General features: G+C 39.4%; 1 protein-coding gene across 2 annotated transcripts; it reads right to left on the bottom strand.

Annotated features, from left to right (window-relative positions):
- Positions 1-23,867: 23,867 nt before the first annotated feature.
- ADCY8 (adenylate cyclase 8) lies at positions 23,868-143,675 on the bottom strand. Of its 2 annotated transcripts, XM_061447715.1 has the most exons (18): positions 141,584-143,675; positions 113,784-113,933; positions 94,741-94,871; positions 91,734-91,845; positions 80,155-80,282; positions 71,626-71,784; positions 67,512-67,782; positions 61,568-61,765; positions 55,773-55,873; positions 49,771-49,972; positions 46,475-46,564; positions 44,865-45,037; positions 42,060-42,141; positions 37,829-37,987; positions 33,805-33,951; positions 27,910-28,002; positions 25,445-25,559; positions 23,868-24,447 (listed from the first exon to the last, which is right to left on the bottom strand). In XM_061447715.1, exons 1-18 carry the CDS (start codon positions 142,511-142,513, stop codon positions 23,960-23,962), a joined length of 3,729 nt encoding a protein of 1,242 aa, XP_061303699.1. In that variant the 5' UTR covers positions 142,514-143,675; the 3' UTR covers positions 23,868-23,959. The 2 variants fall into 2 exon arrangements, with proteins under 2 accessions (XP_061303699.1, XP_061303698.1); XM_061447714.1 differs by lacking the exon at positions 61,568-61,765 and having other exon boundaries at positions 141,584-143,483.
- Positions 143,676-144,179: the final 504 nt, after the last annotated feature.

Genomic DNA, 144,179 nt, shown 5'->3' with positions numbered 1-144,179 from the left:
CTCCTATTCCTGTGAATGAATAGTTTCTCTGCTATCTGAAAATCTAAACCTCTCACAGCCTAGATCCCTTAGCATAAAATCAATTGAAAGCATAGAAGAATATCTCCCAAAATTAATTAGCCCTACTTAGCCAAGCTTTTAAACCATATGGTTAAAACTCATGGGTCACCTCAAGGCTGAGACATCTGCCAGGTCTCTGTAACCATTAATGCACAGCTTTGTGGCTCAGGTAATGCAGACATCAGCTAGAAAGGAATAGTCTTGAACCTACGCAAACTTTTCATAACGGGGTGACACTGAGGTGTCCTGGGCTCATGCAATGGTGAGTGAAGGTCTAGGGAGAACTGAATCACAGAGGCATTCAGGTCCTCAGGTGTGCCACACTTATGAGAGCCATGGATCATGAGTCACCCACCTAAAGGTCATGGGATCTTCTACAGCATCTTAGTAGTAGAAAAAGAGCCATTGTGCTATTTTGCTGAATAGCACTTCTCAGACCCATGAGTACCTTCCATTCCCATGTGCTCAGTGCCCAGATGCAGGGTCTAGCAGCCACATCTGGTATTAAAGAGGCTCTTTCTTCTTCTCACCTTGCTTGAGCTGAGGCATGGTCTGAACAACAAAGAAATACATTCATCCAGGTGAAAAACACCATTACTTGAAAAGCATCAGGTAATTGGGATATCTCTGAAAATCTAAAGAAGAATGCTCAGAAGATGAAGGGAATATATCCTGGCAATTGTTGTTCCTTTAACTGCAAATAAAATGATGTGAGTGTCCTGAAATGAAGACGATAATGACACTGTGTGCAAAAAATAGCATAGGACACATTTTGAAAACTTGACTTGTGACAGAACTACACTACAAAGCCCTTTGCAGCTGTCTTCAACATCAGGATCCAGATGTACAAATGGAATGTGAGAATCAGCTTTGGATTTCAAGGCAACATTGTGAATGGTGTGTGAATGTATCTTATCCAAAACATTAATTCAAAACGTCTTTGCAGGCAAGTTGGTCAAAAAAAAACCCACTGAAACTGCAACATTTTTGAAGACATGGCTAATGGGTTACCCTTAAAGTCAACCTTGTTTAACACCCATGTTAATAGTCTAAGAAGGCTGAGTAGGCTGCTTGTTAATAGGATTCTTAGACTATTGAATTGAAGGGAAATGTGAAAATCAGGCAGGTCGAAAGTAATAATGGTAAAAGGACACAAAGCTGCTAGTGAATAACAAAATGGGGTCTGGTTTAGAGGAAAAGAAACAAAATGATCGAGTGAAAATGATTTTTGTTTCAGGCAGTGGGTAGAGGAATATTAAAAATTAATGATGCTGAATGACATGTAGAGAGAGAAATATACCACTGGGAATACTGTAGGCAGAGCTGACAGTGTTTGCATCAGGAGACACTTTCTTCCTTTCTGTCCTATTCACTAGAAATCTGCAAGTTTTCAACAAGCTACTACTGAAACTTTTGGTCTGCATAAATGAACTGAGCAAAACAAAGTGATCATTTAGCTGAGAGGTGTCAGTCTTATCTATGTATCCATAGCATCACTGTACATAGGGCATTATACATTCCAAATGATGAAGATTCAAAGAACAAAAAAACAAGGCATGTGGGAAACTGGAGGAATTAAAGAAGATTAGATGCTAAATTAGTCTAGCAAAATAGTCTTGTAGTATAGCAAAATCGGTCTTGTAACTAGGGCTGGATGGACTTGCAGAGCAGACAGACAAGATCTTCTCTTCCATTGGATATGGTGGGGGCAAACAGGGTGACAAAGGCTGAGGAAAAGGCTGAGGGGCTTAATGCCTTCATTGCCTCAGTCTTTGATGGTAAGACCAATTGTTCTTGAGGTACACAGCCTCCTGAGCTATGTGACAGGGACGAGGGAACAGAATGAAGCCCCATAATACAAGGGGAAATCATCAGTGACCTGTTACACCACTTAGTGTGGTAGTGTACACACAAGTCTATGGGGATGGATGTGATCCACCCAAGGGTACTGAAGGAGCTGATGGAAGTGCCCACCAAGTCACTTATTATTATCAGCAATCCTGGCTAACTGGGGAGCTCCCAGTTGACTGGAGGTTAGCAAATATGATGCCCATCTACAAAAAGGGCTGGAAAGAGAATCTGGGGAAACACAGAGCTGTCAGTCTGACCTCAGTGCCAGGGAAGGTTATGCAACATGTCTTCTTGAGTACCATCACATGACATGTACAGGACAGCTAGGTGATCAGGCCCAGTCAGCACTGGCTTTTGAAAGGCAGGTCCTGCTTGACTGACCTGATCACCTTCTACGACAAAGTGACCTGCTTAGTGGATGAGGGAAAGGCTGTGGATGTTGTCTACTGAAGCTTTAGTCTCGGTTGGACTTGATCTTAAAGGTCTTTTCCATCCTGAAGAATTCTATGTTTCTCTGATTCTATATCCAGTGTGCCAGTACTTTCCTTTTAGTTTGAGAAATTTGGAACTGGAATTATCTTGTACTCTGTGTCATATTCCATGGATAGCATGTGATGTATATAACTTGCAAACATATAAAGGTAAAAGAGACTTGCTCTTTGTTGGTGCTTATATAGGACAATGCTAAATGTATTTAATGAAAGAAAAATAGATGTTTCTCTAGTCCCATGATGAAGAAAATTGAGAAGTTTTTTAAACATGAAAGTAACTGAGGGAAAATCATAGTGGATCTTCCAGCCATTACATAATACAGTGTGATTCTGCAATTCCTTAGATTTTGACAGATTCTGTCACCAAAAAAAACAAAAAAAAAAAAGAAAAAAGAAAATAAAGAAAATTAAAGAAAGAAGAAAATTGAAAAGAGAAAATAAAGAAAAGAAGAAGCAAAACAAAGTAAAAGCCTGGAAGTGAGATACATTATGTTCCCCAGTGAATAAGTACATTGTTAGTGTTCCCAGACAAGCTGATGTGGTGAATTCACAAAGTATGAATAAGCAAGGGCTGTCAGTACAGTTTGGCAACCAGGACTCTTCCATGTGTCCCTGAATTGCTGCAGAACTGAATGCGTTGCTCATTACTGAAAATCAACAGGTCAGATGCTAATTGGCATCACTTCTTTTGCTCATCATTTAAGCTGTGTGTTGTGGGTGCTAAATTCTACTGTGGGTCCAATGAGTGAAAAACTGTGATTTGACATTAACTTCACCCATTTTGACAGATTCAATACGAGGACATAAGAAAAATAATTGTAGAAATCAGGACCTGAAAGTGTTGGATTGTATTTAATGCTCAGAGCATGAGATTGGTTGGGCTGTTTCTTAAATTAGACATGAGGAAAATGATGGCTTATAGGCTGGAATTTCTGTGGATGCTCATTAATGTAGCATCAGTTGATGCAACAGAGCTATTTCAAGCACTAGTCTGCTATTTACAGAAATTTGCATTGGTTTAGAACAGCATCCTGATTCTCTTTGCACACCTTTGCCACATGCCGGTGCAACAGGTATTTCTGCTCTTTATGTTTGGATTGTTTGTTAATGAGATATGTGACAGAGGATACATGAGTTTATTGAAGTGACCCTGATTTAAACAAAACAGTAATTACTGTAGCAAATTACTGATGACAACATTTACCTGACTCTTCTATAAGGTAATGCTCTCTCTTTCTTTGTACTGGTACATGGTCAGAAGAGGTAAAGAGAGCTTGGAGTTTGCATGGGTGGAGAGCATCAGCAAATTGCCAGACTGTTTTACACACTGAATAGCATTCATGATCCTTAGAAAGGCACTCAAAGCTGGTTATGCTAAGCGTTACATGAACACATAGAGCATTTTCTGGCCTCAGAGAATGCAAACATTATGCAGTGTGGTCAAGTGGGCAGAATACTGGTTTCCAATTCAAAGAATGGCGTTTTCTTGCCTGCTGTGTGACCTTCAATAAAGTGATTTGCTTCTCTGTGCCTTAGTTTTCTCATCTGTAGGTTTGTGTTGCTGACCTCTATCGGAAAATATTTTGGGATAAATTGCTGAAAAGGACATCCTAGTGATGGCTACTTCATTATAGACTCATAGAATCATAGAATAGTTAGGGTTGGAAAGGACCTTAACATCATCTAGTCCCAACCCCCCTGCCATGGGCAGGGACACCTCACACTAAACCATGTCACCCAGGGCTCTGTCCAACCTGGCCTTGAACACAACCAGGGATGGAGCATTCACAACTTCCTTGGGCAACCCATTCCAGTGCCTCACCACCTTTACAGAAAAGAACTTGCTCCTTATATCCAATCTAAATTTAAACTTACCTCTAACAAAGCCTAGCTAGAGCACTTTAAATTTAAGTGCCGGGGTCATAGTAGATGAATCCATTCCATTACTGTGATTCACTCTCTTGAACTAGGGTCCTGGCTCATAACACTTACCACTTTGACAATATATTTTCTATTGTTTTCTGCAAAACTAACAGGAAAGTAGCTGTTCTGCATTGTTTCATCCTCATGAATAAATTGCTTGGTGACTAACTTTCCCACTCCGTTTGCCACATGCCCTCTTCCAGAATATGTGGTCTCTCCTTTCTAACTTTAAGTAAGTAAGTAAACTATTGCAATGAATTTACACAAAGAATGCTCTTTGTTTCTTTGATCAAAAAGTCATTAACACAAAGCATTCCTAGTTGTCCTGGATTTGGAGTTCGCATATATTAAAAATTGAGATGCAGCACAGCCCAAAGGGAAGATCTGTAGTGATATTCTCCTCTGAAAATAGCAGGGTGCTGATGGGTATCTTTGAAAATGTTCCCTCAGGTGAACTCACAGTGCTTTCAAATGCCCGCATTTATATAAAAGCCTAATGTTTGGGATTACCTCTGCAGTGACTGTGAAGTACCCCAGAGAATGCTTTGGTTTAATGAATAAATCTGCTTGCAAGAAAGAGGTAGAGTAACCCCTCAAAATCCATCTCCCTTAGGGCTGACATTTAGTGTACCCAAGGCACACCCAAGCAACTAACCTGGCCTGTTTATACGTGCTGCCATCACTCAAAAAGAGATCTGAAAGGGGTCTGTGATGGATTTACAAGAAAGTACTCCTTCCTTTGCTTGGGTTAATGATCACTCCAAAGCTTTTATCTGGTTTTGTTGTCAGACTAATGTCAGTCTGTGTCCAATGAAAAAGACTTCGCGTATCATGGGAAGAGTTTAGGGTAGCATAAAATGCCTGAGCTCTGGAAATGTCAGCCATTTCTGAAAGGTGTGAACACTGCCTGCTTTGTTTTTCCTAAAGAGAGAAACTTTAAATGGTGAGGAAAAAAGAAGCAGAAATAATTCCAAGGTAACATATTAAAAGTGTCTCAGCTGATGCTGTTTTCAATGCCTTAATGACAGGCCATGTCTCACTGCAGAGCTGTACCTTCAGAGCTGTGCAGTCCCACAGGCTTTTACAGCACTGTTTTCCTGGGATGACATTAGGACCTTTAGGTGTCACAGGTTTATGTCACATAGTCTGTGAATATTTTCCTTGATAGTGAAGCAAGCTGGAGGCAGCCTAGGCTGCAGCTCATCCAGAGCTGATTGCATTATCTGCTCTGGGCCACCCTGTATTGGATAATAACATTTGATTACTCATAAAGAAAGGTCACGTAGCACCATTATTCAGAAGTCAAAGTGTGTGTGAAAGGGAACCTACTATGACTATGAAACATTCCTGATGATTTACCACCATAAAGTTATAGTGTATGCACATGATGCCACTTGGAGAAGACATTCTTAAACTGTCTGTGACCTTTGTCGTTCATACCAACCTAAGAAGTCCTTATAGGATCTAGTTTACGACTATTCTATTTATTTTAGAATTTTCTGGGTTTTTTCCTTATTTTGGATGAGAAGACTGCCTGCATGAAGAAGCATACTGTGTACTTTTTATTATCATAATCATATCTGTACAAGTACAAAAGTATTCCCATCGTAATGAAGAAGGATTTGCATGATCTTCAGCAGTTCTATAAACAGATAAACTGAAGCAGGATCTTTCTTCAACTCTTTTTTAGGGTTAAAGCTGCATTACCCTAAATAATATATCTCTTCTCGGAAAGATATTGGATAAGAATGTACTTGAAGAGGTGCAAGTCATCTCTAATGCAAGAAGCATGTACAGTACCACTGGGGTCCTTAGAACTGATGTGTTGCAAACTTGCCCTGTGACCTAAGTTTCCAGAAAAACATGTGGCTCTCAAACACAATGAAGGATTATAAGGTCACTCTTAAACCTTCAACCTCACTGGGAATTTGTGAGCATTTAATGTCTTCATCATTTGCTTTTCATGTCAGTCTGTTTACAATTGAATGAACAATTTGTCTGTTCATCTTGTCTGATTCTTTGCCTTCAAAATCTGGTATGGGACAAGTCTCTCAAGAACAGGACTGGCTTCATAGCTAATGCTAGGATATTGATTTTTGTGTCCTAGAACCCATGGCAGAAAAAAATGAATGCAGAATTCTGCATGAGCTGCATCAAGTAAACAACTATATATATTATGCTTTCTCTATATATGCATATGTATGTATGGATATATATCTATACATTTATGTAACACCAGTGTACACAATATATATATTTGTAAGTACATGCATATACCAATATACATTCATTCAAAGAAAAATAGTTCTACACTGGTTTCGCCTGGCCTGAATGATGTTGTTTTACAACATGATGTCTTGGGTTCAGCAGTAGCAGTCATTTTTTCTCCTTCTTAGTAGCTGGTTCAGTGTTGTGTTTTTGACTTTTGGCCTGAGAACAGTGCTGATAACACTGATGTTTTTAGTTGCTGCACAGTCATGTTTACTCTGATCAAGGACTTTCTGAGTCTCATGATCTGCCAGGGAGGAGGGGAAGCTGGGAGGAAGCAGAGACAGGACACCTGACCCAAACTGACCAAAGAGGTATTCCATACCACAGCATGTCATGCCCAGTGTACAAACTGGGGGCAGTTGCCCGGAAGGTCTAGATCACTGCTCAGGTCAGACTGGGTATAAGTTAGCAGGTGGTGAGTAGTTGTATTCTCTTCCCTTGTTATTTCCCTTGTCATTATTATCATTGGTGGTAGCAGCAGTGGTTTGTGTTATACCTTAGTTACTGGACTGTTCTTATCTCGCCCATGGGAGTTGCACTCTTTCCATTTCCCTCCCCATCCCTCCGGGAGTGGGCAGAGGAAAGAGGAGGTGTGTGTGGGGGGGGGAGGGAGCGAGGGCTGCATGTCTGAATTGACAGGCTGGGCTTAAACCACGATACATGGATATTTTACATTTGAGCTCTTTTACCATACAGAGACTGGCACTAAGAAAAAGCCTTATCTCATGAAGAAAGTGTATGAAATACAATCATGCTTCTTTTACACAGACCTATCTGCACTTTAGGTGAATATAGAACAAGACATGTTTTGGTGAATGAAGCCTTTCATTTTTCTTCTGAATAGATGTTTTGACTATTATCCCACAAGAGGGCAGCAAAGGAAAATGGTTGCCGAAAGGCAAGACAAAAACATTCAAGGGCATTTAAGCATTTAAGTGTCCTACTGTGCTTAATAAAATCCTGCAAATACCATTGTGTGGGAACTAGGAGAGCTTGTAGAAAGCCACCTGCTGAGAGAAAGAGCATTCAAATGCTCTTCAAGCTTCCCAATCTGTAGAGGGCTTAATGAAGTTACTTGCTACTACCTTCAAATATGCTCCCCAGTCATGTGGTAACAGCACAGCAGCTAAGCGAGGTCTCCTGGGCTTCAGCATCCTAAACTCTAGTACTAATTGCTCTGTTCTCATAGAATTTAAGTGCTTTCCTCCAAATCCCTCTTTCTCTTTCTAAACCAGTATTTGCCTGAGGAAGCACTGATGCAAATGGAAAAACAACCTGATGACAACAAAACTATAACACTTTTGACAGTTTTATCCCAAGATCCTGCCTAAGAAAAAAGGAATCCTGATTTATTTTGGTTTGGTTTGGTTTACTGTTATTTGGTGGCCTTACCTAGAGCTATTTGAGCAGAAGTTAGGGTGTTATAGCTGGTTTGAGTAGCTGGGGGAGCGTCTGTGTGCCACAGTGACTGTGCTGAATGCAAATAGAGGTTTAGTCAAAGAAGTGGTTCTGTGCAGCATCCTGAATTTTCATTCACGCGTTTTGCAGTTATGCAGGCAACCAGGGCACCAGCCTGTTAATTACCTTTAAAATATACAGGAGACTTTTCCCATTTCAAATGCTTCAGCTTCTAAATAAATGACAAACAGAAGGCAGAAGAAAAAAACTCTAGCATAGGAAAGTGAAGGCATCTTTCCAAAGGCTGTATCAGAGCTTGGATGTGGACCCAAATCTCAGTCATTCTGTAGCCTCAGGATTGGACATTTTCTGTAGCATTTTCTGCTACTGCTGCTGCCATATTGTACCTAATAGAAAGCATGCTCAGGGTGACACTGGAACACAAGCGAGAGGGCCCACACGGGGACAGGTTTATTTGTTCAAAGCAGGATCCCACTTCCTTCTAGTTGCTTCCAACAAATGTGGTCGAATGAGCTGTGAAATGCAGCAAGTCACAAGTGTAACCCAAAACATTACAATTTAGCTGAGGCTGAGAACACAGATAAACTATTGTTTTAAAGGATGCCCAAGAGTTATTTAGTCTGGGTACAAAACTAGGCATGTGCCTGATTGCCAGGAAAGAAACCTGAGCATCTGCCCCTGTTGAAGCACCAACACGCTCCAACCTGCTGCTTGGATGGAGAAGTGGATTGTGTCCTCACCACCATCTGTGGTAGATGATGTCTTGACAGGGACTGGGGAAACTTTGGCTGTCTAGAAGGTTGCCCTAAACCAGGTTGCTACCTCTGTTTGCCTCTGTATCGCTCCACCTTTTGCTGCAAACCATCCTATTTCCGATTTCCTAGTGAAGCCCTCTCCTCAGGCTCAAACCGAAAGCGGTCACCATTGGGCCTCCTCTGCTGCTACTCACAGGCTGACATAGTCCGACATTCACTGCAGAGCGTCACACTGTACGCATGCCTGTAAGCATCAGGCTGTGTCCTACTGGGGACCTGCTTGCAGCTGTGCTAAACTGTTCTCATTACATATGCCTGGTACCAGGGCACCATCTCTTTATGTAGTTCTTATGTCATGCTTCTGTTATGGCTTGCATAGGGTGCATGGTCCTGTCCCTTCAGGGTTGCAAGAATCAACTCTAAATCTATTCCAGGGCAGAAAAAAAAACCTGGATAAGCCCTGGATATGGCCAAAAGAGAAACACGCATGGAATACAACTGTGCACTTAGTGTAACACTTCAAAACAAGGGAAAAGAAAATCTTTTCCATGCTAAACTGAATGTCTAAAATAGTAAGTACCGATCAGCTCTCCCGAGCTCTAGCAGATGGATGGGCTGCTGTTTTTTAAGCCACTGTGAATCTCTCCAAGCAAAATGACACTCTCCTTTATTCTGAGCTAGAAGAATAATGAAAGAATCAATCAAATCCTCTAACAGTGACAGAAAACAGACAGAAATCCATGTGAGTCTTTTTTGAGACTCTAAGAGGATTAAATTCCTCAGGCAGGAACTCTTCTATAAGGGTTTGTTTATGGGGAGAAATAAAAGTTTGACAGATGTGTGTGGTCAGTTCAACAAAGCAGACTGTATAAACCTTGTATGATATCTGAAGTGACACAACCTGGTTCTTTAGGTCCAGGTTAGGATCAAGGACCTGAAATGTAATTTTGACTCTGACACAAACAAACCCAGAGCCATCAAACAAATCCCTCTGGTGCTTAGGGCTTCTCATTTCCTTCCCTATTCATCCCATTTGTCTACTTTGGTAGAAACCCATCAAGGCTGTCACTATAGATGTGCTTTCAGCAGTTGTAAATGAAGTAATTAATACAACCTGAAACCTACTCAGGGAGTCTTGTGTAGTCCCACCATGCTAGGTCTGTGTGGAGTGAGGGAGATGAGGGGTACCAAGGAAGCCTCTCCTCCTTTAAACAGTGTTTTGTGGGATGCTGGCACTCCACTTGAGATTGTGGTAGTGCAAGAATACTTCCCCTCATCCACAGTATGACTGCACCCGGACCTATGTCTGATAACGTTTCCAGGGGCACTGAAGAGATAGGTAACTCTATTTACACCATATAGCGTGGATCAAAGTGGGATTTCAATCTTAGCTAGAGACTGTAATACAAATCAACAAGTGTCTCATACAAAACAGAGTAAATTAGTCAGACAGCTTGGATGTTGCCTTCTGTTCATGTAAAATAATGTTTTGGAGAATATAATGCATAAGGTAGAGTTTTCAGAACTTTCTAGTATAATAACTCCACTAGAAAGAGGTTTTAATATTAACCTTCCTCTTTATCATTAGAAAGTTCTGGGCTATGTATTACATAAGGTGAAACTCCTAAGCAAGTTTTATTTCTCCCAGGTGATTGAAATGACTTCCCAATGACTGATGCCACTCACTGACTTGTCTGGGTCTTAGACTATGTTCTCCTGATCAGAGTTAACAGAGGTCGCAGCACTTCCTGGGTCACAATATAACGTGAAGGTTGTTTTAAACAAACAGGTATTACTTTGCAATTACCAGGCCCTATCAGCAGGCACCCGGTCAGTGGCAGCTAGTACCATTGTGGAGAGCAACAATTAGTCTGTGCAGCTGGAGCACGGCTGTGTTGACTACTGCAGCATCTTGTGTTAGACATACAGAGATACACATTGGATTGCTGCAGTTTTATGAAGTTCAGGGCTTAACCAGGTCCAACAGGAAGAGTGGCGATATCCTGGGTGTTACTGCTCGCTGTCACTTTCATTTCAGTCTTCATGATACATCTAACTGTTCTATAGGACAAAGATACTAAACCAAAATGTGTTACAGGCTGAAGGGAAACACAGGAAATGATGGGGATTGCCAGGAAAAAATCAGGTTAGTAAAATCCATCTGTTCTCCCTATCCCCCTCTTTCTCATTTCAATTCCTGTCCCATTCAAAGCATGATGATTTCACGTCAAACCCACACATTTTCCCATTGATATGCCAGTCTTCTGTAGGTTAGTTTGAGCCCCACAGGTGACCTGAAAAACCTCAGAAATGTTATGTGACCTTCTGGGAAACCGATGTGATTGTTAGCAAAGTCAGATGATTTCCATGCACATTAATTTGCACTCTAAACTTTTTACTCAGCTATAAATACTGTAGCATTATATTTTTAGACTTACATGCCTTCCTTGTTCCAGGCAGAGGGTGTTGAGAGTGAGAAGAGCATCTGATGCTTGTTTGTTAAAGGGCCACGTGAGTTAAGAGCTCCTTTTAAAAAATGATGCACTATAGAGGACTGAAAGCAGCTGACCTTTCTGCACATTAACATTCTGTGCTGGTAAAAGAGTGAGTGCTATTTAAGGGTGGCACAGGAAAGCAAGAAAGAGGGAAAGTTGTTCATGGCTACCTAAACAATGATTACAGAGTAAATGGATCTCTCAGAAAATGCTGAAAGGGTTTCTAATGGTGGTGGTTTTCCTCTGTGAGCAGCATGGCAGTTTTTCAAATGAATTAGACTGCAACAGTCAGCAGATGTGATTGTTTTCCAGGGCCATTTTTAAGACAATTCTACTGAAATTCCCTGATTTTTCTTTTTTTGTCCCAATCTCCCTGTCTCCAAAAAGAGATTCCATTGTCTCTTTTCAGTTCTACTCCCCCCCCCTCTCCCCCCATCTTAAGAAGTGTTTTGGTGTTATTGATTTAAAATTGAGGTGACACTTAGAAGTGTCATGGTTTCATAGCAGCTTGTTTTGGATATCCAGGTGTGAGTTTATTTGCCCATGTGCATGTTCTGCATGTCATTTTGCAGCCTTTCTATTTCTATGGCTTTTTATAAATTTCATCATTTTGGTCATGAGACCTTACCAAATGCAATGGAAGAATTTTCTCTGAACGCTAACAAGGGTTCAGGTAATACCAAGTGTGGGAAGTTTCATCTAAAATTGCTCTATAAGAATATGCATATTAGTGGTTCAGTGCCAGACTTGATGGGATGCAGCCAAGTGCCAGAGCAAAGGTCAGGAAAGGTGTCTGTTATGATCTGATTGCTCTGGAAAAAAAAGCTCTTCAATTTTAACAGTCCCTAATGTGCTTTGGCAGCCACAGTAATGAACATCACACTCTGGAGGACTTGAGTCCAGTGAGAGTACAAGATTCCACATAAAGAGTGCCAAGACTAGTCTCTAGATTGGCCTTCCAATACATGATTATGAGGGAAAGTCAACAGAAAAGATTGGATCAGGAGGAAAATCCACAAAGGTGTCTGAGATGTCAGTAAAAATTTTAGGGGGTTTGGCTTGGAAAGAAGGGTCTCAGTTGAAGTGGTTGGTGTGCCAGTGGAATTTTGGGCTCATTACAAGGGCATGTAGGAATAAGACAAGGGGAAATGGTTTTAAACTGAAAGCAGGTAGATTTATATCAGATATTAGGAAGAAGTGAGGGTGGTGAGGTGCTGTCACAGGTTGCCCAGAGAAGCTGTGGCTGCCCCATCCCTGACAGTATTCAAGGCCAGTCTGGACAAGGCTTTGAGGAACCTGGTCTAGTGGAAGGTGTCTCTGCCCATAGCAGGTGAGGGTGAGAGTAGATGATCTTCAAGGTCCCTTCCAATAAAACTGTTCTATGATTCTATGATTCATTCCTATGGCTCTCCAATCCATCTGTTTGTGACTAAGATCTGCATCAGCAGAGTGGGACCTGAACTGGTTAAGGAGTCTTCATACACAGCTGGGAGGAGTTAGGTTTCCATGAGTGCTTGAAGAAATGCAGTGTATGTACACTGAGGAAAATATTTCCTGTCCTCGTGGTTGGGAAAGAAATTGCAGGACTTGTTAGACTGACAGGCTGCAGGTCATAGATTAAAAGCCCCTGAGGTCAGAAATGAATTCTAATTTTATGTTGGGTTGTAAAGCTCATTTATTTACATTATCCAGCCCTAAGTGCTTTCAGTGCAAGATAATAAAAGCCTTGGTCTGTGGGTGTATCTTGCAGAAGGACTGTGCCCATGGGCAATGTCCACAGCTGTTATTCCTGCATCTCCTTGTGGTGGCATTGTGAAGAAGGTACCTACACAAAACCAGCTTCTGGCTGGCTCATGATGAACAGGTTGGATTTATCCTAATCAAGGCTACTGCCTGCTGTAGGAGTCAAAATTAATAACATGGGCAGCTGTGTGTGCTACATCTTTTTCATGTCTCGGGCCAATAGTTTCATCCTGCCTGCAGGTGCAAAAAGATATTGCTGTGTCATTTATACCTGTTTCGGGTTTTAAATGCTCTGTTCTTCTTTCACACAGTAAAAACTGAGCTTCTGCTACAGAAATGCAATCTTACATTTTCTAGGTAAATGAATCTAATAAGACAGATTCATGATTCCCCTGCAAGCTGTCATACCTTGAATCTTTTTAACCATCTAAGACAGAGGAGATAGGAGAGGATGTAAATAAAAATGTCTCTGCAGAAAAAGCTTTTTACGTGGTTTAGTAGTTCAGGAGCAACTGCTGAAGGGCAATAACGCCACAACTTACTCTAGACTGCTACAGCTTAAACCTGAAACTGGTTAGAAAGTTTATATTTCAGAATATTAGTATTTCAGAACATTCATTTAGACATAGCAAATACATCACTGAAAACCCCCTGAGCTGTGCTTGTTGGTGTTTCCAATGAGCCACAATGGTTCCAGGACATGTGTAATAGGTATCCAGCAAAGTACTTTCTGATTGTCTTGAAGAAGCTGCCCCTTTTCCTCAAAAATACCATTCAAGCCTGTTAGATGTGTTAGAAAAAGACTAAACATCAGAACCTGTAGGATAAGCTGCATAAAGACAACCAACAGAAAGGAATCACAGTGCATGTCAATTCAGATACAATTATGTGCTTATAGAATTGGAATTTTCTATTACTTTTTTTTTAAGAGAGCCTGAGGGGTTTAGGAGTATTAAACTCTTCTCCCTCTATTTAGATGCTGCTGAAAATGTCTTACCAAAACAACCCATATGAAATCCTCATTCCATGCCCATGAGCAGGATAATCTGTCTTTAAGAAGTCTGTCCTGCCCTGAAACTCTGATATGAAATAGCTGGGTGGACTCAAAATGGCTTTAAAAGGTTTGAAGTACACTGGAAACTATGCTCCCTTCTCCTAAGGCAGCAGAAAAGAGAACAGAGTGACTGGCATGTGCACTGCAGTGATGCACTATTAATAATTCAAAGCAGCAGAGGCTTTTATTCTGTCTCGCCATTGTTACTTTCCAGCACAAATCTCTCACCTCTGTCATTTGGTAGGAACTGCTAATCCAAGTGAAATATTAGGATTTGTTCTCCTCTTGGTGACAGAATTAGATAATGGTGCATTTTGGAGAGGAAAGGGGAAAAATTCTTCTTCTCAACCTTTGTGTGAAGTTTGAGAAATGCATCATGAATTACAGGTTGCAAATAGGTAATTGGGTTATTTGGAAGATACTTTCTGAGCATTTAACATGCCTCTCTTTCTTCTCTCCACAGCTTCAGAGGAAGCTTTTATTTCCATTTTTCTTTTACTTCATCCCATGGTTTCTATTCAGCAAAGGCTTTTCTGGCTATGGGACAAAAGCCTCCAGAAGCCTTGTCAGGCTGAGTATCTTAAGCAAGGAATATCATATGCTTATATAAAGATGGCAGGGAGAAATCATGATAAAAAACTACTCTTGCAGCAAACTCTTCATCCATTTAACTTAAGGCCACATTTTTTAGTTATATGGGAAAGTATGAACACCCCCATTGTAGCTAAGGTCAAACAACTCAAATATTGCGAAGATTTCCTGAGATCTCACTAAATCCTCTGTGAACAGACTCCTGATAAGGAACAAATGCTCTTCCCCAGTGTGTCTTACAGCCCTTAGAACAAATGAAATGGGGAGTTATTTCTCTGAGCACTGAGGTAAGTAAGGAGAAATGGCACTGCGAGAGGTGGTGGGGTGGGAATGGTGGAATGCAATTGGAGGAGTAATTCAATTTCTTTCCTGATGCTTGACTACAGGGTTTTTTGTTAAAATCAATGAAGCAGTTCTATAACTGATAGGGAAGCTAAATAGCTTAGTAGAGCATCTGCCAGGGAGCTGAGCCACTGGCTTGCAACGCTTCCGGTGCCTTCCACAAAGGGAGACATACAATAAATCACATTTTTTCCAGGCTCTGAATTGACGCATGAAATGGAAAAGGTTTGCCTTCCTCATCCTCAGTCAGTATTAGCAAGATCTGTGAAACATTCTCAGGACTGAAGATTTTGCCTTGTTTTGGTTGTTTATCTCAGTGGTAAAGAGATAATGGCAAATTCATGGATTTAGGAAAAAAATCTTAAAATATCCAGTCTCCCTGTCAAGACTTCACAGATTGTAGAAAGTCTCATTCTTCCCCTATCAGTGGACTCAGGCACTTGTATTTGAATAAAACATAATTTCCACAGAGGTCTCTATAATCTTGTTTTGAACTCTTCAGGAGATAATAGAGTCATTGTTTTTCATGGTGGTTTGTTCCAGTGGTTAATCATATTTGCTGTCAAAAGTATGTTCTTTATTTCTAATTTGATCTTGTTTAACTTATCATCATCATTTTTGCTCTGCTTTTCCACACTAGCGTACAGAGGTCTCAAGAAGCCACTATTTTCAGTCCATGAAATTATTCAAATATGGGAATTAAATCAACTAACTCCAGTAAAGCCTTTATTTCAATAAGCCACACTGCTTGACTCAGTTCTGCCAATGAGCAGAATTTTGATGAACACATTTTTGTCACCTCTGACAGTCTTAAGGATCACAAGTTCATAGAATCATATAATCTTTTAAAGGTCTTTTCCAAATAGGTTGGAAAAGACCTTTAAGATCAAGTCCACCTCTTAACCCAACGCTGCCAAGTCCATCACTAGCCATGCTCCTTAGTGACGCATCCACACATCTTTTAAATAACTCCAGTGATGGTGACTCATCCTGGGCAGTGTGTTGCAATGCCGGATAACCCTTTCAGTAAGGAAATTTTTCCTAATATCCAATCTAAACCTTATAAATACTTCTTATGAGGGAGAAGAGACTGACAGCCGCCTTGCTCCATCATCCTTTCAGGTTGTTGTAAAGAGCAATAAAATCTCCACTGAGTCTCCTTTTCTCTAGGCTAAACCCCACCAGGTCCCTCAGCTGCTCCTCAGCCAACTTGTTCTTTAAACCTTCCGTGATCCTCATTTCCCTTCTCTGGACCAGTTCCCCACCTCAATGTCTTTCCTGTAATCAAGTGCCCAGAACTGACCACATCACTCAAGGTGTGGCCTCACCAATGCTAAGTACAAGGGGACCATCACTCCTCTAGTACTGCTGGCCATGGAGTAACTAAGACTATTACAAAGCCGTGAACCATGGCTGGAAAAGCCTAACATCTAAAATGGATTTACACAGAATACAGGTGCCCAAATCTGAAGTCATGACCTTGCACAAAGGTAATGTTGCATGTTGTCTAGAAGTTGTGGCTTCCACCTCAAAGGAAGAACTCTGGTTGGATACCATTCTGTGCTCCAAAGAAAGATTAAAAGTTTTGTTTTGTTAGGGTTTTTGTTTGTTTGGTTTGGGTTATTATTTGCTTGCTTGCTTGTTTTACTGATAATTTATTAACCATTGGAACGTGGAGCAAAATCAACTTGCCAACTGTGTTGATGCTAACACGCAGTACTTTCTGACGTCCACAAGATATATTCAACCTGCGTTTAAAAAAAATAGGGATAATAGATGGGAGCTGTTAGGATGCTTTTTGGAATTTTAAAGAAAAAATATAAATTAAGGTATAGCCCAGTGTCTGAAAGTGGAAGTTCATATTACAGCTGTTGCCATTAAATTTTTCTATCTTGTATGTTTGTCAGGTGATGTTCCACAAGAGGTAATATAAAGGTATGGGTTGCTATGCCTTGGCAAGACCGGCTGACGTGAATAAGCTGCAGTGAACATATCATCAACCTTGTTTGACAGGATAAGAGGAAGGTATGTTGTTGCTTAAGTTAATTTTTAAGTATTGGACACAGGTGTGATTTTTGTGTCTGAATACATTCTGAATAGATAAATAAAATGGAAACTGTGAAAACAGATTTCTTTCTTCAGGAAGAAATAAAATAAAACCTTGGCAAACAAACCCAAATCCAAAATGAACAACAGTAAAGGATTTGTTGGAGGTGATGCCATGAAAACTTACCTGCTAAAATCCATAAAATAGTTTCTGAGAGGTAATGGGTCCTGTCAAGTTAACTTTCAGGAAAGGGGGAATTTAATGGAAGAACAGGTGACTGCATACTGCAGTGTCAGCTGTGGCAGGGGGAAGGTATTTCCTGTGTCCTTATTACCCTGTGAGCAGGTCCGGGATAGCCAAGCTGCTGAGCAGCCACTTGAGTATAACTAGGCTGTTAATGAAGAATGAGATGATCTTGGTTCACCCTGTGGGATAGGTCCTCTTTCCTCCCTCATTCAGATGGGAAAAGTGTCAGGCTACAGCTCCCAGCCTGGCCAAGCCCTGGTCTTGCCTTTCTCAGGACACGGCTGCGGGGAAGGAGCTGGTGCCACTGTGATTCTTATCCCATGCAGTGTCCTGACCCCAAAGATGGGGATCTGCCTCCTGGGCACAGCTTTAGAACATTGATCTGGGCACATCCAAAAGAGGTAATAACTCATCTGAAGCAAAATTACTTGTTGATTTATGGAAACTTAAGAAACTGACAGCCTGTCACAGTAGCCTCTGTGAGGAAAAATAAGTAAGAAGATGCTGTTGTATGTTCATTATTTTAAGTAAGGGATGAGTTAATTAAAATGATACTTAATATCCTGATACTGTGATAATATCCCTTGACATGCTCCATGTCACTGCTGCTGGGAGTGGGTTTTGCAATCAGAAGTCATTTCACACATATATAATTTGTTTTAGAGCCTTAGTTTTCAGCAAACTAGCTGAGATTTCCTTTTACGTTTCTCCATGTGGGAACAGTGGTGCCTTCATAAAAAAAAAAAGAAAAAAGAATAAAACATTACAAAGATGAGGGGGGCACTGTTTTCAAGACCCTCAGAAGGTACATGGACTATGAAACAGAGATGTACAGTATATCAATATTAACATAATTACCAGCCAGCAAAAAACACTTTAGGCTGAAGGAGGTCTGGGTCAGGAGAAGTATCATGAATGGCATTTTACAGGGGGTGCTGTCTAACCAGCCCTGCACAGTGCTGTCTTTGTCACATGAAAGAGGTGAATGAATCAGCCTCAGGATGGCTCTGTAACTCTGACAGTGATCACCCAAAAAAGATCTGAGTGGAAAATGGTCAGAAGGAAAGAATTTTATTTTGTTTTTCAATTGGGCCTCATCTGCTAAAGTTACATAAACCATGCCAATACTTTTTCCTACCAGGAAAGCTAATGAGAGCATTCCTTAAGTACTGACTTAACTGCAGTAAGTTTCAAATGCCTAGAGATATGCATATTGAATTTTTACCCCTTCCCTCCCATCTGCTGACTGCTCTGCTGCTGTATTTTTTCCCCTCCGGCCTCAAAGCACAGAGTTGCAGAAACTGCAAAGGCTTAATCGTGTCGCTGCCATTGAGCAATAGAAAAAGTTTAATGGGGAGGTTAATAAGTTCCCTGTGCAATTATATCACTTACCCTGTACCACTAGCGATGGTTAATGTGGTTATTTCCTGCCCGTCTACCATTCCACTGTGTGCTTGGGAAGTCAGCTCTAGAGCTGGGCTCTCTGCTCCCTGACTTGCAGCTTGGTGGTGTGCAGTGATAGGACATTTGGCTATTAGCCACCCACCTTTGCTGTGCTGTGTATTTGTATAAACCCCTTGACTCCCTGTGAAATAAACAGGAATGAATTAAAGCTGAAAACAGGGACTGATACTTTCCCCCTGTGTGCAAGAGCTATTTTCTGAATTACTTTTTCTCAACACACACTTCTAAATGATGTCACACTGCTCTCAGTAGAAGTAAACCCTCTTCTGTCTTGTGGCTTAATGCAAACTAACAGTAGATACATTAACGGGGATCAGTACCTTACTGTGACTTTCCGGATAGATATTACTAAAACTGGTGGATGGAATAAGTTAAACAACACTAAACCCTTTTCACTGTCCTGCAAACAAGCACTCTTGCCATGGATATGGTGTTTGCTACAATATAGATGTGACAGTTGCAACTATGCACTTAGAATAATGATTTCAGGACAGATCTATTGTCTAGATAGTCAATATTCCATCTTCTTTAATGATTATCAACGAGTATTTCAAAGCCGGCATAAACTGCCCTTGATGTAGTTGAATATATGTTGCTTTTTGGGGAAGAAAGCTGTGGATTTCAACCTGTTTGTTTAGAAAATGCTGAAGTCATTAGAGCTTATGGCATGGAGCTTGTTGGAGGGACTGAGGTACAAATTTCTGAGCAAGCAGCTGGCTGCTGTTTGTTTCTGTAGCACACATTTGTAGAAATAAATAAGGTGACATCGAAGAGTGCAGTCAGTTTCTGCCAAGGCTTTCTCCTCTTTATGGGGAATATCTAGGAAAGCTCTCGGTGTTGACTAGCTGGTTTGGCCAAAAGGCAATTTGCCTTTAGAAACCCGGGCATGCATGTTTCAAAGGATATTAACCAGGTGTTTTGTCTTTATAGGTCCTTCGTGTATGAGCAATTCTATCCTGTATGCACAAGAAACACTGAAGATAAAGTTGTGAGGGAAATCTGAATATTCTAATGGTGCCATAAAGTCATAGAATAAAACTGGAAGACTGAGAGCATAGATAATAACTTCTGTTCCATTGAAAACAGATGCTACAATGAGAAATAACATTGCTGAACCTTTAAGGTCATCACACATGGAAAAGAAACAAGCAGTGTAATTGCTGGGGTGACAAATAGCCATCCAGCGTAGACAAATAGTCCCAAGCAGGGATTTACCTGTGACAGTCACAGGTGGAATTCCTCACTAAAGAATTAGTCATGGCAATGAGCTGATTTAGTGAACTCTTTATCTGGGCAACACAGACTCAGGATTCATTAACAGGCAATTTTTCTTGGGAACATAGTTATGCTAATGGGGATTTTGAGAAGGATAACACAGAAAGCCACCCTTGTGCCTATGATAAAAGCAGGCAATTTGGGCCCGTGCTAAGAAGCAGTGAAGTTGCCCTTACAGATCCAGTCCAATTCTGTTATCTAGTTAACACCTTCCACTCACTGTTAATTGTCATAGAGCTTGGCAGCAGTGGTGAGAATTAGAAAACCAGTTCAGCTGGGATATCAGCAAGAATTAAATGTTTAGAGAACGAGGACAAGTGAGCACATCCAGCACAGAAATAAGCTGTGAAAAAGAGGACAACTGTTAATAAGCTGTTCAAACCAGCCAAAACTCACTTCTTTAGTGACTCGAATACCATTGTGAATATGAAATTAATTTAACTGCTTCAGCTGTTAGTCATTCCTTGTATCCTGAAAGCTGAGGGGCTCAGCTTTCTCTGTGTGGCATAAAAGAAATTATATTTGAGGGGATTCAAAGGACCTATCAGTTTAGAATGAGAGCTCGGTTACTGGCTGTATCATCACTGCTGATATGGAGACATGGTGTCTCCCATGTCTGTAGAACGTGAAGAAGAGGCCACAACGGTCGATGTCTGCCCAGCTGATGAGGAGGAGCAGAGCCGCGCACCTCTCGCTGTCGTGGCAGAAGAGGAGGAGGAAGCACCAGCTTCCCCTCGATTTGACATGTTCTTCTGTCCTGAACCCCGTCTCTGGAGCAAAGGCACTGGACCTCCCCAGTGAGCAGCTGTCAGCATCAGCCCCCGTGCCTTAAGTGACCGGCCAACACACCACCCAGCTGTGGCGCTGCTCACAGCAGCCTGGGGCACCGAGTGGTGCTGCCCAGCACCAGCGAGTCGAGGCAAGCAGACACTCCTCCTGCCACCACTGGTGACAACGGCACCCCGGCCACCACCTCTCTCAATAAGAGCCGTCGGCAGCTGCTGCAGGCTCCCACTTGTAACACCAGCAGCCCCTGCAGCTTCTGGCAGTGTGAGCCACTCGGCCGTAATCACCTCAAGCCCTAACCCATGGCAGCTTCTAAGAGCTGCTGCCCAGATGCACCGTGTCCCCAGCTGGCAGCAGGGATGCATTGCTGGAGACCTGTCAGCCTGCTCTACTCAGGTCCACAGTCTCTTGGTTTGTGTTTGGGGTTGGGAAACCACCTTATACTCCTGGCCCCCCTCTGTGCAGCTGGCACGCAAAGCTCCACAGTGCAACTGGAGCAAGCGGAGAACAACTTATCTTGCTGGAAACCGGCTCTAAAGACTGTCTGGGAAGCTGTAGTGTGGCGCGAGCACGTGCATGGCCTTGGATTCCCTTCCAAACCCCATGTGCTTGGCTCTTTCCTTGCTTGGAGTCTGTGGTTGTGAAAGCAGAGACAGAATGCATCGAGAGTATCTGAAGGGTGGCTATAAGGATGCTGGGGATGGGCTTCATTAGGGACTGTAGTGATAGGACAAGAGGTAATGGATTAAAACTTAAACAGGTGAAGTTTAAATTGGATATAAAGAAGAAGTTCTTTCCTGCAAGGGTGGTGAGGCACTGGAATGGGTTGCCCAGAGAAGCTGTGAGTGCCCCATCCCTGACAATGTTCAAGGCCAGGCTGGATGGGGCTTAGAGCAACCTGATCTAGTGGAAGGTGTCCCTGCCCGTGGCAGGGAGTTGGACCTGGAGAAGCTTTAAGGTCCCTTCCAGCCCTGGTCTCTTCCACTGGAAGGGATGAAACATTTACCACTCCTGTGGGCAACCTGTTGCAGCGCTCTACCTTTCAAAGTAGAATCTCCTACTGCTATCCACTGCCACTGCTTCTTGGCTGCACTAGCAGTATTCCTCTTCATTGGTGCAGGAAGGGGTTGTTCCTCCGTTGTGGTGCTTTTGGCCATACAGCAGTGAGGCTCCTGGGCTCTGCAATGTCCACACGCTCTGGGGCTGAAGTGTCCTCTCTGGAGGTGCTCTCCTCTGCCAAGGAGCTTCACCTACAGAAGCTGTCTCTGGTCATGGAGAGGTGTATTCTTCCCTGGGCTGGACACTGGCTGGATGGCCGAGCCCCAAGACCAGCTGTGAATGGTATCACATCTAGTTGCCGACTGGTCACTAACAGTGCCCCCCAGGTAAGGCAGTGGAACAGGTTTGCTCCACAAAATTGTAGCTGCCCCATGTCTGTCAGTGTTCAAGGCCGTGTAGGATGGGGCTTGATGCAACCTGGTCAAGTGGAAGGTATCCCTATTCTTCGGGACTTGGATGAGGCTTTGGGCAACCTGGTCAAGTGGAAGGCAGGGGGGGTGGAAATAGATGACCTTCAAGGTCCCTTCCAATACAAACCATTCTATGATTGCGTGATTTCAGAATCTCTTTGGTCTCCGTGTTCAGACCCATTATTCTGTGATAAAATTTTGTGTGGAATATATTTAGGCATTTTTATTATTTTATGTTTCTGAAGGCAGAACTCAGCTAATTACATCTGGCCTCACAATCCAATCCAATGGGTTATTTTCCAATGAAAATCATTATTTTTATCTTCTTACAATTAAACACTTTCCTGTTTTGGTGACTCTTTTCTTAGCAAAAAATAATGTCTCAAAATATGGAAAACAAGATTTCCTAACCATATTGTCCATCATTTGACAATGTATCTGATCCAGTGGTGATGCTCCCAAGAACCTCCAATTTTCATTAAGGACTAAGTAACAGGCTGAAAAAGCAAGGCCTGTATTTAGGAATAATCTGTATGTTGCACTCTATTAGTTGTGTGGGGTTTCATCTGGGGATTGTTGTGTAATTACAGGTTCTGCTGCTTCCATCTGTGAATTACTTTAAAGAAAATATTTACTGAGATATAACCAGCTCATTTGAGCACACAGACTTGATGAGAGGTTCATTTGTGCACTTTGCAGGTCACGATGAATCATGAGACTGTGATATACATTTACCACTTTCAAGGTGAAGTTGATTAGCCTTCACCAAAAAAGTTATCCTCCCTTTGGTACAGGGTTTGTAGCACCTAGGTGTGCCAGTTTAGCACCCCAGCAGGGCTGCCTCTGTTGTGGCACAGTAATACTTTGGGGTATCCCCCATCTTGGCCTCTCCTCCTCTTGAGGCAACTGAGCAGGAGTTAGCGGTGAGCTTTTGTACTTTAGCACGTACTCATTTTACAGCTTTAGACAATGTTTTAATGAGAGCTCAGATTGGTGAAGCTTTTAAGAGCTAAACTTTGGACAGTGACTCTGGAGAATTTGATTAGTGCCTTCATTGGACTCAGCTGGAGGCTCCAGACTTGTCATTCAGGTGTGATTCTGCCATCTGTTCGTACATGTCTTGTGCTGGCCAAGACACCTACTGCATTTGAGCTCTCCAAATGGGACTGACAGATATGACATAGTGCTTACAGTAGAGCCTGGTCCTCCTGGCTTGGGTACAAGAGGTCAGGTAGATATCAACATGAATTTTATCTGTCCACAGAGCAGTCACACACTTGTGAGGAGGACACCTTAGGCTATTTCAAGAGCGTACATCCAGTGGACTCAATGGAATCAGGGGTTTAAGGTGAGATTCATCTCTTCTATACACAGATACATCTGGGCAGATAGCAGACTTTAAAATCCTTTGATTGTGCTGACTAGCTTTTCCCTGGCTTTTATGGAGACCAGGCAATTAGCTTAGATGTTAGAATCACAGCGGGGTGTGGGGGGTGAGAGAGGTGGGGAGAGAGATGCTGGTACCATTTATTAAAATGTTGGAATTTGAATCTCACTGAAACATTACACCAGAAAATAATCACACTTCTTCTAAAAAAAATTAAACCCTTTTTATTTGTATATTTATTTTTATATATAAAAGAAATAAAAAAAAAAAGAACACAAACAAAATACTGATTATGGCAATTCAGTTTTATCAGCCCCCTCTGCCTGGGCTGCTGCCTCAGATCCACCAGGAGTAAGCAAAGTCCTCCGGTTGTAATGTCCTTTTATGATTCCAGAGTTATTGTTCTCATTAAGGATTTGCTTCTGTTTTTGCCTGTTAAGAGACTGTACAAGTCCTAATACAACAGCTGCTAATGAATACTGTCCAGTCAGTTTTCTTGGTTGTAAGATTAAAGGATTTGGTTGAACTCTTCCTAGAAGAAAATACGTTTTGATTTTTCCTTCCTGTTCACTGATACCTTTGACATAAATCTCTCCTCTGTAGTCGAAGGCAAATCCCCGGTCCTTCAGGATCAGATACGTTTCTTCAGGCACTTGTATTCTGTCACTAACACCTGTGCTGTCCATTCGACTTGCTAAATTAACCGTTTTGCCCCAGATATCATATTGAGGTTTCTTAGCACCGATAACTCCAGCTACGACAGAGCCATGGCTAATCCCTATTACAAATACAATAAATAAAATAAAAATGAGAAGAGACAGCCAGTTAGACAAGAATTGCTAAAAAACATATTTGCACTTAAGAAGCAGTTGAATCCTGGGTCAGGTACATTTATCTCTAAGCTTAAGGAAGAGGTGTGTATACAAAGAAAGTAAAAAAAAGAAGCCAGAAAAGCTGTAAAACATGAAAAGTGATATCCACAGCAACCACAGTACTTCTGTATCATCTGTATTCTGCACATTATTGCCAAAGCTCCTTCAAACTGATGCTTATGGAGTAAGAAAGATCTGTCTGGAAGGATCTCTCTGGGTATGCTCTTGTTGAAGGAAACCTTGTTGGTGCTATACAGTCAAGCGGGTGGCTTTTTTTTTTTTGGCCACTGATCCAGTCAACATGACAAGCCATCAGATTTACTCCTGCTATGTACCATAAATTCAGGCCATCTATTCATGTCCCATCTTACTAGCCATCCAGAATATCCCATCCCAGATAATAGCTTCCCCACTACAGCAATTCAGAGCTGCTGACACTGAACAGGACAGAACTGGAATTCAGTTTTTGTGCAAAACAAGGTTTAGGATAAGCTACTATTACCCCTTTACTGAAAAAGATTCTAAGACTGGGAGATTAATTAGAGGCTGTGCAATCACATATCAAGCTGGGGTTAGGTTTGGGCTCCCACTTCGCTTTTTGTGTTGTATCTATGGGATCTTTGCCAGCCTTGCTAAAGACAGTAGCTTAATTACGCTACTCATTCACAAGTCACTAAAACTTAGAGCTCCTACAGTCCCCAAATCAGCACCCATATTCTGCAAAGACAGCATTTCTTGTTTCTAAGTTTGCCTGGAATTAAGTCAGTTTCAAACCAGAGAATAGCATGTTAGGAGTCTATTAAATTGTACATGTCCTTGCAGTGCTTCTGGGGGGGGGGCACTTATGAGTGGATCGTTGCAGTCAAAACCTCATTTTAATTCTCATGTTTGAGCTGTGCTTACCAATACGGAGTTCAAAGTTGTTAAATGAATGCTTGTTGATCTCCTGTATGCTTTCATTCAGAGCTATGGAGAAGTCGGCCAGAGCACACAAATGCCCCCATTTGTCTTCACATTGCTGAGGAGTAATTTATAAAGCAAAGTTTTAGAAGTTTTTCATTTGCCCAGCTCCCACCCATCCTTACCAAGTATCTGAACTTGGAATTTGTAAGAACAGTCTCAACACACTAGATCCAGGAGAGGTAGGATATCATTAACAGTAATGCTTCCCATCTATGCTACAACACTTGTATACCTGGATACAGAGAAGCTTAGTGTACAAAAGGAAGTAATTTCCTGTCAATAATCTCACAGGCAATCATGGGAATTGATAAGGCATATGAAAGAGGTGTAAGGCTGAGAAAGGAAGTTTAGAGAGGATTGAGATAGCTCAGATGGAAGGGACAAAATCTAGTGAGAACTAGGGATAACCCACATAAGCAAAAGGAGTGAAAAATGTAATTTCCCTTTGCTGAAACTGTTGCCCAAAAACCACTCAGTTCCAGTACTCGGAGTGATGGACTAGTGGCAGGAACAATTGGGCAACCCAGGCAACCTGGGATGGGTTAAGCGGCAGAGGAAAAGCCATTCTGTAGCTCATTAATCACCTCTGCTTAGAGCAGTCAAGTCACTCTCTGCTCCTTTCCCTCCATTTCCATTCCTACAGGGCAGTTGATATACAGATATACAGGGGACCAGGAGTAGGTTTTGATCTTCACAGAACAGCAACAGAACAGATGACAGGGCAAGGACTCTCAAGGGAAAAAAGTAGGCAGTAGAGTTAAGAACAGCTGTGGTTTTGGCTCAACAGTGGCATGATTTCATCTCATCTATTCTGAAGCCAGGTAATTCTTTCATCAAACAAATTTTCAGGCCATAGGAACAGAGCATTGCATGTCCCACCCTGGGTAATGCAGTCCAGCGCTTTGCAATTTTTCTCAACTTCAGTGTTTCGTACTGAACATAATCACAGCAGGGGGCTGGAACTAGATGATCTTAAGGTGCTTTCCAGCCCTAAGTGTTCTGTGATTCTGTGATCTCCCTGGCATCATCACCCTGTTCTGTTCACACTGTGCTCAGTCCTTGTCCTCAGCTTCATTCAGTTCACAATATGCCAACCTCCATCAGCAGCCCTCACCTCTTAAATGCTGACAAGGTGATAGACATGTACGTATGAAGATTATTATATTTAAAGCATACATAAAAATTCCATGAGGCTATTATAGTTCAAGAAAAAGGATGAGTTAATCGGTCTTGGAAATGTATTAAAGATTTTCTCCCTTTGCATTTTTACCCACATTGAGTCAAAAGAAGTGGTTAGAAACTGTGTAGATGCAACCAGCTACCTCCCTGATGTTCAGTCCTTCTTTGCTCATATCTGCACAGAGGCATTTTGAGTTGAAAAAAACAAAAATCTCATGCTTGTCTTGTTTTGTGGGTTTCTAGCTGTCAACATCTCTTGTTACTCTGTAGGTGGGAGATGCTCAGCTAGTTACACTCTACATGTTTCATAATGTATTCTAAACAAACAGTGAAAATTTTCTAGTTTATAAGGCTCACACTAATCTGACTTCTGCTTCTCTGGCAGTTGGAATCAGCCTGGGGAGATCTGATTCCCACTCTGTGATTGATCTGGGGCAGCACACCTTTTTTTGTGGTGCTTTTCCTTGGGGAGAGGCACTGGTTACCAAGCAAGGCAGATTTCAGCAACAGCCGACTTCTCGATGGATGTATTTTATAGCCTCGTCTTATTCCTTTGGAGACCTTGTTTCCAAGCATATTCTTGGGTGCAATTATGAATAGATTTCTCTCATCTGACTTATCTGAGGCTTATGGCTGTAAATGTGCATGTGTCCTCTGTGGCTGATTTTACCCTCAGTTTGGTTCCTACCCTTGCAAGTGAGGGCAGTGTGCATGCATCTGGCTTTGTGATCTTCTTCAGTGAAATTGATGGGTCTGCTTTCTTTATGATTTCTAATAGATACATCTGTCTGTAGATATACAGCTACATAATCACAAAAACGTACAAATTCAATGTTAACCTTGCTCATGTATGCTGTCAGTTAATAGATCCTCTATTTTCATAGATTTTTGTAGGCTATCAGCCAGATTCCAGTCTGTTACAGTGGTAACCTTAGAGTATGTCCAAAGACCTGCTCCAGATTCACATCTGTGTGATTGAAATGAATTTTTTTTTTTCTCTCTTATAAACCTAAATTTGAGGAAAGAATCCGTATGTTCCTTGTTCCTGAACATAAGATGGCATTTCAATTCAAGAAGTGCAACTGTTGTCTGCCAGAAGCCCCAAATGTCTATTTTATTTTAACAAACACAACTCTGTGAACATCCTAAAGATAATGCTAATAATCTCTAAAATGAATGGTCAGACACAACAGAGCTCTGATCCTTAAAGAAAACCATTCTCTTACCTGTTTTTCGGGTGATAATCCTGACACGGCCATGTATGTGCTGCCAATCGTTTTAATTTTTTCAATATCTTGAAATCTTTCTTCACCTAGTAACTAATACATATGGAAAAAAAACACTTTTACTTCTGTAATTCTTAATTCAAAATGCTTCTACAGATATTGAAATGAATCATTACACTCATGGTATCTTCCAGTTGGTCATGACGCAGAGTTCATTCTGGGTTCTGGGGCACACTGAGCCCCTTTGCAAATCATCTACCCACAGAGAGCATTCAAACTAAGTTCTGCTATGCTCTGTAAAGCTGTTTGATAAATTATATAATGGATAATATAAGACATGCATATTCCAGCCTAACCAAAATGCAGATGAGTCCTATAACCATTGAAAATTAGTGAAGACAGACTTTTTGTGTATGTATGTATGAATATAAGAGGACTTGATCACTTTAGAGTTTTTTTAAATCTCTTTTGGAGGAACTCAGTTTGCAAATTAAGTGCAGCAACAATTCAGGTGACAAGACCAATGTTAAAGGGAATTCAGTCCACTTAAATCAACCATTTTAACCATCTTACACAGTCCATGGATGAAGGTAGATGCCTGCAAAGAACTTCTATGAGAGACCAAGTCCTCCTGTATCCCATGCTTTCCTATACTTGCTGTCAGACCTAACAGTGGTATGTCAATTGGGTCTTTCAGTCTGCACTTTTGTTGCGTATTTTCCCCTTCTACAAGAAATACAGGGAGCCAATGGGAAGTGGTAAAACCCAGTATCTATTTGGGACAACTATAGGTGCTAAATAGGCATAAAGGACTTGCCAGCTTGAGAATCTACAAGAGAAAGAATAAATTTAGTCTAGTGACTAAAGCAGTGACTGGAGTGGGAGTGACAGTTTGGTCCCTATTTCAAGTCTGTATTCAGTTTATCTTAGGGCTTTCCATGAAATAGAAGCAAGAGCCTTACAGTCCTTGAAAGACCCAAACAGAGTTTAGGTTATGAATCAGTGAATGATAAGAGAGCTTTATGTGGGATACGGGTAGATATCATCTCATCACAGGATTTAAGAAAGTGTTTGTTGGTGTTGATACCCAAATGCTTCATGATAAACAGTATGGTATCTCATAAATTTAGGTACCAATATGGTTAGGCGGTCCTGAAAGGAAAAAGGAGTTCATAGAGAAGAATTTCAAACTCTCAGTTCTAAAGGTTCAACTTAGTTGGGATTTGAATGAAAAAAAAAAATCCTGCTGTGGTCAAGCAAAAATTTAGTGAAGCATTTCTTCCTTTTTTATACACTGTCATGCTTCCCTTTTCCCACCGTGTGGGTTTGAATTTCCTGTCAATTAAAACCTAAAAGGATTGTTTCATTCAAAGGGAGAAACATACCAAAGGCATAACATGAAATATCCCAAGCCATTGAACTAACCACAGTGTACGTCAGCCGGAGCGTCAGGGTCTTGGAACCTTTGCTGTTCATGTACAGATATCACACCATCTGTCTCTAATGGGAGGCTGCATAGCATTGTGAGCAGGGAATACAAAGCCATATGGTTAATAGCTCCCTTCCAAGTCGGGAAAGTCCAAAAACTTGACCTGCTCCTCATTTTTCTTCAGGCTGCCAGAAAAGCCCATTATCTACGTTTCCCTCCTACAAGAACAGCTATTCCAACTGCTCTCTTAAAGAAAAAGATAATTTCTTGTAACTCTGCTTTTGTGAGCAGTCTGAGAGCACCAGGTGTGGGGGCAAAGGGAGAAAATGGTCTTGGTTAAAAACAGACTATATTTTAATTTCCAGATGGTTGCTGGAAGCAAACAGCACAGTAATTTAAAATGTATGAGAAATATCTAAAATTACTCTTTTTAAGAGAGAATGAACTTATTGGCTGTGAAAAAATTTAGAGGAAAAAAACCTCAAGTTATATATTTTTTTCTCATTCATTGTTGTTTCCAAATCTCTATTTTTAACCTGCTTTATCTTTGTCTGTTAGCTAGCTTCTTTCCTTCTCCAGGTAATGGTTTATTTACCAGTTACTTTCTTCACAGTGTGACAGGATGATGGATTTTGATATTAGGAAAAGATATTCCAAGTCAGTCTTAAATCAGCTGCTGTTTGTTACAACATTTAAATAGGTTTGCTAATTTGACAAGCTAGTCCAAGAACATTTTCAAACACTACAGTGTGGTTGGTATCTGAAAAGCAACTAATGGCTTGATGTCACTATTCATGCACAGCCAAGGTTATAAGGGAGGTCAGACCCTGGGATATACACGTACAATGAAACATGTACAAAGTAGTACAAAAGAGATGTTTCAGGACATGGCACACAACTGAGAAGTAATCAGCAAACTCTGAAAGCAGGATCCTGCATTCTGCTGAAACCTCTCTTAGTGGCAACATAATATATTAAAATCTGTTGTCATAAACACCATGTAAATCACTGCAGGATAAAGAAAATGGGGGAAAGAAGAGCCCATGAGGTAGAAAGCTCTTATTAAAGTGCAAATCCCAACAGTAACATCACTAAGATACATAAATGATAGATTAAAAAGTCTAGAAAGAACATTACATTAAAAAAAATCCTTAGAGACTCATAATCTTTAGGAAAAATGTTCCAATATTATTTTTTTTTGTGCAACATCTCTAAGAATGTATATGTCTCAAGAATATAGTTATATAAAAATGGTTAAGTATAAAGTAGATTTGCAATGGTTATATTTAGTTTTGATGAATGGACTGTTCCTGTCAACATCTATGTGCTTGGGTACAGAAGCTATCTATAACTGTATTATATAATGATGCTATATGTCAAATTAAATTAAAAAAATCCTTTTGCCAGTGTAAAAACCAGATTTGTGAGCCATCAGAGAGTCAAAATAAAACAAACCCAAACAAAAGCTCCAAGTAACTCTGTGCTTTAAGAAGAGTCAGTCACCTACTCTCCAAGGCCAACTTTTGCTCCAGGTTCTCCCAGCACTTTAAGAAAGACCCAATCACAGCTTGAGTCCTCTGTGGCCTCCTACCCCATGAAGTTTTTGGTGGCAGGATCTATTTCACCGTTCACTGCTTTTTGTTTGACTGACTTTGTCTCTCTAACATTTCACCTTTGAGATTGCTTAGACAGAATAAACTAATGGCATGGCCAATCTGGAAGTAGGTTAGCAGTCAACAGGGGATCACATAATTTCATTTACTACCTGTAGCAAGAACATATCTATTATTCAACTTAATATGTCTGAGGTATAATAAGGTCCCAAATTAAGTCCTTTATTAATTACAGAGCATGTGTTAGGGGCTTGAATGTAATATTGTGTTAGGGTTTTTGTTGAAAACCTTCTCTTCAGTAATCGCCACAACAGCAAAGGAATTTTGTGGTGAAGATTGCATGCACATGCATGACAAAATATCTTATAGCAATAAGCTTCACATTAAGTTTGAGCCTTAATCATTTTAATCAGATCTGGAAAGAAAAACAAAACTATTAATCAAGAAGCATGCTGACAGCTGTGCAAGATCTCAGGGTTAAGAAGCAGGTATTTATACCTATAGGGAAAAGAGTGCAGGAGCTTAGCAGGTGTCAGAGCTCTTTCGACAGGAGAGGAGTTTTGTTTTCCATTAAAATGCACAGGGTTGCATCCCTGTGAATTCTTCTGTTTCTCACTAGTAATTTTAGTATCTGACCAATTGTATGTTATCTTAACCCTGGTCTAGTATTTATGAGCTGCTAATCTATAAACATTCCCCATGAAGATTGCCCAGGATGAAGAAGGGTGAAGGTGCAGTTAACACCCTGATCTGGGTTCATATTTAGGTTCTACCTTCTGGCATGGGAATAGGTCTCTATGTTTTTAATAAAAAGGCAGGAAATTAGATAACCCCTGTGTGCCTTTGTTTCACAATTATGAAATTAATATAACATAGCTTCCACCAGGGGAGAAAATTGAAAATAAATGCTTCAAAACCTGTGAGAGGCCTTAGATTACTTGCTGCATAGGATGGAATAATAATTAAAATAAATAATAAGTTTTTTTCCCTAATCTCTTTTTCTCAGTCATATGCCTTTCACTTTCATCTTTTCCTCCAGTACAGTTCTCTGAAGCCCTTGGAGATAATTGCTCTTTAAAGCACAGAAAACCAACCAACCAAAAAACCTGTAGGCTAGATTTCCAAAGAAATCTTTTAAAGTAGGTCTGTTTAAAGTAGGGCTGAGGTAAAACTGAATAAATAATAATAAAAGAGACACTGATTGTCAAATCTTAATTCAGCTGCGTTCTAAACCCTGGAGAGGTCTGAACTCTGCCAAGGCTTCAGTTTTCTGGAAAAAAAATTCTGTATGCTTAATCTATGGACAGAATCCTGGTCCAGATTAAGCTGAAAGATGAAAAGACTAAGTATGCCTTCTTGTCTTCTTTGAGAAACTCGATCTTTTGCATTCTGATAATGTTTTTTAATTTGTGAGCCAAAGTGGTAAAAGTTGTTCTTTTTTTCTACAAATCACAACCTAAGTGGAGATTTTTCCTTTCTGTGTTTAAAACAATTGCTCTGTGGTTACATAGTCCGTGTGGGATGTGAGATCCAGATACAGCTCCTTTTAAGGGAACAAATTCTCTTTTCTTGAATTGCATCTTAATTTTAAGCTGAGAATACACTCATCAATTATTCAGTTGATACTCTATCACAACACAGAACTGAATTCAAAAATCCCTTGGGATAAGCAGAGATTAAACAGAACATGGTTTATTGGGTAGGATTTTTTACTGTTTCTCAATGATTTTGTGCCATCCACGTGCCCTCTCCCCTGTTGTCCAGTTCAGTGCTAATCTTGCCTTGCTCAGCAGAATTCTGTAAAGGATGTCTTTTTGCATTTTCTTTTTAAATACCCCCTCCAATACTGGAGTCACAGACCAATGATACCAGTGTGACCTCCCCCTTTCCTCTCCTCTTTTCTTTCTGGACCATTCTAGTCTGGCAAACAGATCCAATCTCACTGCTGAGTAGGGATGGCTCAGATTCTACTTCTATCATTTGGGGAACTCAATAGGGCTACACACTCCTGAAAACTGCTGCAGTGTATAGGTTATGTCCCCTTTTCTAATTCTTCTTAGGCTCATTGCAGGGCGTGATACCACCTGTTTAAGCTTCCTTACTAACTAGCTGGCAGAGATGCAGTACCAAATATGTAACTTGCTGTTGACTTTCTCTTTACTTTCTAGGTTTTCCTTGCTTTCACCTAGCAACAGCTACACTGAGGATCTGACTTTTCTTCTCCTATTCATCTTACCCTTCCTCAGCTCCCTTTCTTAAAGGGGTGTCCTTTCCTAAATCAACCTTCACCTCTGAATTCCTCAGTAAAGCAAACAGCTTTATGTCATTTACCTCTGTATAACATACCTGACCAAACAAGTCACCTCAGTTAATAAGTCACCTGCTTTCACTCTCTACCCAGCATTTGCTCCTGAGCTGCCTGCTTCACATTTAATTTGACACTGTTTTACCTTTTACATTCTTTGAGTGCATTCAACCAGTGTCTTCCGAAACAAGTTTTTTAGCTGTTTGGATTTTTAGACCACTGCTTTCCAGAACTGTTTCAAATATCTTCAACCTTTCTTCAAACTGAGACATAGTCTATTTCTAGTTACACTAGAGCAGTGTGCTTTTATTTATATGTGTTTACACTCAAGTAACTATTGACTTCAGTCTCTATTTCACTAGGTCATTAAGACCAAAGTTTGACAAGACTAAGTTCAAAAAAGCTAAATAGTTATAATTGGAATAAAAATATCAGACCTTTATTGGAAGCAGAATAGTTACTAAATTTGACAATTTAGGACGACATATTTATAATTTGGGAGCTCATCGTTTAAGCAATATCAGATTTTCTCTAGTAGCTGGTATTACCTCATCAAAGTCTGCAATGATTTCATTCAGCAAACGTAGGCATTCTACTCCTTGGTTATTCATCTCAGTCTGAGAGTAAAAGTCAGCAAATCCAGGAATAGAAGCAAACATCACACCAACTGCATCATAGGACTGAGAGTATAATTCCTAAAAGAACAATGAAGAAAAAAGTGTTGAAGTGGTAATGTAGGGAGGAGAATGTAATTGGCTTCTTATTTTTTCCATGCATGGTACCTTATATTTGAGGTTAGCATTAGTATATTGTTAGCCTATTTCAACAGGAGGAGGCTGAAAGCTTTCACATTTTTATCACAGATTATAAGCAGGGATTGCCCTTTCTTTGAAAGCCTGCTCTGCTCTTTCTGCTTCAGAGGTCAGGAAGCTACACCAACAAAGAGGAAACAGAATTTTTCATGTTTTGTTTTTATGGAAACCACTTGAAGAAATGAAGGATGCAATTGCAAGTGTGAATACCAGAGAATCAAACACTGTTAGGCAAGTAAAAGGAAAATGTTTGTCATTTATTGGTGTTTAAGTCTGTCTCGCAAATGTTTGCAGTTGACAATATATTTCTAAATCTGGTAATTATCAAGAATCAGACCATTTAAAGAGTCTCATGTGACCTCTTTCTAGAAGGTCCTCTCAGTGGCCACGTTTTCTGGTATGTAATTTATACTTCACACTACTGCAGCTCTATGCAAGCTCGTCTATTCAAGGTTTTCAGAGAGCCCTTATTCTGTGGTAAACCGTGGTTCTCCTAAGATGACTATGGAGCTATTTGGTTGCCTGGCTCTGGGAGAGGTTCCTGCTATTAGAGTTTGAAAGGAGGGAAAAAAAGAAGTGAGCATGACAATGGACTCTCTGGGAACAGAGAGCAGATTATAAGAGTCAGACACAGGAGGACAGAGTATGCTCTGGGATATGTTTCCACTTATGTTATTCATATAAATCACTGGTACTGAATGATATTTATTTATTGATGGGTTCTTCTCATTATATATGTGAGAATCATAGAATCACAGAATAGTTAGGGTTGGAAAGGACCTTAAGATCATCCAGTTCCAACCCCCTGCGTGGGCAGGGACACCTCACACTAAACCATGTCACCCAAGGCTCTGTCCAACCTGGCCTTGCACACCACCAGCGATGGAGCATTCACAACTTCCCTGGGCAACCCATTCCAGTGCTTCAACACCCTCACAGTAAAGAACTTCTTCCTTATTTCCAATGTAAACTTCCCCTGTTTAAGTTTTAACCCATTACCTCTTGTCCTGCCACTACAGTCCCCAATGAAGAGTCCCTCCCCAGAATGTGGTAATTTCTCTGAAGCCAAGCACATTTTTAGGAACAAAACCAACTTCAACTTTAAAAATGCCAAGGACAGATCTCCCCCACAACTCCTAGTAGGCTTTCTAGTGGCTAATATACCATAACCATATGCATTCTGTTTCGTTTAAGATTTTTCTAGGTTCAGCTTCTGTTGTTTTACTCAATGGTGGATACTTTCATTTCTGTTCTGGGTCTTCTCTTAGGACATTCTGACCTGGAACAGCTGTTTCTCAATGTTCTTTTTCGTGTACTTTCAGAAATTTTAGTGCTTTGGTCTCATGATAAAAGGGCTTACTGGTGGATGTCATACACCACCTGATGTGAACACCTCAGACTCCTTCCTTCATCCAGATTTTCCCTAGAGAAGCATCCTGAACCCCTGCCCTGTACTTTTCTATGCTGCAAATGCTGCTACTTCTGTAGATTCTTTTACAAATCATCCTACAGCAAAAGTGGGAAAATTCTGTTAGTTTCCAAAGGTACTGCAGAGCTTCAGAAAAACCCCATGATCAATTCCCTTCCTGCCCTTACATGTCCTTTCATTGAAGAATATCTATGGGTTCATGGAAGCTATATTCTAAGGACACTCTTATTCCCTTTTGTAGGTACAGAATAAAAGAAATGCACATGGTAGTTCATGGATGCTTATGGAAAACTCAACAATATGTGCTAAGAGAAGTACATATATACTCAGTCATACTCTTTGACCAGATCATGAAGATAGAAAACAACTGGCTGAGCCTTCAGCTGCTCCTTTTTTCTATTTTTGGTAAGAAGCCTCAAGACAGAAATAATACATCCATGAGAAAACGCTTACAGTACACATTTGGGAATTCATTTTTTGAGAGCAGAGAAATTAACTTAATAGCCAGACATGAACTGCAGGATTGATTGTACTGAAATCTGGTAGATGTTACAGCCAGCCAGCTCATGCATAAATCATCTCCAAGTATAGTCACTCTGGAAATTGCCTTACAAAAAGCAGGGGTGGTGGAATTGAATTCAGTGGCAAGTTATTGAAGCATCAGCAGTGATCCATGAGGAATCTGTTTTCTTCTGAAGATTATTATGCATGTGAGTGTATGTGAATGAATGTGTAAGAAAGGACATCCATAATTCAGGTATGGCAGAAAAGAAAAATCCATAATTCAGGTATGGCAGCACACACTCATGGTTGGTATCGAGGTCTGTTCCATTTGCGATGAAGCCTTTTAACTTGGTTGCTTTCACACAGATATTTTCTTATGTGCAGAGTGGTGTTTAATACCCACAGAGTGTAAAATTCCTCAAGAGGCACATTTCTAAAGTGCCTTTTCTTGTAGCTTCTCACTATGTTGCCCTTCCCTAGGTGATATTTGAAATCATATATTCAGAACACCGTGATCCCTCATTATACAGTCTAATTCTTCTGGTTACATTTATTTCCAAAAAGTATAATCAGAAGAGGGTAGTCTTGATTCCTTTTTGCTGCACAATGAATAGATACGTCTGGCAGTCTGAATCTTGCAACATCTGCAATCTCTTCATTATAAAAGATGATTCCAAAATTACATGAGTAACTCCCGGTTTCACCATACAATAGCCTTTATTCACAGATGATACTATAATACGTATTTGCCTTATTTCAGATAATGAGTAAGTGACTTACTGCTGGTTTCAGAAACAAATTCTGAACTTTCCTTTATCCCTTCAGCAACCTTTCTTCAAACTCTGTCTTTGGAACATCCGGAGATTCCCTTATCAAGCTTGCCTGTGTGTATTATGAATATTCTTTAAGAATATAGCCACAAACTATGTTTCTGAAATGAGCATTTTGTTAACTGCCCCAAGGAGACAATTCAGAGACAATTTGAAATGGTGAAAATGTTCTCTTGGGTCTGAAGATGAGAGAGGCTCAGGTCTCTTGCAGGCTGTTGCACAGGTTTCTTCCATAATAACTGGCAGGGCTGCAATAATACTTCTACAACACTGGGCTATGTTAAGGTTTCACAGGCATTATGTTAAATTCACATATCTTTTTTATAAATACTAGATTTTCATAGACTCATAGGTTGGAAGTGACATGAAAGTCATCTAATACAGTTCCCACTCAAAGCAGGTCAGGTGTTTTATAGCCTTGTTCTGTTGAGGGTTGAGTATCTCAAAGACTGGAGGTTTCACAACCTCTCAGGATCCCTCTATAATGACCCCTTTTCTGGGGATTTTTTTTTTCCCTTGTATCCAACTGAGATTTTTCTTCCTGCAACTTGTGTCATTGCCTCTTGTCCTTCCACCTGCACACTGGAGAAGAGTTTTGCTCTGTCATCTCTATAAGCACTCATTAGGTGGTTGAAGACAGTAGCAAAATCCTCCTTCAGCCTTTTCCTCTTAAGTTTAAATGAACCCAGCTTTCTCAGTCTCTCATCATGCTACGTGTCCTCACCCCCAGTCAGTGTGGCCCTCCACTCGACTTGCATTAGTAGGTCCATATGTCTCCTACTGGTGAGTTTGAACCTGGGAACACCACTTTATATGTGGTCCTAGAAGGGCAGAACATTTCACTTTAAAATATGACTGTCTTTTTAATGTTGATCAAATGTAATATAATGAATTATGTAATGAATCCTATCGAGAACTAAGTTCTAACCAGTTTCTAACAGATTTGCTTTTCTTTTGCCAATCAGACAAAAGTATCAGAAATAAAGCTGATACATACTTCATTATCCCGATCCTTCTCCAGGAAGTGACGAGCAACGTGACTGGGTAAAATATTCCGTAGCATGTTTTCATTGTGCTCCCTTAACTCCTTCATTTCATTGATTTCTTCTTTTGCTTGTACACGCCACAAAAAATCCAGCCTTGCTGTGTATTCAAGCTGTAGTTCCAGAAAGAAAAAAAAAAGGCAAAAATAAAACCTGACTAGATAAGAGTGGAGATCATATTGTCATCCTGGCAGGTTGCTCCTGCCATATATCCACATTCAATGCCAGAAAAAGAGGTTATTTCTTTGCCTTGTGTATGGTGAATATCTCAGAGAAACCTTGGGCAAAATAATATTTGTCATATTATTGCTATAATCAGTGGCTAGAAAATGTCACAAAATTATTCTCCTTTTAAACATCTCTATATCAGCTAGATAGTGGAGTCAGACAGGAGATAAGGTATTGGAAGATACTGGTATTGGTATGAAATAAATATGTTCCTATTTTCATATGTGTTTTTAAATGAAATGTGTTTAATGAGGAAATAGCACAAGGGTCATCCTAAACACTTTGCAGAGACAGGGAGTTTATTTCTCAAGGATTAGCATCTTTCAGCAAAATTATATATAATAGCCAATGCACTCCCAAAGAAGACTTTCAATTCTCTGGCATCAAAATGAAGTATTTCTACTGTTGGGACATACAGATATTTGTAATTTATGTCTTAAAAAAGCTAGTGAAAGACATGCTATTTGATACCCTCTCAAACACTCTGTCCCTGATGTATTGTGAATCCAGTCTGCAAACACAATTTAGTATGTGCACAGTGGCAGTGCCTGACACCCTCAGATATGAACCAAAGTTAAATGGTTTTCAGTGTTGTATATGTACAGAACAAAAGGAAGATTCCTGCACAGCTTCTATATACACACACATATATATGTATTGTGTATTTATATACATATACAAATGCATAATCATATATACATAAATGACAACTGTCCGGTAGCTGAAGCAAGGAACATGTTGAAACATCATGTTGCTTGCCTGAGAGACACATGTGTGTCAGCACATGGACAAGACCAACACAGCCAGAACTTCTGGGTGCATTAAACCGAAGGACACTTTTAAGCAGATTTCAACTGGTGACTTGTTAAGCTACAGCCTTATTGAAAATGATGGAGATATATCTGTGTGCAGTAAACTGAAAGAGAAAATATATTTGTGAAGTCAGATGCTCTAACTAGAGATAATTATCAAACACCCAGCGGATCAACATACTATATCAGCAAATAGATGGATTTTGCAGTTGGGAGAGACCTCAAAAGGTTTGCCAAAAAGTGCTGGGATTAAGGAAGTGGTTGGGATATAATTCACATGCCAAATTGAGATAAAGGGCAAGCCTGCAGTGGGTGAGAGTGACTACAAAGGGATTGTTTAGTGACTCATCCTGTTCACAGTTTTTGTCACCAGCAATGACCAATAGCAAACGGTTTAGAAGAAAATGCAAAGCATGGTGCAAAAAGATTTATAAGTCCTTTATAGCTCCAGGGAGCTTTTCTTCCCAAAATACAAAAGTGGCTTTGGCTTTATATAGACTTCCAAAGCTTGTATGTTATTTAGTAGTGGCTTACTTGCCCTCTAGATGCTATTGCTACGTTTATAAACAATTAATGTCTTTTCAATTCTCATATTCTGATCTTCCATTTTGTGACTACTAATTCCCTAAATTAACTGCACCATAAAAACTGTCAGGAAAAGGTATTTTAAAATGTTTTTAAGTTTTTTTTTCAGTTTTCTTTCCCTTTCTTTTTGTTCTGGAAGACAGAGCCCATACCAGATCATAACTGACCTTTGTCTGATTGAGAAAAGGTAACACTGACTGTAATTTTGCAAGAAGTTCTAAAGGTATTTTAGAGGTTGGCTTGGAGCAGGAGTTGCTGGTGGATTCTGAGTTCTTTGATTCTTCCAATATTCGACAATACTACAATAAGAGCTTTGAAAAAAAACCCACAACAGTACAGTTTTTTACAGCTGTACAGGAAAATTTCACATCTCTAGGCTTAGCTCAGAATAGCAGCAGCTAATCTTTACGTTTCAGATAACATCATTTTGGTTATTTAAAATCACATTGTAACATGAAATATTTTTCTTACATCACTAGTGGGCAATGGAGATCACCCTTTCAATTCAGAGATAAAAGGGTGCGCTACATATGAGGTTTGAAAATAGAACATTTCAAGAAGATGCTTTGCTGAGTTCTGATATATGTTAAAACTAACAAATTGAGTTGAGTTCTGTTGAGTTTTAGGTTTATTTTTTTATACAGTAAAGAAATGTTCCTGGGTATGGTGGAGCTAATAAAAATAACTTTCCAACCCTAACTATTCTATGATTCATTCTATGACTGCAACATAAATCTTGAAATGTCCAAGTTTTCTTTCCCTGATACATAGCTCTATGAAACACTCCTAATTCCCGTAGTGAGTGAAGAAAATAAAGATGTATTACACAGAAAGCCTAGTAGTACCTATGTTCTCTAAATGCTGTACAACCCCACCACTCTGCAGACAATTCCCACAGGCAAGAAAAACACAAGGTAAGGATCAGCATTTGATGGATGGCATATTCTTCCTTAGAGAATGAGAAAAAAGGATTTACATCCCAAAGGGACATCTTCAACCACTGAAAATAGTTTAACTCTGGATAAAATAAGAATATATCCTTTCTTACTACACTAAAATGTGCTTCTAGATGAAATTTAATTTCTAATAGGGAATTAGTTTATTTAGTTTGATGTCACGTGACATTGACAAGACTACTTTTAATTGTGGTTTTAGCACAAAAGACCCTCAAAATTTATTGTCTGAAGCATGGGTAAGATTTTAAGAAAAAGCCAAGTGTGATTAGACAACTTTTTCTTGAATCTGACTTCGAATTCTGGGTGCAAAACTGGGGATTAACTTTAAATTACAATGGATAAGGAACAGTAGTTAGTCGTTCAGAAATTAAAGGCCCATGAAGATAATCTTACAAAAGTAATCCTTTCTGTAAATCCACCTAGAATGAGGCAACTTTTAAGAAATTCTACTTCAGAACACTTCAGCAGTTTGTGAAGAGTAAAGTTGTGCCAGAGGGCAGATTGATTGGAGTTAGCTGTGCTTCCCATCAATTCAAATTAGTGATGAGTTTTTTTTAAATGTGCTCGGGATGGAATTTTTATATATGTTTTTAGTTGGCATTTATACAGAGACCTTTGGGTTAACTCTATAATAAGAAATTAAACAATACAAGAAAATGGTCCCGGGCACTGCCCTTGGATATTGTTAAATTGACCAAGTGGCCCTATGAATTATTTGGGAGGATATGCAGGGGTTAGCACATCTCAGGGACCATTTCCAAAGGCAGTTGAGTGCAGCCACCCTTTTTTATGGAAGGAAGATTAACAGGATGGAAAACAGGTCTCTTGGCTGGAAAATCCATTTAAACACCTCGGATTGGGCTTTGGTAGAGACAGGTATTTGCACTCAGAATTGTGATCCTGAAGAGCATTGCCTGGATTCTGCCTAATTCTTGCTCTACATAAGCACCTTTAGTTATCTTTCTTACTCCTTGGTCTCACTTAAGATGATTCCCAAGACTGTAGGTTTGTATCTTTGGTATGCTAAGAATCATTGGGAATATTATATGGCTTATCACAAATTTGGGATATCAGTCATAAAGCTCTGAGGCCCCTAAATCCCGATTGCCATCTAAGTCCATGTGAAAGAATTTTTGCAAATGATCTATGACCTGAAGAAGTTAGTGGTGGTGCTTAACTGCAGATTTTTCTCATTACCTCAAATCTGTTGTTTTTCCTTTATGAAGACGCTAAGCTGTTGCATTGGAGTTTTATTATTTTCTGTTTGTTCTTCCCTTTCTTCATCTCGATTTTATGCCTTCTCAAATGCACTGAAGCAATACGATGCCATGATAAATGAAGTCCTCTTTGTTCCTTCAATTTCTATTAGGAATTTCAATATCACTTGTATATTGCTGAATAGCATATTGCACATGTTCTTTAAGAATGCTAGGCAGAATTAGAAGTGGGTTTTCTTTAATCAAATTCTGCATAGGGTTTATTAAATTGTTAAAGGTCATATGCTCAAGAGGATAAAAAGGCAGCTGGTATTTTGAAAGTGATTATTGTCACATCCTGTAATTGCAAGTGATATAGGCAATGGCTAAAGCAAATATTTGCATTACCTGTTGACCATGATAAAATACGGCTAAAAGGAACATTGCCATCAGTAGTAAAGATGCCTCCTTTGTACCCAGGAAGTCTGTGCTGGAAAAAAAAATCCAAAGTAAATGACAGTTATTGATTTTTCAGTATTGCAATTGTTCAGAAATTTCATTTCATAATGCTTCCTGGTGCTTTTCATTGTTCTTTAAAAAAATCCCTTCCATTTGGGAATTTAACTTAGCAATAATTAGTTCAAGAGAAAAGGAGTGTAATTGTAGTCCTCACTGTTTGGAGACAAATGTATTAAATAACTCAACTGTAGCCTACTATAGGTACACAGATGGTGATGACCTTCCTCTTTCAAATGTGATAGTCAAGCTCTGTGTCTGTCAGTCTCTTCTGGGAGCCTGGTAAACAACACAGCCTCTGCAGAGTACAGGGAGTGGGATCTGGATGGGGTAAGGTTGAGGTCAGAGCTGGGAAAGACAAACTTCCAGACTGTGAATGTAAAAGCCCAATGAATTGGCCTGGAGATGAAAGACGAACCCCAAGTCAGATGCTGAAAGTTAAATATCCCTGTATTGTGAGAAAAGAATAGAGGACAGGTGAGTTAAGGGAAGAGGTGTGGATCGAAGGGGAACCAAACAAATGGCAAATAGTAATTAGGACTGGTTTTAATGAGCTGCAAGGAGAAGCACAGAGAAGAAATATTTGCCTACTACATGGGAAGTAAAGGAAACTGCACACAGTAGGAAAGCAAAGATGAGCCAAGAAGGTACTGGCTGCACAAAATCTGCTGTGTGAAATTGCTGAGGTGTTGTGTGTGGAGCATGAAGAGAATGTGACAAAATAAGGTGAAAAGTGTCCAGAGCAGTTAAAGGGGGTTCCAAATATGAGGAAAAATTACAGTTATGTGGAAAGATGAAAAAAAAATGAAGAAAGTGAATATCTCTGTAATATCATGGGGTTTCAAAAAGACATGTTTCCCAAAGGAAAAGACATTAATTAAGAGGATGGGGAACTGGTAGGGCCAATCTCATAGTTAAAAAAACGGGAGAAAGCACTAAATCTGGAGATGAATCAAACATGGATACTTGGAAATTATTTTGTTGAAAGATGAGGAAATGATTAAGAAGTGCTGAAGCTGTGAAAAAGAAAATATAATAAAGGAGTAAAAAAGGAGCAAAAGTTGGAAGAGACTTTCTGACACTCTTCTGTCTACCTCGATATTCAAAAATATATAAAATCCATTTTCCATAGTAATTTTGAGAAAAAGATCAGGTGATATTTGTCAGAGCAGGAGTCCTATGACTGACATATTAGAGAGAGAAAGAGCAGAGCTTGGTGGAGACTAAACCAAAAGGAAACTATTGTGAGAGAGCTAATTCAACTGACTTTGTGGGCTTAACAAAGAATGTACTGTGAGGAAATGAGCCACTATGGGATGAGTCAACAGTATAGAGCAAAAGACAGCAGAAAACATCTTTGTCATCTAAAATAATTTGGAATCCAAATGTCTCACATTCTGAAGTTGTCTGAAATAAAACCTACCAAAGATTTTATTCCAGAAGAACCCCTTGTACACTGGCTAAATGCAATAGCCTCAAAGGAAAGGTCTTAGTCATGAACTCATCTGGTTTTGTGTACTGTGTGATGTAGCTATAGCCACAAATATGTGAGCTAGATGAGTTTTGGTGGGAGTTGCAAAACCTTTTATTCAACTAATTGGTATAGCTAAGAAAAAAGGTAAGTTTCTGGGCACACAGCTTTGAACCTCATGTTCCTTAATGTCAGAACTGAAGTTCAGATCCTTGTCCTGAGAGTGGAGTATTTCAGTTAAGTTCCCTGTCCCCTGGGTTGTTGGCTACTCTAGAGGATATTCTTGTGATAAAAGCCACTGGAGAATTTTACTGATACAGGGAATAGAAACTACTCTAAATTCTCAAAGATTTTCATACAAGGGAGAATCTTTCTTTACCATGCTTGATTAGTGACAATAATTAAAGACAATGAACATGATTTCTACTTCTAGTTACTTAGCCAAGGTATTGCTTACTGCCATTTGTCGTGTTTGCTGGGATCTGCTGTGAATATGCTGCATGTCATATCATTATCTGTAGGAGAACAACTAGCATTAGAAAAAATAATTGCACCCCAAATCTTTGGTACCTGGCTACTGTAGGAAACTAGCAAGGAAAGATAGGCTTGTGGATCCTCAATATGTATAAAGATGTGGCTGTTGTGAGAGCTAATTTTATTGCAAATCCATGCTTTTCTGTTATGCTGGGGATCTTCATTTGGAATGTGCTGACAAGCACAAGTAACTGCCATACCAAATTGGTCAATTATCAAAGACTGAAGTGTTTTTCTGAATGACCTAAATCACTGCTGCTCTAGATTAAGTTATTGCAATACTTAATGCATCTCTGACTCTGCAAATTACTGTGGTTCTTCTGTCCTCCTCTTCAACTCCTCTTGCTGGGAAGAAAGTCTGGGAGGAGGAGTCTGTTCTTCAAATGCATTTCTACAATAGGATCATCCTTGTATCCCTTATATCTTTTGCAACTACATGTTATAGTTTGGCTTTTATTAGATTAAAAACCTGCCCCTAAAAATAAATTTTTCACTCCTGTTTTCTTAAACTGAGGTGAGAATTTCAGTCAGTATCTCTGTAATTTTCACAAACAGATGCAACCAATGTATATGCATTGTAATACGTATTTGTAGCAACATGGATAAACTATTGGAGACATAAAAGACAAATCCTGCTCAGTACCCATTACCTTATTAAAAAGCATCTTCTAAACGGGGCTGTGAACACTTACTCTCCATTGTGGTTAAAGTTGTCATACTGAAGGAAAAGGGAAGCATAAATTGTCTCAGTCAGCAGAGAATAGATCGCAATCATGATGAGAAGTACTGCCAGCTTCAGGACAGAGTTGAGACGAAGAAAGACTGCACAAGTCACCATTGCCAGCACGCCAGTGAAGACAAAATACTGTATAGGAAACAGCACTGATTACTTTTGATGATCAGTGACTACATATGGACTCCACAAATGTCTACATAAATGATAAAAAAATCAGAAGTATAAAAAAATTTGCTTCTAATTTCAGTGCTCAGCTACGTCTTCTTAGGTTATAGGGAACTTTGAAAGTAGGGGTTTTGTTAAAACAGAATGTGAAATTACAAATTCTTTATTTTACAGGGCACCTCCATGTCAATGGAAATCCTTCTAAGTGTTTTTATGGCATTCTCACTGTAATAGAAAGGAAAGGGAGTTCAGGTCATTAAAAAAGAAAGGGAGAGATGCTGCATGTACTAGTTTTTCAACAAAAAGCCAACTGAGAGACAATAATTTGTATTCCTTCTAAACTTGTACAAGATCCACATTAATCAGGATTTAATTCCTTTCCCATGCTACTTGAAGAGAGGATAAAGACAAAGGTTGGGTGGGGTTTTATTGTGATTTTTTTACATTATTTTCAATATTGCATGTCTACTTAGTTAAATTATTCTCTTAAAATTTGATGCCTGGGAGTTTTATTCATATATCATTTTCTAATCTTTTCATTGTCTTGTTTCTCTCAATGATTAGTCATCTGTCAAATGCAATCAATGCAGTTGATACTGGATATAGAGAGATAATCATGGCCATGAGCTGTTCAGATTTAAAATAGCAGCATCAACACCCACAGTCCAAATGTAGTTTAAATTAAGTCCTATCACACAGCTTTAGGAGAGATTGCATTCATTTTTCTGAGTACAGATTTACTTTAGTACAATTGTTCTGTAGGAAAGTCTGCATCCCTGCAATTGGCAGCATACTGCTGGCGGTATTATGACACTGCCATATGACCTTCTAACCAACATATTGCATTTATTTCCCTGTCCATGGCAGGGGGGAATTGGAATTAAATGATCTGAAGGTTCCTTCTAACCCAAAGAATTCTATGATTCTATGATTTATCTACACACATGATCAACCCATTGATTTTATTGCCTGCTTACTCATCATAGAGAGGATTTTCTTTGCTCCAAATGCAAATTTAAAATAACTAAAGCAGAATGACTGATGGTTTTGCTTTGTAAGTATTAGTCTCCATTAGCTTCATATGAATTAAGTAATGTGTTTTATTGCACTCAGCTCATCAAATCATCACTGGATGTGTTTCCAGCCTAAAGGTTCTGTATGAAGCACAAAGGTTAAAACTCTGTTAGACTGTTAAACCCCATTAGACTGTAAGATTAATTCCTTTTGTAACCAGCCTCTGCTTTTTTGATCAGCATATGGATAAATGCAAAGATTCAGCTTCACAGTGCTGCTGAGGCAGCTGACTCTGCTACCAGTACACAGATCATTGATTCCATGTAGTGGTTGCCATGTAATCTTTATTGATCTGTGCCTCAGATTCAAAAGTACCCTTGGAAATACCTCAGGATAGGAACAGATGTCTGTGGAAGATGCAGATGAATTGAATGTCTGGTTCTTCAGGGCTACTGGTTTGTCAAAATCACACCATAGCTGTGAAGAAAGGAAAACAATAAATAAATCAGGGCTACATTGTGCACTGGTGACGAAGTGTTCGTGTGGCTACTGATTGGGTTCAGGGATAGAACTGGCTCCCTAGCTGGCACCAAGGGCTAAGTTGACAGTAAGATGACATACTGTGGAGGTGAAATGGAAAGGGAGGAGCTATAAAAACTATAGACATTCAGCATCTGGGTAGCATTCATATAATTTCTTGTTGCAAAGAGGAAAAATGAGCTCCTCTGGGAATTTCAGAAGAGTGATGTTTGATTTTTTTAAGAATTACCCTCTCAAAATGCTTATACTTTTTTACAAACTATTGAGAAAGTTATTGAATTGGAAACACAAAATCAGATTTCATGTGTGCACTTGTTTGCAAGCATTTTTTTTTATGCTACGTTGGAAGGGACGGTGTTATCCTTCTAGATATGGGACAAAATACCATGGTACCATGCATTATGGCTTATGCCAAGACATAATGTGGTCCCAGAACTGCAGTTGTGATGCCTAGAATGGAAGAGAATGAAAATTCATTCATAAAACAACGGTTTTGAGAATATAAAACTGCTCTTGCTGTTATGACCTGCATTATTTTAATGGCATTTCAAACCAAGTATATTAAACAAAACAGCAGTGTTGAGTTGCAATAGATCATGGTATTAGAACACAGGAAAAAAATCATTAGTAGTTTCTTATTTTAGCAGTTAAAGCAGATGGAGTCTCGTGTTACATATATTAATCCAATCTGGATGCTTATACTAGGTCATTTCATCAGCCTGGTATGTACAAGCTAGTTTCTCTGCCTTTCTTTCCAACAGGTTAGAGTTTGTTTAATTAAGCCCAATTTCTTATAATTAAATTCTAATGAATTTTGAACTCGGAACTCTCTTGTTTGTTCTTTCAGCAATTCAGTCATCTCTGCAATGCAGCAACATTAGCTAGGTTGTCTGCAGTCCTCTGTGAGAACAGATAATTATTAGTACCTTCTGAAAGTTTATGAGTTGTACAGCACCACTCTGCAGGGCAGAATGCCATGAAAACCACTCTGCATGTCTTTAAAAAGACCTTCAGGATCAGAAACTTCTTTTCTGATTTTATAACAATAAGAATGCACTTGATATCAAGAACCACAAGACTCATTTGCTCCCTTGGTGAAATTGAAGCCTCTCATTAGAAAACATCTTTGTCCCTCCAACTGGGTGTGTTTAAATTCAGTGGACACTGCAAGACTGAGTTTCATTACCTGTCCTTAAATGCATGCAGCTCCCTCCTGGCAAATTATTATTATGGCAGAATTTTGACATATAGAATAATGAGGTTTTATGAATGTTGTTTAATGTAGTGGTCAGGCCTTGGTGACTCAAGTCATTGCCATTCTGAATTTATGACAGTAAAAATAATTGTTTGCTGCTTTATAGAAACCCAGTGGCATGACAATAAAAGGAATTCTGTTTCTTTTGACTGTTTTAGAATTAGCCATCCTACCACACTGAGGTGGACAGTCTTAAAAAATAATTCACTACAAGTCAGAGGAAAATCTTACTGCCATCATATCCGTAGGAAATTGGGTATGGATAGCCCATTAGAGATCACGTTGCTTAAAAGACCATGCTTAATTCTACGTAAATCTTTCTTGAAAGATATTTGTCAATCATGATTTAAAAACTTCTAGATTCTACAACACGTCTTAATGATCTATCCTATAATGGACCACTGCCCTCGTCTTCAGGATGTTTTTAGCCCTACTGAACTTCCTGTCATTTACTGTATTTATATTTTCTCTGTAAGGGTCATGATCAGTGGCTACACTCTTCTTTCTCTCACTAACTCTCCTACCACTGATTGTGTGGTATCACTAAAAAACCCAGACAGATGTTGAGTCCTTGGATACTGGAAACCTGAATTCAGTCATGGAAGAATAACAGCAATAGAATATAATAAGATCTTGTATCTGTTAGCAAAAGATGAGGCAAACTCTTGAGGTATCAGGCTTCAGCATATTTACTCCAATGATACAATCATAAATACCATTAATTATTACAGGGTAATTGTTGGTGCTACTGTGTTGTTATAGTTGCCATTGGTTTTACGGTCAATAAATACTTCCCTGGGCTTGTTTAGAAGAAAATAAACTAGAAGTTTAGATGAAAAAGCACTGCTACACCTGTAGGCAAAAACTGCCCTACAAGACAGAAGTGATGAAAATGTTAATTTTAATCAGTGAGATATTTACCTTCTTGCCTAAGCCCTCAACACCTGCCGGGCTGTCTGACATGATAACCTACCTAATTCACGCAAAGCTGCCATCTCACATTTCTGAAGACATCAGGGTAATCAGGGATCTATTCCGTTTGCATACAAGACCCTATCCTTTTACCATGTGTACACAGGCCCACTGTGGTCAATTACCACAGCTGCTAAGTAAAGTTTAGTACATGCATTTCCTCACAGATACGCTGACAAACTTTGCTTTAGATTTGACACTTAGTGCAGATGTGGAAATTAGGAGCCCTCAGGGGGCACTCGAGGGAGAAACATCTCTTTACTGGGACCAGTATAAATGAAAGAAATCTGTGGGCATTCGTGTTTTTTTACATTGACTACAAAGAAAGCTGAGTGACTATGCCCATGGTTTGCTACTTCAGCTAAGGTGAATTCAGGATGAAGGGGGTTTTCAAACCACTAAATGAACAAGACAAGACATGTTTAGAATTTGTGCCTCTTAACTTCTTTTTTGCATGCTGTCGTTACCGGCACAGAATGACCAATTCCATCCTTTCTTTGAAGGTATTTTCTGGGTCTGTTGACAGTTTTCATATTTTTTGTAATCTAATTAATGGGAGAACTGTGAGATGAAGAATTTAATATCTGTAAGCATTTCTTGTATTGAGAGTCTTTAAAGAAGCATATGTTCAAAAATTACAAATGGTCCTCAACAGGTAAATACATTGAATAGAAAGTGACAAAAGAGTTTTAAAGATAGATGACACTCACAAGGGAAAAATAATTAGATATTTCAGAAATACAAAGTTTAAGCAACAGATTTAATTTCCTAAAGCTGTCATACGGTGCCTTTTTTTTTTTTATATTTAAATTATAGCTGGCTTATAAACATATTAGTTAGCAAGTCCTGTAGCAAGATTAATAATTTAATAATCATCTTTTCCTGTATAATATCACCTGGATCCTTATAAGCTTACAATATTGATGATGGCTCCAAGAAAATTAATCAGAATGGATGCAAAGATAATGACATTCCTGGCCAGGTAGGTCTCATTAATCCAGCAGCAAGTTTTCCGAAGCATTAAAGGTAAACATTTGTAATCCTCTGCCGTAGTGATTAACACAAGAGCGGAGTGCAGCATAATCAGAATAGAGAACTGAATGACCATTGGTATCACCCTAAGAAGAACAAAAAAATACAGTAAATTCAGCATTAAACCACAGTACAATACTGCCGCTGATCAAAATAAATCCTTATGCAGTTCAGACTGAGAAAAATCATTTGCCGTAAATCTGAGACAAAAGAATACCAGGAAATAAAGCAGAGAAAGCAAATATTTGCTCATATTCCACAGGTCTGTCATTGCTTCACATGGATTTTTGCTGAGAAACTGCTGTTGAAGAAAGAAGCCAAGGAAATAATTGACGATGCCTCTATTGGTTTATATGGAGTGTGAGTCTTAAGCTTCTTTCAGAGCAAATCTCTTTAGCCTGTACGATATGGATGCCACTTTTGTATGAGCTGGTTCCCACTCTAGTGTATTAGTTTGGTAGGATGTTATTTTGAATACAACATAACACAGGTCTTAAGCTCATACTATACCAAGGGTCATAGATAAAAAGTGAATACAGTAAAGCAGCCTGTTTTCTGGACTAAGTCAGGATATAATAATTACAGAAATCTAAGATTCCTCTCATTTTAAACCACAGCTAAGAATCTTGTTGGCTTCTGAAAAAGCAACTGATGTACTATGTTCATTGAAGTCCTTTAAAATATAAAGCATAGAAACAGGCGTTCTATGATCCAAACAAGTTTGAATAAAACATGTCTTTTTTCATACCCTATAAATTTTGTTCTTGCAAATGTGATCCTTAACTATTTTTAAGTGTGTATACAGAATATAGGTCAAGTCCTTTAAAGCCCATAATTTCTTCTACTCCAACTTTCATTATATTTTTTCTAAATTTATGCTTTTTTTTTTTTTATTAAATATGGGACCTGAAGTCAATCAAGTAAACTATGCGTGGTTGGGAAATGTAGTAAATTATTTTATTTTGCTGAGAAGAAAGCACTCAGAACTTTGAAAGTCAAGTTTCTTTGTCCCCACACCTGCACTGTTATAAGTAAGGTATATACACATAAGACGATATTTTTTGTAGTATCAACTTATATTACAAAACATTTTGAAATGTGAAAAATGTGAAAAACATCAAAATGGAAGTTCTGTTCCCTAACTAATTGAAATAAGATGAATTATGCATTAACTTTCCTTGGGAGCTTCATGTGGTACTATGAGCTTTGACACTGTTCTGATGATGTACTATCTGTATGAAATGTTTTCTTACACTTGGGTCAGCATTTCACCCCAGCAAGTTTTGTCAGACTTTAGTGTGTGAGTTGAATACAGGACACAAAGGAGCTTCCTAAAAAAGTCCCATCCTCTCCACCAAGATACACAGAAAGCCAAGAAAGAGGCAGTCAGTAAAGCCAGGGAAAAGCTGGACAATATGTGCATGGAGAACTAGTCAAGGGAGTCAAGAGAGCTCATTAAGAGAGCTGTGTAATTTAGGATGCATCTTCCTGCACAGCAGCCTTTTAGATTTATTCAGGTAGAAAGCACCTTGAGATCTACCGACTGATCTGTTCTCCGGTGGCTATACTTTGAACTGGGGTTATAGACAATGGCAGGTGCATGTATGAAACAATTTCCTTCAGTTTCCCCACACCACAGCAGTATTATGCAGTAGCCTTCTTGCTTTCCGAAGCCAAATGACTGAGAACTGCTTTGGGACCCATGGTTTCTTGCTGTATCTCAGATACATATAGACAATCTTTATACGCAGATGTAACCTACCAATTCTGCAGACCTAGCCTGACCTAGCTCCAAATGAAATCAAATTAAGGCTTTCAAAAAGATTAGGGTCAAGCCTCAGGAGGTCAGACCTGAGGACACAAAACATGAGTTCTTATTTTGGACTGCCAAATTTTACATGTAAGACCCAGTGCTATCGAATTAAAGGGAAATAAATTGAAATTAATAAATCGAAATAAAGGGAGCACCTAGGGACCTAAGTCTGGGATATCAATCCAAAATGCAGCATAACCTGCTTAGGTTGCGTGAGAAACCATGGTCTTGTATTTGGTCATAATAAATATATAGCCAACAAAAATTCTTCCACTGTAGCTGTTCAATTAAACATCAATGTGTTTGTTTCTGGTCTAAGCCTGCTTTAGATAAAAAAAAAAACCTGAAGTCTGCACACCTATGACCTCCTAGAAGATCAATCCAGTATCTGTGCTAAGATTTTATTGGCTGCATGCTGATAGGATTTAAGTACAGCAGAAGACATAGCCAAGGTCAGAGGAATAGGAGCAAATAGCCATAATACTCTTTGTCTATGAACTTCAAGAGCTACAGCACCTGGGTTGGATCACCTCTTCATTCAAGTAGAGATTCAAGACCAGATGCTTTTCTTTCTAGGGGTTCCCTTACTGTCAAGTGAAACTTGAAATGGAGCTTTTGCTTTCCCTCTTCCACATGAACAATCACAAATCAAGACCTGAGCCAGAAGGAAGCATACACAAAACAGGTGATGAAGATGTTTAAATGAATAACAGTGTATCCCCTCACAAAAATAACTCAGTGAAAAAGAGATAGAAGTAAGAGTAGTTCAGCAGTCTACTCCAATATGATTGATTGCCCATCTGAGCATATAGAAAGTGTATTGCAGGAAATGAACCAAACTCCCAGGCCTCTCAGATAGAGAAGATGAATCACCGCAAGGTTGGCAATGTAATGTAATGGCTTCATAGAGGATAATTACAGCAGAAATATGGCATTAATTTATGTCACTTAGAGTAATTTCCCCAACTCAACATGTCAAAGAATGAAAACTATTACAAAGATTTTGAATTCAGTGATGTGTCTGCCCTGTCTGTCTGAAAGGTATGAATGGATCAAATATTTATCCTGTGGGAGTCAAACAGAGATAAAATTCTGAAACACCCATACACATTAGGTGATTCTAATAATAATCTAATACATAAGAGTCTAAATAATCTTATAATAGGAAGATGATTCCTTTTTTTAACACACAGACTATGGCAACCTATCTAGGAAATTCCCTGAAGATCCTTAATAATATATGTTTTATGATGATTGAAATAATGTTTTCTTTCACTGAATTTCCAGAAACCCTCAAAAGACTCAGCTCAGAAAAATATTCAAGCATGTACTTCAGCAAATACAAGATTCCCTTTTTCAACAGATCTCTGAAGCATCCATTGAAAGACTCTTAAATGTGTTGTTAGGAAATCGGTAGGTTACCATAAGTAATGTTAATTATATTTTGTTAACTGTTCCATGGGAATGATGTGATGTCCTTGCATTTCCACTGAGGTAGTTTACTTCTCTGATATCTGCCAGAGCTATAAGAGATGAGTATGCAGTTATCTCCAAGACTCTCTGAATCAAAAGGTTGGTTAACTTGGTGATAGCTTGTTTGTGTGCTCTTAAATTGAACTGATTTTAGAACTGGAACATGGGAAATTTGGACTTCCAGATTATTTCCCCATTCAATATGTTTAAGCATATGGAAACCAATTAAACCCAACTAAAACCAACTAGAAACCCTTCACCTTTTTATTTTAGAGCAGCTCATCTGGTGGTCTCCGCTCGTTTAACAGGCATGCTTTTTTAAGACCCAAACACACTTTTTGAAGCAGAGCAACAGAACTTGAAAACAAAGACTGAATGCTGCCTTCTTAAATGTTGACAGTGATCTTCAGCTTCTGAAAGAACATAAGCACTGCCATAAAGCACCCATGCAGCTTCAAATCTTCTCAATCTTCTCTCACAAACGGGATAATGGTGAACATCCTTTCCCTAAATATTGTCCCAGGTACTGGAAATCAACCTTTAAGGGTATTTTTGAGGCCAAGGTTCCATATTTTTTTTAAAAACTTCTGCTGATCTTATGTCATAGGGATTGATCTGACCTTTACTTGAACCTATTTATAGTTATGACCTCATTAACTTTCAGTGTCAAAAAGGTCCCCAAGGCATTTCTGAAGTGCAGGGAAAAACAGCAGACAACTGTGGAACATGGGACACCAGGAAGAGGGACAGCTGCAGGCAATATGGCTATGTGACTCCTTCTCCCCTAATTCCAATTGCTCCAGACACCCTCACAAGAATTAACAGAGATGAATCTGTGAAGGTACAAAAAATGTCATGGTTTTCTTTTGTTGGTACAGCAATGATTGATATAGCAGCAGAAATCTTTTTTGGAAAACATGTTCCATTAATAAGATCCATAAATCTTCTTGTACACACTGAAAAAAAAAAAAAAATAGAAGTAGCAGCTATCAGAAGTGAAGAATTTTAAATGTGTATTGGGAGAAGAACTTTAAAAAATCAACCAAACTTACTAATATCAGAGCAATATAGCACAAAGGAACAGCAGAAGGTCATGTACTGTTCTGGGTACTTCCCCAGCTGAGAACTACAAAATACATGGGGCACCACTGCTGCAGACTTCAGTTGCCTGTCTGCTTCTAACCACCTTATTGCTATTCTTAGATGCAAACATGGTGTACCAGAACTTCCAGACACGATCCAAGAAATATTGCTGGATTAATGTAATATACAATGTTATTTCTTCTGGAGCACCTCCTGTATGAAAATAGGCTGAAAAAGTTGAGGCTTTTCAGCCTGGAGAAGAGAAGGCTGCATGGAGACCTCATAGCAGCCTTCCAGTATCTGAAGGGGGCCTATAGGGATGCTGGGGGGGGGGACTCTTCATTAGGGAATGTGGTGACAGGACAAGGGGTAACGGGTTAAAACTTAAACAGGGGAAGTTTAGATTGGATATAAGGAGGAAGTTCTTTACTGTTAGAGTGGTGAGGCACTGGAATGGGTTGCCCAGGGAAGTTGTGAATGCTCCATCCCTGGCAGTGTTCAAGGCCAGGTTGGACAGAGCCTTGGGCGACATGGTTTAGTGTGAGGTGTCCCTGCCCATGGCAGGGGGATTGGAACTTGATGATCTTAAGGTCCTTTCCAACCCTAACTACTCTATGACTCTGTGATTCTTATACAAATACTGTATTTTCAAGGTGATTCTACAGGCAGACAGTTAATGTTCTTCTGAGTATTAGAAACCATCTGAGAATGAACATCTGGGCATTTCCATTTTAGCATTTACTCTTTCTGAAGAGCAAATGAGCCAGGGCATGTTTTAGTGGCAGTCAAGTTCTACAGGCTAGAAAACTGCTAGAAAACTGACCTTGCCCCTTGCACTCACTTTGTGTTCTCACTATTAAATAGTAGACAAAAATGCCAACTTGTGGGCTTGATTCTGTGAAACGTGGATACAGAGATCTCAGTTATGTCACGTTTTCTTCACCTTGAGAGGAAATTGTTGCTTGGTCAGCCCAAATAAAAGCAGAAGTGAGAAAAAATCTACCAGTTCACATCCTTGCTTCTTCTTAATGGCACAAGATTGCTTTCCCAGCTGCATATGTACCATCAGCAACAAAGCACAACATTACAATTTTCTTACATGGCATGTAAGAAACAAAACCAAAACACTGATTCCCAAGGTGATTACCACCAATTTTACTTAGCAAAGTGCCGCTGTCTGGATCATGTTTTACTTCAACACTGGAAGCAGCAGGCCATATTGTGTCAAGCTTTTGTAACCCAAAGTTCCCATTTAGTGGACTCCTGCTTAAAAGCATAGCAATGTAACGTCAATAGACATAAAAGCTACATGCTTTTTTGTGCTGTCTCACATAAAAGCATGTAGCTGCAGATAATGTGATACAGAAGTAGTTAAAATTGGTAAAAAAGTGAAAAATATTCCCACTTTTGGGAACAAGCAGATTTTAACAGTTCATTCCACATCAATCCTAGAAATATTACCCCACTGTTTTCCCTAGAGTGCCTTCAGGTGTATAGAGGTATATTTCTATATTTACCTGGAAGAAGGAAGTAAGCTTTGGATAGTGGTGATAAATACAAGGACAATAAATGCACACACCAAGTTTGATTTGAATACTTCATCCCGCATTTGAGAATACTAGAATAAAAGAAAACAAACAGAAATTAGCTGTTAACCCATGCAGTACCTTCACAAAGACTGGTGCATATAAGAGACTTTGAGAAAATTAGCAGGGCGATCTAATAAATTAGTGAATCTGAATTTGTTTTAAAAAATGAAATACAGCAAATGAATCATTTATAAGCTGGTAAAATACTTTATCCAAAAGAAAAATATTCTGTAATTTGCAATGCAAAATTGTTTTACTTGGTTGCCTCTTTTTCAAAATTCTTTACTTTAAATCCCCAATAGATACTAGGGCCTTCTGATGTTGGGTAAAACAATATTTAATAGCTGATTAAAATACTTAATGACCAGGTACCATGGGCTTCCTCACCTGAAGGCAAACACTGAAGTCAGCTGCAACTCTGCATGCATGATGTGACAGAGGTGTCTCCATCCTGTCAAACTGAGACTATTCCATTTTATCTTTTAATTTTCTTATTTAAGAAAAGAACACAGAATGGGACATTCTGTGACTATGTGGGATGTGGGTCATGATCTCTGTATCCTGACTTATCCAGAGGCTGTGCAGAAACTTGTCATTCTCCAAGGAGAAAATGAAGGCATTGTTATGTAAAAGTCCATTTGAATTGCAACATTACTATGATTTATTGTAAAAGTATTTTTCTCCAGCGTATCAAACCACTGGAAATGCTAGCAGATTCCCCTTCTATGGGAGTTACCAAGAAGAGGAGGAACAGATACATCAGTGAAGCGCAGAGACCAGTGAAAGTGGAATTGTTACCCAAGTCCTCAGCTGGCATTTATTCAGCTAAACTCCAGTTGTTTACAGTAGATGAAGTTTGGTCCATAGACATATTTTTGTAAGTCTATTTATCCTGTACTGATCCCACTGAATTTCCTTCACCTAATGAAGAATCCCACAGATAGCTTGGCCCAGGCATTTTCCTCCTCTGCACAGTAATCCATTTTATACAATCTCTTGTAGTTTTGAAGGAGCTAAGAGTTACGTGTGTAGAACAAAAAGAAATCAGTCAAAGAAATATCAGAATCTTTCTCCAGTGATTTGGAAACAAGGCAAACTGCAGTTATAAATGCCTAGAAAGCATCATAATTGTGAAAAATTAAAGCAAATCAAGAAATGGATCAGGAACATACATTGGGAGAGTTCAGCTATGAACTGCTTTTCATAGCTAATCTGATTTTTAAGGAAGGTTTTACCTTAGTCTATATTCACTATATGAATATAGTGATCAAAACAGTCTCAAGCTCCTGAAATAGGAAAAAGGCTGCTTTCTTCCCTGCTCCCGTTTGTTACAAGAAAGAGAGGGGTTTTATTTGCTAGTGTCCCTCATTTTGACCCCTCTGCTGTGATTATATCCTGTGTCTGCTGTAGGCAGTATCACTTTGACACGATTTTTGATAGTCCTCACAGGCAACTCCATTTTGCTGCCGGAAGCTCAGAAGCACTGACCCTGATTTCATGTGCCGAAAAACAACTGCATCAGTCCACTTAAATAATGAACTGGGGCTTTTTTTGGTTGCGGCATAAAAAGAACTAAAGCAAAAACGAGAAGTACATTCCTTAAAATATAACATGAAATCCCAACTGTTCCTTGGGGAAATTATAGGAAACTAATTGAATGAAACACAAACATGGGACTGCCTGCTGTGTTGAGCATTATGTCAAAAGGATGAATGCTGTTGGTCTAATCAGTAACAATGTCATGATGAGAAATTGCTAGCATCTCTGAGGCAGCACAAACACTAATGATAAAGTAAGCACTTCTGTAGCAGCCTACCCCTTAATGACTTGGAGAAATTATTGAAGGATAGACTAAACCTCAAGGCATTTCCATAAGTATGGGGAGGCATGTAGCTAACTATAGCTATGTAGAGTGGTAGGAAGAATCATGATGTGACCTACTCTGCAATGAAAGCCTTAGCAGCAACGTCCCACAGACCTGCCTGCACTGGTGTGACTTGCCTATGGTGTAACAAAGGCTTATCCCCTCTTCTCATGTGGCTTGAGCCATTTGCCTGTGCTGCTGGGGGAAAGTTATTTCTCTCCTGGTTAGCCCAGCAGTTAGCTGAAAGTGGGCTCGCATAAGAAAGCCAAAGTCTCCTCTGCCAGGTAATGCTGCTTATTCCCCACCTCTCCTCTCTTTACCCAAGGCTGTTTGAAAAGGGAGTACTGGTAATATAATAGGCTTTACATGTTCACCTAGAAAACATGTCTGTGCACTGGAGAGTAGCGTTTTTGGTCTTATCCACACTGCTGATGCTTGACTCAGGACCATATGGATGAAAAGGAAGAGGGTTTTTTTTCCCCCTTTTTCAGAGCAATGTTGTTTGTGCCACTGCAAAAGCTTCTGCAATACAGTGGAGGAACAGAAGAAAATGTATCAGGAAGCCCAAGGTAGGAGAAGAGATAGATGAACTCCTGAGAAGACCAAAGGGTAGACACAGGTTCAGTTGTTGATCAGTTACAAAAGGAAGATGCTGAACAGGTATAGAATTTGCCCAGTGTTTCTTGCAGACCTGCTTGCCACTGGAAGTTTTTGGGTTGAAGGAAAGCAGTGAGACTCATGTCTGCAAGGGTACAACATATAGGAAGGGCAATCTTTTTCCCTACTCATTTAATTTCTTTTTATCTTGCCCAACAGAAACTCTGAAACAGAGAAACTCAGATATTTAGGTCTCATCTTTGACGTAAGAAAACCTCTACTGTGAAATTCAAAACCTTTTTGATATTCTCAGTGTGCTTACCTCACAGAAGATATGTAAACACTTCACCTGTAAGACCAGTCTGATTTATAATCCTAATGCAAATATGCAGGAAGACTTAAAATGTCTTTATTAAAATCTTTATATTGGAAATTTTCTTTAATAAAACCCCCTAGCAGCATGTAAAATTCCGTGCCCTGTTACTATGTTTTACCCTGTATGAAATATTATGTCTGCTATTTCCAAGTCACTGCTGTTAAGTCAGACCATCATGATAATATACTGGAAATCATCTAAAATAGTATCAGATTTTCCTTATGAGCTATCACATATTTAGAACCCCGTCGTATATTTTCATGCTACCATTAGAAGTACTCTCCTGTGATGAGTCTTTTGCTTTATCTGCCTACATCATATTTATGAAAATAACCTCTAGTAAAATAGAGAGTGAATTCATCTTTATATGGGATATCAAGTGTTAATGAGTGAAATACAAGTTAGTAGTGGCTAGTCCATTTAGGTAAAGAATCTGTAAAATATACTGCATAGGGATCCTGCAAAAATATTCTGAAGAATGAAATATTATGAAATTCATATGGAAATATATATACTATATATATTATATATCAAGGAGATCAAGGAAATATATGTACTGTATATACTATTATATCAAGGAGATAAACCATTCACTAATGCAACTGCTACTGTTTGCTGTGGAATCTACATTTTTCTATTACCAGGAAGGATATAGAGCAATAAGATAAGAGAGGAGTAGGAAGATATACCAATGGCTTAAACTACTGTGATACACCACTCATTTAGAACATTGTAAACCAGGAGCTGTGCTGGCTCCCATGGTAGTTTTGGGCATGCTGATTCTGGAAATTTGTTTTTAACCTCCTGAAACCTTAAAGGAAATAAAATGGGACTTTCATTGGTGTCATAAATCTGCTGTCTGCAATTGTTTTACAATAAAAAAGCCCCAGAGCAACCCAGACTGCTTAAACAGAAGTCCAGCATGACATTTCACATCTATTCAAGTCACCCCAAAAGATTTATGACCCTATGATATGGTAGTTCTGTTACTAATACAGGAGGAAGAAATACAGTTTATTGTTCACATAATTACTCAGTTCTCCATGGTTTGGGTTACAGAGCATTAATACAATTCTCATTGAACAAGGTTAACTTGTCGAACAGGATCTGAACTATAGGTTCTGGTTATTCTGCTTACTGAGTAACTGCAGTCTGGGATGAGAAGTATTCACAGATAAAAGGAATAAGTATTAGGAAAATGCCAGTGCTGTCTGAAAGTGTGATGTCTACATGTGAGGGCAGAGGATTTTGCATAGAAGAAGTTACTTTAGTTCAGAGTTACCTCATACTTGAAGCTGCCACTGCTCTGCACAGAGCTGAGTGGCAGCAAATGAAAATAGCAATGGGAATTGTGAGGCCCATAAACATAGACTGTCTTCTTGCTTAGCAACACTGCAAGGAGCAGCTCAAGATGCTGATGTAGAAGGTCATGTAAGAAGCTGCAAAATGTTAATGGCTAGAAGAAAACCTCATTTTAGACTGAAAGGTTAGGGGGAGAGGAGAAGCAAAAGGCTGCTGAAAAAGCTTTATGAGATCCCAGTTTAAATCTGAGTTTGTTTTGTTTTGTTTTCTAAATGGGCAGGAAGAAGGGAGGAAGTGAGAGTAATACAAGATAACATGGAGGAAATAGCTAGTTTCTGTAGGAAACCAGTTCCCACATTATTTTTTTTTCATGACAGCCTTTATAGACTATTAGACCTTTAGGTCTAATATTAAGGCTATTGGGACAAAACTGTAACTGCAGCACAACAGAATGGGGAGGGAAGGGACATTTCCCATGTTGCCTCATAAGACATTACTCCTGCCTGTGATGAAGAGGACATTCTGATTCATCTGTCCTTAATCCCCATCACCCTTGTGTGTTCCCCGTCCTTCTCTGAGAATATTTATGGTGCTCCACCATCCTGAAGACAAGCAAGGAGGTTGCTGGCCAGCACCTACCCAGCTCTTCAAGGTGGATGAACCAAAGCAAATAAAGCAATGTTGTTATTTTTCAAAGTTTTACCTCTATGTAATGCTAAAACCAGTCCATTTTAGAGGACAGAAAAATGATTCCGTCCACTTTACTGACAGGATTTTGTGTTTCTATTGCCTGTGCTTGCAGGCTGGAACTAACTCTTAAGGAAAAATTGAATAAAAGCACCACTTTCCGAACATTGCAGTACAGTTTTGCGTGGGAAATGTCACACTGAGAAGAAAATGCATTAAAGCTGTTAAAAATGTTGACTTTTAAACAGGCATTTGTCACCCAGGTGCAATTAAAGACTTTATTAATATTTAAAATCTGACCTATGTAATGTGCTGGATTAGAGCATGGCTTTTTTCTTCGCCCTCCTTAAATTGCTGTTATATTTACCTCTTCGAAGCAGACATTAAAAAAAAAAGGATGTTTAAAGCAAAAAGTTGACATATTAGTTTTTACTTGAATTAAGCACAGCAGCTGCCGAGAGGACATCAGATGGGTCCTATGACTAAACGAAAGAAACATATCTATATAAATATAGATATATGTTTTGAACAGAGGTGTCAGTTTATTAACATGCTAAATCACCTTTTGTGCCAAAGCAGCCTGTCATCTGACAGAAAACTGCTTGTACTCAACAGCAAGTGAAACCTGGCAAACAGCTGTTGCTTTCAGAAGCAGACTTTTCTCAGTGTATGCATTCTCCAACAACGAAACATAATCACTACAGCATTGTAACACCTGCATCATGCCACTGTCTATTATGACCTCTAGCTCGGTCCCAACTTCTGAAAGCTGACACAAAATGAAAAAGAAAAGACCAGAAAACAAACAACTCAAGCCAGAACCTACAGCTTCTCGACTTCAGTGGACATTTATTACAGTTCGAGTTGCGAATAATGCAGCTACCAAGACTCAGCTACCTTATGCTCCAGGCTGGAGTCTTTAAACATCAGTGAAAAAGGCTTGATATGCTCTCTTCTCAATTTATCGCCACTCCGTAAGTCGATGGTGTGCTCTATTCGCTTGTTAATTTCCTCAGGCCCAGACTGGACATGCAAAGCTTGTGCAAGATGGTTTGGAAGCAGATTTATTGAATTTCTTGTTAGGGCAGCCAGAGTCTAGGGGAAAGCACATGCAAACAGAATAAACCTGCTGGTCCCCTTGGGTTAAAAATGCAATGTTTTAGTTCATGTTGCATTGCAAACCATTACAGCATTCCATGCAATTCATTCAATGAAATTTATAGAAGTGTAAAAAAATAAGTCTTCTGTTCCACTAAACACAAACAGTACATTAAGGGGAGCACTTTAATGCCCTCTTTTATACAAGTTTGTTGCTGCACTGCACACTAGGACAATATTCCCCTTTCCAGATTCTGATAATTAATTATTAGAGCATGCATGAGGGGAGTACACACCAAAATCACAGCACTGTATCTCACTCAATGGTGTGTTTTAACAAATAAGAACAAAAACTACAGGAAACGGAAGTCACAAAACAGAAGTCACAAAACGGAGTAATGATGTTTTTTCTTGCTCTTAAAGTTACTGGATGTGTGTAGTTAAGGAACAGAACAGTTAAGGCAGGAGTGAAGAAGGTGACATTTCTGATTACTTCAGCATGGGTTTTCTTCTTCACTACTGGTATATTTTAGCCAGTCTAGATTACAGTTAGGCTATATGATTTAATTTAACTGTAATTCTTCTTATTATTTTAAATATTGTCTTGAATGCATCATTCCTTTGGTATTTCATTGACTAATAAAAAGAATAAAAAATAAATACTATTGCATAGCTTCACAGAGAAAGCTAGCAGAGATAGTATGAAGGGTGCTTCACCTTCAGGAAAGAGTTAGACTTTGCTTTCATAAAGAGAATAACTCAATCCAGTTTCATGGTATCATTTCATGACACAAACCACAGTGAAGCAGCGCTTTTCCACTTGAATGGAAAAATAAACTCTATTACCTGTGATATTCCCAAGGATTAAGGAATGTTAATGGGTGGAAAGGAGATAAACCTTCATACATCATAGCATAAGACATTTCAAAATTAATGTGGATAAGAAATACACTTCGACTTGACAAATGTTGTCCCCATAGGTTCTTGCTGAAAAGATCTTCTGCTGTATCTCCTACTGGGCATTGTTGGAAACAGGAGTTTGGGATGGGTTATCCGTAGATTTCTCTGGAAAGCCAACTCTTTTGGATCATGGGATAGGTACAGCAAATTATATATGCAGGTTTCCCTTTTTCACATTCAAGTTATAGTCAGCAATTATATTCTAATGAATCTTGGAGAGCACATTAAACACAGAAAGGGGCTCAGGTACCCACTACCAAACCCCAAGAGACAACTTTCTTTACAATCCTAAAATAAAGTCAATGGACTCTGTAGTCACAGGTAGTATCTTGTTTTCTCATATTCCATCTTTTAATGAGTAACTTAAAAGCCCAAAATGGAGGTGGAAAAGGATACCAGGATTGAAATTTTCTGTCTATTTAAGCGAACAGCAAACTTCCTGTTTGTTTTAGTAGAAAAAAGAATTCAGTACAGAAGGTTTGGCAAACCCCTCAAATGTCCCCATCTTCTGTGCAGAAAATCAATACCATCAGCATTTGGAGAAAATAAGTATCAAGGAAACTTTTCTCATGCTAAAATTTCAGATATGCCTGGATCTGTATCTTATGCTTGGTGTTGAGGTGGAAACTAAGGTTAGAGCCAAATCCCAGAAAAACAATCTAATGAGTCAACAGGATAAATACTGTATTACTACACACTAAGACACTGTGCACTAATGCTATATTACTACACACTAAATTTAGGTATTCTTATCTCTTTTAAACTGAGCTATGAAGAAAATTTATTATCAATTTGTGGTGGTGAAATCACACAAGGGTGTCTGAGTCACTGTTAAACCATGATACCAAATCAGATGAAGTTGTGTGCATTAATACCTGAGAAGTAGCTCATATTGTTATATATCCACTGAAAATGAGGATGGGGAAGTTACTTAATGTTTTAGCTGGGCATTTTTTTCATATACAAAAAGAAAACAACTTCAATTCATCCCAGTAGGTGACTACATTTTGCTACACATTATATTTTAAAACCTGATTAATATGAAGAATTGTCTTCTTGCTGAATGTCTGAAGTGATTTACAATTGATAGCAGATGAACATGACATAATATCACCAGTACGGCAATGGTGGCAGTAGTATTGGTGCAAAACTGGACACAACAGTGAAAAATATGCAAATTATTGTCTCAACACTATTTTCTAACTGCATTTTGTCTTTCTTGCCTCTTCTTCGCTCTGCGTCTTTTAAAACTCTGGTACGCCAACGTAAAGAAATATTAGTTCTCCCTATTGCCTCTCCTACACTTTTGTGAACAGCAGTTCGTAGGAAGGTATGGCTGTGAATTCTACAATAGGCTTCTGAATTTTCCTGATGCCAACAATAACCGTTCATTGAATAGGAACACATACAAGGTTCTGTTAGGAAAAACCCTAGCCAAACTTGCATCTAAGACTTAAAGATATGATGAATTAAACCAAACAAATAATAAAACTTCAACTTCAGACATATTATATAGAGATTTTTAAACGGTAGCTTGAATTCATTTTCACTTCCTTCCTACAAAGTTTTCATGCAAGAAGTCCAAGCATCCTGACCTCAAGAAGGGAGTTTTTTAATCAGTGCTATTTAGAAAACTATGGGAAGGCTTCATTTTATTTATTTTTTTTTCATAATGCAAACACCAGGTCTTGGAGGGAAATGGTGAAAAACAAAGTCACATGCTTAAAGAGATAGGATAGAGACAGGGTTTGGTTCAACAGGAAAACACCTAAACGTAGGCATCTAGGTGCTTGGAGTCTAAGTTTCTATTATTGGTAATATACACACAGGGCACATTCAATTGTCCCATCATACACAGCTGTTGTTAGCTGACATGCCCTAGGGTATGCTGGACAACAGTCTGGAGATAGGAAATATGGCATAAGACCTATGGTAATGCCATGAGCTGCTGGTCAGTGGTAGGGACCAGCTGGTCTGAGGCTGAATCAAGCTCTTAATCAATATGTTTCACACAGAGGACCACAGGTAGCACTAGACCCTCATATTTAGGAGCAGAGTGGTGTGGGAGATTGACACCTGGGACAGTAGGCACTGTTGGTAGGTGCACAACTACAGGCTCTTTGGTTTTGAACTGAATTACACGCTGCTCTCTATACTTGCCTGTCATCTTGTCAGGATTTAAGTATAATTTCTGTGATAACTACTAAGATTTACTGCAGCCACCGCTAAAATATGCTTGTAGAAGATATAGACATTTTACATGCTTTTTTTCCTAATTCACATCATTACAGGCTCATCAGGTGCCTCCAGGACCATACACACAGTGATCAAATTATAGCGTTCAACTATTTCTTTGGTAAGGCTTACCAAACAAATGACACTTCCTCAGCTATTAATTTCTTTTCTAGTAGAAGGCCTTCACTCTCTTTGCATAAAATAGCTTCTGTCCAACTTTCTTTGCTTTATGAAAGAAGCCCAGATATTTGTTTTGAGAACAGAAAACTCCATCCATATTGGGCATGGTCTGAATTTCAGAGCAGGCACTTGAATCCTTGGCTTGCCTCACCATTAGAGCCAAGGCACATGGTGTTTAATGTGCTTTAGATGTGTCTAGTTTTTGTTAAGGTCTGTGACTACATACATAAAGAGTGGTTATTCTGTTTCTAACATATATCAACGTATCTTCATTCACTGACTTAGGCTGCCCATAGGAAATGTGTTTGAGGTAAAGAATATGCTTCGTGATGAATCTGATTTTGTCAAGAGAACTCACCAGAGACTTTGCCATTTCATATTCTTCTCAACTACAGCTAAAAGCAAGACACGTGTTCAGAGATGCTCAAATTTTGTTATAACATATGTTGGGTAAATAAATCAATTGAATGCTATTGGCAAATATAAAAAAACATGAGGTGATTCATTGTTGGGTTGCAGCTACTTGGAGTCTCAACATCTGCTGCTGCTAGTGAGTTTGGCTACATAATTAATGTTATTAAATGCTTATTCTGTCCAAGACCAAAAAAAAGCTACTACATCCTAGTACAATTTAAATCTATCATCTGAATTTTGAGCTGAAATACATTATTTATGAGCAGCAATGCCTATTGTCTCAACTTTAAAATTGAAAATTGCATAATAATTGAATCACACATGGAATAACAGATTTTTAAAGTCTTCCCTCCACCAAAAAGCTTATTGTAAAGCTGGGTAATACAAAATTATAGTTATTTCCAGCACAAAAACAAGTTGTCAAAAAAACAGTGAGAAACTATTCTAAAAATGTTTACTGCCATAAGGCAAAACTCTGCTTTACAACAAATATTTAGTTATGCCTATTTCAATGATTTTCATGGGCTTTTTATTAGTTTATTGGGTGGGAGTTGTTCAATAATCACATAAAACCACTAGTCCTTTATCTCATTGCTTCTTTTTGTTAGTAACAAGGTCAGGTTTAGCAGAGGAAATGATCAATGAAATAATAGCCTACTCAGTATAGATTTTTTGGACTACAGAAATTGGAATGTCTTAAAGGGAAAGAAGAAGAAACAGATCAGAAGATATTCACAGCAACATGAATCCATACCTCTATTCCTAATGTAATAAGAATATAGAAATGGGTCAACAAAATACAGAGAATACTAAAAGGCAGTGTACATGCAGATACACAGATGGACAGAACATATATAAAACACACGTTTTATATAACAGCAAACTATGTCATGCTCCATTTCTGTTTGAAGAGATGAAGACACCACCATGGATTGATTGATTCTGAAGTCTTTACACTTCTGAGCAGGTTTGTAAGAAGCAGAGGACAGTTGACAAAGCAAGACCTCCACACAACAATGCTTGAAGTTCAACAGACAGTGCAGACAAGTAGGACTAAGTATGTGCAGCAGAAGAAAGGATATATCATGTCATTACAGATCCCTCAGGAAAACGGAAGAAAACTCCAGCTGACTCTGTTTCATGAAGACTCATCAACCTTTCAAATGCAGTGAAGAGTCTGGGGGCATTTTCAACTTTCTGTTTGTAATTCTCTAAGCAAGCAGATTCCACCAAGCTATTTTTATGACTGGCCAAGAATTGCTGGTTCCCAGGGTGCTAGCAATTAACCATGCAGAGCTTTTGAAAAAGATCTGATCAGGAACAACTGTTACTCACTTATAATTCCACTGAGTTACACTTTACCTTAGAGTGTAACTCTCCTGCTTGTGAACTTTAATTTTGTCTTAGAATCTAAGTTATTAATAATTTTTATTAAAAAAAAGTGAAGAATGGATGAGCTGTTTTCATAAGGTATTTTTTAAAGGTATCACTTTTTCTTTCCCTTATGTATGAATAACCTACACTATGCTTTTTTTCCTCTGGCAAGGAAAATAATAACCTACACTGGCTTTTTTTCCTTCACTCAAGGCAATGCAGTGAAGCTGTGCAATGAGATATACACCCCCTGACTAGAACGTCCCAGCTAGTATAGTAACATTAGCTTTGCTTTACTTTTAATTTACTTCTTTACGAACTGGTTCAACTAAAGCTAAGCTGCCCATGTAGTATTTAATTTCAGTTGGCAAAAAATGCAAAAACCTCTGGTCCACTGGCATTTCCCCGGTTTGAATATATGATTTATTTCTGCCCTGAAACAATTTGTTTAATCCTTTGCTGTTACAGTGTGTGTTACAATAAAGGTTAAAGATGAATATGTCTCCTCTGAGGCTTCCATTATTGAAATGCTCTCAAGCATGCACTCATACTTGATTACATTAAAAAATGTTTGACTTACGTTCTGTTTTCCCACTATGTTATCAAATGGAAGTTCAGGGCTCCAGGATCCTTCAGTAAATGTTGCTCCACTGTTTCTTCTGTCGGAGGAGCTGACAGCCTCTTTCACAATATCTTCAGGCAAAGTCAACAGACTCTCCTCAGGTTGTTTAATTAAATAAGTCTCGATGTTATGTTTCCTCAAGAATTCATTGCGCTCTTTGCCGTGCCCTTCTTCAACTTTATAATCCCCATTCAGGCAGTCCAGAGTGGCTTTGGAGATGTGAATTCTCCTGTGTGAGTGAAATAAATAAGTAGCAGCAAATACTAACCGTGCTTTAATACACACAGGCAAAAAGGAGTTTATGAACTCTGTGTCATTTTTAATATGATGGAAAAATAGAAGGTTTTCTATTGTATATGATGATTTCTATAAGGAAAATTAAATAGTGTAGCCAACATACATGGGCTTCATTTGGGGCAAATACTCTCAAGACTTTTTCACATCAATAGGGTCTCATGAATGCACAAATTCCTGTCACAGGAAAATCACTTTGGTATTCACACATGATACCTTTGCTTACAGTAGTAGTTTAATGGCAGACCTTCCTGAGTAAAATACAATTCATAGTGAATTAAAATTACCACTTATGGTGAGAGGAAAATATATGGTATACATTAGAGCAGTTTATGTGAAGCTCTTTAATTTCCTTCAGTTACCTGAAGTAGCTTAGACAGTTGAAATTAATGGTCTGATTGCACCTGAAGTGAATTAGGGGAATAGGGAATTTATACAAAGGCAAGTAAGGTGATAATTTTTGGTAAGACTAAGCAATGAGTTCAGAAAGCTTTTGCAAAAGTAAAGTTAAATTAAAGAGGTGATGACTTAAAAAAACACCAAATTTTGAAAAAATATGCCAGTCCTTTGGATGTCGACAACCAAATCTGCAGGGTCTTTCTTATTTCTATTTTTAAGTATTCAAATTCCATGTAGAAGAAATTGCAGACACCTCTAAAAAACATCCACATGGTTAGCCATTCTATACTTTATAACGCAGCATCATAAATGCAGTAAAAGGAGATATTCATTAGACATTTATCTAACTTAAGCAAAGAGAAGTAATGACTCCATTAAAATTGGTTCTTTTTTTCAGACTTTGGATGCATGGCACTTCCTGAAAGTCAGACTTGCAGACAGATTCCTAAAACTCAGTGTCAGATAAAATTCTTGGCCATTTCTTGATGACACATGTTGAGGCATTTTTCTCCAGCATCACAGATTAGATTATCTCCACTTAAGGAAATGGCCTTAGCATGCCCCTTGGGAAATTTCTTCTGGAATTTGAAGGATGCTACTAAGAGTTAAATTGCATAAAACAGTGATTGAGTAAAAGGCCATCAGCGCACATATGATGTGCATGTTGATTCTATGATTCTATGTATTGCCAGAAAATAATGTGCTGGTTGTCTTTAAGCAGTGTGAAATGCCCAGGAGTATCAGAATTTCATGCAAACTAGGCCAATGAAGTGTATTAAATATCAGTATTTAATTAGAAGCTCAAAAATTTGTATCCCTGCCATTTTGTAACATGGTCTCACCTTCCCTCTGAAGTCAATTCATGTTTTATACAACTTTCTCTGTCTGAAGTCATGCTGCTATAATGTTCACAGAGGTTAGTTCTCTTTTGTAGTCAAATGTCAGTAAAACTGACAGCAAAAAACAATAAAAGTGTTTTTCAAATATAAGCAATTTTTGTCCTGGACTTTAAAAGCAGAGTGTGTGACCTCTCAGAAAGATAATGCATGTCATAGCTCTTAGAAACCCAAATATGGGAAATTGATTTAAGTGAAATATTAATTAAATAAAAAAAAAAAAGAAAAGCAAAGAGAAGAAAGAAAAAGCAAGTAACACCTTAGATGCCAGGGTGACTATCTCTGTGCTGAGTTTCAACTAATGCAATTATGGAAGATTGCATTATAAAGTCCTGAAATATAGATTTTATAATGGAAATGATAACAGCTTTAATTAGAATGCGGATCTGGTTATCGATGTAATACCCTTAAATAGATCCAATATTAATAAACATTTGGTAGATTAAAAATATTTTCTAGTTTCACCTTTTGTACAGCTTGCTGAAAGAAACTTAAAGTGTATAATGGAGCGGTGTCTTTCTAATTTTATGTGCATACAGTAAATTGTGAACCTGAGATTGAAATAAAAGTGTAACTGGTCCTACTGTTGAAAATATATCAGGTCCAAAGCTTTTGATGATACCTTGTCATTGATACCTAGTGGAAAACTGGTAATTAGCTACATTTTATGCCAGTTCAATACCACAGGTGAGTACCTAGATATACCACATGAAAACTATCAGAAGATGGATCCCTGCAGAAGAGTGTCTCTGAAATAATATTGTAGGATCTTACATAGTTTTCCTCTCAGGTGTTGAGGACACTTTTTTCCTCTCAGAGAACCAGAAACGATTACTTTTCCTCTGTGCTCCCCAGTTCCTCCTTCCACAATAGTTGAGCTGCCTTCTTATGCTCATTCACTCAGGGCAATCTGTCCCTGCATGACCCACGCTTAAGAGGTCCCAGGGTAATAAGCAATTATCAAGGGGAAGAGCTGAGCCTCTTCTTTCCTGCCCCCAGACTGTGGATCCTGGGTGGCAGGAGCCTTCCCATCCTGGGCAGGCAAGTTGCCTCCCTCTGCTGTATGCTCAGGAAAGGGCCATGCTGTTGGAGCAAGGACCACTTATAACCCCAGAACAGCTTATCTGATGACAGGGAAACAGTGCAGCTCTGGGAACGGGAATGATCTCATTATTGTGGCAAGCAGAGGGATCTGAATGCTGGCAGCGGGGAGGAGTAAGGAGGGGCTGAAGTCAACTTAACTGCTATATTAAGTCTCCGCTGCACACTAAGAAAGCCTGATGTAAATCATTGTTTTGAAGGACTTACTGAATTGCTGTCACATACAGGCTTTGTCCTGTTGGCAAACTGATATACAGGAGCGGAAATAATTCTGCTCTGATAGACTGCAGCCTAGACGGACATTTTATCAACATTCTCTCGGTTATTAATTGATAACCATACTACTTGCATGCATTAAGAGCTATAATGTTAACAAAGCAGCATGTAACCTTTTCCGTTCATCTGGGGCTAAGATGTGGCATAAAGCATCAGGAAAAGAATTTTTTTTCTGCAATTTGATACACTGGTGACATACAGAAAGTATAGATGTTTTCAGAGCACAAAATATTTCATTTTCTGCTGATTCTAAGAATATGTGTTGATATAAAGATCTACTATAGGGAACGGTGGAAGGGTAATGCATTTACAATACAATATAAAGCAAACATCTTTCTAACTTCCTGGAAATGACAGCTATGACAGATCCTGATGTTTGTGTAGGAAGTACAGCACATGACTCAGATTTGATGACTTCAAACCTCACTTACTCAAGATGACAGCATCACTTAGATTTTTTTTCTGCATAATGATGTTCATTGCTATTGCTCTTATGTTCCATGGCCAAAAATTGAATTTTGCTGCATCTGTCATCAATGGATGGGGGAACTGGAAGTGAACAGAGGATTACTGAAGCCACTACTGTTGCTTCAAATTTAGGATTTACAGATTCCAAACTATTGTGAGATATGGGCCATGTCAGTCAGAAATAATTTTCTATCTTCCTGGTGAATCAGCCACCTCAGACAAAGAAAGACTAGGCAGCTCAATGGAAAACCGTGTATTTTCACATACAGACAGGTTGACATAAATGTCTCAAAACATCTACCAAAGCATCAAATTATTAGAAAGACTTCCTAGAGAGCCGGAGATGTCCATAACATCTTGTTATTAGTGTAGCAATCTATGAACGCATTCCACCCACACTCTGTGCTCATGAAATAATTAAAATTACAGCCTGGTGCCTCACAACAGCATTTTCATGCACAGGATGAAAGAATGAAACCTGGAAAAACTCAGGAATAGTCAACATCTAACTAAGAAGTTTGGGCTCTTAGTTATAGTTGATGAGATAATACAAGACAGTTAATCATTTGGCAAGGTTTTGTCAACACAATACTGGGTTGGCAGTGTTTTCTGACTATTGGAAATACACGTTGTCTTACCCAGGAATTCCACCTGACTCGAGTTTGTTTGCGATATCCACATCCCATGACCAGACATCAAACTGCCACTTCCGCAGGCCCAGCACTCCACACAGAACCGATCCCGAATGTATACCTATTCTCATGTCAATGTCATGCTTGGTTCTTGACCTAACATATCTGTTAAAACAAGAAAGAGGAAAAGACCAGACTTATGAAAGGAGATGTCACATTTTTTTCATATCTTTTAGAAAATGGTACAATGAAAAATACAGTGTCAATTTGTTATTAAGAACATCTTAGTCTGTAAAATGAAGTTATAGATATCTAGGTAACAAAGTACAGGTTCTGATAAAATGACTCTAAAAGCCAGATTATCATTAAGTGCTTAATTGCATACATGGTTCAGTGGCACTCATATTCTTCCTAGCAGAAAGGGAGCTACAGGGAGAAGAAAGGATGCCTGGGTGAAAGGATTTAGTTGAACTCATTGAGTCCTTTAGCTTGAAATTACACAAAAGCATTCAAAAACATTACAGAAACTATTACCATCAAACCTGCATTTATTTTTATATTCTTTTGTACTTTTTGGCATAATTTTCAATATTTCAGAAATGTTTCTTTATTGACTGAAATTTTCCAGCATTACTCTTTGTCCAAAGGTGAATTATTTTCTGCATTATGGCCAGATCATCTTTTGCTCTGTTGCAATAATGTTGCCACTCTATAATCAAGTTTCTTCCTTTCTGTGTGATGTCAAAGACCCTTTCATCTCTCAAAAGTAAACACATGTGGGCATAATTGTTAACACTCTCAGAAAATGGACATTGTCACAGCACTGTTTTCAATTAATGTGTCTATTGATTATAAAGGGAATTTTACTGTGTTAAAATAGTACCTTCCTCTACTGATATGAGCCACAGGTACTTTCACAGCCATAGGCACTTTAGCAGTACTTTAGACCAAGGACTGCTTCTTCCACATCAGTATTGACATAGCCCAGCACACCACTGTGGGAAGCTCACAACTAAAATAATTGAGCTGTATCCATTGAGAAGACAAAGAAAGCACTTATAAAGTTTTGCCTGTGTGACAACAAGTATTTTACCAGCAATACAATAGAGCTAGTGTTCATTAATATTTGAATACCATGCTCAAGATGGAAAATGTGCATTGCTACTATTGGACTACAATAAGGCTGCTGTTTCTCCGTAAAGAGTTCCAGTTCTACAGTCACTGAAGTCAATAGGAGCGCAGCAAGATCACACAACAGAGAAGGTAAAGGATAACCAGCTCTATTACACAATTCTGAGGCTAACTACCCGTGCCTTGGGTGCTTCAGTCATGACCTTGGCAGACTCTAGAGGAGAAAAGGGTAAATTGCTTACTGTGTACTTGGCCTTTCATTGTTGCAATGGGACATCAATTCAGTTAATGGGAAAAAAAACATGATAGTTTTAAAATGGAGAGAAACAAATAATACAAAAATGTGAGGAAATGAAAATAAGAAATTCAACTTTATTACCATTTCCTGCATATTTGAAACCTTGGAGAAAAGCATGCACATGATAAGTCCCAATGCAGTCGTTAGCCTACAACAAGATCTGTTCATCATATCAGTAAGCTAATGTATTTCAGATATCTAAACAGAAGAGATTTTAAAAAGTTAATCATAAAATAATAACAAAGCTTTGAGAAGGGACTTATCTGCTAACCTATCGGCTATTATAAACTGACTTTATAGTTTTCATTTACAAATTTCTGTATGGTTTTGCAAGCAAGAGGTCTTGGAATAACATCAACCAACCACCTGTCTCTGGAAGACGGGATGTGGAAACAACTCTTCCACATTGAATTAGTGCCTTAAATGTTGTGAGAACAGCTGAGAGAAGTGAGAATACTGTAATTTGTAATGTGGTTTGAAGATTTTATACATATGCTACAAAAATATCTAAACTAACACTTACTCAGTTCTGGGCCCCTTACTACAAGAAAAACATTGAGAGGTGCTGGAGCGGGTCCAGAAAAGGGCAACAAAGATGGTGAAGGGCCTGGAGCATGAGTCTTATGAGGAACAGCTGAGGGACCTGGGGTTGTTTACCTGGAGAAGAGAAGGCTCAGGGGGAACCTTATTACTCTCTCCAACTGCCTGAAAGGAGGTTGTGAGGTAGGAGTCAGTTTCTTCTTCCAAGTAACCAGTGACAGGACAAGAGGAAATGGTCTCAAGTTGCACCATAGGAGGTTTAGACTGGGTATTAGGGAAAAGTTCTTCACTGAAAGTGTGGTCAGGCATTGGAACAGGCTGCCCAGCACAGTGGTAGAGTCACTGTCCCTGGAAGTGTTCAAATACCATGCAGATGAAACCCATACTCATACAGTTTAGTGGTGGTCTTGACAGTCCTGGAGAAACAGCTGGACTCGATGATCTTAAACGTCTTTTCCAACCTGGTTGATTCTATGATTCTATAGTAACTGTCAGAGGAATTATCACACAACTCCCCACAGGATTGTTTCCCTAATCTGTTTTTTTTCTTTGTTCAGACTAAGATAATTATTTCTCATTTTATGTCTGATTTCTTTATCTTGAAGTAAAAGCTAATTGGATACAGAGGAATAATTGGGCAAAAAGCTTTTCATTGAAAAATGCACACATAGAATATATTTATGTATTATTTCTCTCCATTTATATACACACACTCATTAGGCCAATTTAGACTTTTAAGCACTATAATATTTAATTAATAAATACAATAAAGATTAGTATTTAATAATGAACTAATACTAGCGTTTAGCAATCATCATTGGCTTTGAACTTAAGTCCAAATGCCAGATGAAGTAACAATGGGCACAAGTATAAACTGGGAGAGCACCAGCTGGAGATTTCAAAGGTTCATTGCGGAGGTTCAGACTTGGCATTAGGAAGCATTTCTTCACTGGGAGGGTGGTCAAACACTAAAACAGGCTTCCCAGAGAAGCAATCAATGCCTCGAGCATGTCAGTGATTAAGAGTGTTCACCAAGGATTGCTGGATTTTAACTTTTTCTCTGTCATAAAAATATGATGATGTCCTGAAAAGGCTTTGTCATCCTCAATTAGCCACATAGGACTTCTGTATTGGTCCAAAACCACCCATAGGTGTGCTGTTCACACTGCTTCCTGCACGACACTGCAGATTCGACTCAAGGTCCTAATTCCCTTGCCTGATCTGTTGCCTTTCACAGCCTCCCAGAAACTTTTTCCTGTGTGCTGTTCAGGTGATATTTGACCTCAGCTCTTCATCTGCAGTCAGTGTGGATTTGGCTACCTGCCTGCATCGTTTGACTGAAGGCTGTTCTCTTTTTCTGTGCTGTGCTGCTGGTGAACCTGCAGGGTCCTATCTTCACATCCTTCTCTTACTTGCCCTTCACAGCAATGTGCTCTTATGCTGATAGGTAGGAAACTGATTGCATGAGGGGACCTGATTGAATAGAGCCACAGGCAGTCTGAGATATATTTAAACAAGCCCTGTCCAGAGCATGAATCAAAGCACAATGGTGTACTAGCCTTGCTCCCATTGCTTTATTATTTGCAATGCAAGACTGAGAACAAAGCTGTTGAGAACCTGTTTGTGGAGACATTAGTTTTCATTGAGTTTTTATTGTAAGGTTTTAAATTAAATCAAGAATAAATGGTTGTAGTTTAAAAATGATGTGATTGATTGGTACGTAAAAAGTCATGGGAGTATTATTTTTCTTTGAAATTTGGAATAATGTCGGGTGAAATAGATTTTGGATTTATGTATAGAAAGGAACTTCATCATGGTCAAATCCAGCTCCCTAACAGTCAGACTACCGCATACTTTAGGAGGTCTTTATATACTGCTATAGGAAAAAAATCAATTTAAAACATTGAAACAACAAACCCTCAATCATTTTCATCAATACAGGTAATATTCATTTATTCAGAAAAAACTTCTCATAAATAATAGCATGTACTACATACTGAAAAAAGAAAGTGTTTATTTTGCATGAGTTCATGTGTTCCACTAATTTTAGTTTTTCTGTCTCTTAAATTTATTTAATTATCAGTGACGTTTCTTATTAAAAACAATGCTTTTGCTTCAACTGGTCTACAAGCAAAAAAGCTCATAAATGAAGCTGCATATCTGGTGATAAAGCAGCCCTGTTTAGCTCACAAGCTGTCTAATAACCAGGTTGAGGAAATTGTGACTGATGATATTCATGCCATTCATCTCATTTCAGTCAAGTCAGTGATAAAAAATTCATTGATTTTAATTGGATCTTGACATTTCCTTCTGGTCATCATTCTTGGATGGGTATTTTATTTTTGTGCTGCTAATCAGAGGCTTCCCTATTTGCATATAAAAGGTGAGCCAAAAGTCAGAAATCTGTTTTTCAACCTTTTCTGTAGCTGCCAAAACCCTGAATACCCTGGAATTCATACCTTGCAAGGTTCAGACATTGACACATTGGCTACATCCGTGCTTCCCAGTTTAACTGTGCAAAGTTCTGTCTGTGCTTTGAGATACTTAAACCTGAACGTGTTTATTTCCTGATCAACCAGCTCTCTCACAACCTGTTCCCAGGTTCAGCAGCTTGCATGTGACAAAGACTATTTCCCGTTGGCAATTTGAATGCAACTGCCCAGTTCTGGAAGCAAGAAAGAGTACAGACGGGAATTGGCCAGTCTGTGCGAATTTTCCTTGATGACAGCTAAACATTCCCTAGGGTTTTTTGATTTACCCATCAAGATATAGCTCCTATCACTGAGGCAGATGTAATAGGAAAGTCTATGTATTCTGGTTGAAGTAAATAAGGGTCTTAGCTAACCCTGCTAAGCAGAAGATTGGACTAGTGATCTCCTGATGTCTTCCTCCAAACTGAACTGTTCGATGACCCTAAGGTTCAATTATATAGAGAATTTTTTTGTTAGACTTAACAAGATTGTGGAATTTTCCGAAATGAACTCAAATGCTTTTTGGTGCTGATATGAGAGAGCAGTAAATGTTCTTTTTGGTGTGACTTTGGGAACTGTGTCATGCTTGTGAAGGATTACATCCATTATTTAAAAAAAAAACTAGGAAACAGGATGCTCTGAACTACTGAAGAGTTCAAAGAATACAGCTCAGATAATACGACTCACAGGATGTAACACTTTGTAGAAGGACTTTACACAGCACTGAATTTACAATTTAAGGTAGATATTATCCCAAGACGCCAGTTTAACTGCAGGGTGAGTTTACCTTGGAATTAAGCTGTATTCCAATGTCAGTAGAAACTATTATCTGGGGAAGACTTTTCATTAGTATAACTGACTTGCTCTGAGTTCAGGCACTATAGAAACATGGACAGAGTTAAACCACTGTTGTATTCCTGTTTCTTATGTCTGTCTTTTCTGAAAGGCAGGAAACTAATATAGCACAAGGGACTACAAACTATATTATCAGAAGTCTGCTTTTTCATTTGAAAACTATATTATAAAAAGCTATATGCCTCCTATGACATCTTGCCAATATAGTTTTCATTGTATTTGATGGCACATTCAAAGAAAAGAGGTCTCAGATGTACACAGACATATTAATCTCTACCCAGTTCAATTCATTTAGCCACCCAGCAGCAAAACCAGGGACAGATATACTGTCCTGATGCAGTCTTTTCATTCACAGTCAGTGGCTGAAACAGACAAGTGGAGGTGACAAAGTGATCAAGTTCCAGTGTAAAACTTATTCACTGTGTTGCCTGTCTGAAAAGCACTAGCTAAACTTGTGAATATCTTGCAACACTCCTTTCAACCTCTATGCATAAATGAATCATAGAACTGTAGAATGGTTTGGGTTGAAAACCACCTTAATGACGATTTAGTTCCAACCCCCCTGACATGGGCTGGGGCACCTTCTGAGAGACCAGGTTGCTTAAATGAAGGCAAGCAATAGTTTTGGTTTTGTGAAGCATTACTCTTTCTTCTGTGAATCAGGGATCATTCCATCATGGGCTGAACCTTGTAGAAGAAATAATCTATACAAGGAATCCAGAACTGGCTCAATCATATTATTATATAATTAAATAATGACTTATGAATCATGGAATGTGAAAGCAATACCTGACTGTTTCACTGCCTAAGTAACTTCTTTAACAAGAATGGATCACTTAATCTTTAATATTTTTTAATATCTAACAGATGAATTTAAAAGCAGGGGTTCATGTTAAAGGCAGGAAACCTGTGAGGTCAGTCAGTGAGATTACCTGAAATAATTGTAGTGTTTTGGGGTTTATTTTTTTTTGGTTGCTTGGCTTTTTAAAAGTTATTTATTTATTTTTTTCTCTTTTGTTTTGGATTAGGGTTTTTTTGTTTAGTTTCCTTTGGTTTTTTTTCCTCTCACTCATGACTTGATGTTAATATTAATAGTTAATTAGAGAGTTTTAATGAAGACAAGCTGCTATCTAATTTATGGAGTTTATCTTACATTGTATGCTGGGACTATTTTGTCTGTCAAAATAATTACCTTTTCATCTAGTATTTTAATGGGAAATAATCCATGAGATGAAACCACTCAGAACTCCTTGATTTACTAAAGAAATGTACCAGTATAAAGGTTTGTTTTAATTTCCACTGTTCTGTGGATTGTTGTGGGATCTCCATCATTATGTCATGTTGCCTTGAGGAGCTGGACCTCACACAGTCTCCCTCCCCTCCTCTTTTCCCAGTCACAGAGATTTTATAAACAAGGTCATTTGAAGAGGTTACGTTATCTCTGACATCCATTTAGCCTGGGTGATAACTGTTAAAATGAAACATTATCATCTGATGACTGAACATGCCACTAGTATCTCCTTTCTATCAGCTGTCAGTACAGACAGACATTAATACAATAAAATTGAGTGCAGAAAGAGTTACAGTGCATGTGAAAGACATGAGAACCAGCTGAATAAATGAACCCCTCGTGAAAGGCTTGTCCTTTTAATTTCTATGTCCAACTGCAGCTAAAGAAAGTTTATCGGAGGTTGGGTTTTGCGAGACAAACGGAGTTAGCATTCTTGCTCATGGGCAAAGCTTTCTTTGTTTACAGCAAATACCAGATTTCATGGAACTTCCATGTCCGGAAGTTTCATTTCAATTGTACTCAGTGGTTAAGGAAGCAAAGTATAAGAAGAAAAAGTTAATAAAAAGTGTACTAACACTTGTAATTAGTCATAAAAAGTGTAATAACAATAATAGCTTTTCTTGTATAAAATTTGTAACAAGACATGGTGATGCCAAAAAGCATTACAGAGAAAAAAACAATCTTGGATTGTTTTGTTGAGTTCTGATCAGTTCCCTACATCTGCAAAGAAGTGGAGCAGCAAGGCTGAGATCTAGATTCTTGGTGTATAAGATCTAGTAGTAGAGTCTCAACAACAAATTGACACTTCAGTTGTGTGGATATTAGTTGTATGAAAACAGTGAGAAGTCCCTTGTGAGTTAATCTGTCTATGCAGACTTATTTTACATTTTGTGTAGTGAAAAGACATTCCTGTTCAATTCCTGCTGACCATTCAGTCACAAATAAGATTAGAATGAACACTCGGTAATGGTACCCTGAGATCATAGATTTTTGGGTACAGCCTCACCAGGAGTGTTGGTACAGGTCCATGCAACGTTACCAACTGCCTGTTGTCAGTGGATGAGCAGGAATCTCGGAGGATTTGCAGGAGAAAATCTGGTCTGCCTAATTTAAAACTTCCTTCTACATGAATTGCATAAAGACCTTAAACCAGTACAAGAATCAGGGATTTAAAAAAGTACCTGGATTGCTTTCCATGGTTTAGATGCCTAAATTCCAATTGTAGGTGGGGTATTGTAGCATAAATCCTGTTTTGCTTTGTTTTCTTTTGTTTTGTTTTTATTTTCAAGTCCAATTCATAAGGTATGCTAAGTGGTTGAGCTAAAATATAGCTAAGATTTAGGCTTTATAAGTAGTGATATCTTCTGAAATTTCCTGTAAACAACCTCTGATTTACAAGGAGGCTTTGAATTTGTGTATATAACTTCAATGTAACGATAGTAATTAAAATACTTCCAGTACTTGTAAATTTAAGCACCAACCTAATTCAAGAAGTAAAATTTGCTCCTCTGTCAAAATCTCAGTGCTTATGAGTTTCTCTATGAGCTAGTTTCCAAGATAAAGTATTTCCAGAGCTGTCTATTTAGCATTTATGTGTTTATGTTGTTGCTTTATTTTATTAAAGAGAATATAGGAAGCAATTCAGTTTCCTCCTCCTTAAGCTCCTCTTAAAAAATGACAACAGTACAAAGTGAGAACAATTAAGAAGTGTGAAACCCATCACTCACAATGCACATACAGCTCTTGTGTTACATGCTCTGAAGAAACACATGTTAATAAATTACATTTGGTACCTGTTCATTGCATGGATCGAAAAAGTCCTGCCATTTTCATAGTTATAATTCTGAGGTCTCTGCACTACCATAGGAATTATTTGTATAGCAATAGCATTCTCAGATAAGAAGTTCAGGACACTCTGAGAAGCAAAAAGAAGGGAAAAAAAACATTACCTGATAGTTTTGATCATGCTGAGCCCCATTTCAACACAGCAGTGTGCATGGTCCTGGCGAGGTTCTGGGAGCCCTGATACACAGTAGTAGCAGTCCCCCAGGATCTTTATCCTGAGACAATGATGCTCCTACATGTAAATGTATCAAAGAGAAAGAAGAGATTTTCAGCTGTTTGTTTTTTATAGTACTAACAAAAAAATTAAAGTGAAAAACTTGTTGCTTGAAGTTTCCTGCCTGTGGTGAGCACAATTCTGGTTTATTTCACTTTAAACATAAAGTACTTGTGCATTTGCAGTAAAAAGAAATATTTTTTTTTTTTTGCATTATGCCAATCAGAGATGTCCTTGCTAATGGCAAGAAAGGTTTCATCGGTGTTAGACTGGAAGCTAGGCCAAGGATTCAGAATCAACTACTGATATAATGAATAACCCACTTTAGACTATATTCCTCCAGGGTATTGTTTCTGCCCCCTTTTAACATTGGGAATAAATGAAAAACCTCTTTCCTTCTACAGATAATCCCTTCCCACCTAAAGTTTCCACTGGCAAGCTCAGGCATTCCCAACAGTTATAGGGGCAGATCGAGTATCTGATTGTCAAAGATGTCAGAGAATCTGGCATGCATTAGACTTGTAGAGAAATGGTGTTTATTTGGAATCCACCTAAAGACATCATTTGCCCTAGAGGCAAATACTGAATTTCATTTCTTAAATACATATTAACAACATCCTTATTAAATACTGAAACAACATATAACTGTGTGATTGGATTATTATTTTAGAAGATCCTTTTCTAACAAGAAGAAATACCTCACTTGCTAAAGTTTTGCATCTCCTAGACAAATAAAACAAGTAAGACCAAGACTAGCTATAAACTTGTTCAATGTATTCTTCTGGCTTGGCACTCACAGGAAACAATCAATGAACAGCAACAGAGACCATAAAAATTTGAGGGCAGAGCTGCAGGCGTCTAGGGGCAGACAGCATTACTAATTGAGTCAGGGAAATGTTTTTATGATGGAGAACTATGGAAATAGTAAGTATAGTGTTAGCAGCCAATCAGTAAAGGCTCCAATGACAGAACGTTAAAATGAAGACCAGTCATTGCTGGGGAGTAGGATAATGATCAATAAAACTGGTTAGATGTTAGCAAAATTTAGCCTATGGTTTTTATTTCAGCATTTCTGTTGTCTTTCTCAAGGGCAACATGTGGTGGAGCCTGCACTAATCAAGAGTGGGAATACACTAAAACCACTGGGGAAGAGACAACTTTAGGATGATACAGGAGCACTGGCTGTACCTCAGGAATTGAATGTTTGGCAAATGAATGGGACTCTGGGTTATTATTCAAGATTTTGCCTAGGATGAATGAAGCTTTCTAGTCAACCTCAGACAAGTCTTTCCAGATCCCAGAGTGGTGCAGGGAACCTGCACACTTGTACACAGACCTTTTGTAGAAGTCAGGTGAAGTCTTAAGCTTGCCAGTGAGGGTAAAATTTGCTTTGGGCACAGGGACAAAGTAAGCTTGATTCACCCTGAAATCTCTTTAAACCACCAGTAGGACCCAACTGCTTTTGAAGCTTTGTCTGTGTCTCCAGCTAACACCATTGCCAGCTCTCAGATTGCAATGCCTACCTGCCCAAGATTCACAATCAAATTCAAGTCTGCAGCCATGCTTCTAAAACATCAACATTCATACGCAACTCTCATCTTTCCTTGTCCCCTTTCCTTCAACCACTCTGCAGACCCACACAAGTGAACACTGGCATTTTTCATATGGTAGCGACTGAAATTGTATACCCTAAAATCCACCAAAACATTATTTTCTTTACAAATTTCCTCCTTGATTGAAAGAATCAAAGATTTGTTTTTTCCACATTTTCCACCTTTTGAGTGAAACTGTGAAATGTTAATAAACAAGTGGCAAGGACTCAGTGGCATAAATCAATGTCAAACTGTTAGTGGGCTTCCTTAATCTTCTCTCTGTGTACCCTGGTTAGGCAAAAATGCAAAGAGATGAGGATATTATAAAACACAGATTCTAAAGTTCTTTGGCTTTTCTAATAGTACCATTTGATTGATTTATATTCTAATTGACATTTGCTTTTACATCAACAAAGTAAAAGGAGCATTCATAATGTCATATCATTTTGACAGAGGTAAAGTGATAGGCAGCACTTTAACTCCATTCAGACCCAAATACAAATACACTACAACTGATAAAATCATAGTATAATAAAGAAAAAAGGGACAACCAGTCAATTTCCAGGAAAGCAAGAATCATAGTATTGTATAATAATTACAATTTTACATGGAACATTCATCATACAGTCTTGCACTTGTAGTACCTGCCTATCTGACGATGTGGAAATCCCCTATTAAGTGAGCATCTACTTCAGCACAGTTAGAGAACATAGTCTGTAACAGAAAAAAAACCTCAGCTGTTTGGCTCTTAATGATTCCTTTATACTGGCTAAAGCATTTATTCCATTAAAGATGACACTGCTGTCACCTGGCTGCATGTCATGTGCTGAAAATCAGAACAAGGCAGGCCACTTTGAAAAGATGTGGTTTTTATACAAATAAGAAAGAAGAATCATAATTCATAACACATAATGCATAATGTATAACAAGACCTTCTAATGAGATTTTGATGTATGCAAATATGAGAACATGAGTGTGACACAGGAAATCCATTCAGGTGCACATGAGCGTGTGCTTTTTCTTGTCATGCTACGTCACCTCTACACTCATTTGCCAAAGCTCAGGAAGTCATTTACAGAGTGAGACATTCAAATGGACATGACTATATATAGGTGTCCATATGTCAGCCAGCAGTCAAGGCTGCCATTACAGTTAAAGGAGAGCCAGGCAATGCAGTCAGTGAAGCCTAGGGACTGTTTCAGCTCACAGCTAAAGCAGTTGGCTGGGCTTCCTTTCAGTTGTCTACATGTCATCTTTTTGTACACCAGTAAGACCCCTGGGTATGTGAGAAACCCACACAGGACTACCAGACATAACGTATGACTTATGCCCCTCTGGAGCAGATCAAGGGCCAGGCAGGGTGTCTCTGTTGGCACAAGAAGCTACAAGGAACCCTTAAATGACTCCTTGTCTTGCTTGTTTTTCCTGTTAGTCAAATCATTATGACTGTTGAACCTGAACTGTATTATAGTCTGAATATATTGCCCTTACCCTTTTTATTCTTCCTTTATTATTCCCATCACACATATTCAAAAAGTAAACTGTGGATTTGTTATCACTAGAAATGTTTCAGCTAGAAAAAGATAATTCAGCAACTGCCAGGAAGGACAGAGGGCTAATGGTATCTGCCTTTGGCAGAGGGAGACCGCATGGTCTCCTGAGATCCCTTTTGATAACTCTGTAGTTTAATCACATTTGCAGTTTAGACTAGATGCTTTGTCAGGCTTATTGTATTAGTCATTAAGGTTACATTCATGTCTAATGTGAGTAGCCATGCAGTAGTTATAAATGGGAGACTGTTTTGCAAGGGCTTATCCACTTTTCAGTGGTATAAAATGATAATAATAGCATTCAAGGTTTTCCTCACGCTCTAGAGCGCAAGCTCATTACCTAAGCCCACCTCACTACAATGGTATCTAAGAGTTGCAAGTTGATATTAAATGAAAGTTAGTGGAAAACGTAAACATGTATAAAAAAACTGTAATATGAGTAAGCTATTTAAATAAGAAAATGGCCATACAGGAACTTTGATGCTGCAGATATTAGGCTGCAGTTTTAAATCCTTACACTGTTGTGAAGCTATTATGATATTCTCTCTATTTTATTCTATTCCTCTTCTCTTTCCCATAAGTAATTTCCAGAAGCTGTCCTTGGGCATGTAAATGACAACAGATATTATGCAGAATTCACATCAGTATCTATCAGCCTCCCAGCCCTCCCCATACTTGCTCATTAATGCTATTTACTGAAGTTATCAGTTAAATTCTCAACATGTCACAAGTATGGGCTTTTTTCTCCCTTATTTGCAGCTTCTCGTTTGCTACAAGTGAAAGATTAAGGGGCTGATTCTGCTAAAATCAATTGAAAACAGTAGAAATCTTACTAAGGGATATTGAGCAGACTGAAACACTCAATTATCAATAATAATAATTCTAGATTAATTCTGTGGCAATTGATTAGAAATCTTTTTTCAAATCACTTTAATACAAAGCAAAAGAAAATAGGCAGATTTTTCATAATTACCTCATATGCGTGAATGATTTATTCCTAAGCTTATTAAATACGTGCTTAATGACTGGAAGGGAAGCAAAGCAAATTGGCATAAGGTGGAGCTGAAGAAATGAGTTACTGAAACACCAACTTATTGAAAGGCACAGACAGAAACTTCATTAATATTTCTTGTTTCCTTGGGCTAAATTTCTGATGAGATAAAAAAAGTGAAGAGCAATTGTGTTCTGTAAGTTACCCACTTTTTCAGTTCTCCCTGTGGGGAATTAATCACTTCCACCTACTTTTGAAGGGAATCCCATAAGCTTGCAAACAGCCCACAGAAAAGCCCACAGTCACAGTTTTTATAATTTCAAGCTAAATTTTAGAACATTGTGGATGAGGAATTACTGAGACTGAACTGTGCAGAACAAAGAGATCATACATGTAAATACCCTTTAAAAGGTGGCCAGAGTGGGAGGAGGCAGGGATTTGGCCTTTGTGTACAATAGCTCAGTTCCTGAAACATTTGCCAAAGGTATAGCTAACCTAGACTAAAAACCTAGGTAAAAGGACTTTCTCAGCAGGAATGGGGTAAAGGCCAATGTTCTTAATTAGCAGGCAGTTTTGGGGTGGGCTGGCAAGGGAATTCCATCCAAATTCTTCCTCTTGCAGCTCTGTTGTTTTGGAAAACAGAGCTGGGACCATGACAGAGCCAGATGGAGGGAAGTTCTCGAGTCCGGTGATGCAGCCAGAAAGGAGGATCCAGCTTAGATCATGATTGCAAGGACTATTTCCATTTTTTTTACACATACAAGGAAAATATGGCAATCTTTCTTCCTCTGCCTGGATCAGGGAATACTTAAATATAGTCCCATATTAAATTCTTTTTACGTAGCTTAACAAATTATGTAAGGAATCCTTTAGGCTATAGCCTATAGTGGTGTGGTTTGGACTTCTCCAAGCTGACAGAAAATATGGGCAGAAGAAACTGAGGCATATTCCTGTGTAAGTTTTCTAATATATTCCATCAACACTTCTGTCCCTTGCCATAGTGCGGAACTAAAACAGCTGTGGCTGTTGTGTCTGCTAAGAAACCATCCTCATCAGCTAGTGTTAATTAATAAATTATGATGTGTTTTTAGGCACAGAAATGCCTGATAGAAAGATTCAAGGTGTGTTATTGTATTGCTATTGGGTGACATGGTTTAATGTTTCAGTGACATGGTTTAGTGTGAGGTGTCCCTGCCTATGGCAGGGGGGTTGGAACTAGATCATCTTAAGGTCCTTTCCACCCCAAACTATTCTATGATTCTATGATTATTCCTTCTAAGAACAGCAGTAATTCTGCATGGACATTCTGCCCCTTAGGAATTTCAAGTATTGTAAATACATAAAGGGTGAGGTGACCATTTTCAAGAATATACCTGTGAAGTCTAAATTTCATTCAAATCCCAATTTAGTCAACAAAGTGGGTGGGATTTTTTTAAATTTGGATTTAGGTAACTGTCAGTTCCTAAATCACCAAGAAATCTCAAAACAGAAGTTTTATTTAATCTTTTTCAGAAAATGCCTGTAGAATATCACTTCTAAAAGTGGGATTTTATTTGACTGTTCGGGTCTTTTGATGATTTACTGGGTTCTTTAGCATCTGAAATACTATAACGTTAATAAGAACATTACTAATGTTGATTGTTCACTAGTACCAGACAATTAATTTTTGACACTGGTGAGGAGGGAAAACACCCTAGAATAAAGCACTGCAAAAAAACCATTCTTTCCCTCCCATTACCATAAATGTATGCAATGTCCATATAATCATAGAATAGTTAAGATTGGAAAGGAACTTAAGTTCATCTAGTTCCACCCCCCTGCCATGGGCAGAGACACCTCACAGTACACCATGTCACCCAAGGCTCTGTCCAACCTGGCCTTGAGCACCACAAGGGATGGAGCATTCACAACTTCCCTGGACAACCCATTCCAGTGCCTCATCACCCTCACAGTAAAGAACTTCCTCCTTATATCCAATCTAAACTTCTCCTGTTTAAGTTTTAACCCATTACCCCTTGTCCTGTCACTACAGTCCCTAATGAAAAGTCCCTCCCCAGTGTCCTTATAGGCCCCCTTCAGACACTGGAAGGCTGCTATGAGGTCTCTCATAATCCAGTTAATTCTGCTTTTTAATACCGTTCCCTAAACAAATATGCATGAAGAAATCCACAGCTTTATTTACTGGCATATATGTTTAAACAGACAGTGTGTCTTAGAGAGTCTCCAGAGTCCTATGGATTATATGCTTGAAGGTGATTTCACAAAAGAAATAATCCCTGCCCGCTCAAAGGTTAAATGTGGCCTGGAACAGTAAAGCAGTGCAACAGAAGTGCCTTTATTGGGAAGACAAAGGAAACTTTAACATCGTCCCCTCTCCCTTCTTTGATACCAGCTGGTGCAGGTATTGTACCAGAGTTATAGAGTGGAGTTTGTTAGCTTGGCCGGTTTGCGTCCTTGGAAATGCTAGTCACGAGTAGTACACTGCTGGAGGAATTTCTGGCCGGCTGTCTGCAGTCTCCCAAGAGAGAACTTAACCGAGGTTCCAGAAAAAAAAGGATCACTTTCATTAGAAAAAAAATTAAATCATCTGGTTTTTAATAAGGAAAAGAACCTGTGATCCATATCACATAAATAACTCTCCTGCTCACACCAGGCTAATGACATAAAGAGAAAAAAGGCTTATATCAAAGGGTAAAATTTCCATTCGGTATCTACAGGTCCTCTGAGGAATAAGAACTATTATCCTGGTTTATTGTATGAGAGCTGATGAGACTGTAAAGAGATGAATTGTCTTACAGGCTAGTCATTTTATTCTTATATGAAACCCACCGATTTTAATAATTCAGAGGAAGACTACTGTTTCAGCATCAATGCTTCAAATTAAGGATGGGTCCAAAATGAAGCCTAAGGCTGTCTGTGTGTTTGTCCTTATGTATGTGTTTAAACTTGCCTGATTTTATCTTTAGGTCCCAGCTATGTGGGACATCTCAGATCTGTTGCAACAAAGCTTACAGGTGTCTGCTCCTCTATTTAGGGTTTTACTCTTCCCTGTTAACATCTGAAACTGAATCTACACACAGTGTAGATAGATTTAGAAATATGACAATTTAAATCATATTGGCTGACATTGAGCACTTCAGAGAAGAAAGAGGAAAAACAAATGTCAAATATAATTATTCTTTCATCAAAGCAGGACCTTTTTATAGGCTTAAATATCTCATTGAATGTCATCTTATTTCCCTTCTCTCCTCAAAATTTCTGCATAAGGAAAATATTAATAAAGTTTCTGTTTAGGTCTTCCTGTTTAGGTCTTCCTGTTTAGGCCTTCCTGTTTAGGCCTTCACTTTCCAGGGAATATATATATTCCCTTTTCAGGGAATATAGGGAAATAATTTCTTCAGTTCTATTTTATGCCTGCTTGTTATTCGTGGTTTTTAATTGTCACTTTTCTCTTTAATAACCATAAAACTTCTACAAATATCATAGTTTGTTTAGAAGAGAGAAGTAGCTGTATGTAGTAATTACATTTCTTATAAGAAATATTAGAAATTTGAATTCTAAGTTTTATTCAAAGTATTCTGTGGCAATGGTATAGATAGGATGGATTTTTTCGTTGTTAATTACATACATCAACGCATGCCGTAATACTTCATAACTCACTGAAGATGAAAAATAAACACCAGAACTCTCATCACTTCAGCATCGCACAAGAAAAAAGAAGGCCAAATAAAAGAAACAAGCAATAAGATAAATTACATTATTTAGAAAGCTGTGAAAGTATCTTCTTAATAGTATGATTTATAGATCATAGAGCAGACCAAATAATCCGTTATATGTGTTTATAAAATACTACTTTTATTTATAAGCAAATAAATGATTTATGAGGTTTTTCCTTAAAATCTACAGAAACTGCCTCAAGCTTTCTGCAACTGACCTCTTTGCTTTGATAATTCTTAGCAAATCCAAGATTCTGAGTAACAGTGTCTGGAAGGCTCAGGGGGACCTTATCCCTCTCTACAACTACCTGAAAGGTGGATGGAGCAAGGAGGTGGCTGGTGTTTTCTCCCAAGTAATGAATGAAAGGACAAGAGGAAATGGCCTTGAGTTGTGCCAGGGGAGGTTTAGACTGGATATTAGGAAAAATGTCTTCACTGTTCCAGTTACTGGAACAGGTTTCCCAGGGAAGTGGTAGAATCACTGTCCCTGTAAGTGTCCAAAAACCATGCAGATGAGGCCTTCAGTGACATGGTTTAGTGGTGGTCTTGGCACTCCTCAGGCAATGGTTGGACTTGATGATCTTAAAGGTCTTTTCCAACTCGATGGATTCTATGATTCTATGATTCTAATTCTGGTTAAGCTGAATCAAAAGCAGTTATGTGATAGATCAGAAATCTAGATGCAAAAGCGTAATCCTCCTTAGTAGAAGATCCTTCTAGGGAGGTCTTGAAAGGACCACTTTCCAAAAGGCTTGTCAAGGATTTACAGGCAAGAGTGAAACCATTCTAATAACATTTGCAGTGAACTTGGTCTCTTTTTTTTTTATCTAAAAAAGAAACCTGAAAAGTGTCTTTATCAAAGCACACTAATGTTGTCCCGGAGAAAATCAGTGGCTACAAGATGGTTTTTATTTCTAGGAAAAATAGGTCATAGCAAAAATAAATGGATGTAATTCAAAGTCAGAAAAAAAAATAAAATGAGAAACAAGCTATACTAAATTAACAGTGAGAGTATTAAGGCACTAGAATAAACTCCCAAAACACACAAGTATTTCTCCATCTCCTGTGACCTTCTGACAAAGACTGGGCATTTTTTCAAAAGATGAAACTTTGCCAGGTGTAAAAGCTTCATAAACTGCCAGTTGTGTAGGCTGACATGTCCATGTAAATCACAAGTCCTCAAAATTTGGGTCATGGCCCAGTCAGTGCTCACTTCCAAAATTTTCCAAAGGCGAACGTTAAGTTCAGTACAAGGTTTAGGCCCTTTCATTTTAGGCAGCTGTCCCCTCTGTATGAGTCCAGAACTCTGAGTGAGGAGTCTTGTTTTCCTAGAAAGTGCAAGAAGGGGAATTAATCTCCCTGGGTTGGCATCATTATCATCAGGACATCAGGCAAGTAGCATGACATCCAAGTCTCAGAAGCCATAAAAAAGGAACACAGTCAAAGAACCTTTCTTTTAAATAAATTGTAATTAGTCATGGTTAGATCACCCTAATCTTTGTAGCCAAATTCTTCAGTTCCTGCAGTGACTCTTAGCATGTTTTCTGCCTTTCAGAGGATTGATCTAGACAACTGGATAAGTCTAATTAATGAAGAGAAAAGCAAATTCAAACTAGGAAAGAAAATGAGCATAAAGTCTTGCATTTAGTAACTGGGACATTCACTTGAGAGGTGTCTGTCCTGATGATCAAGTTTTTCAGACAGAGTTCTTTAATCTCAAAGTCTGCAAATTTCTGGGTAAGAAATTCTTGGCTATGTTAGAAAAACTGGCATATATATTAATGTTTCTTTAAAATAGTCACCTACGTATTTGAGATCCGTACTCCTATGTGGGCAGACTCAGTGTTCCCCCTGAAGATTTAAGAATTTAGGACTCATAATAGACTCATAGGACTGCAATAGAAAGATTTCTAGAAGGCTTACGTAGGAGATGTATGGCAAACCACAGAGAAGGGGGAAATCTTTGGGCGTTTAAAGCAACAAAATTTTCAGTTCCTATAAAATATTAAAACCAACCAGAGAAGTGCCTTCAGGGCTAAGTGGCAAGCAAGGGAGGATTTTCTGGATTGATTAGAAAATATGGCTAATGATCATGAAAGAGGAATCTGTTCTACGAAGTATGGTAGGCAAAACTGAAATGTAAAGCAAGGCAGTAAGTCATACTGTGTACATATTCTTCCCAAAATAATTCTGTGACATACAGCTAATTTGGTTTAAAATGTTTCTTCAGTTATGGCTGCTATTCTTGTCATTTCATAGAGAAGCAGACGTTACTCCTATAAGCTTTCTAAAAGACAAGACTGAGTGTCCTGGGTTCAGCAGTAGCTGAAGTCTCCTCTCCATCCCTCCGGGAGCAGGGGGAGGGCAAGAAGGAGGGGAAGTGGGTGAACGAGTTGCCTGACTAGGTTTAAACCACGTCACTGAGGTAACTTCTTTCATCCTGCTTGGTTTTTATCGTAGACCAGAGCTGATGAGTTTGTATTTTTTTGTTTGCAAAACAAATACTGTAGATTGCATTTACCAATTTGCCAGTGTCTGGACAATGGGTTATGGCATCACTCTGTACATGAGGAAACACATTGCCATTTGAGATAAAAATAACTGACTCAAAAGAGCTTTGAATAATTACAGAAGTCTTGCTTTCTTTGACTTTAATTTGCAAGCTGAAATGATGCCAAGGGTCTTAGTGACATCTGTGCACCCCATGCCCCTGAAACAGAAGTGTATAAAAATCAGTGAGGGATGTAGATGTGTGCATGAAAGCAAGTCATTTTAGGCTCCCTTTATTAAATAAAGAGCATAATCAATTATATTCATAATGTAATTACTATTTACCCATAGCAGGTGTCTACATTTAGTTGGATAAAGTATAAGGCAAACTACATTAAATGCACTTCATTCCCTACACTAACAGCCTTATTCGCCAGCTTAGATGTTGCACCTAAAGGCCATCACAAGAAATTAAACCATGACCAAAGAAACATAAAACAGAAAAGAAAATGCAAGCCTAGCAAAACTGAGCACGTTGTGCATGTATATCTGTGGTTTGTTTTGTTGTTTTGTTTTTTTCTAATCAGTACTAATTAATTAGCAATTAATTTGCCTAGTGTTGTTAATTCCTCTACTGTGTTTATTTCATTGGTTAGCTCGGTGGAATCCAACTTAAAGATTGTAAAACCTGCTGGTAACTAACAATTGCAAAATTGCAATGAGTGCAGTGGCTGATTGACCTTTAAATGTATAGGTCTTTCAAACTTCAGTTCTCAGAAGAAAAGTCAATATAAAGCTACAGTGTTAAAAAATTTCATTTGCCAGCAAGGACCAGAAACATAAAACTTCCTTAGAAACTGTTGTACGTGATCTGCTTTCATTCTACTTTAATTCTTGGTTGAGCACTGCAAAAGCATGAAGTTCTGATGACTGACTGAGCTTTGTCTCACTACTGACACTCAACACTTCCAATAAATGTGGAAGTGACTTCCAAACTCAATGGCTGTATAAAATCCCAGTGGGGAAAATCTAGATGAATTCTGTTCAAAGTGATTAGAAAGTATTTCCCAGAGGTCCCAAATACAGAGTTGATTTCATATCCTTTTGCAAATAAACTGTGTTTAACTCACATGTGCTAGTCGATCAAATCTGGCAAAGAGCTCATTCAGCATTCGGACCAGCTCCTGGGCTGACAGAGTTGTGGAGAGGTTGGTGAAACCTTTAACATCTGCGAAAAGAATGCTAAAAAAAAGAAGGTATATTAATATTGCAGTCTATTTCATTTGGTAACTGAATGTCCTCAGCTACCTTCCAGTAATTTACAAGTAAAGGATCATTTCAATTTCATGTTACCTTTGCTCTAGACTTGGAGATTCTGGAGTGCTGAATATAAATACAGAAGGGACTAAATAAATGCTAGCATGTGTGAGAAAGAAATATGTGTTATGAAGTTTTGGATTTTTCAAATCATTAAAGAAGATATAGTTAAGCCTTAATAAGCACAGTTGCCACTATTGATCAGTGAGAAGACGGAGGCATAGTGCACCCTTGACATAGAGAGCTGTATAAACAGACAGACTTGGCGCCCAGCTATCTGTTAGCAACTGACAGTATTCTTTGAGGGTGGGTTTATATATAGCTGGTTTTTACAGTGAGTTTGACTTCAGCGGTTTCTGTTTTTAGTGTGATTTTCAGGCTTTACTTATCTCTGTGCCACACAAAAATCCTAAGACAACAGATTCATGACAGTCTTGATATATACCAGGCTCAGGCCAACTTTATTGTATCTAATTTTAGGGACTTGGCAGAAGCACATGAGTTAGAAGTATAGTACCCTCTATTTAAGTTGCAAATCTTTATTTGGATGAGTCTTTGTTCTTTCCTTTGATTTCAAAGGGAGCCCAGTGGATCATACTTTGAATTTAGGTGCATCAAATTCAGTGCCTGAAGATGGGGTCTTAGTCAACAAACTAGTTACAAACAAAGCTTTAACCTGCATTTCAGCAGCCAGTGAATTTTCTAGCCATGTAGCTTTGCCTGTAACCTATGTCTACAATGAGCACAAGTGAATATCGAGTCTACGGTGTTCAAGATTTTATCCAGACCAATGCATGTATAGCTCAGTACTTAGTAGCTGAAGAAATGAAGTATTGTCTCCTCTAAACAGTAGTAGTGTTCAAAAAGGCACATGCTAGCATTGTCTGGAAATAACCCAAATGAGCCTTGTTAGAACTTCAAAGTCAACCAATAAGTGGAGCTACAGTCTGAGTAGCCTAGGATCTTTCATTTGTGTTGAAAAACATCATGATTTGACAGTGTTTAAGAATCATTAATGTAACCAATATTAAATATAGTAATGACCAGGTGGACAATAAAATAAGACTAATTATAGTTCAATTCATTTTCAAATGTGCAGGCTAGTAAAGGTTTATGTAAGGGTTACGTAACAGGCTCACAAACAGGGTAAATTTTTTACCAGTAAGAAAAATACAAAATTAAAAGATAAAGTACCAAACTACCCAAAGACAAATGAACAATAATAATATACTAAAGTGTTAAAGATAAGATATCAAACAACTAATTTCTACAGTTTTCAGTATCAAAACAACAAAAAAATCTAGCTGGATATTAATTTTAGGGATTCATATAGCATTGGTTTGGGAAAAAAATAATGTGAAACCAAGTTTTGAAAAGTTCTTGTCCCTGGCAGCATGCATAGGAACCAACCAACATCTCTACTCTAAAGCACACCAGAATCTTTATTTTAAAGCTCTTTCAAAGATAAATTATGTTTTGACTTTTCACCCCTAACTGCAACTCTTTTCCATTGAAAAAGAAGGGCCATCTTCTCTGTATTCTGGTTTTTCTACAGCAACACTTACTCTGAGAATGAAAAAGAGTAATGGAAGACATTTTAATTTAGTTCAGTTCAAGCCTTTTGTAAGGGTCCTTGAAACTTTCCGCCAGATTTAATAAAATGATATGTCTGAGCTACTGCAAGGCCACAGAAGCAGATAATCAACTTACTCTTTTGCAGAAGTTCAAATTATGCGCATTGAAGTTATCCAGACAAAGTTATATTTGGGTTTCATCAAAAGCTGAAGTACACGCTTTTCTAACAAACCATCTCATATCATATCCAAGGCTGCTTACTTTTCAGTTCTTTCACTGATGGTTACTCGATCAGTTGCCCTTGTGGTTAGGGAAAAAACTTATGGAAAATGTATTGGGCTGGCTAAATATTCTGGTGGCCGGAACCACAATAAACTCAGAGATTCTGTAACATCACGGAATAGAAGCTGATCATCTGGTGTAAAGTATGTTGGGACTCTTCATTAGGGACTGCAGCAACAGAATAAGGGGTAATGGGTTTAAATTAAACAGGAAAAGTTAGATATAAGGAAGTTCTTTACCCTAAGGGTGGTGAGGCACTGGAACAGGTTGCCCAAAGAAGTGATAAGTGTTCCATCGCTGGCAGTGTTCAAGGCCAAGTTGGACAGAGCTTTGGGCGACATGGTCTAGGGTGAGATGTCCCTGTCCATGGCAGGGGGGTTGTAACTGGATGATCTCCCTTCCAACCCTAACCATTCTATGATTCTAAATGTGTAATTAGGACTTATTACCTTGAGTCCTCATAGAATAACTACTATCTTCCTGTTAACTAATTTTAAGAAATATAAAATTTAGAGAGGAGGGTGAAAAAGGGAAATAAATTTAGGAAAATGGCAATAAGAATGAATGAAAATGGCTACTAAACAGAGGAGCCACATGACAAGTCTACAACTTTAAAGACTCTTAGAAATCTCCATCTAATTTCTCAGCATGTGGGGTCAACCACAAGTCAGAATATGTGTCCACGGGTAAGCAGGGTTCCCTTTCTGTGCAATCCTGACAAATTAATTCAAGTGGAAAAATATACAAATGGAGAAGGCCTAGTGTTAAATTCAAATGGTTCTTGCCATGACAAAGATGAGTAAAAGAGGACACTTAACTGCTTATCTGCTTTGGGATTAAGGGTTACACTTTAATAATTTCCTAATTTATGAATGAACAAAGCAAAAATAGGGAAACTTTCAAACAAGAGGCATTTAACAGCATTTAACACCTTAAACATTAAAGAGAGGCTCCTCCACCTACCTGACATTCTCATAACGATGAATATAGATCTTATGAAATTGGTGTTGCAAATGTTCATCTTCTACATTGGTCATATCATTTATCATTTCCAGGACTACAAAACGTGGTAAGACAGAGAGTACTAGCCGTTCCTAAAACAAAGAGGAAACCAAAGTTTCAGTATCAGTCTGAATTCGTACTTCACAGAACACTGATTGAGCTCTTGCCCTATTTAAAGAGACAAGTATCTGTCATTTAAGATGTGACCCTCCCCTCTAAAAATTCTATCTCAGACCAGTTGTGATAATTCACATTCCCAACCTGAGTCTAAAATATGGACCTAATATAGATGATTAGCCAAGGAGCTGCCATATCACCCAGAGAACTAGCAATGTAATTCTACTGTCTGAGCACACACACAGGTCTCTTGCGCTAGACCACAATCATGAACATCAATTCTTTAGTTATAATTGTAATTTGAGTTCCTTAACCCTTTCCACACATGTAGATGTGTTACACAGTGTTATGCACTTCTACTCACATGCCATATGTCCATTCATAGGCTCTGCTTACTGGAGGAACGTGCATGAGCTCCCTGAACTGGCACTTTCAGATTGTGCATCCAGTACTCAGGGCTACCATGTCTCTTGACTGGCTGATTTATGTAGCGGAAGGATACAAATGAATTTAAGTAAGGATATTCAAACTGGCCCGTTCTACTAGGAAGACTGGAGAACATATTCAGCATTTCTAATGAGTTTGTTTGTGTCTCAGGAACACTCAGAAAGCGTAAGTTTTGAGACAAGTTGGAGTGAGACATAATTATATACATGTGCATGTTTATTAATAGTGTATAATGTATATCATTAATATGTTTTAATAAAGTATCAGTGTACATTAGTTTATCACCAGTGTGTACATACAGTACAACAGTGTATATTAGCGTACATACACATATAGTGTTAAAGTATACATATATATATGTGCACATACACAAAAGTGCTGTTTTCCAGTCCCTGTCATAACAACTAACATTTAAGTAGGGCCTGCCAAGACCTCAGAAGATTATTGAGCTCTTCCATGAAAGCCCTAGATCATCCCCTGGCAAGTTTTACAACGTCCCTGATTCAGTTGCTCATCAGTTTGGCAGCTTTGGCAGATTTTGCAAGCATCCTACCTAAATCTGTTTCTCTGCAAATTAAGCTTGGTTTTGATCCTTTTAAAGTGGGTTTAGAGAATCACTGATTGCCTTCTCTGTAAAAAAATTTCTGTACTGAAATACTGTTATTGTGTCCTCTTGCCCTCAGTTCTTTCGTAGATTAACCAGATTTGTTCAGTATTGAAATATATCACTCCAAATAACACTGAAGGAAACCCATCAGTTTTTCACTGAACTGGCTCCAAATTATTAACCATTCTTTGCTTTACAGGATTGTAAAAGATAAAATCTTACTCAACTAAAGAAGAGAATGTCAGTTCTGTAAGCTGCTTATCACCAAATTTCAGATGACATTTGGGGGAATAGGACAGGTGTAGGGAAAGCCAGATGTGAACTTCCAAATCAGGCACATATGGAAACTTTAAAGAAGTAGAAGACACCAGTGAAGAAAGTCCCCCCCAGGCAATGCTCACAGAGGAAATATGGTGCAGTGTGAATCTCTTCTTGTATTTTCAAAGCAGTTTAGTGACACTGCTGTGGAGAAAGCACTTGCATAGTACCAAGCAATACTGAGGGGTGGAAGTAGTTTCCAAACCAAATCTTCCCTTTTATACTTAGGAAAGACAGGTATTTCCATAAATTCTGTCTCCACCCTACTCCACCCCACCCATCAAACTTTACAAAAAGTCCTTTGCATGTTTGGAAATCGACAGCAGTGTTGAACCCAGATGTGAAGTGGAAGCAAAAAGATAGCGAGAAATCAGTTTCAGAAAAGAAAATATCCAAAAATTTCAAAACCTTTTTACTGAAAATATGAATATGAAATAAAATAAGCAATTAAAAATAATGCCATATAAATATTTGATAAGAAAATGAGTCTTGGAAATACCTGTGTATGTTTTAAGATGTTCAGAAGTTCTAATAGATTGTAGCTCTTTAGGGCTAACTCTTACTTAAGCTTTTAAACCGGAAAGAAACAAATGCTTCATTACCACTATTGTCAAGAAATTCCTAAGCCGGAAGAAGCTGCAAAATAGGACATAAGCTCTTTTCCAGAGAAGCCCTGGTGCAAGACAGAGCCCATCTTTTAAATTATTAGTGTGAAGCTAAGTTATCACAAACTTGGTAAATGGATGTGTTTTGCTTATGACCATTTCAAGATGGCCTTGGTCCAAATCTTAACATTAATTTCTCAGGTTTTTGGTCAGCTAAGCCAGTCTGCCCTTGCTTTATGACCTGTTCTAGGTGAAAAAAGTCATTCTTAACAGCACTTTATGGCAATGCTATATTTTATTATTACTATTGTTATTGCCTTAACTTGGCTTGAAGACCCTAACTTCTACAGCATTTGCATTTACTATGCATATTTCTTACTTAATCTTTACAATAGGAACATTCTTCTCTTCTATTTGTACTTCACCTCTCAGATCTCTCAAGAGTTTTCATCTCCTAAAGGTGACACTCAGGAGAAATATGAGGACAAAAGGCAATTTTAGGTTGGTTTAGAAGAAAACGGTTAATTCTTGTAGCATCTGCAAGGAGACCACTATCCCTACCAAATACCATAGAGTAAATGCTGCTGAAAATGCACTCCACAGGCAATAAAATGCTTCTTGTCACTGAAATCCTAAATCTTACGAAAAGGGAAGGATTTTGATTCTGAGCTTTTAAGTTCTCCTATCACCATAATGGTAACTTGGCATTTAGCTCAGCACTGCTTAACTTTCTGGCTGCAGTTGCTTGCATCCGTGGTTGTTATGGTACACTCCACTGAGATGATATTCAGGGATGAAGAGTAAGCCACCTTTCACAAGTAGCAAAGTATGTAGCACCCAGGAGTCCTGACTTCAGTTTCTCCCTATACAGTCAGGGTTTTTTTTGTGGAAGATTAAACACTTCTACAGCCTACTTGATTCTAGGAGTCTATGTTACATAGATTTTCTGTTTTCTGGCAGAGAAACTGACATTGAGGTTGTTGTGAGGCAACTTGATATTAGGAGGATATAATATAAACTAACATTATGCAGACTCGCAGGGCATGTCCTTTCTTGAGGGGAAAAAGTTGTTTAGAAAGAACAAGACAGAGAAAAAAGTGATGGTAGAATGAGAAAAGCAAAACAATCATGAAAATCCTGGGGTTTATGCCTGCGCAATTAGATAATGTGGACGAAATGTAGCCATAGATAAAACACCTGTAAAATTGAAGGCATCCTTCCCCAGCATTTGTAGGAGGCAATATTGTTTCTACCTCACAGCTTTTAGGTGAAGATCATGAAGAATTCCCTCTGGGCAGTCTTAGTCAATAGTTGGTAAACAATCCTCAGCTACAAATAAAACATTTTGTATAAACACTTTCATTTGTCTAGGTGGCAGCCCCAGCTGAGGTGAACTGTAGGTTTACTCAAGAAGACAAAACACATGCTCTGTAATAATATCTTCCGCTGGAGTGGAGGTGTGTATCGCTCCATTCTGAGATGACAGCTTTTTCCTGGGCTTGTTCCTGCCTGCATAACATGCTACCATTGAAGATGAGAGATCTACTGATCTTTACAATCCCTTACTAAATCAGGGGCTGTGTTCAAGAGGAAGAGGAAAAAATGATGAGAGGTAGTGATAGCTGATGTAGAGCAGGCAGTTAGCTATCATGTAGTGAGCTCATCCTTTAAACTGGTAAAAAGACCAACTCAGACCTTCCGTTTCCCCATTCAGAGCGGTACTAATCTGAGGACATCTGCATTGTCTTGGCTTTCTTCTACCATTCCCACCTGGGAATTCTGGTATCCTGCACTCTTGTGATGTGCAAATGCTGGATGTGGTTCTTGTGATAGCAAGAGGAAAAACAGTCCCTTAGGAGGTTCTTTGCTCCTGCAAACCCAGGTTTTCACAGGAATGTCTAGCCCTAAGGTAGCTAAGCTCTCAAGTAAATGTCCCAGGACATCTTACAATGGCATGTTTAGGAAGAGCTGCTGATTGATATTCCAGGAACCAAAAAGAATTTTAATATTGTGTGTCCTTCAGCCTCCTATAAGAGATGACACTTGGGTTATATATTCTCTTATTCCTTCACTACTAAGATACATTTCTCAATATTACCATATAATAAATCCACGCTTTGAATAAATCAGATACATTTTCAAGGGAGCAATACAGTTAAAGCATTAGATGGATTCCTGTGAAGATATATTCAGAGTAGCACAAACTCATTTCACTGTAAAAAAAATGTATGTTATTTCGTACCTTATCCTTTTAGGAAGACAAATAGGAACACAAATTCAAAAAAAAAAGATGATAAAAGAAAGAAAGTAAACATAAATCCTGGTTATTATTGGACTATTTATGGAATCTGTGAGAAGGGAACATAAAAAAAAGCCATTTGTTCGTAGACATATGGCTAAAATAGAGAACGTACTTTTCACAACAGGAAAAGCTGACATTCCTTGTTTGCATTCAGTTAATAAGGAATCAAACAATGGCTTTAGAATGTTTATTTTAAATAAAACATAGTTCATTTGGCATATGTTCAGCAAGCCAGGAAATTATGTGCCCAGCACATTTGATATATTAACCTTCATGCTACTCATTAAGTTAAACGTTCTTAGCTCCACATAAGATTTGGAAATGACCCATGAAAACAGAGGTTAATTAGTGTGCCTGTGTGGCGGTCCTCCTCTATTAATATGGTAGCAAGTGAAGAGCTCTTGTAAGGATCACAATTGAAAGTGCATATGCAGCTCATGTCACTATTCTGTGTTATATATGTCATGCTATGGAGGAACACTACAAGAAAAGTAACAGCTAAATGCTCATGAGTGTGCGCGTGTCTATATATATTTTTGTGAGGCACTCCAGCCACCAGCCAATTCTATGGTACTGGGACATTGAAAGGACAAAAAACTCTTCCCTCTATGGGCATAAACTGTCTTTGCTGTTCCAAGCTGCTCTTAAACTACACCAGACTGGTAGGGTGGTGGAGATGCTGAACCAGACCCCTTCCAAAAATTAGGCGCTGAAAGGTGGACTCCAGTGTGGATCACGTCCATCTTTCCTCTTCACAGGACTTTTTCATCACTTTTCTTCAATCCAACAGTTAAAAAAGCTTATGCAAGTTATGCAAGAATGAGTGTCAGGTCACTGTCTCCTTCATATAAAGACCTTTGCTTTAAATAAGTTAAGCATTATCATTCCCATTTCACAGGTTTAGATACTGAGGCACAGAAGAACAGCACAAATGTGTGAAGGTCATGTGCAAAAGAGCGGTAGCAAATCACAAAAGAGAAAATGGGAAATAACTGCATATTCTTCTGCACCTTATTATTTGCACAATTAAAGAGTCCTCACGTTTCTAGTCAGTCTTTCCTGGAAGGTATTTTCAGACAAGGAGGGAAAGACATGAAAAATAGTCTTCTCTTTTTCAGAGAAAGGCCTAATAAAGAAGTGTTGTGAACTCTAGGACGAAGGAAACTACATTATCCAGCTTTGTTGAAAGTGTGGTAGTTGAGCAATTGGCTAAGTGGAGACAATTCAAAGGTGAGCAGCAGTAGTGGTAAGTGCTTTAAAAAGGAACAGAGATATATATGTTCAAGAGAAAAGACATAGAAGAAAGAAGACATCAACAAAGGAATATTACAAAATAGCTGCTGATCTATTCTCCTATTAAAATATTCATTACATGAATCAACCCTTGTCTTTGAGGTAGAGCAGTCAGAGTTTACCGCAAATACATTAAAAAAATGGCCTTTAGAGCAAATAAATTAAAAAATGGCCTTTAACCCAAAGAACAACCAACTGAAAGAAACAAGACTGGTAGAAGTCACTAAATGTAAAAAAAGGTTGATAGAATTCAAGTCTTCATTCAGACACCTGAATTTTGGTGACTACAATGTAGTCATGCCTAAGTTTCATTCTTATCCAGTGAATCTGGACTCTACAGACCAGATGTAAATGACTACTTTGGTGTTACCTCACGTCTCTCTGGGCTCCGTTGCTTGTATTGACTAGATGTCAGCTGACTGTAGCAGGAGCTCAGAGGTGTAAAAAGCATGCAGGCACCTTGTTTAGGAGGTGTCTAAATATGGAATTGACTCCTACATAATCTATCTACTCCTTCAGGAGCATTTAGGAATAGTGAAATCCTGAAGTGATAAAGCAAGTTAACTTCATGAGTCACATACGTTTTTTTAAAGTCCCAAGATTGTAACACTGATACTTTCTTTAATGTCCACTTCTTAGTTTATGCATCTACAATAGTAATTCTTTGTTGAACAACCTCTTTGTGGTCTGCATGCACTGACCCGTTGTTTCCCCCATACTGAAATCAGGGGACAACAACAGTGTATACAACTCCACAAATGTAGCTAGGCATATTCAGGGAAAAGTGGGACATATCCCTGATAAGTAAATAGCAACCTTTGGAACAGTTCTTGGGAAGAGTCTATTAATCAATGCAGAAGGTCTCAGTTTTGTGAATAAAAACTAAAGTGGAGACCTTTCCACAGGGGCTGATCAAAGAGAACAAAGTAATAAAAAGCACAGAACATCAACAAACAGTCTGGGGATGCAGGAAGTTGCCAAGAGGATGGTCAAACTCCCGAAGGTTTTCCTGCAGGTCATGTGAAGACCTCATTCCTGCAGGGACTGATGTCTGCATAAGCTACCTATGCTGACTCCCATTAGATGGCATAGGGTGAGTGACGATGACATGCTGCCTAAACTGCCTTGGGATTTTCCTTTGTTTCTCAACATCTTTATTGGGGTTGGCTTTGCCAAGCGATGAAAAGCCCCTCTTGACCAAGAGCTGAATTTAGATTTTGTTCTTCCTCCTCTAGATATACTCTCAAATGTATCATATATTTTATATATGATGCATTTATCATATATGTTATCATACATTCACATATATCTTGTGGGAAGAAGTCTTTGGATCAGGGAACAAGTTACTCATGGCTGTTCCCAGGCCAACTCTGTAAAACTGGAGTGGACATAGTCCATAAATGCTTAACTCAACAAAGACTCTACAGAATCGACACCACACTTTTCATCTTGAATTTTAAAGAATCATTTTGCCAGAATCATCAAGCTTGTCCTTGGCAACTTTTACAATTAATATCATAGAGGCATTAAGTCTTAAGCACTGAACTTAACAGAGGAAAATTGTTCAGAGCAGTGGCTTTAGCCTTTCTGGACCACATTAACTTTTGTTACATTTAAGGGTGTAGATAAAAATTCTACTGAAAAACTGACAGTACTCAGAACAGATATAATTATTGTAGATGCCTGTCTTAAACCATGACAGTGCCACCCTAGAAAATGGGAATTAGCACCTCTTATTATGATGAACAGCTCTAAAAAGAAATTCCTTTGTTCTAACTTAGTGCACAATGGACAGTATAGTATATTTGCAGCTGTAATTTCTTGTGTGTGATAGAGATTTTGAAATAGAGTAATTAAAAAATATGTAAGGAACTGCAATATCTAAAATGTTCAGACTCTTGGGGCTCTGAGATTGCCTGTTTGCTCTTACTACTTACTTCTGCAACATGAAAGATGAACTATATTGACTTTCTTTCATTTGAGTTCAGGCAGTTACTATTTCCATTCATTTCATTCTTGGCTATGTGTTACATTTAGGCACCTGCTGCTCTCAAAGAGTAACAAGGCCAGATCACACAGGAGGTTTTGGAGTCTCTTTTGTTTAGCTATTGGCTGTGAAACACAGGTAGATCCTGATCCAAGTTAATAACCCAGTGTTTATAAGAGACATGACTTTTTATAACAGTGTCTAGTTGTTCACTGAAAAGCATCATAAAGTTTGTGGTAATGCAGAAAGAAGAAGCTTTATCCACAGACTTCTTGTAGGAAAGGCACTTTATTCAACTGCTTCTTCAATACTCTTGCCCAGAACAGCTTGAGACAGTATATGTAACACATGCTGAAGCGAAGGACTGCAAGATACTGCTGGTCCTTTGCTTTGGTTGGATGATGAATGGTTTGAAGACTGAAGTACCTGAAGCCACTTTACAAGACCTTGGCAAGGCTTGATGATTAAGTCTATTGCCAGGCATCAAAGGAGGTGCCTGTCTCATCAGCCAGTTGGCAATATAAGCATATCACAATCTCAATGCCTGCTTGCCCTGTGCATCTTGAGATGTAAAAGACTGATTCCAGGGCTGCCAGTTTGTATTTTCATACCTTCCCAGTATCATTTTGTCTTCATATAAACTCAACTCATCCTGTAGCATGCTGGGGAGTAGTGGAACAACCCTTCCTGCTGATTTTTTTTGTTTTGCATGGTACCTGTTACTGCTCCTGCATGTATCTTTTAAGTGAAAAACTGTATTCTTCCATAAAATTCTTTTTAAAGTAACATGATTAATTGTGAAACTAAGTACAGCTGATGCTTACACTGTACGACACGGGCACAAGGAATTAGCTCACCTAAGGCCATGTGAGCACCACTAACTTGCATGGGACTGAGAAAGGAGCATGTGTCTGTGAGTAAGAGCTGAGGGGACAAGTCTGTGTTCCTTGGGAGCAAGGGCCTGCTGTTGGACCTGTTAGGCTACATCACGAAACAATCTCCTGACCTTGCTTTGTCATTTGAGCTGTTGTTAACGTAGGCAGTAGGAACTACAGGTCTTAAATTCAGTGGCCTTGTCAATATTGAGTACAAGCAATCCTCTGGATCCTAATGCATTATCTTTTACATCGTGAATTAAGAGCATGTTAGACTTACATTCCGTAGTGAAACCCAACCATGTAACAAAGACTAGTGGTGAAAAGCAGGAACTGCAAAACAATTTGTATTCCCGCCCTGTCTTATTGACATCACTTACGGTTACAAGTGGTTTTGTAATATATAGTAATACGTTAGACATATCTAATACATGGAAGGGCAAATTTTATAGTTTTGTAATTTTTTTCCAAATCTCATGATGATTTTTTTATTTATTCTTTATTAAATTATTGTAGAGAAGAAAAATTACTAGAAGAAAAACATTTATATGGAAATCAGACTCATGTCTCAACAAAAAGCATTGTACTGTCTTCTAGTGCATTAGCTTCCATAAATTTGAATTAGTTTGGACGGGAAGGATGGGTTATACTTTAAGAACAGGAGACAGATAGACACACCTACTGGAAACTGATTCCATAATGGCATAATCTTAAGCTATTGTTTATTTTACTGGAATACAAAATGAGTACAAAACAGCTCCTACAATTCAATTTTATTCTAAAATATCAGAATAGCCCCATCTGACTTTAATGTCTGTGGTACTATGTCCTAGTACACTTTCAGTTCTCCAGGACTGCTTTGACTCATCTGCTATAGAATCTTCACATAATTGTTCTGCAGTGTTTCAAATTTCTATTAATTTAGGTGTTTCTTTTACCATTTTGTTATTTTTATTTTTTTTTTATGCTTCAGAAATTACCAGACAACTTCAGCAGTACTAGCTAATGACATGGAAAATTTCAGAAAGCAATCTCACATATCATCTATTTTTCAGCTTTATATGACTGAATCACTGCAGAACAAGATGGAAAAGAGAGAAGAGGTCATCTATTCCAGTCAAAACAAGGAATACACCTTCTCAGAGACCTGCAAGACTCTAATACTAAACAGCATAATCTGGATAAAACTTTCCCTGGGAAGTTTCTCTAAGTGGAAGTAATGGTCACTTTATGAAAATCAAATCCTTTTTAATAGGGTTGGAGGTGGGTACTTAAATACTGATGGTGTGAAAGACATTCATGAACACTAATCTAAATATTTTATCTTAAATTATCTCAGCAATGACACCAATGAGTTGACCCTGGTTAGCTTAGAATTGGTACTGCTCCTGGTCAGATAATTTAAAACCATTATCTGGACTACAGAGCCAGTCTGCTATTTGTGAAGCTTGTAAGGACATTTTCAGAGTTCTCCTACAGTCATTTCAGGGTAGTCTATAGTAACTTTCCTTAGTAGCCTAAAAGTTCTTGTCCCAAACAAGAAAAAATAATTGCCTTTAAATGAGTAAGTGTATTCAGAACTCAGGAAAGGCACTAGCCTGGTGAATTGGGAGCCTGGGGTTCATTTAAGCAGGGATGACTGTACTGCAGACGAGCTGGCAGAAGTGTCTCATCACTGTAGGGGTCCGAAACTGTTTCATTCCCGTTACTCATTTCACCTTTGTCCACTTCCCTGGGACATCAGCAAGTTAGTGACAGCTGTGATAATGGCTTTTTCTTATTAGACATCTCTCTCTTTAGTAAAGAGCTGAGAACACAGGAGGCACAAGCCACCAAAACCTGATCAACTACTGACCAGCAGAGCATTTGAGCAACCTGGTAAGAAACCACAGATTTTCAGAAAGAGGTTTTATCACAAGTTCCAAAAGCCAGCTCCTAGGGAGGGGAAGTTTCTTTCTCACCAATTTCTTCCAGGGAAAGCTCCCATCCCTGAAGTCCTGACACTATCTGGCATTATATTTCCTCTCTATAATTGCAGTTCAGAGTCTGATTCCTATCTCTCCAGCACTGGCTCTAAATCTCATTATTCTGTTTGAGTCCGTGTGACTACTCCAAGTTTGCAAGGAATGGGAGAGAAGGCGGAGGATTATTTGTATCTTGATTTTACATTAGGTTTCTACTTAAAAGCAAAATGTGGAGTTGTGCTCTGATGATAACAAACAACAGCAGCAAATGTGAAGGAACAGCATCTAAGATCTGACATGCAAACTATTGTGCTTTCTACTGCAAGTGGGTTAAGCAGATGGAGTGTTTTGAGACAAAAAGGTGCAGAAAGTGTACATGCCAGTCTTGTAACGTGTTCTGTGGTTCCTATAAAAACATATGTGCATGTAAATACTGCTTCTCCCCACCCTAGTAAGGAAGAAAAGTCTGTTAATGGACTTAGGAAACAGGTCAATCATAGTATGGATATCGATTGTGAAGAACAATAGGAAGTTTGCAAATTCCTTGGCTTTTTTAATTGACCGCTATGTTATGCTTTGAGTTTGATCCTCCCAGAGGAGCAATGACAAGAACAAACTTCTATTTGGATCGTGGTTCTTTGGAGAAAGGCACAAGATGAAAGAAAGTCTAGATAAATGTGAAACTTTTCTGAGCATTTCACATTTAACAGATCGTTTCCCATAAGGAAAAAAAAGCTGACTAAAATGAAGTATCTAACCAAAGGTTTACACAGAATTGTGAGGTTATTTTTGCCCTTTAAAGATAAAACCTTAATTATTGTGATTGCAATTTTTATTTGCGAAGTGTTTTAAACTTCTTTTACAATTAAAAAGGAAGATCATATGATCTCTAAAATTCAGATTACTCTATTTTTAAACCAGATCTGAACTTTATCCTCTTACCAATTTAGAGGAATTTTCATATTCTTAGTACCCATATATGTATAAAAGAAAGACTTTATAGTGTTTAACCTCTTAAACTCTCCTTTCCAATTCTAGTCCAATCTGCTCTTATGTTAGATGTTGCAAAGTACTGATGGTTGATTAAACTCTAGATCTGTAAGAGCTAGATAAAACCCATGCAACTTGTAAGATGATTTTATTTTTGTTTTAATAAACAGAACTGAGTTCATCAATCTGCAGGGAGCTTCTTAAAGCTGTGGGAAATAGAGATTGTTGCAGAGGAAAGTAAGAATAAAATCTCCTGCAAGTAGAAGGGAAACAAATGGTCAAACAGACCAGTTTTCTAATGGAAAAAGAGATTAAGACAGGATTACAGTTTTTCCACAGATAACAGGCAGGAGGGATTAAATATGTCAACAGCAGACTGTTCTGAATACTAAGGGGTGTCTTTTACTTCTACAGCCCTCATACCCACACTGGAAAAATAGAATGTGTTCATACACAGGAAATAAAACCACCCTCTTTTCACCTGGGTGAAAGGTTCTGTAGGGTGGTGAGCTCAGATCCTTTGTGGAAGTTGAATGAAATAATATCCAAACTGTTTTAACTTTCAAAATGAGCTTTAATTGAACTTGTGGAATCCCCTATGAAAAAGATTAGATGCAAAGTGGGTGTTCAGTAGGCCAGTGGCAGAATTCTTTGGGAGGAATTGTCTGCTAGGGTGTTCTCATAGAGGACTCTTCTCATTACACCATTTAATGGAGAAAAGGTTTTTCTTCTTGCTTCCCTCTAATCTGACCAAAAACCTAACTAAACCTGAAGATGCCTGCCTTCATGCCTCCCTGTTGGGAAGCATCTTCAGAAGCCCAGTGGATTAGGCATGCTGCCAGACAGAACCCTCTTGCTTGGGTACTCCTTGCAAGGCTACAGGCAGACAGTGGTTGTTCCCCATCAACTCTCTTAGTTGCTCTTTCTTATAGATTTCATCTCTGTTTTCTCTGCCAGGACGCTGGACACCTCATAAGGCTTAAAGCAGACAGCAAGAAGGAGCTTTATTTCCATATACTAGGACCTTCTCTTGGTGGAATTTTAGATGATACCTGCAGAGAAAGGGGTCTGCCTGCTAAATACCGTGTTGGAGAAGGATGTAAACAAGACAGCTAAAGGGACTAATGCATTGTGTCTTTAGTAGTTTCTAACAGTAGGTAACCACTGAGACTGCACAAATGTAGTGTTAAAGTAAAACACTTTTCTCTATTTGACAATTTAGGGCTTAAAACCTGGAGTATTTCTTTCTGATTTGAGTTTAGCCCCTTCCAATAGTCTAGCCCAGCAGTGGCAGTGCAGCTTTGCTTTTTGAGTTCTGAACACCAAGTAAGGAATTTTCTTTTCATGAATGATGAAGAGTCTGCTACAGTGAGAACAAGAACAAATACCTCTCCAAAGGACAAATATAAGCGCCACACAGATCTGGACTGATTTCACCTGCCATCTCAAACAACTGCAGAGAAGATCCTTCTTTCACAAGATACTACCAGGTGTTCTAAATCTACCAGAAATAATGTAAACAGAATGTTTCAGAGGGGCTTTATGCTATTTTTCCTTTGAAAACTAATCCAATTTCACAGGTTATTTATGTTAGTAGGATACAGTCTAACAACTTTGCTTAGCTTGAAAGCAGTCTCCCACCAATATTTCCCTATTGCTTTATTCAGGCTTCATTAGTCTCACTAGTTGACTGAGGTCTTGGATGGAGAGTAGAAGAGTGTCCATGACATGTAAGTCTTATAAGGAAAATGACTTTTCTATAAATATCAATGATGTAGCATTGCAATTTTATTACAAGACAAGACCTAGAAGCTGGACTGATTTTTAAAGCCATTTAGATCCTTAAATTTTGGGATGTACCCTTCCTAGTCATTTTAAGCCTCCATTTCCATCTTCAGCCACAAGCAATTCTGTAAGTCAAATATTAATTTTCTCGCACAATTCTTGTTTTCAGCTATGTGTAACTTGTTTGTATGTGGTGGAAGAACAGGCAGAGTGACAGTTATCTGAAAGACATTATAATTAAATTATAATATTTGAGGGTTTAAAATGTTAGACAAGTTTCAAATGAATATGAATTGCTGGAGAAAGAACAGTTAAGAACACCAGAGATAGATTATGAATTCAATTCTTCATAAAGTCATCACTTCAATATGTGCATGGATTTAATATGTCATTCATCTAAAACTTAGGGATTTTGTATGATGAAAAATAGAAATGAAAATAGAAATTTAATGCAAGTTCCTCTTCTTCATTAAGGCAATTTCACAGTATTTTCACAATGAGGAGAACTGCATATTCATTGTTTCTGAAAGTTTTGCAGTATCTAATTAAGAAAGTAAGTTATATTATGTATTTTCATTTCCCAGATGTTATGAAAGCAGAATTACATGCTGTGTCTTTATGATAAAATCAAGGTAAAAAGTAAGACAATATTTTTGAAGTGGTTATTAACAAAGTACAGTGCTGGGTGTCAACTTTTTTGAAACATACAGGTATCAAGACAACATATTACCCAAAATTACAAACAAGTGGTAGAAAGTGATGTTATGGATGAAATGAAACCATGGAATCAAAGAATGGTTGACTGCAACACACAGCTTGGTGTTAGCAAACTTGCTGAGGGTGCACTCAATCCCATTGTCCATGTCACCAACAAAGATGTTAAATAACACCAGTCCCAATACTAACACTTGAGAGACAACATTTGCTACCAGTCTTCAATTAGACATTAAGCTGTTGACCACAGCTGTTTGAGTGTAAGCATGCAGCCAATTTTTTATCCACCAAGTGGTCCATCTGTCAAATCCATGTATTTCCAGTTTAAAGACAAAGAAGTCAAATACTTTGCACAAGACCAGGTAGATGATAGCAGTTACTCTTATCCACCAAACCTGTAACCCCATTATAGAAGGGCACCATATTTGTCAGGAACAATTTTCCCTTAGTGAAGCCCTGTTGGCTGTCATAAATCACCTCCTTATTGTCTATGCGCCTTATTTTCAGGAGAGTCTGCTCCTTGATCTTGCTGGACATCAAGATGAGACTGACTGGCCTGTAGGTCCTAGATCTTCCTTTTTTTCCCTTTTTAAGAATGGGCATTATGTTTCCCCTTTCCCAGTAAGTGGGAACTTCACCAGACTGCCATGACTTCTCAAATATGATGGATAGTGCCTTGGCCACGTCATCTGCCTCTTCCCTCTGGACCTGCAGTTGCATCTCATCAGGTCTTAAACACTCTCTGGTTCCTTAGATGTCCTTGAACCTTATCTTCTCCACCAGCAGGCAGCTCTTCATTCTCCCAGTCCCTGCCTTTGCCTTCCATGACTTGGGCAATGCAACTGGAGCTCTTGCCAGTGAAATCCAAAGCAAAAAGTTGTTGAGTACCTCAGCCTTCTCCATGTCGTGGGTAACCAAGTCTCCTGTTTCCTTCCAGAGGGGGCCCACATTTTCCCTAGTGTTCCATTTATCACCAGTGTTCCTGTAGAAGCTTTTCTTGTTGCCCTTGACAAAATGGACTTCAGAAATCTGAGAACCTCATGTTTATTGTTTATTCATAATTATAATGTATTGAACACAAAAGTGGAGGTCATTTTAATTGCTGTCATTTTTGACTGGTTGATGTAGGTACATATCTTCAGCACAAGCAACTAGCTGCAATTTATTAGAAAAGTATTTAAATTAATTATTTGATCAATAACTGGTAAACTGGGGTTGGTTTTACTACATGTTATTTTGTCTGTGCTGCCTTTTGTAACTTGCTTCTCTGATATTCTATCTTTCTATGATACATTCTATCTTGTACTCATCAGCAGTGGAGTCTCATTTATCTAAGCCGAGCTCTGAAATGTTTTAGGTCTTCACCAAAATTCTAATATTCTAGTGAAAATTGGGAAAGTAGAAACAGATGTTCCCTCCATTTCACAGAGCGCTGGGATTTTCAAATGGTGCCACACAGACAATACCATGCACTGAAGTGCATAAACATCATTAACAATGACTGCTAGAGTAATTCTCTTCTGTATCCACAGTACTGTTCAGTTTATTAATAGAGTAATTAGAGTTACAAAATTCATTGTAATTGTAAGTGCTAATATGAACTCGGTAACAATGCCAGGTGCTTAAAAATAAAAAAGTAATAATGAAAATAATCAGATCCTTAATCCTTGAAGATCCTGCAGAGGGAAGACACTGATGGAGAATAACAATACCTGGAAAACAAGCCATCACATCTAACTGTTCAAATTTCAGCTCAGAGTAGCACGAACAACAATACAAAAGAATTTTTCACTCCTTGCAAGATTTTTTTTTCAACACATTTTACAAAAATTATGATGGCAAATGAATGAAACTGCTTTCACTGAAAAAAAAATCATGTTATCTATAGAAATTTATCTAGACATACATAAAAATATCTTGGTTTTGACCACAAAATGTAATTCTATGATTCTGCATCTGAAGCATTTATATGAACTTTATTGGAGTATTATTCTGCATTTCCTTGTGGAAAAGTATACCATTCCTTCTTGTATTTTTTAACTCATGTTCTCTTTTCTTGCTTTAATTTTACTGGTCTTCTGATTTAAACAAATGACAAAACCAGATCCGATTGGACCTATCATACTTCATATGATTCATCATGTGTATGGTAGGTCAATACAATTAACCAATTGTAATTACCTATTAGTTTCAGTTTAAGAAGTGGAAGCTGTGTGGGATGGAAACAGACCTTGAGGGATTTTGATTATGATGTCACCCACTATTATGAAAAGTAGCAGTACCACCAATGAAAGCCATAAAAAGCTTGACCCTGCTGTAAGAAACCTTATGTTTAGACAGGTTTTGGGAACTGGAGGAGAAACAAATCAGAGTGGAACAGAATTTGCAATTCCTGGAATTACTATCTGGAAGAATTACACAAATACTTATTGCTTTACTTTCTTTGCACATTTTTATCTCCTCAGGCATATTTTTAGTAATTTTTTTAAGCTCCATCACAACAATTTGCGTGCACACACTTTTTTTCGCCTATTGGGTCCCCCTTCATTTATCAGAGCTATTTTCTAGATAGTTATAGAATGAATTTATTAGGCTTCATTAGTATTTAATCCTTACTTTAGAAATGTGATATGCATTAACCGGTAATATAATTTTTACACTCATGTCAACTACAGACTCCCTGCATCATGAAATACACGTCTTCAAAATAGAAAAATGCTAACATTTTGGATATTGGATATTGGATATATGGATATTGGTCAAGTAAGCATAAAAAAACTATTGAAGAAAAGCAGTGGTAGTGCCAGTCTTCTTAAACAAAATATCTTTAGAAATTGCTTAAGTGAGCTGCTGCTTCAGAAGCAAAGGAAAAACTGGAAGACTGAGGGAAACAGGCTCTCCATTCAAGACGTTCCAGTATTGGAGTATTTTGTCCTTGTTTTCCAAATACAAATTAAAAGTTGAAAAGAATAATACTTGGATTATTATTTATATATATATATTTATAGGTGTGTATAAAAGCACAGCTTCAAAGTTGTAACAAGATTAATAAGAAATATTTCAAAATGTTTGGTTCCTTAATTTTGGATTAGCTTATCATTAAATCAAGTTTTAGAAGAGATCTTTCATTTGGTGTCAATGATGTCTTTTTTTCTTGTGGACATTTTTCTTGGCCCAACTACATTTTCCCATATGCATTTCCAGTCATATGATACCCATGACACATTACTTTCTTTGGTTATGGGCGAGTCTCAACTACAATGAGATAACACTTCAGTCAAGTTCTGCCTTCAAGGGACAGCACAACCCTGAAGCTTTGCAAGGCACTTAGACATGACGAAATGCAGAGTTCAACATTAACTGATTAAAAACAAGTATTTCAGATCCAACTCCTACTTCACCCCTCACCAAAAAAAGCAAACCAAACCAAAAACCCCCAGTCTAATTCTTTCTAAACCCACCCAAATGAAAAATATCTGCCTTAAATTTCCTAATAGAAAATAAATTTTCAGCAAACAATTCTAATGGAAAATTCTCAGAATCATCTGGAACAGGGGGAAACTATTGATAGTGTTTTATAAAGATTTTTACAACAAACTTCCCATCCGAAAATTACAAGTCAAGTTTACAAAATATTAGCTTATAAAAGATTAGAAAAGAAGAAAAATGCAAAAATATCCCCCCAAAACAAACCATATAAAAATGCGGTTCTACAGAAAAAATGACAACAGAGCATCCCAGATAACATCCCTCCAAGCCTGTTCAGTCAGCAGTGGCTGGAAAGATCATAGAGTCATGGAATGGTTTGGGTTGGAAGGAACTTTCAAAGATCTTTTAGTCCAACCCCTCTCCAATTGGAAGGGACATCTTCAACTAGATCTGGTTACCCACAACCACATCTGGCCTGGCCTTGAATGTCTCCAGGAATAGCACATCCACCACCTCTCTGGACAACCTCTGCCAGTATTTTACCACCCTCATTGTAAAGAATTTTTTCTTCACATCCACCCTGAATCTCACCTGTTCTAGTTTGAAACCATCACCCCTCATCCTATTGCAACATATGGTGTTCTGGCACAAGTAACTTGAATTACTCAGCACAGTCATGCATTCATACTGAGTCATTAGTCAGTAAAGTCTAGAATATGACATCTCTGAATGACTTTGAAGAAGTGGAATAAAATTGAGAAACAATACATGCATTATACAACAGGACAAAATGAATGTTTGAGTTCATGAAATAGCGGTGTAACATACATGCATATATATACACACGTGGGTTGCAAGTTTTTAAACAGCAGGGAACTTTCTGATATTACAGTCAGAGTGCAAAATGTGTGGCATGCTACATCTCATTTATGTTCCCTTGGTGTAAAAAAATAAGCAGCAAATTTTTTTTTTTTATTCAATGCCTTTTATTCTGTATTGGAAAAGATGCTGAAGCTAAGAACAGCCATACCTGCTCGGATAAAAAGTTTACCTAACCCGGTATGCTACTGCACACAGTACTCAAAAGCAGATTTTTAGGGAAGTGTTAAGAACAGAGAAAGCAGATAGTGATACTTCCCTGCAATGGCCTCTCAGCTCCAAAAATTCATCTGTGAGCCAAAGGTGATGTTTAGTATTTTCTCTGCCTAGAGTTCACTTCCACGAACTTGCTTAGTTTTCATTTAACCAATACGAGTTTTAGTATCCACAACACTCTGAAACATGAAGTTCCCCAGTTTAACCCCTCATGTAAAGAACCTATTTTAAACATTTATCAGTTGCTGTTTCATTTGATGACCTCTTCTCATATGGGAAAGAACAATGAACAGCCATTCTCTATTCATCCTGTTTCCCAGTGAAGATCTTTAAGATGTCATATCAGTTCAATACACACTAGCAAAATAACAGCATGAAACTCACTTAACCTGCACAAATCAGGTGGCACCAAATGGGAGTCAGCAAGCCCAGTCTTGGGCAATTATAAATTCCAATTAATAAAAAGATACCAATACCTGTCGCTGATTTTCTGTCTCTAGTCTCAGTCTGGCTTCTACACATCTTCTGGTCTCCAGGAAGGCTTGACGTTGTGCTCTGTCTGACAGGTAGCTAATGAAGATTCCTGCAGTGTTCATACACATAAATAACACTGCCTGAGCTGCTATCTGCAATGAACAACAAATAAGGTTTGATCAAACAGGGTAAGAAACAATATCTGTTTAGAAAGAGAAAAAGAAAGAGATATAGAACAACTGCTCTGCAGTCATACAGGCCGTAAAAATAATGGTTAGGAAAGTTTGTGTAGAAGAATCTCTTGGATCTTAATTAGAGGCATCAAAAGTGCAAAACTCTCTCTGCCTTGAGAGAGAAATATGCAGTATTTGGGGGCATTAAACTCTAGATGAACCACAGATGATGTTTCCAAGGAATGACACACAGGGCTTTAGTCAGGAATGATTGCAAACATAATTAACAATTTGGTTTTGCACTGGCTCTTTTGCAAAAACAACTCTGTGATTTGTTCCATGGCTTAGTTTGAGAAGAAAGCCATACTAAGGAAAACAAAGAGTGCCAGTTAGCTAAGAATTAATATCAGTGGTAATAGTTATTCTGTTATTATCGACCGAATTAAATAAATTCATTTGAAGCTGATGCCAAAGCATAATCTTGCACAATCTGAATTCTGAATCACTCAACAGGAGAAGCTGAAAGGATGACCAAATTCTTGCATATGTTATGCCTGTGTACACAGACCTTTTCTTCACTGACGTCTATATCAGAGTTGCACTCTTTTTCCTTGTAGAGGGTGCGTCACAGCTTCTTCCTTTGCATTATGAACTTTAAAAAGACAAATGGGAGTGCATCCTTGGACAATGTCAATTGCAGTGGATTATTGTCTTTCATTGATAGCTCTTTGTGCTCTGGATATTTGTAAGACAGGGCACATTGACACCATTGAAGTGGAGACTGTGTGGGAAACTAAGAAACTTTTAATATCTTCATATACTAGAGACAGAACACAGACCTGCAGTTTCAGCAGCTTCGTGCAACACCTCATCCCTGTTACAGGTTGCAAATTCATGTGAATTCCTCTCCGTTTCCACTTCATCCTGCCTTTTTTTTCTGACTTGTGAGAGGGTCAAGAGTCAAAAATAAGTCCAGAAGTCATTAATATTGTTCAAATGCAGCATACAGGGCCAAGCTGCCCTGGCTGCTGCCTTAACTAGAGAAGTCATTGGGACACAGTGAACCAGCCGAGAGTTGGCAAAGTGCTCATCTTCCTGCCAAGGTCCAGTCAGAGCCACTATGCTGATGAGGTCCCACTGAGTGGGTCCCACTGAGTGCACCCTGCCTTGTGGTATCACACTTCTCTCCCACCAGCAGACCAGCTGTGGAGCAGGAGGAGGCTACATTACCCTGCAGCTACATCACCTGCCCAGCAATGTCACCAGGATCATGACATAAGAACAGCCACGTCAGGGCAGATCAAACATTCATCATGCAGGATGCTGTCTCTGACAGCAGAAAACAGAGAGTGCCCAGGTAGGAGTACAAAGATAAACAGTATATATGAGTACATGAATAAAGCAAGCATTCAGAGATGTTTTGTCAAAACACTCTTGAACACTCCAGAACTGGCACTTGCAGAACACTGTGGGCTAGAGGCTGCATTTTTTGCAGTATTGTCTTATAATTTGTGTTACTTCTCCTAACAAAAGAGAGAAAACTTTTAGCAAAACCACCTAATCTCTTTGTGATGCTTTGCCTCAGATCTCCAGGCCTCACTCCTCACGTTCATGTGGGTTTGAAAGTAAGATTTGATATCAAACTAAATGCACCTGGCAGACACTTTAGCTTCACATATTCCCGTATTTCTGAATCTGGAGTATTGTTCTATAATAGTATAGGATATTAATCTACAATTTATATGCCATGATTAAAGAAGAATTTATATCCTGGCTCCAGCTGAATTTTTGTTTAACCTTTGCTAGTAATAGATATCTAGGTAAAGCTTGTGAGAAATAGGGTGCAATTAGCACGATCCTTGCATCTTCCTGGCATTCAGGATTCTGTGGTTCACGGCATCTCTGAGCTGAAGGTGGCATACACTAAACTTTTTCTGATACCTTTCTGACTGTAAGGTTAATTGTACCTTTGAGCCTATAGTGTTCAATAGCAAAGATTTCTACAATGTTATTAGGCACTTTTTGATAAAAACGTTTCCTTTTTTTTTTTTTTGTTTTAATTCACAGCCTTATCATTTGTCATGCTTGGAAACAGTGACTAATCATTCCCAATTCATCTTCCTCTTACTCATTTTACTGACTTATAGCTGACTTATAGCATTACCCCTTTTATTTCTTAAAAGGGGCAAATTTGAGACTCTTTAGTCTCACTGTTTTATCACTATTCCACCTCTGTGCTTACTGCTTCTTCCCTGTTATCTGCTTTACCGGAGACAGGTTGCCCCAGACATTTTCTGCCTTTGTTCCAAGATAAAACAGTGAATGCAATAATTCAGCTCATGAGATAACTCCTTTCTGGTGCCGCCTACTGAGAGCCATATGATGAGCTGACATTAGATAAGACCAGTTCAGAATTATGTTGTTCAGAACAACTGAACTCAGCTGTAGGTGGCTGGAGAAGTCTACATTTCATACCTTTTTGACTGACTTGAAGATAATCAATGCTTACACACATGGAAAGCTAGAATATAGGGTGGAAAAAAAAAGAAAAACCTTTCACAGCATCTGAAATGTGCATTTCAACAGTGAAAGCAGTGGCAGGAAGCTCTTGTTTGCTTGCAAATTCAATTGCAAATTTCCCCTGAGCCCAGTTCAGTCACCCACTTCTGCTAATACTCAGGACTAGTGCCACTCGCTTCAGCAGATCTCCTTAGAGCAAATGCAGTAGAATTTGGCCTTCAATTAGATTTCATGAGCATGTAATTTGATTTGGACAAAGGGAATTATGGAAAACATGTTACAGGTAAAACAACAGATTAAGCAGAGGGAGAATCTGCTTTTCTTATACATAGCAGTCTGACTGAAAACAATCTAAAAAGTAAAGCATTATGCTGTGCAAGGATACAATCTATTGCTCTTGTTAACAAAAGAATGAAAAGAATGCATAAGAGCTGAATCTCTCATTGACACTCTTTTTTCTGCGGTTTACTGAGGCCAATTCCAGAAGTCTTGCAGGATTTTCTACTGCCTATCAGGGCAGACTGATTTTATATGATGTACATAGTTTCATATCTTTTTGATTGACCTGAAGATCATCAATGATCACACAGTAGGAAAGCAGAGGTATAACATGAGAAAAAAGAAAATCTTTTCAGAGCATTTTTGAGTGATTTATGCACCCGGTCTCTCTGTACTTTGCACAACACTCAAATAAGCAACTGTAGCAGAGAAGGCAATTGATCTTAAAAAGCCATGAGTGATATGTTTTGAGGTTAAATAAGGCTCTGGGGAGGTCTGCTCCTTGAATACTTAATAATGCAAACAAGAAGGTACCCATCACCATGCTGCTTGGGAGTATATGTTTAAGGATCAGCACTGTCCCTGCTGAACCTGCAGTTGTATATAACTGCGTAACAGGAGGAACAGAGGTAAAGAAAGTTACTTGACAAGATCATACAGATAATTAGAAGCAGTCATTAAAATTTTTACTCCAAACCTCTGATTCTCATATTTCTCATAGGACGTGATTAATAGCTTAGTTCACAGAGAAATCACTTACTTGTCAAATAAATTTACATTTATAAAGCGTCCCTCATACAAGCACCTCGGAGCCCTTTGCAAAATCAGTATGAAAACTAGCCAAAACCAAAGGCAATGGAAGGAGAGGCCACAGGTCAGACAAAAAAGCCAAGATTAAGTTGGACAGTACACATTGTTTCAAATAACTTCATTTTTATCTGTCAGTCATTGTATAAACAGGACTTTGCCAAGACATATTGTCACGGTTTAAACACAGCCAGACAGCTCTTTCACTCACTCCCTCCCTTTCCTCCCTCTTTCTTTCCTTCCCCCCCCGCCTTCCCTGCTCCTGGAGGGATGGGGAGGAGAATCAAAAGTATGTAACTCCCACGGGTTGAGATAAGAACAGTCCAGTAACTAAGGTGTAACACAAATCACTGCTGCTACCACCAATGATACTAAAGATAAGAGAAAATAACAAGGGAAGAGAATACCATATCACTTGCCAAAACGAGCCCGACCCAGAAGAATCTGTGCCCTTCCAGGTAACTCCCAGTTACCTCCCTGGGCATGATGTGCTGTGGTATGGAATACCTCTTTGGCTAGCCTAGGTCAGGTGTCCTGTCTCTGCTTCCTCCGGGCTTTCCCTCCTCCCTGGCAGAGCATGAGACCCATGAAGTCCTGGGTCAGGGTAAACATTAGCAGCAACTAAAAAAATCAGTGTTATCAGCACTGTTCCCAGGCTCAAAGTCAAAACACAGTGCTGCACCAGCTACCAAGAAGGAGACTGCTACTGCTAAACCCAGAACACATCTGAAACCAAATACTGTGAGTTGATTTGGGAACCACCAGCTCTCAAAGAAATGATTAAAAGGCACTGGACACAGCTGGTGAGGAAGAAGTATCAATCAGAGCAGGTACAAGATAGTAATGTAAGAGAACAGGAAGAGGGAAATTAATTGACAAGATGGTAAAGTAGCTCACAAGTCTGTAGCAAAGTGGTAGGTGAATCAGCCACAGGCAGCTTTTTAACAGAATTGAATGTAATTCAGGAAACAGGAAATTCAGAAGGATACAGGTGAGTTACTGAGAGCAGAGCTGAGCTAAGCATAGCAACAATTTGTAAGCATTTCTGCTACTAAAAGCACCTAATTGAGTTTGCCTTGATTTGGAGCTTACACAGAATCCTGTGAGTTTATGAACAACTGGGAGCAAGTTAAGGAAGAGTTTGCAAATGCCAGAAGTTTCAAAACTTAAAAAAACATAACTGAATTGTGTTTCAATTTTGCTGCGATTTTCCTCTTTGAAAAGGTACGATTTTCCATCAGGGAGTATAAAGCCATTAGGCTGGCTGTAGTCTCCTTATTCAGTGCTTTCTAAGACCTGCCATTAGTCGACATGTATAGAGTGTGTAGTGATTGACTGAGTCACTGATCCCAGCACTTCCAAAGAGCCTGTAACCTGAGGATATGTGAATACATAGGAGCAAACCCAACAGACTGGAAATGAGTTCATAGCTAGCCCTAAAAGACAATAATTGCTACAGACAATTTTCATTATGAATAGTTGAACCAACAGTAGTACACTTTCACATGGAAAGCATAGTGGAAGTGGAGGAGAGAAAGCTAAAAAGATTTGGAAACTACTCTGAAATCCAGGAGGACACTGAACTTAAGTGTTACTACAGAAGCAAACCTTAGTGTGCTCTGCAGAAATAAACCTATTATGAACCTCTTCAGCAGGTTATTTTGTTCTGCTGCATAGAAACAGAGTAATGCTGGGGCTGAACTTAGCAAAACACAGCTGAAAAGTGAAGAAATTGTTTCCAGTGTAAACTCCAGTTGGACATTCTCAAGGCAGATCAGTCCTAAAGAGCAGGAATTTCATTAATTCCTGAAATGAGCCTGTGGGAATGATTTAATTGTTTTTTTATTTTTCTTTCTAATTTTGGATTGTCTTCAACAGCGGATTAGAGTAGCTCTGTTTTGGGAAAACTGGGAAAGTAAAGCTGTTGTGCTTCTTTAAGAGTGTTTTCAACATGTGTTACATAAAGAACTGGTTGCTATGGTAATTATTATTGGTTAATTAGGTTTGAAGAAGCATTTTGATTTATTATTAGTTGTTTAACTAAAAATAGGATCTTGTCGCAAGGTTGGGTTTGTAAGTAAAATGTCTCAGAAATCCCATTGCCTTCTCTCCCTTCTCCAACACCCCCTTGCTTAGGCTACTTTGAGGGAAAATAAATTATGGTTTTATAAGAACTGATCATCAGGAATGAACTGGGGTTGGTATGAAAAAAGTGGAATTTGAGACCAAACTGCTCTACTTTGGATAGAATAGGAACATCTGGCAGCACAGACTTCACCATTCTCTCCTGCTGGGCTGCAGCAAGCCTCTGTCTCCAGCTGAGACCATGATTTTATGAATCAAAGTTCCTGGCAGCAAAACAAGTAAGTACCTATATCTCTGTACTGCCTCTTGCCTACCTTGATCCCTCAGTACACATTCCCCTTTGTCATGCCAGATCAATTATTTGTGGGACCATACTGTGAACTATATCAGGGAACTTGGCCAACTTAAAAAAACAAACATTTGGCATTGGCAGCGATTTTCCCATCTAGAGCAGTCGTCTGATTGAGTTCATAGCACAGCCTCCACAGGGAGAGGAAGCACGTGAACATTCATAGTTGGCCCTGCTTCCAACTCATTAAACTGAAATCATTGTTGCCTTATTGTTAAATCATCTTGCAAGGAGTTTTTTTATTCTCCAGGTTCATTCCTTCTGACTTGTCCTCAGTCCAACTGCTAAATGCTGTGATAGAGGGGTTTTTGTTTGGTTTAGATTGTGGAAACTTCTCCACCAACACTTATTGGAAACCAGCTTGTTCCACAAAGGTGCAAAACTGCTGCTATGACTTTCAAGAAAGTTCATCTGTCCCTGATACTCTATATCGTCCAATGCACTAATACCTCTGGAGTGATCTATATATACAATTTACTGGAAGACAGGAACCGCACACCTGAGATGATGATTAAGAGCAGTGCTTCACCCCACTTACACCTGATTTGCTAAATGTGAAAGAAGCTATTTGTGTCACTGTCACCTTCTGATTTTGTGTTTAGAACTAATTCAGCTGTGCACAGCTCCCACAGAAACATTGTCTGATTCTTCAAGAACTCGGATCTTATTTATGCCTCTAGCAGAGGTGAGATCTTTTAAGAAGCCTGGTCTTGTTGCTTCAGAGCAGGTATTAGAGGTGTTCACTGTGTGCTTGAGGACACAGTCTGATCTTTAATGTGCATGAAATCCTGCAGGACAGGTTAGCCTTATCAAAACACAGGATGTACCCCAAGGAATTACTCATACTCAGTGAGAATATCCTAACATACCTATTGCTCCTGCACTGATAACGATTTTTAAAACAAAGACCCTTTTCCCTCTGAACGATGACACTTCTGCATAAAATCAATTGTTCTAGCTCAAGATATCATTAAAAAATATGTATCTTGAATATTCAAAACAAGAGTTTAATTTGATGTTAGAAAAACAGCTATTCCCTTCTTGCTTTTCCTCTCATGGAATCCATTAGAAATATAAGAAATTGAATGTCTGATTAAATTGTTCACAGGCGGCTCAAACTATATAATTTGATAAGTCAGCTATCAACTATGGTAAGAATTTTGCATCATGGTGTGGTACAAAAGATCTTTCAGAAATATCATATCATATCACATCAGACAGATAAGGGTTGACAGAAACTGAATGGTGCACAGTAGCGGTCAAGCAAATACATAACCCTGCTAGTGCCATCAAGCAGCCCCAAATGGCAAATAATTTTCAGCACATCTCCTCTAACTGCCCTTGAGTTTGTCTAAAATTTAGGATTCAGGCATAATCTTCATAAAAGAAAACGTATTCTGTGACTTTGGATAACCTTTTTTGGATGTTTGTCTTTTTATAGATGTTAAAATGACTACATGTGCCTAGGACAGTGTCAGTAGTAGGGCCATAGCTCATGGATACAGACGAATGGAGAGAGATGGGTAAATGATCTTAAATTTTTAGTAACTTTTCCATGGCTATAGGGTAATCTTCTGAACTCCCTGACCCTCATCCAGGAACTGATCCTGAGCCACACAATGAAATCTGGCGATCATGTCTCCTGTGCACTGAGCAACACAGCTCTCTTTTATCATTTGGCACACAGGATGCTATTACAGATACCTGAAATGTTCCTACTTAGAATGAACAGTCTTATCCTTCGACACAAATAACCCCCTTTATTCAGTGTTTTCTGTGTGCTGGTTAGGTACCTTTTCCTTCTACCTGGAGACAACTTCATTGCATGGTAATTAAAAGGAGAAATATAAAGCCAGACTTTCCAGATGTCATTATTTTATTGTCCAAAAGCATCGCCTCATTTGGTGTGTCTAAGTAAACATGAAAAGTTCAGACAGGGATCCATCTTCTTCTCCAAATATGCATAACCTAGAAACCATAGTACATGTACTACAGAATTACTTTTAATTGCCTGTGTTGTCAAACCAGGAGTAGATCCTGTAACAACTCACAAAAAAACCCAGCAAAACACAAGACACAGCACAAATGCCTGCACCACAGAGAACACACTGGGAGGAGCCCATGGTAGTGAGAGTAGTTTAAGAAAGGAAGTGACGGTAGTCTTCCTCTCATTGCTCAGAAGGGAGTACAAAGCAGCTGTGGAGTTTCCCTTTCTGCATTTCCATATTTTAGACTCCTTAATCTCAATCTTACACCGAAATTTTCCCTACACTTTCTCTGTGCAGAGGTTGATCTTCCTTGCTTACATTCAATAGAAGCCACATTCCATTTAAAGCCACTAGAGAATTAATTACTCCTAATAAAAGTTACAGCAACTAAAGGAAGATTTATAACAAATTACTCTGAAATGAGGAAGCACACTCACAACATCCTAGATATTAAGAATTACAAAACCAATTCCCGTTGAGTTGTTTTTTAAAGCAACACTTGCCAAATGTTATTTTTTTCCCCTTTGCATTACATACATGGGTATCTGAATTCTAAATAACTGTCTCCCAATTCAGATAGGCCAGTATTTGGAGACCAGGCATTACACATAGAATCATAGAAGAGTTAGGGTTGGAAAGGACCTTAAGATTGTCTAGTTCCAAGCCCCCTGCAATGGGCAGGGACACCTGACACTAAACCACGTCATCCAAGGCTCTGTCAAACCAGTCTTGAACACTGCCAGGAATGGAGCATTTACCACTTCTTTGGGCAGCCTGTTCAGTGCCTCACCACCCTCACAGTAAAGAACTTCTTCCTTATATCTAACCTGAACTTCCCCTGATTAAGTTTGAACCCATTACCCCTTGTCCTATCACAGATAACTTCACAGTGACAAAAAAATTCCAGATAACACCTGGTCTGGAAGCATCTGAGAGCATCACTGAGTTTTAGGGTGAGCAACACCCTAAATTTCAGACCTCTAAAGTGAAAGTAACTTCTGAAATTTTTCCTCAAATTATCTCAGTACTTCTACCTAAGTCAATGCAGGACAGCCAAGGCAGAAGAACTCTGAGTACTTCCCTTAGCGAATTATACAACTTATTAGGAGTAATGGTAGGGGGGGGGAAATCATTCATCAAAGCTGCTCTGCAGCATTGGAAAGAGTTTAACTACATTTTAAGGAAAACAGAATTAAGAAGTCTGCCCTTCTGCTAAGTGAGTCTGGGGGGTGCTCTGCACAGCTGTTTTTATTGCTCTAGATAATGGCTTTTATCCAAAGTAGAATGTCAAAACTGAGTGAACAATAATTACGTTTGCAGGGATGACAGCAGTTCATCTTCTCTGACACACTTCACTTCTGGTTTCATCTGATCAATTGTACGCATGTTCCAGCAATTACCTGCAGTACATACTCCATGTCTCTTTCCAATAGAACTGGCAATTGTTATGATTTGTGTACAGGTGACCCTTCCACAGTGCATTCTACAGTGTTATTACAATAGACTGCACAAGAGAAACAGAGAAGCTTTTCGTTTTTATTTGTGTCCAAGTGTGTGTTCCTCTGAATTTTCAAGCTGTGGCCATAGGTGGAAGAAAGAAGCAGGAGTCTGCAAATCATTTTCCCCCTTTGGTAGTGCAGTGGAAAAAGAAAGCAATAGCAAAACATAATGGTCTTAAATTACTCTCAGACTCTTTATCAAGGAATAAAGACAGCCTTATGAAAACCCTTCCAGTCAGGGTGAGAGTAAGACTAATAACTATTAAAAAGTAAATTGATTTAATAGGAATAGTACTGAAAATACTGGTAATGAAAAATACATGAGGAATATCACAGTGTTTAGTGTCCTTTTCCAAGCCCTTGTCCTTCAAAGCCTGATTCTACTCTGAAAGGAAACTCCGCTGATCAGCTGTTTGTGTTAATCAGTGATACCTGCTGCAAAGCAAACCTTTCCCACAGTTGTTCTTTTTTCAAAGCATTCATCCCCAAATCCAAAACAGTGCTGGAAACAAAGGCTCTTTACACTTTATTATTGGCATTTTAGACTAAAGGCCAACGTCAAGGCTGAATCTTTCCCGCAGTTGCACCTGTAAGATGCTGCTGTTTTGCCCCAGTGTCATTAGAGATGGAGCCTACCATTGAATCTACAACTGATTGAAGTATGAGACAACAAGAATGGGCTTGTAGTTCCCAGATCAGGCTGCAGGCTTGCTAGCCCAGAAATAAACAAAGTAAATATCTCCTTTCTCCATTTCCCATTTTGGCTTCCCTGCTTCCATTTCAAACTGATTTTGGAAAAGTGACCTGAAAACCCCAATGAAAGCAATTTGATATTCCTTGTGCTTATTTTTCCCTCAGTTTCTCCTTTTACTGTTGACTGTGATGATCCCCTGAAAAGCAAATTCCCAAATTAGAGTACTTTCCTAGAAAATATTAAAAACAAAAAATCAACAAAACACCCAAGCACCTACTTCCTCAGTCATCCCTGATGCTAACACTGGGCTGTAAACATGGCATATCACAGCATCTGAGGCCTCCCTTTACGTTGGAGAAATCTTGGGTAGCATAAAGGTAGCGGACTGTAGACTGATTTCAGTGTACAGAGAATTTCAGGCATCCTTAACCACACAGAAAACCAGTGCTGATATGACCCTGTGAGACCACAGGAAATGGAAAGGCTTTGGACCAACAAAGAAAACTTTAGGGTAGTTAGAGAAGGGGTAACAGGGACCAGGAGCCTTCGTTTTCCAGAGCTGAACCAAACATAGCTTAGGTACAGTGGAACACATGAACCACTTATGTTTAATGGGAATTTTATTGCTAACTATCTATTGTGAATCAATTTCCTCTTTAAAGACTTCAAGAAGACTCTTAATCTCAAAATTTTTAACTCTTAACTAGGAACTATGGAACTATGGAAGCAAATGGAAATGTACCAGACAAAAGCTGTGAGGTTACAGCATTCCAGACCAGCTTGATTAAAAGTTTATCTCAGACAGTTAGGCAAGGATAAACATTTTCCTTTGTGAAACCTGTGGGTGTTGTTTTGCTATTAGTCACAGTGAATGCTTCAGTGTGGTGAGTTGGAAGAAGTCAGACTGACATCAAAAGTACAGAGAGTGCTGTGGGAAAAAGTTGATTCAGTCTTTTGGCTGGCAAAATATGTCACAGACAAATAATGAAGGATTAGGTTTCCTCTTGTCTCTTTGCTAGCAGAGGAGACATATGGTACAGGATTCATTCTGCATTGACAGTGGTGTGACCTAGGACTAATTCCTTTGAAAGCAGTGATTTATTCTGGTATAAAACAAGGATGGGATTAACATCAAAAACTGGTATTTGCTGTGGGTTAAGTTCTCCTTGCCTGACAATATAAGCCATGCTTTTGTTTTCACTGCTTGTGTAAGCATGAGAAAGAGAAACTGGACTGTTTGTGGAATATTAAATAAATGATGCAAGACAAAAAAAAACACTGTCTCTGCTGTTGAATGATGAATCCTGCTGATACCAGAGAGAGCTGCTGGAAACTATTAAATCTTGATGGACATAAACAAGAGAAGGCCTTCAAACAGTCTACATCAGGATAGCTGTGTGCGAGTTCATACAGCCATCCACATTTTGCGGTTCAGGTTGTTTAAAGGCACCTACTCAGTGACACAAAAGCCACCCCAGAATTTAGGTCAAGAATTAGCTGTCAAAGTGGATTTCTTACTGGAATTTCAGGCAATGAAGAGAACATAATTTCTGACCCTTACAAAAGAAAACCAAAGACAATCAATTTTATAAACTAATCTTCCCAACTGGCTGATGTTTTCTAGAAGCCATACAGTGCTAATAGTTAAATCTATGAAAGGACTCAAGGAGAAAAGACACACGTAATGACAGGGTGACACACATACTAGTTTCATGCCTTATCCAAAGCCTGTTGTTTGATGTAGATAGGCCTTCTGGCTCTGACAGCTTTTTAAGCAGATTCCTCCAACAATCTTGGTTTGTTACCTATCAGAACACAAGTGAAACACAAGTGAAACAAAGCATTTCAGATATCCTAGGGAATCACTTATGTGTCCTGCTTGATAACAATGTGACTTTTTTTTTCCTGGAAGGATGAAATCAGTTCTTAGTGCATAAGTTTTGCCATCCAGAGTCAACATTGGCCAGATACACCCCTTCCAAGGTACGTACAAATGTTTCAAATTGCAAAATATAAGAATTTCTGTTCTTAAAGGAAAGTAAAGCCCCAAACAGGCCCTACTGTTCAAGTATTTTTCTTTCTGTTTATATAGTGCAGTGCTGAAAGCAATTAAAACCATGTCTTACAGACAGCACTACAAACATATCAGTTGTCAATATTAAGCTGACATCTGATGGCCGACACTGTACAGGATGTGCATGTGTAACCTATATTAAAACCTGGGTAAAACCAAGAACAAGCACAAATGACTTCTTCATGTTGCCATCCTCATGAACATCCTCATCCATGTGTTAAGGTCAGCTTGATTAATCATTATGTAAGCCTAAATCTAACATGCATGAAATAAACACATAATGTATTGTAAATAACTTTTGTCATTCATTTGGCCTTCTTTCTCGCCTTCTGACATGTTTCTTTGTATTATTTCCACAAAGAGTTTATAAAAAATAAGAAAAAAATCTGAGTCATGGCAATAATTTGTTTCTTTAAGAAGAAAATTATTAATATAAAAAGTAGAACCAGTCAGAATAAATGCCACACAAGATTATAATAAAAAGCATTTGGGAACAATATCTAGAGATGAGCAAGCCAAATCTGGAGAACTAGAAACCAATGAGTATGTGTGTCTGTGCCTGTGAGTTTTAAAATCTTTAGTTCTTGTCAGATTACATAAAAACCCCTCAATCTTCACATTTTTTTATCTTTCTCTAGTTAGTAGTGAAGAGGTGCAACTTCTGAATTGCTGGGTAGCTCAGCCCTGTAGGTGTGCAAATGCCTTTCTTAGATTGGAACAATTCTGGTCACATTCAGCAGTGAAAATATGGCTACCTAGAGATATTATATATTCAGAATACACCAATAGAATGTGGGCAGCATATGATAGCGCTCTGCTTCCAGTTTCCGGTGAATTTAACTGGAAACTGAAATGTAAGAGTCATGGCCACCCAGAGTTGCAAAATCCTTCATCTGGGAGATAAGGGCCCCTGCTGACACCAGGATTGAATAAAAAGTCTTTGCTGGATCACAAGGGCAGGTATTCCTGATCTGCAGGATTTGCAGTTGTGAGAGGTGGCCAGTCCAGTCCAGGACTTGCAGGAACAGCAGCAGCATCACTGGATTTGGATGATATCATCCAAGAACTGGGATAAATGCATCCTAATCTATAAAATGTCGATGTGTGCATCTTCAAAATGATTATAACAATAAAAAGACCCAGGATGACCTACCTCTACCTACCACCTTACTTTCACTGAGAAGAACAAGAGCACTTGTATTTCACATGTGTGATTTATACCATCTTTTAGTCTGAACAGAACACCCAGCATGACTCTTCAAAGTATTCATCTTTCAAAGAAATTCCTGTATCCGGCAGGAGTAGAAATGGTTGTCTAAAAATCTTTTACTAAAAGTGTCTGCATAGTTGCTCTGAACTGCTGATACCGATTTTATAGTCTGGAAATAAAGGCATTTTGCTGAAAGACTGAATTGCCCTTCACGACATGAAAAAACATGATTAAAATATGCTGGCAAGGTTAGAGTCTATTGCTCGTTGCTCTTGAAGAGAACATTAGTCACCATGTTCCCTGAATTTCAACTGTGTTCTGCTAAGGCCTTTATTGGAGAAGGAATGCCTCTTTATAAATAAAAGCCCAATTCCCTGTTTTCCAGCAGAGTGAGATGCTCAGCCTAAGAAAGGTGCTATGCTACTCCAGTAACAGAAAGCAGCCTCATGTCTAATGTGGGTGTCTAATTGTGGATGTTATACGTGGGGAAACTGCAAGAGACAAACTACCTCATGAGGTTTCCCAGAGTGTAGGGTGGATATAGACACAAAGGAAAAGCCAAGACTCTTCCACCTCTTAACAACGTTCCAGCTATGCAGCAAGCATGAACTAATCACTGTATTTACTTATGGCACTACATGCCTATATTGTTTCTAATATTTTCATGTGTACCATGTTATCTAAGGATAGTTCTAAAGCTGGCTGTACTCCTAAAGATTTCAGAGACAATATCCATATCTTCTAATGTACACAGATACTTACATTCTTTGCTTAGAGCAGGAACAACCAGGAAAATTCTTATCCTTTGTGATTAAGTGGCATATGTATCACAAATATATATAATGAACAGAATCTACTGATGATCCTCTGAATATATTTATATATATATTTAAGTATGTATATAAAAAAATAAAATAAATCAGACCATCTTAATGACATAAGAGGAAGATTGAAGGTCGAATAAAATGAGCTGATGATGACCTGAAAAAGATTTTTCTTTGGGTAAAAATGACCCTTCCTTATTCAGCAGATTCACTCCTTGCTGTTTCTTAGCCTTCAGCAGGACTTGATTGACAATACAGTCCTTTCACCAGTTGTTAGCATCTTGGAAGAGGCAATTAGATTCTCCCATTTTTTTGCACCATCAGTAATACTGTTGCTTAATAGTTCATCCCACATGTCCTTAGTGAACCACAAATATAAATTCTTGATGCTGTAGTATTTCAAGCTACATAAATAAAGCTACTTCAGAATGATCTATCAACATCAGTGTAGCAATCATTAGAAATGCAAAATGGTTTACTCCTTTGGAAACTAGCAGTGAGAATACTTTGCAGCATAGCCAGAATTAGGAGCCAGTATCATTTAATTATAGAAAGTAGGGCACAAAAGGACCTTGACAGGTTATAGAATCATAGAATCATAGAATTGTTAGGGTTGGAAAGGACCTTAAGATCATCTAGTTACAACACCCCTGCCATGCCCAGGGACACGTTACACTAAATCATATCACCCAAGGCTCTGGCCAACCTGGTCTTGAACACTGCCAGGGATGGAACATTCACAACTTCCCTGGGCAACCCATTCCAGTGCCTCACCACCCTAACAGGAAAGAATTTCCTTCTTATATCCAACCTAAACTTCCCCTGTTTAAGTTTTAACCCATTACCCCTTGTCCTGTCACTACAGTCTCTAATGAAGAGTCCCTCCCCGGCATCCCTATAGCCCCCCTTCAGATACTGGAAGGCTGCTGGGAGGTCTCCACGCAGCCTTCTCTTCTCCAGGCTGAACAGACCCAACTTCCTCAGCCTGTCTTCATACGGGAGGTGCTCCAGTCCCCTGATCATCCTCGTGGCCCTTCTCTGGACTTGTTCCAACAGTTCCATGTCCTTTTTATGTTGAGGACACCAGAACTGCACACAATACTCCAGGTGAGGTCTCACAAGAGCAGAGTAGAGGGGCAGGATCACCTCCTTCGACCTGCTGGTCACGCTCCTTTTGATGCAGCCCAGGATACAGTTGGCTTTCTGGGCTGCAAGCGCACACTGCCAGCTCATGTTCATTTTCTCATCAACCAACACCCCCAAGTCCTTCTCCGCAGGGCTGTTTTGAATCTCTTCTCTTCTTATTTAGCCCAAGGTCCAGGTCCTGTATATTATTTAAATCACTCCTAAAAAAATTCCTCCTAAACTGCTTAACCATACCTCAGGGTAAAGCCTCCCAAGAAAAATGAGGTCATTTAAATTATTATTAGGTTATTGTTACAAGGTTTCTCCTACTATTTAATGTAAACATTCCCTACAATAACTTAAGACCATCATCTTTTGATAGCAATAGATGAAACAATGAACAATTCTTCTCTGTAGCAATCACCGTACATATATGAATGCTGTCACAGTGTCCCTTCATCTTCCTTTTCTCCAGAGCAATCCTTTATCCTAGAGACACAAGAAAATGAGCAGGATCTACTGCAGCTGAAAACATTACGTTTAAAGACCATCATTATTAACCAGATTTCCCCTTCCCTCACCCAGCCCTCCTGAATGTTCTCATCTCCAGGCAGAACAGTCCCAGCAGTCTCAGCCTTTCCTTATTTGTCAGATGGTCCTTCATGGCCCTTCTCTGAACTCACATATCCACATCTCTCCTGTACTGGGTAGTCCAGCACAGGCCACAGCACTTCAGATGTGTTTCACTGGGACTAAGCAGAGGGGAAGGATCACCTTCCTCAGCTTGCTGAGAATGTTCTGCCCAGGAGGCTACTGGTCTTTGTATTGCTGGTTCATGGTCAATTTGGCGTCTACCAGGGGCCCGAGGGCCTTCTCTACAGAGCTGCTTTCCAGGTGATCAGCTATCATCAGCCTGTACCAATGCACAGGGTTACTCCCCTATAGGTGCATTTCCCTTCTTTTGAGCTCCATGATGCTCCTGTGAGCCAGTTTCTCCATCCCTCTGAGGTCCTTCTGAATGGGGTCCTTCTGAATGGCAGTGCAATCATCAGATCATCCAGTGTATCAGCCTCTCCTACTAGTTTTGTATTGTATGCACCATGTAAGACTGTTTATTGGGTTTGGTGGGAGGTGGTGGGACTTAAGGAGTCCCACAAGATACTCTTGTAACCACTTAAGTAATTTAAGGAGTCCCTCAGCTTGTGGAGTGTTGAAAATTTCACTTGATACCCCCCTGTACTTTTAAGTCTCTAAATCACACTGAAAAATGGCCTCTAGGCCAGATGACTATCCTGGGAATAATTGCTATGACCACCACCTATTCTTCCATGTTTTATAGACCACAGGCTTCATACAAAGTCTGTGAGAATTTGTGTGGGCTTAGAATTTGGATTTTTAATCCTTTCCTTATTTGTAGGATACTCTAAAATTTCCTGGCTTTGTCTGAGATTCTTTGAATTGTCACTACATGGTAAAGGCCACTAAGATCTGAGTAAGCACTTTGCAGGTTCACTGAAGATCTCCAGCTCTTGAATCCATATTGCTATTAGCCAGAAGATGGCAGTTTGATTTCCAGATTATAGTTTAAATTTCTAATGATAGTAATTAGAAAAAATGTCTCTTAATTAATGGTGTGTGTATTTTCCATTTTGAAATTGCACCTATAAACTCTCTTTAGAGATACACAAACTTTAGGAGCATAGTAAATATTATTTTGACTTGCAAATGTAATTACTGAACCTGAAAGCAAGTTACAAAAAAAGAGTAAGGCATGAAATTACACAGCTTTGCCTTTGCTGTTTCTATCTATATAATACAAATATATGCAAATCTATGAAGTGTTTTGAACCTTCAGAAATTTAAATATGGGATATTATTCAATTTTATTAGATATACTGGTTGCTTTTGCATTTTAAAAAATCAACTGTGTCAAGTTTAATTATAGAAGTCTTGTGTTGCAGAAGAAAGCCAGAAGTGATCTCAAATACTCTTCCTTTTTGTACATCATCAAAAGAGTTCTTCAGTAAATGACATGTGGATAGCCCATTTGTAAATTCAACAAAGAAGTTAGTATGTTCTGGTGCCATGGGAAGCAATCTGGCCAGCAAACTTTTGTCAGCTGCTTGAAGAGGAAAGAACAGCTACCTTAGCCTTCTCCGTGCCAAGTTTCAGGCCTCAGGTCATCAAACAAATTTATACACTTCTTTATGCATATGAGTGCTTTCCTTGACTTTTAAATAATTGGCATAATGTTAAGATGCAACCTTTTACAATCCTCCAAAGTCACATTACCTCTGAGAGTCCTCTCTTTAAAGCTTGTCAATTGTTTTGATTGTTTATGGGATTTGGAGTAAGTGAATGCTTACATTAGATATTTTGCTACGGAATAATAGCAAAGAAGCGTGGTTGTCATTGCAACAATCTGCAAAACTACCCCTTAAGAGTAAGTAGACACAAGTACATTTTTACAGGAAAGAAGGTGATAAGTCATTGGAAAATCTTTTCTGAGCATGAAGAGCTATTAAGAAGATTATTGAAGGCCCTATCATCCTGTACCATCACATAGAAAATGCAACATTTCATGTGTTCTTCTGCCATTTCTTGTAGCCTCTCAGGTGGCTATTGAAACATAGCAGACAAAAGCAATTACATTAGCAGAAATAAAATACATGCAATAAATTCTTCCTCTTTTCCCACTGCTGTCAACAAGCTGCTATTACTCTCAGGACTGAGAAGAACACGGAAACTACCGTAGCATCAGAGTGGCATTTAGCTACACTCTAGAAATGATAAAAAAATACTTACAGTAACATCCTTGGGAAGATTCATATGATTTAAGTTCTGCCTAAGTCTTAAAGAACAATTTTTACTGGCTACTCTCAAAGACCTTCAAGTCTTGGAAGAATAAGCTACAAATCTTTGCATCCATTTTAGGATATACTTCTTCCTTAATATTTCAAGTACAGGCTACTATATAGAATCATAGACGCACTAATGTGAAGGAATCAGACTAAGTAGACTAAGACTAGACTGGACTATTTCACTTGAAATGGACCTAATATGATCATCTGGTGCAACTGGATGACTGCTTCAGGGCTGACCAAAAGTTAAAGCATGTTATTAAGGGCATTGTCCAAATACCTCTTAAACACTGATAGGCTTGGGGCACCAACCACCTCTCTATGAAGCCTGTTCCAGTGTTTGACCACCCTCTTGATAAAGAAAAGCTTCCTAATGTCCAGTCTAAACCTCCTCTGATGCAGCTTTGAACCATTCCCATGCATCCTGTCACCAGATACCAGGGAGAAGGAATCAGCACCTCCCTCCCCACTCGCCCATCTCAGGAAACTGCATAGAGCAATGAGGTTGCCCCTCAGCTTCCTCTCCTCCAAACTAGACAAAAACAGAGTCCTTAGTCCCTCCTTTTAGGACATGCCTTCCAGCCATTAAGAGAATTATGTTGAACCAGGCCTTTCAAGAAAGAGTAAAGTTATATGCAGAAATTTCCACTGCATTCAGTGTATTAATTTTTTAACAAAAATTGTGTTTCTGACAGAAGTCAATAAAGTATTCCTTTTTTGATGCATCATGGAAGATGATGGGCATGTTTTGCACAAAAACCTCAAAGCAATTGAATGTATTAGTCACATATTACAACAACTGAGAAAGGCAAATTTTCAAATCAAATAAAGCCCAGAAACCTAAAGTGATGTGTGCAGGTCAGCACAGGCCAGTGATAAATTTAGTGATGAAATGGGAATGATCCTCATTCTCAGGCCCTAGCTGAAATCCGTGGTGAATATTGCTCCTTCCTCTGAAAGAATATACATACCCAGCTCATCAAATTAGATGCATACTAAGCACGTGTGGGATGATTTCTATGTCAATTATAACCCTCTCTAGTGTGTTTATGAAGATTATTAATTCTAATAAGCACTAGAGGTTCTTTCTCATGTGACAGAGAATCATAGGATAAAAGAATGTGTATATCCAGATCTTGTACAGTTATTTGGATAACTGCCATGAGAGCTAAATAATTTTGTTACCTAAGACCCTTACTCCAGAGTTATAAAACACCTGGTACACAGTATATTATGATATAATTCTTCTGTGCTGATTCATTGTCTTAGTTATTATTATTATTTTTTATTTGCACTGTGATGATACCTTTGGATCAATGGATGAGGCTCCTGTTGTGCTAGACCTAAAGCAAGCAGCACAGAATAGCTAGCTCCATCCCTGAGTAGCTCCCAGGTAAACGAAGCAGGAGAGTTTGAGCAAAAGAGAAATACTAAAATGCCTGGAGATCAGATCCCTCAAAAGAAACAAACTGCTTTTACTAATTAGGTCTCTACCACTCTTGAATGCTTCCATTGATTTCACTAAAGTGGGATTTCTGCATTTTATTTTTAAGGGACTGTGCTGTTAAAACAAAAGGAAATAAAGATACAGAAAAATCCAAAAGGTAAAGCAATGATTAAATCAAAATTATATAAGAAAAATGAAGTAAAAGAATGAAATCATCAAACTAATTCAAACAGTATTTCATTCATACCTGGCATTACTTTCTCTAGATTAAAACTGAGAGCAACATGTGGAGTGATAACACTGGCAGACTATTTGGGAGAAGTACAGTTATTTGTTGGAGTTTTGGAAAAAAATCGCTTGGGTTAGTTTTGCTTTTTTTTTCACATTAATACTCTTCGGCTGTTTTTCAGACCGCAGCAATGGTTAATTAATGAACTCAGCAGCCTTCCTCTCTCCTCTAGGGCTAACTGCATGAAACCTTGCAGCAGAAGACGCTGGCAAATGAAATAGCAGCACTTCTTAAAACAGTTGCTAACAAACAAAACCCGCACAATGAAATACTGCTCTGTCAGCCAGTGGCTGCCTGGCTTTGCAGTTCACCCTGTGCACATTTGTGGTATTGTTTGTTCTAGATTAGGCAGTACCACACATATCTCTGTCCACAGACCTGGGTGTCCAGAAAGATAAAAGTGACAGAGCTCACTACAAGACATTCCTGGAGGAGCTGGATGCCCATGTTTGTGTTCTGTTTCAGAAGAAATGTAGATTCAGAGCACTGATTTCCCTAAAGAGGGTCCTGAGAAGTTATCTTTTAGGTTCACTGAAAAATCCTAATGTCTGATGGATTCTTTCTCTTGCACTCTGTGGGCTTTACATCAGGTCCCTAAATCATGCTGTTGGGAGACTCTGAATCAGTTAGGCCTTAGTAAGATCCCTTAGTAAGATAATTAGTTCCAAATAATGTGAAGTACTCAGTACTTTTTGTGCCTGATCCCTTTTGACCAAGCAGGTGTCTTTTATCCGTGGTGTGAATGAGTGAGGCTAGTACCAAAACGCTAAAGATTCATTGCACCATTAACTCAGAGATTTGCATTCATCTCCATCCTTGGGCCATCCTGCAACTCTACAGTCCCTTCTGCACTGGGGTTGGGTACAAGCTGCACTGCACCAAAACCAGAGCAAGTGAAACAGAGTCTGCCTCTGAAGGAAGGGCTAGGAGAAAAAAACAGACCAAAGGTTACAAAACCACAAAACAAGGTCCTTGTGCACCTCATTGGCAGACACATCACTACTGAAGTTTAAGCTAGAAGCCTGTGTTGAATGTCACCATGCTCTTAGGGATCCTTCCACAACACACAAATGGAATCTAATGTTTCAGATTGAACATAAAATGGTGTGGTGAATTAAAGGAGAGCTACCTAGGAGGGAACTATAACAGACAGGGAGTACGTCTTAAACCTCATTTCCCCCCAGGATTTAGAGATTCACTGGGAAGTTTTTCCCCTATATTTGGGCTTCTCAGCCCCAAGCTCCTTTTTTTCCCAACCTCTTGGACACTGCCTGTATCTTTTTGTTCAAAAGCTGAACAGGGACTCCCATTGCCTTTGAGAATAGCCATATATCTTCTGTACAGGAGCTCAATGACTGGAAGCTCACCCCTCCCTCATGCAATATCTCCTGCCTCACTAGGAAGTGCCCTCCCTGTAGGCTGTATTTGCTTTTGAGGAACTAGATAGGCAGCAGATAAGGAGGGAGAGAAATTCTCTGGGGAAGCTGCAACACTCTGAAAAAGATTTAAGATTCATCTCATCAGAGACTGGGGAGCAGACTATACAGTCTGCTGGCTGGGACATGTGCTTGAAGGAATGATTTAATAACATATTATATAAAACACTAAAATGTTCAGCAAGGACATCGTCAGAGATGAATTCCTTAATCAGCTGGTTACAGATGCAGAATTATTCTTTCTTTTTTTGACCTGCTGGATCTTAGCCTCTTATCTTTCCAGAAAAAACAGCTATGCTAAGAATGGGGAGGGTTTGCTTTGGAAATTCTCTGGTCAGGTAGAGAGGGAAATTTCAATCCTCTCTGGGGGAAAAAAGGTTTAAATCCTTGGTCTGATATATCCTAGGAACATCATCACCACATTTGTTGCACAGAGGAAAAGCACAATCCCCTTCACATCTGGCTTTGACAGCAGGCAAGCACTGTGTGAGTAGTACAACCACTAAAGGTGTTCCCATTGGAACAGTGTTTGGATTCTAGCTGGGCTGCATGGAAACTAACCCTGAGTCATTAAGGCACTTCACAGGATGCTTAGACACAGAAGGGGAGTTTACTGCAAGAAGACTGCCTCAAATGTGATGTTAACAAGGTGCTTGCAGGGATGGGATGCTAGGTGGGAACTGAGTAAGGCTTTTCGGGTTTGGAGTCTCCATCAGCCTAAGTATCACTTTAAAAGCTTGATTCTTTTATGTGTACTAAATTTCACCTTTTACACTCTAGTTCTTGTGCTTAGCCAGATACTCTGGAAATAAGGAAAATGGAGGAAGCAGTCCTTCCACTCCCTACCTTCTCGCTCTCTGGAAAGAGAAGAATCCATTAAACTGTTCTAGTTTTGCCTTTTTCTTTCCTGTTCGGATCACATCACTGATAAGATTGGGAAGTGCAATAAGAGGATGGACTGGAGATATTTATCCCCTTCAGTCTTCCATACAGGCTAACAAGGATCATTCCAGAATGACCTGCTGTTAACTGTCAGCTGTGTGCAGCTCCCATGTGTGATTATTTTGCATTAAATGCTGCTATTTTATGGTGTTTGCCTCTTTCTAAGCCATGAGAAACAGCAAACGAGCAATAAAAAAAACCTTAAAAACAACCCAGAAGTGTTCTGACAGCAAGAAAAAAATGTTATATCAGATCTAGCAAAGTAACTTTCACTGTGCAATAAATGTTGTAGGCTGAAACTCACTGATAAAAGCAGGTTTCATTCATGTTTCTGCCTGAGTACATCCATTTTGGAGAAACTCTCTGAAGGCAATTAATCACCAAATTGTAAATATAACTAATGCATTTGCCCTACTTAGCACAACAATGATGCAGCTGCTTCAGAGACAAATGTATCCAATTCTAATCTAATGCTGTGACCCACCGATACTGGTCAGGTGATACTACAAGATATAAAAGGAAAGAAGATCATCACCCAGTCTAAAATCACACAATCAGGTTAAACTTGCCCACTATAGCAGAAAAATTAACAGTAAATAAAGCTGTAAAGCAGCCACAGGGATATAGGTGGAGTATTTTGGTTCTGATTCTCAAACGGTAGCCCACTTGGAAACGTCCTTATACTTTTGAGATTTAACAGCTGCTCCAAAAGCATTTGGCAGATATTTTGAAGAGATGAGTGTGTTTTGTGCATACTCATATACCGATATCAGTGATCAGATTTGGGGAAATATGTAACTGAAACATGAACGTAAATGCTGTCAGTTGCTATTGGATAATTATAGATTTATCTCTATGGGACTCCTTGTGATTTTGTGAATTCTGCCTTTTCCTCTATTAATAACCATGAGAGAGGCTTTGGGGAAAAAAAATACAAGCAAAAATCACTGTATTAATTCACAGAACCGGGAAAGACAGATTCTAACAGAGGATAAAAATTAGTTTCCCCTGTATTCGTATTACCCACTTCAAGGTTATTTCTAAATGCATTTTTAAAGTTTTAGTTAATATGTTTCATTTAGGACTCGATCCCTCAAGGCATCCCTTATGCAGGCAACTTGCTCACAAAAGTAGGCTTACTGACTGCTGGAATTTACTCATGTGTAATTTTAACCCTCTGTAAGCAGAGGGTTAAAATCCAGAGCATGTTTGTAGCTTACATAATTCCAAGCCTGTCAAAATTCGTATCTATATTATCATCTGCCTATGTTACATAACACCAAGGAGTTCTGAGTTGTTTGTTCTTCCCCATATGTCTGAAACACATATATAGAAAAAAATAGTCTTTGAAATTTTGAATTCTATACATCATTACCAAGGACAAATGTAAGAATAAATGCAATAGAAATGAAACTTTCATTTTGGGGGATGTTAGAGGCATACATCTCCCCAGGCACAGTATTTGACCAGGCACACAAATCAGTGCACTCGTTTACCAGTAAAATCATAGAATCATAGAACAGTTTAGGCTGTAAGGGACCTTAAAGATCATCTAGTTTCAACCCCCTTGTATTGGGCATGGGCACCTTCCATTAGACCAGGCTGCTTCAAGCCCCATCCAACCTTGTCATGAACACTGCCAGAAATGGGGCACCCATAGCTTCTCTGGCAACCTGTGTCAGTGTCTCACTACTCTCACAGTAAAAAACCTTTTCCTACTATCTAGTATAAATCTGCCCTCTTTCAGCTTAAAGCCATTCCCTTTTGTCGTGCAATTCTTATTTGCTTCCTGACAAAATCTAGTCAAGTCAGCACTAGTGTTGCCTTTACTTAAATTGTGTCATCAGGCTATTTTTCATGGCTCTCCCCTGGCTGATCAGCAGCCCGTTGCTCAGTTTTTCACACTGGGGTCAGTTGGGTTTAAGGGTGGTCATATCTCCCCATAAGCACTGAGCACTTGGCAGGATTGAAACTACTGAGTCTACATGTTTGGTTTCTTGGGATTTTTTTTAATCTAATTTCTAGCCAGTCTTTTTCCCTCACCTTTACCAAGGATGCTGGTTTAAATTAATTTTGAGATGCAAAGAAAGAAAAATCCAATGACCTCTTAGGTGCTACTGCAAGAAAAAGTGGTGAAGAGTGGGCATCATTTGTATTCATGATGATGCATACTTTGTTAACTTCAACAAACAGCTGAATCAGGTGGTAGTACTGTCTGCTTGTGTTCAGCATTACTGATAATTTGAAATGCTTGTGAACATATTTACCAATGAAAACGAAGATTAATAAAGAGGTTAAGGGAAAACAGATTGCAGCACCTGATTTTCCTCTTGCATGAACTGTTACAACTTCATGAGTTTAGGTAGACTTACAAGTGATTTATACTCATGTAACTGAGAAAGGGATCAGAATGTCTGTGTCTGTGGATGCTATTGGGTATGGTAATAAACTGACTTCAGGGTAAATGATTCCTTCTGTTCAGAATTGGATTCAGTAGTTTCTCTGCATGAAATCCTGGTCTCATAAAAATCAGTGGAAAGAGCACTATCTGTACCATGATCAGAGTTTTGCCCTGTGCTTTTTCTATTATTACATTAATTCCTGGGTTTGGTCCAGCATAAGCAGCTGACTGAATCCTGAGGCAGAGCAACATGGTGACGAGGTATTGGCACATAATCAAATAGTTCATTTTAGACTTGTAAGGCTTCTCTGAAGGAATAATGCAGTATTTTACTTGGGAAAACAAGCTCTGTGATAAAAGAGAGTGCTTTGCCTCTAAGATCAAGAAATCAGAGAACCATGGAATCATAGAATCACAAGTCATAAAAAGGTTAGGGTTGGAAGGGACCTTAAAGACCATCTGTGTTGCCCCAGAGATTTCCTATATAACCTTGATGACACAGTCGTTTAAATTCTCTGTGTTCACCTGTAAAGTGATAGCTATGGACCCTTTATCAGCAGTGAAAGCCTTCATTCATTCACTAACACCTGAAAGCGCTCTGCAATTCTCTGGTGCCCCACTGCAAGCAACAGGGCAGGGCTGCTCCCGACCTGGGCGCAGGGTCCGGCTTCCCCAGAGCCGTAGGGCAGAGGACACGGTGCCTGTCCCCGGGTGGCGCAGGAGGTGCGCAGCACCGTGAGCGGCAGCGCCGGCTGGGTCCGCGGACAGGCGCGGAGGTGACGGGCAGCTCCCTCCGGGGCCGCTGGAGGGAGCCCCCGCACCGCGCCGCGATTCAGCACCACGCTGCCGGACAGCGCCCTGGGGTCTTCGGCGGCTGAGTGCAGGTTCGCGTCCGCGACCGGCGGAGCTCCGCGCGCACCGCAGCGGAAGCAAAGCAAGGGGCAGCAGCCGATGGGCTGATGGGGACGAGGGGATGTTAAGTGGCCTCTGGGAAGGCGGGTGCTTGTGTAAATCAACACCGATGTGCGGCGAGCTGCGCATATCCCGTTAAGGAGATTTCTACGTGTAGTTCATGAAGGCAGTCATCTGGCTGATAATCTCTCATTGTGCACCTCTCAAAGGCAGCTCATTCACACGACTGGCAAGGTACCGGACTGCAAAGTGAAGATGTTAGTATCTCTCCTATGAAATGTCTTTGTTAGGGGTATCTGTGGGAAGTGCGCATGTGTGTGTGTGTGTGTGAGGACTTGCTAAACAGCTGATACCTGTGCATAATGAGACAGAAGGGCATTACTCATAGCTCCAGGATAGGACACGGAAATAAATTAAGAAATCGGCATAATTCACACAGCTTTTGACCAGCACTAACAGCACTAGCAGTGCAGGGGAGACGGGCATGGCTTGTGGCTGCCGCTCATTCATCTGCACGTTACCAAGAGTTGAGGAACAACTCTGCACAGTCTTCTTGTCTCACATTCACAGGGCTCAGCCAGGCACAAAACAGGGTGAACCTGGCCACTGGCAGTTGAGGTCAGGCAGCCAACAGCTAACAAGTGCACAGAGGAAGGACACAGGCAGGGGTGGTCAGGGGTTTCAGGAGGTCCAGGGTCTGTGGAAGGTAGATTTGTCCCAAGAACCATCAGCAAAACTTCTATGTACAAGATCAGCCACTTCCCAGCTGTGCATCCCAGCATGCATGTAAACAACATACCACCAACAACACATTCCTCTGCACCCTCCCTCCTTTGGGGATTATCTGCCAGCGCCTCCACCCCCTTCTCCCCTATTCCCAGAGGTAGCCAAATAGAGATGGCAATGTGCTGTGAAATATTGGTAGCACAGAGATGTGACTGTCTGGGAAAGGAGGGGGAAAGGGAGCAGCAAGAATCTCCAAGACTAAGTTGCCCTTGTTAGCCAGTGTTTTCTTGCCTTGCAGGGATGTTGGGAGTTTGGTGCACCCTCTCTTTCATGTGGAAGAAGCCAGGTGAGTGTGAAGTCAGCTTAATCCCGGTTTTAATTTCTCAGACCCACATCTTGCCCGGTGCCTCTCAGCAGTTCGCACTGCACACCCCCCTCCCTCGCCCCTCCTCTCCCATGTAACCAGTACTCTCTCTTAGACATCACTTGCAAGGATGCAGCACAATGTTTGCTCCATGACCACCAGCAGAAAAGGTTTCTCAGCACCCTCCAAAGGCAGACTGGGATCTCACACCAAACCTCCAAGAGGAGCTTTTCCTGATTTCACCCATGGAATTGCTTTGCTCTCCTTGCACAAGAGCTGCATGCTTTGCCTTGTTTTCCCACTGCTCAGTTCAAGCTGTGCTGTGTGTACAGAAGCACCAGTCCTTCCAGCAGATCCAGAGTTAAAAGTCATGAGCAAGTGAAATGAGAGATGAGCAGTGGGAGAGTTTGGCCAAGACAGAATCATTTCATGCCATGGAGCACTACTGGGAGTAAGGGAGGGGAATTATAAATGACCCATCCTCCCTACTTGCCCCAGGAGCTCCTCTCCCCAAAGCTACTTCAAGGGACAGCAATGTAGTGAATGTACAAGTAGAGGGAACAAAGTGGTTAGGAGGTGTCCCCACCTCCAGCTTCAGGTGAAACCTTGGGATAGGCAGTGGAAGACTAAGAAGGGGGAGAGGAGAAGGTTGCATTTTGCCTATGGTCTCCTCACCAGGTAACGAACCTCTGAACACCTGACTAAATGGGAGAGGATCTCCTGGGACATCCTACACCTCCTGTAACCCAGAGTGATGGAGAAAGAGGACAGTTCCCACCCGTTCCTCACCACAGTACCTGGTTGAGGGAAGTCACAGCCAACCTGGGGATAACCAGCTGCATGACGAGCTGCAGGACAGAGGTGACCAGCCCAGCCAGGATGGCCCAGGTGAGTGGCAGCGGAAGCATGCTGTAGGTTGCAAAAAGAGTGAAGAGCACATAGCCAATGCCGTCCCCAAGGAGGCCACAGCCCAGGCCAGCCGCCAGGATCTGCGTGGCCATGGCCACCCAAGTGACCACACCGCTGTACTGCAGGTAAGTGTACGAGGTTGTGTCCTTCCTGACCACCACTAAGGCACAGATCACCACCTCGATGCCAGTGAAGAAGCCTAAGAGGATGCCCTTAATGGGGTCCATGGGAGCAGAGGCCAGAGTCAAGTGGAGGAACAGCAGGGTCAGCTTGGTCAGCACGTCCAGGATGTTCATGACCACTTCAGATTTGCGCCGCTGGCCTAAGAAATAGCGCTGGTAAAGGCGCTCCAAGTCCCGAGACTTGAAGGAGTTGCGGAGAGTGGGGAAGATCACCCCGCGATAGGTATAGCCCCAGTTAAGAAAGAAGTCGGAGTTGCTGGGGGCACAGTCTAGGGGCAGAAAGCCCAGGTCCCCACTGCTGCTCGTGCGCTCAGGGAAGACTTTGGTGCCTCCGTTGTTGTGGCGCTCGCTGCCCAAACTCCGTCCGGCCGACTGTCGCCGGAGGTGGTGGTGGTGGTGCGGCGGGTGAGGGTGGTGGTTGGGGCAGCAGGTCTCCTCGGAGCTGAAGCCCTTGCCCCCACCGCTGCTACTGCCGCCGCTGCTGCTGCTGTGCTCCTGGAAGAAGCGCTGCTCGGTGATGTGGCGCACGGCCGTCTGCCACAGCAGGCGCTGGGGTCTGCCGCTGCCGGGGGGAGTCCTGTTGATGGTGTAAAGTTCATCGCTGTCGCTCAGGCACCGCACCTCCGAGAGCTCCATGGCGGTGACTGGCGGGGGGCAGAGCACAGGAGGGGGAGGGGAGGGGGCACCGTCTTTGGGGAGGGGAGCAGAAGGAGGGATGGAGCCGCGGGAGGGGAGGGAGGGGATGGCGAAGGGCGGGTGGAGGCGGCGAGGTGGCGGTGGGGGGATCACATTTACAGGCAGGTCTCTGGGTCCGGTGTCTCGGCTGGCGGCGGGGCCGGTTTGCGGCTTCGGTCCGCGGGGCGGCTGAGTCGGCTCAGCGCAGGCGGCCCTCACCCCGTGCCCGCTCCCGCGGCACCCCACGGAGCCGCATCCCGCGGAGCCCGGCTGCGGCGCAGCCCAGGCGCCCCGGCGGGCTGGGTGAGCAGGGAGGGAGCCGAGCCGCGGGTCCGGAGCGGAGGAAGGAGGAGCGCAGCATCTACGGGCGCAGACCCGGCGCCCAGCGGGCGATCCTTTGCCCCATCCGGAGGCTGGAGGCGCGGGGGGGGTCGGAGAGCCGCTTTGCAGAGAGCCGTTCACAGCGGGCAGCTCCTCTCGCCGGGGGTCCCGGGGCTCCGCTTCCCGGGAGCTGCTGTAATTCCCGCGGCTGCGGTCAGCGGGAGCCCTGCGAGCTCGGGCGGGAAGGGAGAGGCGGCCGGGTTCCGGGCATCCTCGGTCACGGCGCCGGAGCCGCCGGCCGGGGGCTGCCCGCCCGCATCCCCCCCGTGGCGGGGCATGCCCTGGCGGGCCCGAGCCCTGGCTCACGGGGTGCCTCTGCCCGGCGGGGGCTCGGGGCTGCCATCCATCGCAGATGCTCGGCTTGCTTGGTAAAGAGAAAAAAAGGAGGGAAAGAAAGAAAGAAAGGTGAGAGGAAAAAAATCCCACCAAAACCCGAGCCTGGAAAAAAAAAAACAAAAAAAAAAAAAGAAGAGAAAGAGCGGGGAACGAAAATCCCGCCTTAAACTCAGAGCTCTGCGAAGAGCGGTGGGAGCATCCCAACTTCTCCGCGGGTCAGGGCAGGGAGGGCTCCGGCTCTAGGGGCTCTCCCGGCAGCAGGGAGGAGGAGGAAGAGGAGGCAGGGCGCGGGGCAGGCGGCTGCGGGGAGCAGGCGGCCGGTGCTGCCCCGGGAGTGGCGGGGACCGGCACGGCGGAGCCGCCGCCGCCGGAGTAGTGCTGCGGGAGAGCGGGCGGGAGGAGGCAGAGCCCCGCGCGGTCAGCTGATGCCCGCGACGTCGGCGGGGCTGCCCGCGCCCCCCTGCCAGGTTAAAGCAGCCGCAGCAGCAGAGCCGGGAAGGGCACGGAGCTTGGGGGGGGGGGTGCCCGGGGCAGGTTTCGTGGTCACAGGGGGTTTCTCCAAGCGGGGCTTCTATGGGTGCCCCGGACCGTCCCGCAGTGCTCAGCAGACCGTCCACCCGTTAGGCTAAGCGAGAGGTGATGCTGAAGTCCGGCATCCCTCTGCCTTGCTCGAAGCAGAGCCACCTCAGGTGGTGTCTGGGAATTAGAGCTCTTGCTCAGGCTGCGGAGCCCTGGGAACCACTTCACCTCTGCCTGTGCGAGCTCAGCCCTCCCGGGAAGGGTGCTGCCGCTGCCAGGAGTGTGGCTCTAACCACCCTGTGTTAAGTGAGTGTGTTTATATGTTTGCTGGTTCCTATCCTGTCAGCACTTACATTAAAGCCACTGGATAAATAACAGAAGCACAGAGACT

Source organism: Pezoporus flaviventris, unplaced genomic scaffold, assembly GCF_033815535.1.
Source record: "Pezoporus flaviventris isolate CSIRO_AGI_PZ_B2104156 unplaced genomic scaffold, CSIRO_AGI_Pfla_v1 ptg000007l, whole genome shotgun sequence".
In the NCBI taxonomy this organism is placed as follows: domain Eukaryota; kingdom Metazoa; phylum Chordata; class Aves; order Psittaciformes; family Psittacidae; genus Pezoporus; species Pezoporus flaviventris.
This window is presented reverse-complemented; position numbering and strand designations above follow the sequence as displayed.

Bases quoted from the DNA above. Each gene is read 5' to 3' on its own strand.
- ADCY8 (XM_061447715.1), bottom strand. From the start codon at position 142,513: ATGGAGCTCTCGGAGGTGCGGTGCCTGAGCGACAGCGATGAACTTTAC. The intron at 113,934-141,583 runs GTACTGTGGTGA...TGTTCATTGCAG, and splicing joins CTGTGACTTCCCTCAACCAG to ATAGCAGCTCAGGCAGTGTT. The intron at 49,973-55,772 runs GTAAATATAGAA...TGTTCTTCTTAG, and splicing joins AGCTTACTTCCTTCTTCCAG to GGTGATACCAATGGTCATTC.